This window comes from Carettochelys insculpta, chromosome 1, assembly GCF_033958435.1.
Source record: "Carettochelys insculpta isolate YL-2023 chromosome 1, ASM3395843v1, whole genome shotgun sequence".
In the NCBI taxonomy this organism is placed as follows: domain Eukaryota; kingdom Metazoa; phylum Chordata; order Testudines; family Carettochelyidae; genus Carettochelys; species Carettochelys insculpta.
This window is the reverse complement of record NC_134137.1, coordinates 43,900,444-44,044,622: the sequence shown is the minus strand read 5'-3', so window position 1 is coordinate 44,044,622 and position 144,179 is coordinate 43,900,444. Positions and strand designations below refer to the sequence as shown.

Sequence of the window (144,179 nt, the reverse complement as noted above, 5' to 3'; positions counted from 1 at the left end):
CCATAATGCCTTTCAAATGAGGTGCTCAGCTTCCCTTCAAAGTGTTCTGCACCTTTCTAGAGCAGGCTCGTTACCTGAAGCAACAGACACAGCGAGTCATTTATGAGCAACTCATTAGCAGAAATATGTTTATGGTGCACCAGCTGTCTAGTAGGTTTGAATACACAAAATGTCTGTATGAATTGCAGTCTGTTCATGGGTAATTTGTGGCTAGAAATGGGGTAGATCTGTTGAACAAGTATTGACTGTGAAGAGCTGGACCAGCAGTCTAGGAGCTTCTCCTGCCCTCCTGGCATTGCTCTGTATGCGACAGCAGCCAGAGGCCCAAGAGATAAATGTGGCTGAGCCTTAGGTCATGACTCAAATGCAGTTGCTCAATTCCAAGACCTGTTTCTAAGGTCCTTCAAAACACCAACCTAAGATGTACCTGCTAGGAGGCCATGTTTCTGAGCAAAGTCAATGGAAATAGAAATGTGAATTGCTCATGGGACTGGGATTCCCCATTTGGGCTGATCATGTCCCTTTAATATATATTGCAAGTGACAGCAGAAGTTCTAGTCAAGTACTTAGGCTTGCTGCCGTTGACAAGAAAAATTAACAGGAAAGGGGCAGAGCTGTTGATTTAAGATGCAACTGTGGGCAGCCATATCTTGCATTGGAGGCTGATCCATATGCATCAGTAATGTGTACTTGATTTTACTTTTTTGTTTCCAGGAGGGATTTTGTGCTGTGCTTACATTTGAAAATTACTGGTGAAAATAATATTTTTGCTGGGCCACAGTTCAGGTTGTTGTCCTGCGCTGAAGTATGCTTTTCTTTGTCAATAATACTGGATACATTTTCTGGTGCACTGGCTACTTTGCACAACTGTAGCATGATAGAGCAGCTATAAACCTACCCCCTAATAATATACTGAAGATATGTTTACACTGCAATTAAAAACCTCAGATGGGCCATACCAGCTGAACCAGGGTCACAAGGCTTGAGCTAAAGGGCTGTTCAGTTGTGTAGATTTATTTACAAGCTGAGGCCTGAGTTTTAGGATCCTGGGGGATCCCAGAGCATAGGCTTCAGCCCAAGCCCAAATATCTACATTACAGCTGAAAGGGCTGGTCTGGGCAGTCACGTGTCACATGTCTCACTTCATATGCTGAGGGGCCATTTAAGCCGGATTTACAGTGGCTTCATATTGCCAGAGCAATGTGAAGCTTCCGCAGTGTGTGATAGCAATGAATCTTACCTAATATGTTTTATATATGTGGGGCAGCGGGTAGGGGCAATGTAAGATTTAACATGTGCTAAACTTGCTCAGTTTCCCTACTTTTAAATGCCTGTGTTTTGCAAACAATGTGTGAAGAAACTACCCAATTGTCATTTATGCCCTAACCCTGCTACCGTAAGCACTTGCTCAGCCTTATTCCTGTGGGTTCAGTGGGACTACCTGTATGCATTGTTACATACAATCTTCCTTGAAAAGTGTCACTATGGGTGCTCCACTTAAGGTATTTATGGCACTCCTGTGCTTATAGTTGAAAGTTTTTAGCACAGTTCCCCAGTGTGGTGTACCTGTCTCATTTAGCTGTGAGCTCTAACCTGCTGTGTACCATTAACCAAACCTCGGTTCCTTTTCTACTCTCCTTGAATGAGGTTGGAACTCCAGAAGCTCAGTTTTTCCTCAGAATAGTTTAGTATACCAAAGTTAGTTAGTTATTAGCCCTGGTTCTTTCATCCACATTTATACTTTAAAGTTTTTTTTTAAAGTTTAACATTTTTTTCCTTCGATTTTCTCCAAAGTATCTTTCTGGCTGGTGCCCTTGAGCACATAATTGGTTTCCTTTCTGTTTGCCACCCCTTAGTTGAATGCACCCCACAAGAGTGCAAACAGTGTCTTGTGCTTTCCTCAATAATATCCTGCTGGAGGACATGTGAAAAGTGGCTACATTAGGAGTCAGCAAACAAAATAGGAAGAAAAGCCATTTTTTCCAATTCGGTAAAGAACTCAATAATGCAAGAGCTGCAATGCATGTGAATATGAGATGGTCCTTAATAAATAACATCAAACCATACTTTTTGTAGCCCCTATTTTAAGAACTGCATATACATAGTGATCAGTAATGTGATATGTTTCCTGCAGGAGGTGCACAAACATTTTACATATTCTATTTCCTCACACTTTACATGCGTATTTGTACCACTGTCTCCCTGACTTTCACTCCCAAACCTTCTCTTTCTCCGGAGGACGCTAGGGTGAGTTATCCAATGTTTGGAGATCACATATCATTTCCTATTTAGATATGAGTTGTTCATTTTTGGGCTTTTAGACATTCACTGTTCATCAAAAATAAACAGGAGGGTTTTTTTTTACTTTGTAATTATAGCATTGGGAGCCACAAAGGAGTCCTTAAAGAACTGAATGCGGCTCTGGAGCTGCAGATTGCAGACCCCTGGGCTGCATGAACATCTGTCCATACATTTACAAATCACTACAACAGAAACCAATATGCAATCCATCCTGGGCATTGTAGACAACTCAAAGCTGAAGCCCCACCACCAACAAAATGCTGTTGCTCCAAAGTCACCTTATGTGGAGCACCCCAGGGACACTCCTCAAAGAAGAAGAGAGAGTTACTCACCTTGTGCAGTAACTGAGGGTTTTTTGAGATGAGTTTCCCTGTGGGTGCTCCACAACCCTCCCTCCTCCCCTCTGCTTCAGATCTATACTTGTCTGGGATAGAGAAGGAACTGATGGATGGTTGATGGCGCAGGGTGGGTAACAGCTCTTGGTGTGAAATGCATGCTGCACTTGAATGCTGCACTTGGGAATTGCTGCTAAAAAAAACTTCTGACTATAACTGCTGGGACTCCATAAACACCTTAAGTGGAGCACCCACAGGGACACCCATCTTGAAGAACCTCAGTTATTGCACAAGGTGAGTAACGCTCTCTTCTTGAATATTTGGATGCCCAGGGCTTTCACTACCTTTGTTTGTTTGTTTGTTTTAATTAAGAGATTAAGAGGTAGGTGCTTTTCTTCTTGGAGAAGAAAGATAAACTCCATGGCTGCATCTACACTAGCGAGTTCTTTTGAAAGATTTTTCAAAAGAAGGGGGCTCTTTCGAAAGATCCCATGGAGCCTCTACACACAAAAAGTATTCTTTTGAAAGTAAATCGAAAGAATGTGCTGCTCCTTTCAAAACTGGCCTTCCTTTCCTATTTCAGGAAAAGCGCCCTCTTACGAAAGCTTCTGTTAAAAGAAAACGTGTACATGCTCTGCAGGCCCTTTTTTCAAAAGAGCAGTCCTCATGGGGTTTGATTTTTCAATCCCTGGCCCGTTCTTTCGAAAGAGGTGGGGGCCATGTGGATGCTCACTTTCAAAAGAGCAGATCACTCTTTTGATCTGCTTTTTTGGTGTGTGGATGCACTCTTTTGAAAAAAGTTCTTTTGAAAGAGATCTTCTGGAAAAGCTTCTTTCGAAAAATCTCTGTAGTGTAGATGTAGCCCATATGTTCAATAAACTGTTATTTTTTTGTGACAGAGCAATATAATATTGATAAAAATAATGAAAGTGAATATAGTATTTACATAGCAAGATATATGGAATATAGCAGGAAGATTATTCTGGCACACAAAATTCAAATGTAGTGCCAATAAAAGTAATATAACAAGAAAGAATAGGATTTTCTAAAATGTATTTAAACCACACAATGATCCTTTTCCAAGTGGTGCTGCATTTAGTTTAATTTTTTGGTCATTTTATGCTATAAAACTGCAATTTTAATTAAATAAGCCTTGATGGCTGACAATTTGTTTGTTTGTTTGTTTGCTTTTTTTTTTTTTTAAAAGAGGGATTACTGTTTACATGGATTCATTAGTAAATTATTTTATCAATTTCAAATCTGGATAGGATAATTCAAAGTTACATTTCCACCAGAAAGTATTTATTTAAATAGTAATGCCCCTTTGCTCATTTGATTTAATCAGAAAACTAATGATCAAGGAACTCCAGGCACTGCTTTGTTTGATATCTACAAAGTCCCACTGACTTCAAGAGATAACAGCTTTTGTGTAAAGAAACAAAAATTATCCAAATATCTTCCTGAATCTCACCTGAAATTATGCTGTCAAAGTGTTTTAATGCCTTTACATGTATTTTCTGGCCTCACTGTTTATCTGAAATCTTGCTAAATGATTTTCCTCCATCCTGGAGTATAATGAGTATTATTGTAAAATATAAGTGATGGGCTGCCAGGATTGGGCTTTTGTTTTGGTTTTTGTTTTGGTTTTTCCTCCTTAAGTTAATTAAAAACACACACACGAGCAGCATTTTGGGGGGAAAACATGCACAGATTACATAGTCTTTCCAAACAAATGCAGGGGAAAGGCAGGTTAAATTTTGAATCTAGTCATCTTATTACATTTCTGTATAGAAAGTGCAACCGGTTACTTTTAGTGTAAAATTACTTGCATTAATGTTAAGGGGAAAAAAGCAAAAAAGCAGTCCAGTAGCACTTTAAAGACTAACAACATAATTTATTAGGCGATGAACTTTCATGGTGAAGAGCTTTCACCTAATAAATTATTTTGTTAGTCTTTAAAGTGCTACTGGACTGCTTTTTTGCTTTGATAGTATATAGACAAGCATGGCTACCCCTCTGTTACTTATGTTAAGGGTAAGAACATGAGGAAAGAACAAAAGTAAAGTCTGTACGAGACAGTGCAGTTTGTGCATCTCTCCTGTTAAAGACTGCAGCAAGTCTGAGAAACTCTCTGTGCGGGGAGATTGTTTAGAAATGAAAATGTTCCATGCACTGTAAATAAAAAGCATCACAGTTACAAATGGTGTATATACATAGCTATAATTCCACTGAATGACAGCAGAAAAGTAGAAAACTACTAAGTAGAATTTCAAAGACTAATGCCTATTTACTTTAATTATGTGATAAGCCAAAGTAAACTCTAAAGTGGAAAATTAGGGTTATGTCTCAAAAATATTTGAAACCTTCTAATGTCCAGTTTCAGTTCTGGGTCAACTTATGATTTTGCAAATTGGCAATAAAGCATGTCTTAGCCATACTTTCTATTTAACTGTAGAACCTGCTCTTTCCTAAGTCAGCAACAAGGAGTGAAAGTGTGACCTTCAGAGGGAAAAGCACAGGCCTCACCAAATTGAGCTAAAGGAACAATTCTGGCAGCTGATAGCTATAATAGGCTGTTATCCCTAAGGTGACCAGCCATTAGAGAGGGACACAACCCACAGTTTGCCCTTATATTACAGGTCCACAAAGTGACATCTGAGGATAATAGCACAAGTCCATATGAACTAAACCAAAACAAAAAAATGTTTACACAGCTGTATTGAAAATCAAAACTGACATTGACCGTAATTGTTGTGTTGTCCTTAGTACTGAAGGCAAAGGCAAAACCTCCTACAGCAATACCAGACTGGGGAAATTTCACTCTGTGTCTCCTTCTAATGTCAATAGAATTTACGTGACAAAATGTCAAACTTAGTATATTCAATACGTAATGAAAAATGTTGGCCAAGGCCAATCGCTGCACATACCCAAACAGTTCTCTCTGGCTTTTGAAGTACACCTGGTTGTAACGTTATGCTACTAGCAGAAAGCCAAGGGATAACAATATATGAAAGATACATATTATATATGCTCATACATGCCTATATAATATGTAATGCCTTGGAATATAGGTGCACACTTGATTTTTTAAATATTTTATTTATATGTTATCTTATTTTAGTAATATATTTTAAAGATTTTAATTCACAGTTCATAGACTTTAAGGCTGGAAGGGACCATTAAGATGATACAATCTGACCTCCTGTATGACACAGGCCAAAGGGTTTCACACAATGACTCCTGCATCAAGTCCTATAGGTTGCAGTTGAACTACAGCATCTTTGAGAAAGGAATCCAAGCCTGTTTCAAAGAAACCAGATGATGGCACAGGTGCCATATTTGTACTAGCTTATTATACTAATTGGCCTATGAGGATGCAAAACTAATAAAGAAACACTCACTTAAATACATAGAGAACATGTAGGATACTGACTTCTTTGCTAGCAAAAAAGAAAGATTTCTGTTGACGTTATGAACAAATGTATGTACGGCAGTGGCTGTCAAACTGCAGTCCATGGAATCCCAGTCCCAGGAGCCTGTGAGTCATGTCCATGGCCACCAGCCCCACTGATCAACTCCTCCTCCCACTCCTCCTGCATGCTGCAAACCAGCTGTGCAGAAGGTACTGGGAGGGAGGCAGGGCATTGCCTGACTTGGCTGCCATTCACCCACTTAGCAACCAGGCCCTCCTTACAGCTCCAGCTCTGCTTCTGCTCCAGGGCTTACCCCATTCCTCCTATCCAGGGGCTTGCCCAGCTCTGGTGCTCCAGCTGTGGAAAAGGGTTGGGGACTTGCCTCTCTCCATCCCCCGCTACCTGGCACTGCTGCTGCGCTGGGGGAGCAGGTTGTAAGGGCTTGCACTTCATGGCCCTGCTACTTGACAGGAGTGCCATGAGGGCAGTGTGGGGAAAGCCCCTCACACTGTGGGAACACTAGGTGGGTGAAGCAGGTCAAGCCCCTGTGCCCCATTCACTGGCTGGATGCTGGAGGGCGGGGAGGAGCAGGTAGGGAAGTGGGGGCACACATTTTTATGAGCCCCCCCACTTTTCCATGGACCTCTCATCATGGTGTCTATTGGATGAGGGTTTGGAAAGTGGTAGGGGGAAAGGAGAGGCGGGGATGGAGATGGGAAGAGGTAGGGCAGGACTGGGGCTTTATGTGAAGGGGTGGAGGGCTGTGCGGGGGCTCAGCACCCTTGGGGAAAATTAGAAGTTGGCTTGAGGGTCTGTGAAAAAAAAATTGTAAATTTGAATGGGGGTCCCTGGGTTGCTCGAGTTTAGAACCACAGGTGTAGGGGCTGCTTTGGTGACACACACATCACCGAATAGTTTCCTCTTCTTGTAGAAGGGAGAAAAAAACAACAAATGTGGGGGTGGGGATGAGAAAGGGGGAGAATGCTGGTTTCAGACTCAACCCTTGTCCATTCCGAGGCCTTGTGGGTTACTGCGGGGTGAGCTGAGGCTGGGAACTTCTGTTCTCTATTGCACTGTCACCATTCAGTCAGATAATGGAGGTGGGGAATTATCAAGGTAGTTAATACCAAATCAGTCAACCTGGATTCCCTTACAATGAAGTGATAGCATAAGTGGGCTTTGGGAACCCATAGCTGGTGGGGAGACATTGGGGAAGCTGCCCAGAGAGTTACAAGGGCTGGAAATGAGTTGGAAACAGAGCCTTCAAAGAGATGGACCTGGCCACTGTTGGATCTCCACAGATCCAGGGTGTCAGGAGTCAAACCCTCCTCCTCTCAGTTTAGAGACAAACCCTACAAACTCCCCCACAATCAACTGGTATCTCCACATGTACCCTTAGTAAAAATAAACCATGAAAGGTGCTATTTAGTCCATAAGCCATACACAGTATGATTAAAGAAACCCTTTTTCAGCTCATGTAAATCAGGAAAGTACCATTGACTTCAGTAAACATACTTTGAGAGAGCTTGCACCATAGCTGATTTATGCCAGCTAAGGATTTGTCCTTCAGACTACATGAAAAATGTTAGTTTCCTCATGGAGCCAAAGTCTGAGGGGGATATGTACCTCATTTTTTATTCAAGTCAGTTTCAGAAGTATCTCACTCTTGTGGCAGAGGATTTTGCATTGTGTTTCAATGGGACCTTTGAAAATCTCACCCACAACTTTTTTTCTCTCTCTCTTATTCAGATTGTCACAGCTCTTCAGTATGTTATAATAGGAGAGCCCTCTCTAGTGAATGGAAAAAGGTGAACCTAGGGATTGATAATAAATGAAAACTCAAGCCATCCAAATGTTACAAATATAAGCTGGCAAAAAATATGCCCCTCTGGGCCCTTAAGCACCCTTCCAGTGAAAGACAGCCAGATTATGAACTAGAGACTGAATCCACTGCCTGAAATGAACCTTGAGCAAGGTAAATAGTGTGATAGCTTTTTACAGGGCTACAGTAGGTTCAGATGAAAAAGGTCGCCTCTATTCACAAGGGATTCTTGACTTTTTGTTGACAGCCAGTGTCAACATGCTGAAAAATCAGTGCTTTTTGTTTCTCATAAATTTAAGGCCTATGACCCAGATAGCAAAGATGCTCAGATTTTAACACAACACAAATACCCTCCCATTTTACCTACCATAACATTCCTATTCTTACTGTGTAAGTCTTGATGGGCCCTTATATTATATGGTGGTTTTTCTCATGTTACATAAAACATTACACAACAACACATTGGGAGCTCATACTCATCCGATTATCCACCTTTCTAAAGTCTGTCAGCAATAAAATGCCCAATGCACCATTTCTTTAGCAATTCCAATTAAAAAGAGAGAGACTCAGCAGTTCCTAACTCAGCTTCTTGTGGAAAATCAGTCCAGGATACACAAAAAAGGTCCTGATTAGAGCTAGCTTGCAACTGGAATTCCTGTTCCAGGGGAAATTCCAAAATTAAAAAACAGAGACACACCCCAAAACCACAAACTTTCCCCTTCCCCGCCAACATTCCAAACCAGAATGGAAAACTGAAATTCTGGAATTTCCTGCAAACCAAGAATTCCAAAATGCCCATTTGGAAAAGGAAAAACAACATTCTATTCTAAAAATTTCCAACATTTGCTTGGAGCCCTGCCAAATACAGTAAGCTGGGCAGCTCAGGAAGCCTCACAGCTGGGGAGGGAGAGGATCCCCAGAAGCCCACCAAAAGGCCGGTCAAGGAATAGAGGGGCCACAAAGCTAAGAACAATTTTCCAACATAAAATAAAATTTTTCTGGCAAAACTGAATTGAATTTTCCATAAAAAAAAACAAAAACAAAAAAAACAGTTCAATGGAAGATTCATGACCAGCTTGAGCCTTCTGCTGCTGCCCTGTATTCTTCTCTCATACCTTTTCTCTTGTCACCTCACTGCCAGCAACAGGGCCTGTCTTTGTCCAGATCTTGGACCTTCCTGCTTCAGTATTGCCAACGTTCAAAATTTTATTGTGAGGCTCATGATATTGGTATTTTTTTCTTTTAAGCGCCAGTCATGGGACTTGTGATTATGTGAGAACCTCAACTTTATTAAAAGTAAGTTTTTACACCTCATAAATACAAAGAAGAGTTTGAAGAGATGAACTAAGTACAGCTTACAGGGCTCAAGAAACTGAAGACAAATAAAAAGAACCTAAAGTGGAACCCTAAACATTGGTGGTCAATCTATAACCAACTTACTCTTCACAGATGACATTGTTGGACTGGCAGGGAGTGAAAAAGAATTAGATAACCTTGTTAAATGTCTAGATAAAATTTCAACAAAATATGGCATGGAAATAAATGCAGAAAAGACAAAACTCATGACCAACAATCCTACAGGCATACCCACACAAATATCCATAAAACAATAGAAAATGGAAGAAGTAAAACAATTTAAATGCTTAGGGTCAATCATCTCTGATGCAGGTACAAAACCAGAACTACTTGCCAGAATAGCAATAACAACTGCAGCAATGGCAAAATTAAGACCAATCTGGAAAGACAAAAACATATCTCTAAAGTCAAAAGTAAGGCTCATGCAAGCTCTTGTACACTCCATCTTTTTATATGCTTGTGAGACCTGGACTCTGACAGCAGAATTAGAGCACGAGATCAAGGCCCTTGAAATGAGGCTATACTGCAAGCTTCTTAACATCCCCTACATGGCACATATTAGTAACGAAGAGGTGAGAAACATCATCAACTCAGCAATAGGACCTTGTTACAACCTACTATCCAGAGTGAAAAAGAGCAAACTAAGATGGTGTGGACACGTAATGAGATCATCAGGCCTGTCCAAGTCCATAATGCCAGGTACGGTCAATAGCAAAAGGAGACATGGCAGACAGAAAAAGCAGGGATGAGTTTTGCCATAACTCAAGAATTGGCACACGACCGCCAGAGATGGAGGGGCACTATAAGGAACGTTGTCATGAAGGTGCCCCAACAACCTCAGTCAAGGGACTGATGACGATGATGATAATGATTTTAAGCCAATGTTAGTGTTTAAGTTAGTGTTTAAGTCCTGACAGAGCCATCCTTACTTGCCCATAGGCAGAAGACACAGCTGTGTAGGACACCCAAAAATTTGGGGGCACCATTGGGTCTCAATATCCACTCACCTGCCTTTTCCTATCCCTGTTCTGTGGCTTTGCTTAACAATGACAAAGCCTGCCAGACCTGTTAGCAGAACATTGATCCTGTGAAAGACCCATTCAAGCGGTAATGAAGTCTTTAACAGGTATTTGCCAACCCCAGGTATACACTGGCACTTTCTGAATTTACTGTATTAGTCTACAGGACCTTAATTTAAAATTTGCTTTAAAACTATGTCATCAGTGTGTTGCTGAAGATTATAAAATCACATCCCTAAAAATCACCTTCCCCCTCAGCTGCCATCAGGAATAGGGGCACCAATTTAATGGTACTGCAGAGGGCCCCATAAATCCTAAGGACAGACGAGTCTCAACTCTCAGTATGTCAGCTTAGGCTCCATCTACACTTACTGGGAATGTCAATGGCTGCTGTGCAATTTTAAGTACACCAATTGCGTACCTAAAATTGATTTTGCAGCCATTGACATTTGTCCCTGTCCTCGCTGCAGAATATCGATGGGAGCGCTCCTCCTGCTGATTTTCCTTAATCCTTGCATCTTGAAAGGAGTTCCGGGTTCGACATTGATCCTGGAATGTGCTGTTTCACACATGCGCGAAACGGGGCTCCGGAAGATCGAACCTAAACATTCAATCTTCTATGGCTAGTGTAGACCCAGCTCTAGTCCCAAAACTTCAAAAATCGTGTGTTGGACCTCCCAAAGTCATGGTCTTTTACCCCAAAATAATTAAATTAAAACAGATGATACTTTGGTTTTTATCTGTTTTTTCTCTCTGACTACCCCGTCCATCCCCGGGGAGTGCCTGTGTGACAATGGAGTGTTGCCAAGTCTCCCAAATAAGTATCTTTATTGGGCAAGGTGATTTTGGCCCATTCTGAAGGAGCTCTGAACCCCACATCTACTTGTCCCCTGCCCAGCAATTATTTCAGCCCCCTTTGCTCCCACAGCCTATCTCCTCACCACTGTATCAGTTCTGTTCTCTACCCTAGCCTCAACTATGTGGCTCCTGCAGTTCTTTAATCCCCACTCCCAGCACTGGGGGAGCCACTGCAGGTATGTCCTTTTCTCTTCCTTCCCATGCCAGGTGTTGCAAAGAATGGGGGAGGAGCACAGGAGTCGTCCCATTGCTCACAGGAGGAGAGGAACCAGAGCTGCCCTGAGCTGCTGAGCTCTTTTTGCTGCTCCCTGCTTCCTGTGAGAATGCTATCAGCTTCTCAGGGCAGGGAGCTCATTGCAGGAGCCCTGATTGGCTGTTCTTCCCCAGGAGAAGCACGGAAGTGTGGAATGGGGCCAATCAGAGGGGCTTTGCCCCATGCAAGGCTGTAATTCACAGGAGGGCTGAAGCTTTTCATGCTATGGCCAGATTGTCTCCATCCCTGGACACACTAATGTGATTCATAAAAAAATAGCAAGTTGGTAATAGTGGACTCATGACTTATGAAGCTGTGGGTTGACCATTCAGAGTTCCAGTTCTCAGCTCTTCCAGTCCCAACTCCCATGTGGCCTGCTACCTGACCTGGGTCTTCTGCTTTTATGCTCACTGAACCTACTCCCCTCTGAAATCTGGTTGTATTTTCCCATACTCAAGAGATTATGGAGTCCTCTGCTGTCTGGAGGCTGAACTGGATGAGGGTAACATGTCAGGTAATTAGCCTATAGGTTCATTACAGCATTTATCATGATATCCTCTGCGTTATGGTGCCTTGAAGGAGACTTTTTTCAAATGATTTAAAACTAAGTGTTCTATTTTTAACTGCAGACATGCAACCAGAAGACTAAACCTAATTTATGCCTTGTAACTGAAAGGCTCTATTCTGAAGTGCTTAAGTGCGTCTTATGAGGTATTTGGAGTGTCCTCTCCTCTAGCTGACTTCTGCAGCAATTATTGGGTTCTAGTTCCATCAGAAGTTTTCTGAGAAGGGTTCCTAAAGACCCCTGAGCAATCAGTGACTGACTATTGTTGGATAAGAACTCAGACTAACCAAGTACAAATTTACATATGTGCATATGGTGGTATTTTTCCTAAAACATGTCCACCCATTTTCAAGAGACACCTGCATTTTGTGCCCATAATTGAATTGTAAATACCGTTCTGAGTTCTTGGCTTGCTAACCACTCGAGTCTGAGCACAGGTCTGTTAGGTAAGATACAAGTACTCAGCTGTACTCTAGAAATTATGCCTAGCTTATCTGAAATGTTACTTTTAAAACTCTAATGCTTGACTTGTATGCCAAGTCCCTCAGACATTAATTGCCAGTTATAAACTTTAATTTGTAATTTGTGAACAAAAAATGAAAGTATATTTTAGTCTGTAAAGTAACTGTAAAAAATGCCACCGTGTCACTACATAAGGTGTCATTTTTGTCCCTGAGTTTATGCAATATTGATCTGCTTACTTCAGATAATGTTTTGCTACTTTTGATGCTGCCAGATGAGTAGCACCAGTGCAATTCTGGGAGCAGGAGCTGTATCCTGTACTTCAGCATCAGCAGCAGAATTGGAGCATACTTTAAATTAACAATACATTTATAAGGAGTCAATAAATGTTAACTGCTGCTCTAAATTAGGATGGATAGAAGCACACCACTGGTAAGTCTTAGAGATTAGTTTAATCCTCAGTTATTTGACTTTATAATGACATATTAATCACTTGTTAAGACATACATTAATTATTTATTAGCCTTTTATAAACTACTTAAAGATCTGTCCTTACTAGATGGGTCAGAGAAAAATATTTCACAGCAAATTTTGATTTATGTAAAAAAAAACCCAAAACTCTTTTTTCCTTTCAATTGAAATTTTCCACAGAAAGCAAACATTTTCCAAGGAAAAAAATCATTTTGTCCAAAGCTCAGTTTTCTGTCAGGGGCCGGGAGAAGGTCGCTGGCTGGGAACACCCTGCTACACCCTCATGAGCGCGCACGGCCTTCCTCCCTGCAGGTTGTCTGTGCCCTGAACGCCATGCTCCTGCACCAGGTCGTCTGCATTGAGGACCTGGACACCATTGTCAAGGGTTTCTCCTCGTTGGGGTTCCCAAACTGCTTTTGGTGTCCTGGACGGGATGCACATCCCCATCCGTGCCCCACCACATAGCGCCAGCCGCTATATCAACCGGAAGGGCTACCACTTGGTAGTCTTCCAGGCTCTGGTGGACCACAAAGGCTGGTTCATGGACATCTACGTGGGCTGGCTGGGACAAACCAATGATGCCAGGGTCTTCCACAATTCCAGCCTGTGCTACTGTATGAAGGCCGGCACCTTCATCTCCCAGTGGGAAATGGCAGTCGGGGACACCACCTTGCCACTATGCATAGTTGCGGATGCAGCATACCCCCTGCTGCCATGGCTGATGCGGCCCTACACTGACCACCTCCACCCCAGCAGGGAGGCCTTCAACACCCACCTCAACCAGGCCCAGCACGTGGTCGAGCGGGCCTTCGGGCGCCTCAAGGGGCAGTGGTGGTGCCTTCTTGCCTGCCTCAAGGTGGGGATGCGCAATGTCCCACAAGTGGTGGGTGCCTGATGCATCCTCCACAACATTGTGGAGGGTAAAGGGGATGCCTACATCCAGGGGTGGGCAGCTGAGGCCACCATGGAGTTCGAGCAGCCAGCCACTGTCACCAGCCGCCAGGCAAAACACGACGGTGTCCGGATCTGGGAGGCCCTTCATGTAAGTCTCACCCCAGGGCCACACTGACCACCCCAATGCCCACCCCTCCCCCTCCCCCATACATCTACCCCCCCACCACATGCACCACCACCACCACGCCCATGCTTCCCCCCGCATGGGACCATGGGACATGAGCATTGGTGCACAGTATAAACCTTTACCAACAATAAACTGTAAAAAACCGTGGTATAAAAGTTGAACTATTTATAATGTGTATGGGGCGGACACCCCTGTATGTTGTGGGATGGGGGGGCCTGAACTTGGAGGGGGTGGGGAGTGGGCCAGAATTGGGAGGGTCACTTGGGAAAGGGGGTTGTGGGCCAAGAGCCATGCCAGCCCTAGGATCCCCTTCCCCACCCCTGGGAGCAGGTGCCACGGCGGGGCTAGGACGGGGCAGGAAGCACCAGAAGGTAGATGCGTGGTGGGATGGCAGAGGGGACATCGGTGTGGGGTGGGGTGGAGGACCCTGGGTAGGACCTTTCTGGGGGGGCCCTGTGCGGGGCTCAGGGGACTGGGCAGCTGTGGGGGGTGCGGAGGGCCAGGAGCTGGGCCACATTGCCCACGTGCTCCTGCAAAGTCCCATGGATGGCGTCCAGGAGGGATATGAACCGGTCCCAGACCTCCCTCTGCCACACCAGGGCAGACTCCTGCAGCCGGAGGCAGCACTCCATAAGCTCTGCCTGGTGGAGGTTGGCGGGGTCATCCCCCATGCACCACTGCAACCTCTGGCTGCGCACCTGGCATGATGCTGCTGCTGGAGGTGCCTGGCCCCTGTCTGACACCTCTGAGGGGCTCTTGGGGACCACCGACACTGATGGGCTGTGTGGGCCCTCGCTTGCTGCACCTGCAAGGTGTGATGGATAGCACGTCAGTCTCTGAGCAGGACCTCGTCCCCCATTCCCCCCCGGGACCCTGTCCCCTGAGGCCCCACCTCCCCCGACCCTCCCCGGGGCCTGGCCATGGTGGGCATGGCATCCCTGTGGCATCAAGTGCACATGGGCTTCCCTCCCAGGTGGGACCATCCCCAGGTGTGGGCTGGCCTGTGGGCATCCCACTGGGCAACTGGGTGCCAGGAACTGTCCATGGGTCTGGGTGCTGGGTGGTGCAGGCAGGTGCAGAGGGTGTGTTCAGGGCTAAGGCCAGCTGGGGTGTCTGGCCCTGGGCCACCAGGCCTGTGCCCAGTCCACTGGCAGGGGTGCCACCCCCTCCCTGCCCACCAGGGTGCTAGCCCCACTGTGCACTTACTGTGGGGGGAACCTCAATGATCTCCGGGGACGCCCAGCTCCCCGTGGCCCGGTTGGACGACTGTGAGGGGACATCGATGATGAGGTCGCCCTCCTCGCTGGACTAGTCCCAGGCGCTGTCTGCCCTCTGGCTCAAGCTGGCAGGTCCTGGCTTCTGCAGCTCCTCCAGCTCAGGCTGGTCTGCTGAGCTGTCCAGGACTGCTTTAGGTGGGGAGCAGTCTGGGGGCCCCAGGATACTGTGGAGCTCCTGATAGTAGGGGCAGGTGGAGGGGCCTGCCCCTGAGCATCCAGCCTCGTCCCGGACCCAGGCATAGCCCTGCCAGAGCTCCTTAACTTTGCTCCAAACTTGGTCTGGGGTCTGCTCTGGGTGGCCTCGGCTGGTCAGTTCCCGGGCAGGTGGGCGAAGGTAGCGGCGTTCCTCTGCTTTACCCCATCTCCCAGAGGACCTCCTCTTTCCTCCAGAGGCCCAGGAGGTTTCTGAGTTCACAGCCCATCCAGGAGGTGCCCTTCTTCTTTTTTTTCTGGGACGGACCCCTGGGAGCCCTGTGGGGGCTCGGAGGGGGGTGGTCCTGGGGCTTGGGAGACTGCCGGGCATTGGCCATGTGCCTGTCACTGTTATTGGGGGTGGCTGAGAGGGTGTGCTGCCTGGGGCTCATGCTTTCGTAGCTTGCCTGCTCTCAGCTTCCTGCCACAGGGTTTCTGGCTCCCTGAGGCTTTAAGAGCGGCTGGATGCGTGGGTCATAGAGCTCCACTTGGTGGGGCAGGGTATCTCCACACTCGGGCTGGGCGCTGTCATGGAGGACTCCTCTTTCGAAAGAGCAGATCATGGTGCAGCTACACGTGCCGTATTTCGACCTTGTTTTTTGACGGGTGGTGCTCTTCCTGTAGGGGATCGGGGTCCAGCTTTCGATGTCTGGGCCGCGGTCCTTCGATTTCAAATAGAAAGAGCACATGGCATGTGTAGACGCTCCCTTCGTTCTTTCGAAAGAGGGACGGTCTTTTCGAAATACTGTGCACATGTAGACACGCCCTAAAAAGCTGCAATTGAGAAGGACCCAGTGGATGTGATGCTTTGACTGCTCAGAGTGTTGTGTGTCCCATTTCTGGGGGCTGACTTCTGTCCTTTGGTACATGCATTGACTTCATATGTATAGTGGAGCAGAATTTGCCATTGAGAATGAAATATGGTAAATGTGAATAGGCTGTTGTGTTGTTTCATATACAAATGACTTAGTGAAGCTAACTAAATTGCTTTATTCTTAGGATAATCAATAATTGACAAACTGCTGCCAGCTCCGCTGCTTTGTTCTGTATGTTAATTCACCCATTGTATCATGTAAATTGTTCAAGGCAACACTAAAAAGGAGCTCCACGCTGATTTCTGTGATGCTTTCCACAGCGTATGTAATTCAATCTTAAGAAATCTATACCTACAATGGTAATCTGTGCTTTTTCTGCAATTGTTTGTACTTTGAGTTTAGATGTACTTAGTTATGATCAATGCAGGCTGATTTTAGCATCCAGCACAAACCACAGAAAAACCAAAGGTTGTACGGGACTTCTACATTTGGACTTATTAAAAATAAGAGTAAAAACAGGAAGCTTTTGGGAATGGGTCCCTTCATCAGGTCATGGGAAAGCAAAGCCAGGATAAAAGTGTATATTTACCGTGGACTGATGAGAAAAGCTCCTGCTTCTTGAAAGCACTTCCTTTCTGACATTTATTTTCCAGTGAGCCAAACAGAAGGAATCATCTATGATGCTGTATGGGACAAACCATGGAAACCTATTGAAATAATCAATGGATGGCAGTCCAGCAATAATCATTCTCAAAACCATAACCATTTAGGGTGAGGCTTGCAGGTTAAACAGTTAATCATTAACATCCCGAGTGGGAAGCCTAGACCCGGAGGTCAGAAAGCTGTAATGGCAGTGATAATACAGAGAATCCTGGAGCAGAATGCATTCTTGGGATCTAACTGAGCAGTCTGAAAACCTTCCATGCTCACTAGCAACTGTGTTGGGACAGACATTCTATGAGTTGTGTGGCTGCCAGGGAACCTGTAGGTGTGCCATAGCTACCTGGAGTTAATAAATATGAGGTGCTCAGTGCCCCCACATCAGTTCCAGAGTCACTGCAATGGGACTGAGGCTGTTTCCTGGCTCCAAATGTCTATATTTTGTTGGGAGAACAAGTTGAGCCTTTCTACAAACCTGCTGAAGGCAGAGGACGGTACTGATTCTTTCTGGTGGTCTCTAAAAACCATTAAAAAGGGAGAGGGTCACAGATAGTAGTAAATGAACACACACATATAGTGCCCAGTCTAAATCTTTGTGGCTTTTTATATTTCATCATGTAAAGCAGAGAAAAGCACTGACCCTACAAAACAATAGAACGCCCTATAGGCAATGTTCCTCACTACCTCACCCTTCCTTTGGGAATCCTTGGGATGTTGTCAGTGTTCACATAGGCAGGCAGGGTCCTCTGCCCCCTCTTTTCCTGCACCCCTCACTCCTCTTAATCTGGTGGTAGATCCCAGCTGGTGTTACCTGCTTCTTTTGTTCTCCTTCTGGTAATGTTCCATTACTTCGAACAGTGTTCCCTGTAAGCTGAACAATTGAGCAGCTGCCCCGGAAAGATTCAGGTGCTGCCCCCCTGATTAGAAGAGCACTCACAGTGGGCATGATATGTTTCTATTAGTGGTGCACATCTGTACATACCATGGTGCACATAAAAAAATATTCTGCCCATGGATGGAAAAAAATAAAGGGAAAACTGCCTCTTCAAGCCCTACTCCCTTCAGACAATTGGAGGAAGTGTCTTCCCTTAGCTAGAGCTTACCCATTACCCCAAAGTTTTTTCACCTGTGAATGTTGCTCACTCACCCATGGTCTCTGGTATGGCAGAGACATGACACAAGGCTGCTTATTCACAATGGAGCCACATAGATGTAGGCTTTGCATGACACAGTAATTTTGTGTTACAATAGCAATACCGTCAACCCTAAATGTTCAAAAATCATGAGTTAGTGTAACCCACACACCTATGTGTGGTTACCTGTCCCATATAGCGGCACTGAGACCGCTTCACAGAGAAAGAATGTGTCCTCTACAGCCTAAGCTGAGAGCCAGCTAGCCTTTAGCTCAAGTGGTAGAGGTGCCTGCACTAAGCTCCCAGGTTTGAGTCAGCCTGGGGACAGTTACATTAGGATCACCAAAAATCACAAGACTGGGTTTTAAATCACAGGATGATGGAAAAGAATAGATTTGATATTATTTATATTTTCCTTCTGCTTTTCGAGTGTTTAGGTTGCCCTGGAAGCTCCCTCCACAGCCATGAGGTCTAGAAACATACTTTGTCTTTAGGGACGAAGGCGAAAAGCATTGCATGTCCATTTGACCTCAAGTATCGGAGGGGTAGCTGTGTTAGTCTGGATCTGTAACAGCAACGAAGGCTCCTGTGGCACCTTATAGACTAACAGAAAAGTTTTGAGTATGAGCAGCATCTGATGAAGTGAGTCTGTGCTCATGAAAGCTCATGCTCAAAACTTTTCTGTTAGTCTATAAGGTGCCACAGGACCCTTCGTTGGATTTGACCTCAGGAGCTGGTGCTTTAAGAAAACAATACTAATCACGAGACTCAAGACAAAATCATAATTGGCAATACTGAAATTTCATAAAATCCTCCACAATCCAGCAGCAGTACAGATGGGGAGGAGGGATGCGAGTGATGCCCAGCATCTTGGAAGACACAGGGAGATGATTGCCCTGGGCTACAGAGAGTGTGGTCTGTCACAGATGTTCATGTCTGCTGTGAAGGTGAGCCTCTACAGCTCATGCAACCCCTGCAGACTGAACCAGTAAGGTTCATGGCTCCCCACGATCAATGGCTTACCAAGCAAACCATTTATAAACTAAATAAGAACTGGGCCTTGAAAGTCGGTGGTTCCCACAAATATCACAGTCCAGACTCACCTCTGTGATGGTCACTTGGCCAGGTCTGCTGCCACAAAGCAGCAATGGACATTGTGTAACTGACCAGTGGCTGATTCCCTTTGCACAAGAGGGTCTTCTGGGTACTGAACAACTGACCTTGTAGCTTCCATGTCACTCCTACCCCTCAGATCCCAGCAAAAGGAGACATGGGTAGGAGAACCGGACTTATCTAGGTCAACCCTTGGCCTACTGAGCCCAGCAACCACAAATCATGGAAACAGAGTGTTGGAAGAGACCCCAGGAGCTCATTGAGTCCACCCTCCTGCTGAAAGCAGCACCAATCCCAGCTAAATCCTCCTGGCTGGGGCTTTGTCAAGATGAGATTTAAAGAGCTCTAGGGAAGTAGTTCTAAATGCTTGTTGGGCTGCAAGCCCTGAGGCTTCTCTAAGTTATGTGGGGAACCGGACTAACAGCCACAAAACTCCAGGATTAGGGGAGGTCATAAAGATGTCATAAAGCCACTGATACCCTCTCCCCTCCTCCAACTCTGCATCTTCAGTTGCACCAGGTGGGGTTGAGATCTGCCTGAGATCTACCCCTGAACTTAGCCTCTTGGAAAATATAAATGGTATTAAACTGTTACGAAGTGAAGGCTGTTGCACTAGATCTACTTGCAAATGAAATTGTGTCTAGGATTTCAAGCTCTGTTATTTGACCCACAGCATGATTTCACAGCCATGAGGCTTTGTAATCCTTGTTAAGTTCGTATGAAGGCAAAAGTATATTTTGGTGCAGATTTCACAAAACCAAATCTATTGAGTTTATCCTATTATATTGATACAACTCCCTAACTTCCAAAGTGTAACCTATTTACACTGCATGTACTCCTTTCCTTAGAACGGAACCTTTCTTGTGATAAAAGGGATAGAAAGCGTGTAAAAGTTTGTATAGGTGAACCCTCTAATCTGGAACTCTCTTGTCTGGCAACTTCCATAATACAGCATGATTTTAATTAGCTGGATGTCCACTTACCGTGGATGTGGCCAATTTTCCTGTGGTCCCATAAAGTTTGTTTACAGCCACCGGTCCTGGCTCTCAGTGTTCTGTAATTTACCCCTACATATCTTCTAAGAACCTACTAAGCAATGAAAGTGTCAGTAATGCTGCTAGAGAATACTGAACTCCTGTCAAATTCTCTCGTCCAACACGTCATGTATGGAGGGTGCTGGATTAGAGAGGTTCAGCCTGTATTTATTTCACCATGGGTTTCACTGACGTGGCAGATTTACAGGGATCATATTCCCAGGTGGATGGACTGTTCATAAGCTACTTCTATTTTGGTTCATTCACAAACGTGATTTTTCTTACAGTACCCCTGCTTTTCTGGCCCACAAACAACAAAGTCATTTTGGCCAAAGCCACAAATTCTCCTCTGGTTATACTTATTTTCTCTTATCAGCCTTTTTATAGGGCAAGGCTGGAGTGTGTTCTTAGTTTATATTTGTGATATTTTTGCATAGTTGAATAATTGAAGGAAAGTTCAGAAAAATGATATACACAAAACAGGAATCCCCAAGCTGGTATTTGAAATCTACATACAAAAGCACCAGTTATCAAATACAGCCCAGAGACATTGATTATGTAATTTGATTTTTTTAAGCTGACTTCCTGGTTTCTTTCCATGCTCCTTAAAGAATCCAAATTTTAAACAATCATGTTTTTACAAACTGCCTTGAAAATTGTCTGTAAACCCCTGAACCTCTCCACTGGGAATATCTATTTTGTCGGTTTTCCATTTTTAACCATTCCCAGTTGGTTGGTTTGTTTGTTTATAAGCTTTGAGAGTAAAAGATCTAAATTGCAGATCTTCTAGCTGCCAATTCTAATGGAGATGGTCTTTTTATAGGCACTTCACCTCAGAATGGCTGTACATTGTGGTTATGTACTATGTGTTCACTGTGTGTCCATTCTATCATTTCACTACAGTACTATTTGTACGATAGTTTAAGGAAGGATAGTTTGTAAACTGTTGTTTCCTCTGAGTCACTTATAGCCATGTTTCTTCAGCATATAACATTATGTTTGCTATTTTGGAGGAGCAGGAAAATTATCCAAGGTTAACAAAAGGTGTTTCAAAGTTAGTAGAAGGGAAGTAGCAGAACTGAAACAGAATTTTTTACATTCACTAAAATCCACAGAGGAGCTCAGCTCTGATTTTCAGACGTATGTTGCAGGTTTTTTAATCTTTTTATTTTTGTAAGGCCAACACATATTCAATAAATATTACAGGAAATGTGGCCACAGTACTAGAGAAAGGAACACTACCAAGCATGTGTGGGAATTTAGGAAAGCTTATGTACCCTTTCCTTTGAAAAATATATAAACCTAATTTCCAAAATATCATCAAGAATATCATCATTTGCAAGTATTTCTTGGGACTAAGCAGCAAAAATTATTTAAAATATTCTAGATTTTGAGCTGACTTTTTATACAGCTTCCTAGCATAATATTTTTGTCCCTTCCTTTTAATACAGGCTGAATCTCTCTTATCCAGCACCCTCCAGAGCTGCTTTGCTGCTGAACGAGAGAATTTGATGGACAATGGGAGGTCAGTATTGTACAGTGGTCAGCAACCAAAGAGCAAGAAGAGTCATGTCTTTTTCAAATTTGGTAAAAACTCAATAATTCAAGAGCCACACTGCATGTAAATATGAGATGGCCTGAATAAATGTCAAACCATAGTTTTTGTCTAACTCCTATTTTAAGAACAATGCACACATACATCCCCCAATGCAATGCACATATTAAAAGGGAGTTATCCACTGTCTTGAGATCACATATAATTTGCAATTTGGATGTGAGTTGTTCATTGTTGGGCTTTTTAGATGTTCACTGAAATATCAAAAATAATCAGTTTTTTTTTTCTTTGTTACTTTGCAATTATAGCATCGGGATCCACAAAGAATTCTTTAAGGAGCTGCATATGGCTCTGGAGCTGCAGGTTGCAGACCCCTGTTTAGCACGTTATCAACACTTTCACTGCTTATTGGGCTCTGAGAAGACATTTAGGGGTAAATTACAGCTTAATTACAGCACAGAACACTAAGGGCCAGGAAGGATGGTTGTAAACAAACTTTATGGGAGCACAGGAAACTTGGCCACATCCATGATAAGTGGTCATCTAGCTAACTAAATTTATGATGGATTCCGGATATTGCCAGATGAGGGAGTGCCAGACTAGAGAGGTTCAACTTGTATTTATAATACAATTGTGGCTGCAGACCCCACTCAAGGATTAGAATTCCATGGTACTTGGTACTGTAATTCCAAAGTAGACCGTTCTTGTCCCAAATAGGCTACAGTCTTGGACCCCAATCCCAAAAAGATTTACAAACATGTTTTCTTTTAACCCATGAGTTTAAAGATAAATCATGCCCAGAAGCAGAGGCTCATTAAGCTTTTGTAGGTCCTGGGCTACAGCAAGCGGGAGCCCCTGCCCATCCCCTTCTGCCTGCAGTCCTCCTTGCTCTCCGAACAGGGAAAGGGATCTGGGGCACCAGAGTTTCCCTGCTCCACCCAGTGCTTCTGCACCCTGACCCTGCTCACCAGCAGGAGCACCAGGCAGAGTGGGGCAAAACCCCCATGCTCTGACTCCACTCATTGTCTAGCATGATGGGCAGTTGGGGCATGGCAGTGCCCATTTTTCTGAGGCCCCCCAACTGGCCAGGGCCCATGGGCATGGACCCTGTTGGCCTAGTTAGTAGCTAATCCACCAGTAGAAATCTCCGCAGGAGTTGAGCCTTGATTATGACAAGGTGCAACAGGCAGCTGTGAGCAGAGAGGGAGCCAGGGGTGGGTGAGGAAACAGTGAAATAAGCAACTATTTCATTACAAGCAGCAGTCACAGCTTGTCACCTGTTTTGGTACATAGTTGTGTCAAAGGTTCCTACTCAGGTTGTTTTTTGTTTTTTTTTGTGACAGTGATTTTAATTTTATCAAGTTTTTAAAATTAAGACATTTTTGTGCACTGGTTTGAGTTTTGGAATATGGCCATCTGTTTGCAAATTAGTGCAGATACCACAAACACATCATTTCAGCTCCTCCATAAGAATTCAATGAACAGGAAATATCTTAACTCATGAAATGTTAGTGTACACAAAATTCTGAAGTAAATATATGTATTATTCTCTATCCCAGGGCTGATGGAGGCTGTGATGGGTCTTTCAACATACCTTGAGATGATATGTACTACATAATCCAAAAGTGACCCCACCAGTCACCTAGTGAGTATTGTTAGATGGCATCAAAGTTTGTCCTATCCATAAGCTGAAAGACTTGTTGGTGATTTAGGGCTGGGAGAAAAGGTTAAGAGCAGAAAATGTGCAAATACAGCATCTTTGTGTGAGACTGAGGAAGAACTATTTATACCATATCCTGCTCATTAATAATGATTCCCTTAGACTAGTTTTATACTTGTGATTTCATTGACTTGCAGTAATGTGGAGTCAGGTGGGAGAAGTCCTAGGCCTTCACGGGCATACATAAAATATGTGTAATACAGAGGCACTGAGACCGAAGGAGCATCCACTTGCAGAGCTGTAGGATGCTGGTCATTGGCAGGTGGGATTGAACCTGAGATGTTAGGGACTAAAACTAGGAGCCTCTACCACATGAGTAAAAGCCAACTGGTTCTTAGCTAAGGCTGCAGAAATGTAGCACTTTAAAGACTAACAAAAAAAGTGCTATATTTCTGCTGCTTTGTTTTGTTGGAGTACAGACTAACACGGCTAACTCTCTGTTACTATTTAATTTAGCTAAGGCTGTACAGAATACTTCAATCTCCTGTCTCAGTGCTTCTGGTTACATACACCACTCCAGGAACTAGTGTGCATAGTTGTACAGATTTTCAAAGCACTTCAGGAACCTTAGATTTCCTGAATAGAGTAAACTCTTTCATATCCAAACAAAACGCAGTCAAGTAGCACTTTAAAGACTAGCAAAATAGTTTCTTAGGTGAGCTTTTGTGGGATAGACCCACTTCTTCAGACCATAGCCAGACCAGAACAGACTCAATATTTCAGGCACAGAGAACCAAAAACAGTAAGCAAGGAGGACAAATCAGAAAAAGATAATCAAGGTGAGCAAATCAGAGAGTGGAGGGGTGGGGGGGAGGTCAAGAATTAGATTAAGCCAAGTATGCAGATGAGCCCCTACAGTGACTCAGAAAGTCCCCATCCTGGTTTAAACCATGTGTTAATGTGCCAAATTTGAATATAAAAGCCAGCTTGTCTGCTTCCATTTGAAGAATGGTGCGAAAGTTCTTTTTCAGTAACACACATACCTTTAGGTCATTAATAGAATGCCCCATTCCATTAAAATGTTGACTAAGTGGTTTGTGGATCTGGAGTGTTTTGATGTCTGTTTTGTGCCCATTAACCCTTTGTCTAAGGGAGTTAGAAGTCTGTCCAATATACAAAGCATCTGGGCATTGTTGGCACATGATGACATACATGATGTTAGTAGAGGAGCATGAGAAAGTGCCCGTGATTCTGTGAGTAACCTCGTTAGGTCCAGTGATGGTATTTCCAGAGAAGATATGTGGACAAAGCTGGCAGCGGGCTTTGTTGCAGGGAAAGGTTCCAGGACTGGTATTCCTGAGGTATAGACTGTGGCTGTTACTGAGGATCCTCATAAGGTTGGGAGGTTGTCTGTAGGAGAGAACAGGCATGTCACCCAGGGCCTTCTGGAGTATGGCATCCTGATCAAAGATAGGTTGTAGGTCTTTAATAATTCGTTGCAGTGGTCTGAGTTGGGGGCTGTAGGTGATGACCAGTGGTGTTCTGTTCTTGGCTTTTTTGGGCCGATCTTGGAGTAGCTGGTCTCTGGGTATTCGTCTGGCCCTGTCGATTTGTTTTTTTACTTCTCCTGGTGGGTAATTCAGGTTTATGAATATTTGGTAAAGATCTTGTAGTTTTTGGTCTCTGTCAGTTGGATCCGAGCAAACGCGATCGTACCTAAGAGCTTGACTGTAAACAATGGATCTAGTCGTGTGCAGGATGGAAGCTAGAAGGGTGTAGGTAAATATAGCGATCAGTAGGTTTTCGGTACAGTGTGGTAGTGATCAGGCCATCCTTGATTAGTTATGTAGTGTCCAGGAAATGTATTTCTTGCATGTTGTAATCGAGGCATAAGTTGATGGTGGGGTGTAGATTGTTAAAGTCTCTGTGGAATTCTTCTAGAGTCTCTGTACCATATCTTTCATATCCAGCATTCTATCATTTGGAACTCTCAGATAACCACAGTTTTAACCATAAGTAAATTTTAGTTACATGTTCCATAATTACAGTATAGTGAAAGTAAATTCAAACAAAAATACAGCAAATCCAGTATACATTTACAGTGTTCCATAGTACTATTGTTGGTAATAAAGGACTCTGCATACATTTTTGTTTGTTTCTTAACATCTAATCTCGTTTTTCTTTACTGTTATATATTGCTAGGTATAAATCTCTATTATCCATAATATTTGAATCTCCAGCACCCTCCTGATCTCAGGCTGCTGGATATGAGTTTACTATATTAGTAGTGCACACATTGAATTCTATAACATAATTCTTGTGGGGCTTGTCTAAACTACCACCTTCCTTCCAAGGAAGGATGGTAATCAGGGTGTTGGGAGTTTACTAATGAAGCGCTGCCGTGCATAGGCAGCACTTCATTAAGCAAATTCCCCCCATGGCAACTTCAAAGTTTTGAACTTTGAAGTACTGGCACAAGTCTAGCTGCGGCGCACCCACCAGTACTTCGAAGTGCCGGGGCAACTTTGAAGTCCCCTTACTCCTTTTGTAGTCCCCTACAAAGTTTTGAGGAGTAAGGGACTTTGAAGTTGCCCTGACACTTTGAAGTACCAGCGGGTGAGCCACTGCTAGACATGTGCCAGTACTTTGAAGTTCAAAACTTCGAAGTTGCCACGGGGGGGGAATTTGCTTAATGAAGCGCTGCCTATGCACGGCAGCACTTCATTAGTAAACTCCCAACACCCTAATTACCATCCTTCCTTGGAAGGAAGGGGGTAGTTTAGACAAGCCCATGGTGTTGCAAGAGTTGTAAGCTACCAATGTGTACATAAAGCAAAGACTACTATCTGTGTGCCAGTATTCAGTGAAGGCTCAAGATTAATCTCTCCAGATTACCCTTCCACTTCAGTTCCTCAGTTCCCTTCCTCATGACCTTTTCAGTGTCAGCATTGGACGTCCTAGAAATATGACAGATAGCTAGCCAGGGTCCCACTGGATACTAGGAAACATTATTCCACAGCAAATAATCTCAGAAAATGTATCAATTGTTGTGTGTCAAAACTAGGCCAAATGATTTTTTATTACTATTATTCAAGATTAATGTGGTAGTGCCTAGGAGTGGGCAAGATCTGAAACCAGCCTGCCAAGCCTTTTAATCCAGCTCACCAAGCTGTTCTCTACAGCTGCAGAGGGGGGAGAGCTTGGGTGATAGGAATAAGGGGATTTTGACATTTGTGGGGTCCTTTTGAAAAGTACCCCATGTAGATGTGCCGCAGGCAATCGAAACATGGCACTTTCAAAGTGCAGTGGCTGGCAACATGCTAATGAGGTGCTGAATATGCATGTCAGCGCCTCTTTAGTATTCTCTGATTTGGTCATTAGCATGGCCCTTTCGAAATTTTGGCCAAGTGTAGACACTACCATAGTAAAATAGATGCAGTAACTAATATGGCAGAAGTAGTAAAAAGAAAAACACAAGGTGGAAACAGTTGACTCTAAAGTAGTGTTAAACATTTACACTAGTTTTTACACATTCAAACAAACAAAACACCACTGAACAGGTACGAGACTTTATTTCCTTTCCCATGAAACATTACCAAAAAACATTACCAGGCAACACCATACTGGCTCCTCTCCATTGTGGCCCGTAGCAGGTGAAAAAGTGAAAAAAATTATAATGCCTATAAATAGCACAGAACTATAGTGAAGGGAAAGGTGGCTCAGGTAAAGTCACTTCACCACATTACCTAGCCATCAAAGGCTCTTCTGTGTCACTAACGTTTTAGACAAGCTCCCAAGGACACTGGCTATGTCCTCCCACGGGAAGAAAGGGCTAGGGAACAAAGATGTTCTCACACAGAATCACAGGGCTGGAAAGGACCTCTGAAGGTCATCTAGTCCAGCCCCCTGTTCTGTACAATTGTCTTTCTCTAATCGTAATTTATGCTGTCTGCCTTTTCGGAAATGTGAGCACCCACCCGCCCTGGGGACACAGGAACCTTGCTGGCAGCTGCGTGCACGGCGCTCCGCATGGGAGCGAGCCAGCTGTGCTGCCAGCACTGCAGGCAGGAGGAACCGAGAGGCGTGTGGTTAGCCAGAGCCAGCCTCCTGCACCAGGCTCCCGACCTGGGCATTGCTGCAGCTCTCAGGTCATTGCCACCCTGTGGGTGGCGAGTCGGAGAGGGCGACTGCAGCCTTAACGATGTGCTCACAAGGAGGAGCATTTGCTGTATACGTTTCAGCCCGCACCACCGCTGCAGCCGAGTATGCAGCAGCTCACCGGGGCTAGCTTGTAGCATCAGCATGCACCATCTCGGCACTCAACCCACAGCAGAGAAACACGCTTCCACATCACGTGACACCCCAACCCCCGGGGGGGGGCTTAAATCCCGACCCTTTTGCAGGGAACGTGGGGGGTTTGCTTGACGATGGCGCGTGGGGCCCCGAAGAAGCCGCACGTCACCACTGCTTCGCTCCCAGCGGGATTCCACCGATACCCCCCGGCTCGGAGTCGCGCGTGTTCACACGGTCAGGCGCTCGTCCTGCCCAGCGGCACAGCCGGACCCTGCCCCCGCAGGCCGGCGGGCCCAGGCAACGGCAGGTGTAGTTGCACACAGCGCACGCGTCGCAGCTTGGCAGCGCGAGCCCTGCATCGCCACTGCCCCCCCGCGGCACGCAGCCGAGCCGCCGGCGCGCCGAGCATGCGCAGTAAACGTCACCTGAGCCAAACCGCGGCCTCAGGAGACCGGGGGCAGGGAAAGCGCGCCTGAGTGCTGGGTGGGCGGGGCAGATGTGCTGGGGGCGGGGCTAGCAGAGCGCCTGGTCGCGGCGCTCGTCGGCTGTTAACTCGCAGCCGCGCTGGGCATGGGGCAGCGGCCGTGCAGGGTTTCACCGCCGGGATGCGCCAGTGACCTCGGCTTGAGCTCGGGCCGCCCGGGGTCGGGAGCTTGATGGAAGCGATGTCCCCGCAACAGGACCACGTCGGGCAGGGGCGCTCGTCCTCTTTGAGCGGGGAGTGCAGAGCCTCCGCGGCCCCCGAGGGCAGGAAGGTGAGCGAGAGCCTCGTACCCCCCAGTGTCTCCCCAGGGCAGCGGAGGCCTCCCTCCCCCCCGAGCCCCTGAGAATCAGAGTGTCCTTTGGCCCCGAATGCCCCCCCCCCCAGGCAGCAGAGTCCCTCACCCCCCACCTCGCTCTCCTGGGCAGCGGAGACCCCTAGCACCACCCCCACTTTCTCCTAGGCGTTGGCGAACCCCTCCCTCCCAGACAGCGGAGAGTGAGCCCCTCGCCTCGCCTCCCCTCCCCCCCACCCGTGTCCCTCGGGCAGCAGTCAGAAAGCCCCTCATCTCACCTTGACCCCCTAGTGCCCCCCGAGCAGCAGAGAGCCCCTCACCTCACCCACCTCTCCAGTGGCCCTGGGGCAGCAGAGAGGCACCCCCATATTTTCCCTCTTGAAACTGACTGTATTCTGAGACCCGGGATCTGCACTTAAGTGTTAACACCTCTGTCTCTCTCAAGGTACCCGCCCTGCTCTCAGCCCCTTGTTTGCAATATGTCCCCAGGCTCCCCCTTGTGTTAGCACTGTCTGTGCTGTGTGGCTCACTGCAGAGCTCTGTATAAGACTGTGGTTTGCCTGACCTGCTCTGTCCCCAGCTGAACAAGTCTTTTATTTAAAGTCATTGCCAAGAAGACCCACTATGTCCAACCCATCTCATGCGACAGCCCCCAGACTGTGTTACTTGGGGCAAGGGGAGAATACAGCTTGTTTGAATCCAGGGGCATTTGTTCTCCTCAGCGTGGCTCGGCTCCCCATCCTGTCTCTGCCAGTCTTGAATGTCGTTAGCAGTTTTCTATAGTAATTTGTCATAGCGATCCCCACTGTGTCTTAAGATGTAAAAGCCATGGGGTGTGTTTCAAAGGAGCTATTGACATGAACGTGAGTGCTTGTGGCACAGACCTGAGACATCTGTGCATGTTAGGTAATGACTGAGAGAAGTGCAGTTGAAGGTGAAGTTGTTACTTATTAGATCGATGCCGGATTGACTCAGAATAGTGTCCTGTTCTGTAAATACTTTGCTCCACGTCTGTGTCTTGTCTGGGGCCAGCAGGGGAGACCTCTGGGTGCTGCCACACATGCTTTTAAACTGAAAGAAACAAGAAAGGGGTTGTGAAAAAGAAAAGAAGCACCAATAGTTTTCCCTCAGTTACAGGGAAATTGGACACAGCTGGAGCTCCAAAGATGTGCACAAACTCTCTCTTTACAGCTAGGGTTTGGTTGTTTCCTTGTCAGGTAATGTGGGATGCTAAGTTTCCTTTTTAATACACAGCTAATTAAGTTGTTTCTGCCATAATCTTCCACAATGTAAAATAGAGCTTCCATTTTTCTTTTTAGTGCAGCATAATTTCTGTTTTTCCATTTATATTTTCCACTGAAAGAACTTGGTTTGGCTAGGAATCTCTTCTTGCTTTCAGGGTTAGCATTACAATGTCATTAAATCCATGAAAATAGTTTTTTCCTTAGAGAATTACACACAGTAGTGCCAGCCTGGTTATCAGGATTATAATACCTTACTAGGTGGGATGCCCTTCATAAATCTTTCTAGTCCCGATTATATTGGGTTAGGAGAGGAGTGAAATATCTTTACTCCAGGACACGCTTTTTAGACTTGTGTTTAGCTTTGGAACTTCATTGGCCACAGGAGCAGTATGGAGTTGCGGTGCAGCTACAAATTGTAGTCTCTCCATAATGGTGGTCCACCTGTAGAAACAATCCTTATGGCCAGAAAGCTTGTATGTTACATCTCTATTTGTGTGGCAATAAAAAGTCTTGTATTTGTTTGTCTATCTATCTAAACAATGAATGCAACCAGGCTGAAAGTACATGCTGCAGTATTGAAACCAAGACACTTCTCTGATCCTGTTCAGTGGCAACAAGTGAAAATGTACAGAGAAACCAATCACCTAGAATACCTTTGGTTAAGGTCAAATGCACTACAACTGAAATACCTGATGTATAGCATTATGAGATATCCGATACCCCCTTAATTTGGAACTGTAGCCTGCCCTGGCTGTTTGGGCTGGCCCTAGTTTTGCATGGAATGGAATCTCAAATGAGGCATCATTACTGCTTAGATTCTGCAGTGCTGGGTACCCTGTAAGTACCCCTATATCTCAGTGTTTGTCTTACTGTATGAGTATAAATAGAAGACAGGATGAATTCCTCATTGTTACGTTGGGAGGTTAAATTCCCTTGGGTATTGGCAGTGTATGAAATTATGTGCATGGGTTGGTAATAGATTGTTACCAAGACTGGTCATGATTTCAAAGATCAAAAGTGCTAATGTGAATTGAGAGATTAGTACAAATATGTTGTTTAAGATAAAAGATGTGAAAATGGGTTTAACCTTCTGATGTGAACCCTCTCAAAAGAAAAAAGAGCCTATCAGTATGCACTAAATTGCTTATTCTTATGACTATATTTTACTCAGGCTGAATTAAACTTACTCAGCAGAAATAGTGACACTCTATTTTTGTCAGAACTCTTATTTTATTTAAGTTATAGTTTGCATGTAGTTGTCAAAGCAAATAGGAGTGTGTGATTTCTGTTGAATGATGGTGCTGGAAGATGGCAGCTGCTTGCATTTTACTCCCAGCTTTACCAGCTACTTGTATGTGACTATGAGCAAATATCTGAACTTCATGCCTCATCCTCTCTGGATGCAAAATGGGTATAAATAGTTACCTACTTTTGTGAGACATTCTTAATCTATGTTTGAAACATTTGAAATATTCTGTATTTCTACATTTGCTAAAGACATGCATTACTCTTATGCTTCTGAAAAGTTCTGAGCCAGTTTCTCAGCTGGTGTAAATTGGTATAGTACCACTGATGTCCAAGGAACTATACCACTTTACACCTACCGAAGACATAGCTTTTGAGGACTAAGCTACCCACGGCTTTTGTCTTGATTTCAGGATATTTGTTTAGAAACCAATATAGTTAAATTGGTATAAGTGCTGTGATTGTGAGTAAGGAAGAATTCAGGTTATGCAGAAACATGTACTTGGTTACAGTTAAACAAGGGAGCAATATTAGAGTAGGTAGTGGCAACTATAACCCACCTTCCTCAGTCTCTTCTCCCCTCTGTAAAAATAGCCAAATAGATTTTGTTGTTTTCTTTATATACTTGCCAAAACCTTGATCAGTTTGCTTGTGTACCGTATCCCTTTCCCATGACCTTATTTTTATTTATTTTTTATTTTATTTTGGAATGTAAGATCTTTGGGGCAAGAAGTATATTTTCCCATAAATTTTGTATCATGCCTAGCACAAGGGGGACAGACTGGGGCCTTATTGTGCTACTATAATAATATTATGGCCAATAATAGATGGAATCTTGGTTGCCTAGGGACATGTTTCACATCACACTGTTATCCTTGTAGTGGAAAACTACTGCATGTATTTGCAAGGCGATGGAGCAATTTTAAGTCAAATGAGGACTGAAAATAGCATGAAGTTAAAATTAAGTACATCATTTATGCACTTACTTCTTAGGAATGCGTCAGTTTTATGTGTCGTGTATTGATCTGTGATAACTTAGTACTGTACCTCAGTGCCCAGCAATGCTGCTTTAGTCAAGGGCCCAGGATCAATGATGCTTTTTTTTCCAGGTGGCCCTCGATGGGAAAAGTAGACTGTTGCCTCTGGACAATAAAAGGATGCCCCCGTTCCTGAGTTTCCTGGGGTTTTTTTTGTTTTTCTTCACTCCAAGGTAGTAGCAGCTCTCCATAACAACAACTTAGCACTTTCTGTAGTTTCCAGTACCTAGGACTTGCACACATCACATCTTGTATTGACTCTGAGCTGCTTGCAGTGCCTAGGTACAAGGGGAATTAGTCAAAGAACAAGAGGCAGCCTGAACCAAATCTGGTTTTTTATGTTAGTTTAATGCTATTAGAATCCTTAGTCTGCCCCTCATACACATGTCTAGCAGATTCTTACATACAATCTGTACATGCAGGTAAGCTCTTGCTTATGCTCTGTTAATATTTGTGACTCCTCTATTTTCACTTCTTTAGCTGTAGCCAGAATAGCTGCATATTTACGTTCCGTTGCCTGACCCATGTAACCAGAAGCAGAGAGAGTTTGGAATGTGACTGTGACCTGCTCATCTCTGTCAGTACATCAGGAAAGTGAACATACTCAGCCCAGTGAGGAATATGTCAGAGACCTGAGGGAGGTGCTGGAGATGTATGCTTAATGGTTCTGTGTTTTATCTCCTGAGAGCCTTGCAATTTTTTGGCAAAACCTTCAGAGATTAAAGTTTTGTGTGTGAAAGACCATGAGATCAGCACATATTCCCTCAAATGGTGGAAAGAAACTAGGCTTTAAAATGAATGTAGGAGGATGGGATTCATAGCTTTCACACCTGCCTACATTTTGCTAGTTCCTCAAAAAGATTTTCTGCCACATCAGTACTTCCCCAGTAGTCGCTTGAAATAGAAAATAAATAAGTTTATCATTTTTAAACTGCCACTAGGAAGACTCTGCACTGTAGGAGCACGGGCACTAGTGTACCATTTGTTAATCCTCCTCTTACTGTGTTTGTGTATGCATGAACTAGCCCAGTAGCAGAATATCCTCTCCTTTCTGTATTATTCCAGTTAGAGAGTAAGTGCTGAACTGTAGCTGGCAATAGGACTTGCAGGTTTAGCATTCCATTTCCCCTTTCTCTAACTTTTTGAAATTCCTCCTTCCCCCCCACCCCGCCAACATTTAAGACAACACAATAGGTGACATCTCCTTGACAGACTTAAATTAAATCTTTACGAGATTTTAAACTAGGATAATAGTATGATTGATAGCACATTTCTTGCTCCTAATTTTTCTTACTGATCTTCTATTCTCCTACCCCAACTTTGCTTTTAGTGTGTTTTACTGTGCATTCTGTAGCTCTTTCATCCTCCCGTGTGGATGTGTCTCTTCTCTAATATCACTGTAATTGTTTTTCTCTTTTGTTATCCCTCTTATAACTTTATTTTTGGGAAAATCCTTGTAAGGAAATAAGTAAAAGTATGTTTGCTAGTGCAATCAGACAGTATTTTGCTTTATCTATTAACCTACAAATGGCCTAGTGATACTGGGGAATCTAGCTGTGAAATACACTAGTCCCTCAAGTTACATGAGGACTGTGTTCCCACACACCCTTGCATAACTCACATTTCACAGAAGTTGGGGGGGGCGGGCAGCATGTTTCCCTGGCGGAATGCATGTTTTGCAGTCAGGGAAGCAGCAGGAGCACCTGAAGCTCCCTTTGAAAGGTAAGTCCTGGTGTTGGGTGGGCAGTTGGGGAGGGTTAAGTCTGGTGGGGGTTGGGACTGTGGGAAGGGGCGTTAAGCCTGGGGTGGGTTAGGGCTTTAGTGGGGTGGAGTTAAGCTGGGGCCACGCGGCCATGCGATTGGTTAAGATGGGGTTGTGGGGGGTTTGAACGGGGCTGTGTGAGGCTGGGGGGTTGAGCTGGGGGGGGATTTTGAGTTGCGCTTAACTCCCAATCATGCATGTGGAGGGATTACTGTATACTAAAAGTACTGATGCACAAGTAGCTCTTGAAAGATAAATACTGCTCAACTGTCCATCAAAGCTGTTCCCACAGAACAGAAGGTAAGAGCCTGTGCAGAAGGTGGGGGCTAGTAAGAAACTTTCAGAATACCTTGCCACTAAAGGCTTGTGGTAAAACTCCCCAAGGTCACAGATTCCCTGACCTGGGATTGATAACACTGTACCCAAATGCAAAAACGCCTTTGAGAATCATGGAAGGTGCACTTGGGAATTTCCACAAGCTCTCTTAATCCTTTCATTGGAGAGAATTTAAGAATGGTAATTTCTCTTAATAAGTTGGCTTTGAGGTCTTGGGCATGTGCACACAAAACCACTTGTCTTCTACGACACAAGAATCATACCAGGGTTTTTAGTGTGGTTTTTTTTTTTTAAAAATTAACAACAAAACAAATACACTGGTTGAAATATTACTATGTTGGTAGATATTACAGAACAGTTTTTAAAAAAAAGGATTAAATTGAGAATTACTTACCTAGGTTCAGTAGGGAAAGTTACAGATTAAGGGGGTAGTTATACATTCAGCACAAAGCAGTCCAGCAGACCTCAAAACAAAGAATATAACCTGATTGTATCTGCAGGACAGCCCCTGTTTTACTTGCGTAACTATAGTTTTAAGATTTAGTGCTTCCCAAGGAATGGTTGTCCCTGGATTCTTTGTGGCTGATTCCTTGGCCTGTTTCATGTCCTTCCAGGTTCCTGGAGACACCAGGAGCAAGAAGGGGTCACTGTTACTAACTCAAAAGTCCACGCTCTGTTTCCATTGGCTCTCCTGCCAAGTCGCTTCCTGGTTCTCCAGCGTGCCTGGGGACTCTCTAGGATATGGTTTTAACCCTTACAGGCAAGACAAGTAGGGTTATGTCTCAAGAAAACTTTGAAAAGAGTTTAGTTAACTGAATGGCTGGAATGTCCACAAAATGGCACTACTCTTCCCATTCATCACACAGTCCAACAGTTTGGGTTTTTTTTATATAAAGTAAAGCAATTATTTGTAAACCTTGGTTCAGGCTTCCTTAGAAGTCTGTAAGCATGAAGTACAGTATGATGTAACTAAACCAGAAAGCATGCGTGCCTAGATATTTTTGTTGTGTCAAACATCAAGAGAGCAGAGTTTTATATGAATGAAATCATTAACTATTCTTGTTGACTTAAAGATGACCTTTGTTTAAAGTAAGTTTCCTTTCACTAAACTCAAAGTAATTAAGGGTCCAAATTTACCACCAAAACCACAAAATCCTCTTTTTACAAAACAGGTATAGCAGCGATAGTTTGGGTTTAGGTTGCAGTAACTAGCCACTGTGCTTCAATTCTGACCCACTTTTAGGGGACGGAAAGGTTAATTCAGTTTCCAGACGCATACAATCATTTTCCCTGCTGCCGAGTGTGCCAGAAAGGATGTCTGTCTTACTGAGGTGGTGTTGGTGTTGTGGTCATCTGTCAGCTAGGGATAGCTAAGATCTTCATCCATTTCACGTAGATCACTGAATCAGTATCGGAAGGTATTGACTGTTTTGTTTTTTTTTTCCCCCCCACTCTGGGCTCAAACCACTGGCTTAGAGGCCATATTTCATTGTAAAGCTTGCAAGTCTTTCTGTTCCCATCTCTCCCAAAAAAGCAAGTACCAGTTCGAAAAACATTGGATGTTCTTGCTTTGTATGTTGCTGGGATACATCACCAGCGTTCATTCTGTGAGCACACATACAGATGCAGAGCAATGGGGAACTAACATTACGCTGCTCCTTCTTGGCAGTCACTCAGAGAAATGAGCAGGATGTCTTAATGTCACCATCCTATTTGTGAGTCCATTGATGGCTGATCAGCCTGATTCTGGAGCTGCAGATCTTATCACAGAAGGGGCAGGTATTGGTAGCTGTTGGAAGGGCACAAGACAGTTTTTGGTGCTCTTTTCTTCTCTGCCTCTTTGTCTGCTCTGTGTCAGGACCTCTCAAATTGTAGCACCCCCTCATGGATTACCATTTTCTACTGGGGGCAGTCTTGGGCAAGCTTCTCCCAAGTGTTGACGCCAATGTTGCGCTTCTTCATGTGTGCCTTCGGCATGTCCTTATATTGCTTCCACTGGCTCCCAACACTCCTCTGTCCTTCCTCTAACTTGGAAAATAGAATCTGTTTTGGAAGGTACTGATCAGATGTGACCAGTCCAATGAAGTTGTTGGTGAATTATAATGGCTTCAATGCTGGCCATGTTAGACTCTTCCAGGACACTAGTGTTCGTGCACCTATCCTCCCAAGAGATATTTAGGATTCTCCTAAGGCAGCATTGATGATATTGTTCAGGTGCCTTCAAATGATGCTTGTATGTTGTCCAGGTTTCACATACATATAGTAGTGCTGGAACAACTACTGCATGATGTACAAGGGGCTTTAGTTTTGTCTTGGGATAGATGCTTCGGTTCTCAAAGACCCTTTGTCTCAGGTGGGTGAAAGCAGAGTTTTCACAGCTCAGACAATGCTGGATTTCTGCATCAATGTCAACTTTAGCGGAAAGATGAGTTCCAAGGTATGGGAAGTGCTCCAAATTTCCCAGCAGTTCTCAAGCTCAGTAGATGGTACATGTGATTGTCTTATTGGTGAGGGTTGGGTGGAGCACCTTGGTCTTTTTGATGTTCAGTGTCAAGGTCGAGATTCTTGTATATTTCAGCGAAGGCACAGAAGATGGTCTTGAAGGGCTGTGGGAGAAAGAGCAGCACCCATGCTGTCGTCCATGTACTGGAGCTCCGTGATAGAGGTTGTGGAGGTCTTGTTTTTAGCCTTCAGTCTCCTGAGATCATCTAGAGAATGAATGGGAAGCTTTTTAATCTTCATGCCATTTGGAAGCTTGCCATCAATAAGGGAAGGGTCATGGAGATAAAGATACAGAACACTGTTGAGGCAATGATGCAGCCTTGTCTGACTCACATTTTGACATCAAAGGGTCGTTTTGGCATCCATTGTTGCTCAAAACTGTGGCAGTCATGTCATTAAGCAGCCTCAAGATGCTAATGAATTTTTTGGAGCAGCCAATCTAAGAGGATGGTCCACAGGGCTTTACAATTGACTGAGTTGAATGCTTTGGTCAGTTTGTGGAAACTCATGTATAAAGCTTGGCTTTGTTAACATTTTTCGTGCAGTTGCTGGGCAGTGAAAATCATGTCTGCTGTTCCTTGAAATGGTCGGAAGCCACACTGGAATTCTGGAAGAACTTATTCTGAGAGTGGCAGGAGTCAGTTTGCAAGGATTTAAGCCAAGGAGGGAGATGTTACAATAGCTTCCACAGTCTGACTTGTTGCCCTTCTTGAAGAGACTGGTGATCAGTGTGTCTCTGAAATCTTGCAGCATCTGCTCCCTATTCCAGATTTTGAGAATCAGGAGGTGGAGTTGTTTGTGGAGCTCTGGCCCACCTTCTTTGAAGACATCAGCAGGGATTCTATCTACTCTGGTTGCCTTGTTGCACTTCATTGCTTTGATGGCGCTTGGACCTCACTGAGGGTAGCAAGTGTTGCAGGATTGTCCCTAGGCAGTTGCTGAGGGATTTGATCAAGAGATTCTAGGGCCACGGTGGAGGGGCAGTCCAAGAGCTTATTATAGTGCTTCCTCCAACAAGAAGTAATGATTTTATTGTCTTTCAAGGGTTGAGTACCACCCTTTGATTTCAGGAGATTGATTCCATAGTTTCTCGATTCATAATCAGCTTTGGTAGCATTGCAGAAACCTTATGTATCATTGATGCCTGTGAGATGCTGGAGTTCTCGCACCTTCTCAGTCAACCATTCGTTTTTCAGAGTCCTTGTTTTATATTGGGCTTCTGCCTTGGCCTTGGCATGAGCTTCCATCTTCATTGTGCAGCTGACGTTGCTTTGCCAGGCCCTAAAGACTTTCCTTTTTGCCTCAAACAGGTGTTCAGTTTCCACATTGTTCTCATCAAAGCAGTTCTGATGCTTCCTGGATTGGAAGCCAATATTTTTTCCACAAGCTCCAAAGATAGCATTTTTTCAACTGACACCAGTGTTCTTCCACATTCTTAGGGTGTGCTGTTGGCAGCTTCCTTTGGAGCTATATGTGGAAATCACTTTGTCTGTGGGGTCTGTTGATCTTTCATCAGATCTTTCCTCTGACGTATCTCTTCGGTGATAATCTTGATTGCCGTTGTGGATCGAATAAGGTGGTGATCAGTCCAGTAGTCATTAGCACTGGTCACTGCTTGTGTTAAAAGTACCTCACACTGATCCCAAACACGAACAATGACATAGTCTAGGAGCTGCCAGTGTTTTGATTGAGGATTTGCCATAAGGTCTTAAATTTTGTTTTTCTGGCAGAAGAGGGTGTTCCGCACATTTCGTAAGGAGGAGCACTGCATTGGAGTTGCCATTGCCAACTTCTTCTTTCCTAGTGGTCATCTGAGAGAGGTCTGCATCTCTTCTGGTCCTGGCATTGAAATCCCCCAAGAGAACAATCTTGTCTTCTTGAGTACGTCTTTTCAGGACTGTGTCCAGATGGCTGTAAAACTTCTTTCATGTCACCTTCATTGTCTAGACTTGCTGATTGCCTGTTGGTTTTTGGCAAGCTTCAAATAGAGAGTCAGGAGACGCTCATTGATGCCAGTGGGGACTCCAGATAGGATCTTTGTCTGTTCATTTTTAATGGCAAATCCTACTCCATGAATTTGTTTTTCTTTCTTGGGGTTCCTTTCTAGAAAAACGTGTCCTCTGCCTTCTTCTCTTAGCAGTCCTTCTTTTGGTCTACTTGTTTCTGTCAGGGCAGCTATTGGGAGGTTGAATCATAGCAGCTCGTGGGCAATAATTGCTGTGCATCTTTTGGGTTGCTCACTGTCTAGGTTGTCCATTAGTCCCAATACTCCATATTCCAAAGCTTGCTGTTCAATTTTGACTGCATAGAGGTGAACCCACTGAATGCAGTTATCCAATCAGGGGGTTGAAGTGGACTATGTTTAGGGCACCTTTTCTAGTCCTTCCCCCATGTGGGGTAAGCAGAGCACATCCTAGACAGGGTTGTTCAGTTGTGGATTCAGCAGGCAGACCATTGTTGCATGTCAGTTCCCGAAACAGAGCAACTGGTACATACATCCACCGCCTACAGGCTGCTCTGTGACTGAAAGCATCCGGATTTCACAATCCTGCTTCTGTCCCCATTCGCTGTAGGCCTTAAGTTTAGGAGAGCAGTGCTCAAAGGAAGAAACCTGTGCATGACATCTTTTAATGTGTGGGGATGGTTGCACTGCAGCCACCACATGGCTCTTGATGGATAGAAGGCTTGGGTCCAATAGCATGTGATTCTACAATGACTGGAAGTCTCCTGTCGTCTGCAGCCTTCATGCACCTCCACAGCCATTGTAATATTACCTTTGCTATCCTCTGCCTGTTCTGCCACTGAGGACTTTTAGGATTGTTCTTCATCTGGACCCTCTCCCTTGACCTTGCCGCCCTGGGTGACCCTCCTGAGAGTATGAGACTCCCTACTGCATTGATCTCAGGTTCACTGGAACGCACAAGGCCACTCGCCATGACAAGGTGGCGATCCGGACAGTGAGTAACGTTATGGTAGGATGATCATAAAAGAACTAAATTAAGAGTTGGGGACCAAGGGTTTGTGGTGGGTGAAGCTGCTGCTTGGAGAGGCAAGCTCCCTAGCTCATGGTCTCCATCTGGACTCTAACCCTGCTCTGCCCAAGGCATGCCCCCACTCTATACAGCACCCCACCCCCCATATACACACTTCCACCTCCCTCTCTCTTTACCCTTTCTAACCAAATCCCTGAACCCAAATCTAGGAAATGGTTCTTAAAAACCCACTCTAACATTTCTTTCTAAAGAAAATGGAGCTTGTTTTCCAGTGCATGCCAGATTGTGATGATTGGACATGCAGATGGCACCTAATTAAAATAACTAAATTTGGGAATAAAAAATGTCAGTCACAGGTTTTTTGGTATGGCCTCAAGTTTGTCAGAGATTTATTTGCAAAAGCTTTGTAGTAAGGAGACGTCAGCTGTTCTGCTGAATACAACATTAAATATTATGGAATATATAATGCAGCTCTTTTGTTTTACATTTGCTTAATCAGTACTTCTAAGTCAATTTTATATTTTAAATATAATCTTAAGATTTCATAAAGTAAATTACTAGATTTTTAGTACACTGATACAATTTTATTTTAAAGTAGTCAGAATGGTTTAACGTGTTCATGACCAAGTTCATTGCTTTTAGAAAAAGGGAACACAATTATTGTGTGTAATCTCCATAACAATAGACTAGTTTATGAAATTTCACTATATAGTTATAATAAAATACATTTCCAAAGCTTTTTGGCATAACAAAGGATTTTATTCCTTAATAAGGTACTGCTTTAGATGGTGGAATGACTTAAAATTAGCTCATCAGATAGAGCATGTCTATCCTTACACATGGATGGATGCTCCAGAGGTTGATCTTCTGGGGTTTGATTTAGTGCACCTAGTAAGGATGTGCTAAATGTTCAGGGTGAACCCATCAACCCCAATACTCCTCACAGTCACCAGGAGTAATGGAAGTCAATGGGAGCATTACTGCTATTGATCTCTGGGAGCAGACAGTAACAAAGTTTAAAATCTAGGTAGTCAATTCCACCTACACAGTTAACGTCACTGGAGTTGCATATCTTCATTCGAACTTTTCCTCTAGTGTAGATCTGGCTGTAGTCAGAAGTAAAGAAAAGGATACTCATTTGCCCAGCTATTTGGGGGGGGGGGGGAAGGAATGTTGCCTTTTAAGGACTTTCTATCCATGCCTACTCTACTCTCACCACACTGTTTAAGAAAGAGCAGGAAGACTTTGGAAGCAAGCTTTATATGTGTAGTAATTAAAATGTGTGGTTTAGATAAGAGTTGTCTTTTTAAAGGATGTATTTTAAAAACTGTTTGAAGATCCAAGTATTTAAGACTCTAAAAATCAGTGCAAATATTTTTAAACATCAGCAAAGAACTAATTAAATATTTAAAACAAATTTTAAGCTAAGTTTCTATAGACATAGCAATGCACAACTGTTTCTGTCAGTATGTTCAGGGTTGGCACATGCCCGTTAAATAGCTCTGTTACGACTTAATGGCCCTTTCACAGGTTTGGTTTTATGCTGATAAGTCTGGCGAGCTGGAAGACCTTTCACTTTTAAGTTAACAGCTCCACTTTGGGAGAAGAGTCATATGTTTGCAAGCTGCAATGGACTGTTGTGGGAGCCTTCAGGAACAGTCACCCTGGGTAGGAATAAGGGAGAGGTTGAGCCCTAAGATCCAGGGGAGGCACTGCCTCCCCTTGCCTCTTTGCCTGCTGCCCATACTGTCTGTGTAAAACAAACTGAAGATCAGGGCCTTTAATAGCTAAATAGCATCAGCATTATGTGAGACTGGAGGGTGGAATGTTACATAAATTTAAATGATAGAGCTACCAAGTGGCTGAAAAAGAATGTCGGTTCATTGCACTAACCTGGATAAAAATGGTCAGACACCTATCTTGCTTCTCTCAATGCTTGTCAAACTTACACTGTACCACTTACATCTGGTATCTTTTAATTATTTCCCCCTACAAAAGAAATCATATGAACAATGAATTCCTTTGTGTATTCTCCACTCAGTAAATGCTTGGCTGATCTGTTTCCAGGACTTCTATAAAGAAATATTATGCAGAAATCCTAAGTACAGTATTTTCAGTCAGTGTTGCTTTAAAAAAGAGGTGAAAAAGCTCTACTCAAGAACTGGTGTACATTAGCTTTTTCACATAATGGAGATTAGTGTCGTCTTTGTGTAATACAACATAAAATGACTGTCCACTTAAACTGCTAGCTAAAATTAGTTGAATGCTGACATTGAAGAATAGACTTCCCTGGAGCAGATGACTAGGTTGATACTCAGATTAAATGCTGACAATTTTCAACTTCTCATTCTTCCATCAATAAGATCTGAATTGTTAAATGATTTGGGCCAGAACCTGTAAATTAGCATAATTTAACTGAAATCTATCGACTTATGCTAATTAACACAAGGTGAGGCTCTTGTTTTGTATGAGCTGTTTTTTGCAGCAAAAGCACTTTTCTGGTGGGGTTATTGTATCGTATTAAACTTTAAAATGAAATTTATGATTACAGGTTAATTTCTAAGGTTTGCATTTAAAAAGTAGAAGCCCAGGAAACATAATGATAAGGTTAAATTTGGAAGACACCTACAATTATGACAGTACATAAATAAACAGTGAAGTACAATACTTTAACTCTGCCCCTTACAGGTGTCAGCCTGACATCTTTGTATTTAGAATACTAGAAAATGTTCATCATCTACTGCTGTGTGCCTGAAGTCAGATTCATTGGCTTTCTGTGACCTCTGACTTCCACTGCAGCCAGTGTGACTGAGGCTGCATCTATGCTAAGAGAGCAATTTGATTTTTAATAAATTTGATTATTATGAATTTGAATTGTCCACACAGCTTCTTGAAATTTGCCCTACCTCTTTTCAATGTTGAGTTTCTGCATCCCCATTGCCCTGTGCAAGTTCAACAGTGTGAATGTTGCATTGTGGGTAACTATCCCACCATGCTTTAGCCTTGGTTGATTGTGGGTGTTTGTTTGAATCCCAGATTGCAAAGCATTGTCCCAGAATTCAGAGCACCAGTGACCACATGAAAATGAGTTGGAGATTGTGCCATTTCCTGCTGTGGCATTCCAGCACAAGCATGGATCCCCAAATGCTTCAACTTATAGCACACATTGTTTTGGCAACCGCACTGGCTGTCGCACAATTTTGCCTTCACTTACAAAGCTCAGTGACAGTTCACTATCATGATGATGATGATGACTACAATGGTTTGAAAGAGCAAATCTCCCAACTGCAGTCCAACACTTCAGAGCTGCTGGCTCCCCTGGATGCACTGGTGACAGTGTAGTGGCAGTTTTGGACTCATGAGACCAGCAAACACTTGTGGGACCACATCGTTTTGGAGTCCTGGGACAAACAGCAGTAGGTGCAGAACTTCCGCATGTGCAAGTTCACTTTTATGGAACTTGTGATGTGCTGACTCCTGCCCTGAAGCACAGTAATGCAAGAATAAGGCAGGCTTTAACATTTCAGAAGTGAGTGGCAACCACACCGTGGAAGCTTGCAGTGCCTGACTGTTACTGGTCAGTGGCAAATCAATTTGGGGTGGGCAGATCTACTGTGGAGTCCATGGTGCTGCAGGTGGCCCATGCAATCTGTTGGTGTCTCCTCAGCAAGATTTTGTCCCTGGGAGATGTGCAGGCTACAGTGAATGGCTTTGCTCCCCAGGGATCTCCTAACTGCGGTGGGGCAATAGATGGCACTCACATACCCATCATGGCCCTGGACCACCTGGCCTCTGACTATATAAGCCAAAAGGGTAATTCTCCATGGTGTTGAGGAGGTTGGTATATCACATAGGTAACTTCACCGACATCAACGTTGGCTGGTCGGGGGGGTTCATGAGGTGCGCATCTTCTGAAATTCTGGACTGTACAGAAAGATTCTGGATGTGACTTTTTTTCCTTGATCAGAAAATCACAATTGCTGATGTGGAGATGCTTATTGTTATATTGGGCAACCCAGCTTACCCTCTGCTCCCTTGCCTTATGAAACCCTACACAGGAGCCCTGGACCCCAGCAAGGAAAACTTCAGTCATGGACTCAGCAGGTGTAGAATGGTGATTGAATGCATCTTTGGCCATTTAAAAGTGAGTTTCAGATGCTTACTGACCCGTTTGGACCTTTCTGAAACTAATGCCCCACCATGATTACAGCATGCATTATTTTGCACAACATATATGAATCCAGGTGGGAGACTTTCCTGTCCATCTGGAATTTCTAAGCTGAGGCCGTAGGCAGGGTTTACTTGCAGCTGCCTACACAGCCATACTCCAGTAACCATGTGGAGGCAACAGCAATAATGAATGCTTCAAAACATAGGTTCATGAATGATCTGTAACGCACATGGTACCGATGTATTTCTCTGACATAATGCCAATAAATCATACTGTGTCTTAATGAGTGAATGCTTTTACTTGGTGGGAGGGGGTTAGGTTGCAGTAAGTAAAATGCATGTAGCGGGCAGCTGTGCCTTCAGCCCTCCCCCAACCCACCCAGGTTCCCTCAGCTGCACATCTGCTGCATACCTGGGCATATCAGTGGGCAGCTGTATCTTCAGCCCTCCTCCAACCCTACTGCTCTACACACCACAAAAATCACACTGAGCTCAAGGGAATGATTTTATTTTTTATGGGGGGTGCAGGGGGAAGGAGGAGAAAGTGTTTTCAGTGGCTGGGGAAAGGAGCCTTCTGAAGGGTGATTTAATAGTCTTTGGCAATGGCCCTTGGGGCTGGAGCATCAGGCTACCCTGTCCCTCCCTCCTCACGTTTGGAGACCGCGACGAGGAGGGCAACCTCTCTTCAGGGGACTCTCTGCACCAGGTGTCAGCTACTGCAGTGCGGTGTTGGGGGTCTCTCTGCAGCTGTAGCAGGGAGTGCAGGACCTCTGTTTGCTTGGTCACTGCCGTTACAAACTTTGCCGTAGCCCCCCTCTGCTTTGCAGCTTGCTGCTGCTAGAAGTCAAGCATTCTCTGCTGAAACTCAGCTTGACTCTGATGCCACTGAGCAGTGTCCTTTTTCAGCTTATTGTGTTCTGCATCATTCTGCTCCATGTGCTGCAGGATAATATCCTGCTTGCACCTCTTTCTCCTTCTGTTCGTCTCTCCTACGTGGGGCACTGAATCTCTGGAAAATGAAGGTCAAAATTAAGATACAATTCACACAATGTGCTTTTTAAATGGAATGAATGGGTCTCTGTGTCTAATCTCAGGGAAAGGCCATTGAAGGCTTATTAAGGATGGGATAGTAAGTCTGCATTTCACAGTTCCTCATTTGCCATCACTTCAGCACATTGCTTTGTGGACATGGTAAGTTATAAGCAATTGTCCACTTTTCGGGGGAAGGGGAGCGCTGCAAAGCAGAGGAAGCTGCCAGGTGTCTTGAGGATCTCCTGGGGCAGGGAAAATTAGTTTTCAGCTGTTTCTGTAGCAGTCTTCCCCAGTGATCAAGCTTCATAGAGGGGATGATGGGGAAGGGTTTGATGTATGGCGGTGTGGGGGGTGGGGTGGGGGAGGAGTTCAATGTACAATAAAAGCAATGTAAGAAAAAAATCTAAAGAAGTGTTGGGTGGAAAGGGACATGGGAGGGGAGATGCGTAGCAGAGCTTGTCAGCCATGTGGCACCAGGGGGTCCTGAAAAATGAAAATAAATGCTGGGTGTAAAGGGACATGGGGGCGGGGGGGCAGTCTCCACCCCAGAGAGCCCGGCAGCCACGTTGAGTGCGGGATTCCTGAAAAATAAAAAGAAATGTTGGGTGGAAAAGGACATGGGGGTTGGAGCAGACCCGAGAGCCAGGTATCTGCAGGGCACGGGGGAGTCCTGAAAAATGAAAAGAAATGCTGCATGGAAAGGGACGTGGGTGGGAGAGAAGCCCCGCAGAGTCTGCAAACCGCATCGGGGGGTGGGGAATGGAGGGCTCGCGAGATGCTGCAGGCAAATGTAAAGGCCAGATGATTTAAAAAAAAAAAAAAAAAAAATCCAATGCAAATTCCCGTGCTTCTGTAGGTTGCTAAAGAAGACATTACCCCCGTAAAACTAACAGATGTGGACAAAGAACACCTGCTCATGCTGTGTGATAAAAAACCTGGAAAACTTGTTAAAATGCTGTGTGGCACCATGACACCAGATCACTATCTGCTTGCCGGGCGTGGCAAGGTTTGCTACTGTGGAAGCCTCGGCAACTGAGGACTGCGCAAGAATGTCTTGGGGGAAAAATAACACGAGTGCCTGGATGAGGCCTTTGAGGAGATCTCCAAAAAGGAAGCACCCCGTCCCAAGAAACATCAACATGCTGTTCTGGGGGGCACAGAACCACAGCAAACTTGTACCTATACACAACCCTATACCCGTACCCACCCCAAACCTGCTTCTAGCATGCAGAATAAATACTCACCCAGACAGCTTGGCCTAGAAGGCTCAGGGACCAGAGTGGAGATGACAGTTATGGAGGGGCCTAGCGTGGAGGGGACCGGTTCCAGGTCTGTGATGAAGAGTTTCAGGCTGTCTGGAAGAACTTCCTCGGTCCCCTGCTCGTTGCACTCTTCCTCAGGGACACCAGCTCCTCTGGGCTCACCCCAAACTCCATACCAGGGTCTCCAGAAGTGTAATTAAAACTGGGCTCCCTGGTGGGGTCACGCCTTATAAGGATGTGCAGCTGTTCATAACAGTGGCATGTGCATGGAGCTGCCCCTGACTGCTGGTTAGCTTCCCAGACTTTTTGATAGGCCTGCTGGAGTTCTTTCACCTTCACCCGGCATTGCATTGAGTCCCAGGAGTAACCTCAAGTGGTCATCTCGTGTGACATCTGATCATAGATTGGGTGGCCAAGAGGAATGTGGTAGAGTCTCTTTGCCACCATTTGGTCTCCCCAAATTGCAAGAAGATCCAGAATTTACTGGTGGGTCCATGCTTTAGCTCTCTTGCAAGCCTGAGAAGTACTAGGCAGATCACTATCCTGAGTGCTCATGATTGCAGCAGATGGTTAATGATGGAATTGCTACCGATGTGGCGTGATGGTCTACAAATGTGGCGCAATGAAATGGGCAAAGGAATTTTTTCATAATGGGCACATCTTATATTTGCAGGGCTGGGCACTGCTGAATTCTAATCCAAGTTCTAATTCAATCAAAAATTCACAAGCTTCCTGTGACCTTCTTCTCGCACACCTGGATGGAGAGCAGCTTACAACAAAGTGGCCATATGTGGAGGGTCACCATGTAGCTTTGTGGGATACATATGGGACCCTTCTGGAGGCTAATAAATTCAAATTAAGGACATGATGCTTCCATGCTAGGCTTTATTTGTGATCTAAAATTCAAAATAAATGCTCTAGCCATCCCGTAATATCGATATTTTGTTGCCATTATGGCTCAATAAATCAAGCTAATAGTATTAACTGTCAAGACAGTGACATTTTAATATCGAGCTAACTCTTTCAAATTCGATTTGTATCTCCTAATGTAGACGCAGCCTGACATCTGGACTACTCAAGTAACTGGCTCCAGGCCCGGCTGCTCAGGTGGCTCTAGAGACAGCCACACTGGGGTCAACTGTACTGGCTGCTGCTCCCTCTAATCCCTAGTCCTCTTCTTGCTCTTCATTGCCCTACAGATCCTTCCTTTAAGGTTTCCTAAGTGCTAGCATCATGAGAACTCAGGATATATGTGCATACACAAACAAGGATAGGGAACCTAGAGATAATAGGTACCTTGTGTTCAGTTTACTAGCGCAGGAAGCTGTCTCGCTCCCTTGCAGAATAAATAAGTTAAATTAACTTAACTTGATGGCTGTGGTGAGCACCACTTTCAAAGTATTTACACTTGCAAACAGATGGCCTGACTAGTTTCTTTCTTGGTCAGAAAATTTTTTTTTTTTTTTTTTTTCTTTCCTGTCATGTGTGTCTTAGCAATCTATTTATGTATTGAGGCCTCTAGCTATACGGATAGATCTTGAAAGTTTCTGTCTATAGCAGTGATTGGAGCCCTTTTCTGAACTTTCTGGAGTCATTACAATTTATAATTATTATGTGTTACTTTATCTGTTGGGGGCTCCAAGTCAAGATTAGGGATCCATAATGTTACGCGTTGCACTGTATTGCCAATCCTGAGTATTAAAAATCATGAGATAGTCCCCTCCCAGTCCCCAAAATCATGAGCTTTTTTTAAATGTTTTCTTTTTTGTTCACTTTTTTTTAAGCTTTGTTTCAGTCTTACATTTTTGAACTTTTCTCCTCCCCCATTAGGCCCAAAATCTTTTAAAAAAACTTCCTGAAATTCTTATTCAATCCCTTGATTCCAGGAGTAGGGGCTTAAAGAAAAACACCAAATATCATGGGACTCATGATAAAACTATCTAAGTTGGCAGGACTGAAAATGCTTATAAAGACACGGTACTTAGTTTTAGCAATTATTGGGTGAAATCTCTCACCTATGTTTAGCAGGAGATCCAACTAGATGATCATGATGGTTCATTCTGGCCTTAAAATCGCTGCATCTGAGATTTGCTTGTAATCAGGTAGTATTTGATCAGCTGGAAGAATTCAGCAAAGAGGGTATTTTCTCTCTGCTTTCTGTTGTAAAGTGGTGAAACTCTGGAAGTCCTTTTTTAGGATGTTGGTCTGTTAAACCCTTACCTGCATAACTTTAAATCAGTCTCAAGAATTCTAATTTGTCGCAGATTTAATTAAGTACAGAGAGTAGTTTCAATAGATTTTAGAACTGAACCAGAAATCAAGCTTATCATGGAAATTCAACCACTACTGTATAATAGAACCATAATACAAGCATATGCTGTTACCAGATAAATACAGTATAATCAAAACAAGTGCATGTCGCACAAATAGAAAAACAAGTGTAAAAATCATAGCAGTAACAAACGTACCGCTAGGATTACTGATCAATACCTACCTGCTAAGCTTGAAGAAAGGATACCATGCAGTACTTCATTGTTTTCTCTGTCGGTGAAGAATTTAATATGAACCTGCTCTAACAAGTTTTGTGCTGTATTAAGAGTAAAAATTGGCAAAAGAATCAATCGTCCTCTAAAACGCCTAATAGTATTCACTGGTTATTGTTAGCATAAAGGAAGAAAATCCTGGTTCATGAGTCATGATTGGGTGAACACAATCATAGGATGAATCTTAGGAGTTTTATTTTTTTGTTCTCAATGATCACAAATCCTGACATCTGAAACGCAGTTAAAGGAAAATTCTAGTGCTCCATATTTTTATATCAACACTTGTAAGGACAGAAATGTATTTTAGAAGCTATTGATTAGGGGTCCGCCCAGGTGTGTGGATGGGAGAAGCAAGGAGGGCAATTGCCAGGGCGACCATAAGGGAGTGGGAGACATGGGTGGGAGGGACAGCTCTTCCCAGCTTCACGAAGCCCCGGGGAGCCGGGAAGGAGGCAGCAGCTGCCAGGAGGCAGTGCTCATCAGGAGCCCAGGGAAGCCGTAGCCCTCCCTCAGAGTCCCAAGGAGGTGGCAGGGATGTAGCAGTCACCCATGCTCCCCTGCTTCCCCAAGGTTCAGCTGCTGGCGGAAAAATAAGTAGACACACCTTTTTGTTATCCAAAATATGGGAACATCCCACCTAATATGGGACGGATGGTCACCTTAGCAATTGCTCTGGGGCCCGGAGAGTCAAACGGGCCCAGAGCTCCTGGTTGCTGCTACTACTACTGCAGCAGTCAGAGCCCTGGGCCCCTTTCAATTTCCCCAGGAGCTATGCATGCCTCTAAGGGCTGTCATCTGAGCAGAGCTAAAGGCTGTCTGCCCTCAGCCCTGCCCCTTCCTGGGGCCTGTGGTGGCTGTGGGTCTCACTGTGCATACTTCTCAACCTTCAGTGTGTGACACAGGCAATCCAAATATGTGACAAATGGCCAAAATCTGGAACGACTGGGTTTTGATGCACAATTTGCCACATTTGACGGATTATAGGGATTATGTGTAAAATACAGAATCTGTATTTAAGAATGTTTCCTCCTCAGGTGAGCTAAATACAGCAGTTCCTTTTTAAAAAGAAGACTGCAGAGACAAATTCTACCATGACAGCCAGAGATGGGGAGGATCCTAATTGCACATCGGCAGAGTTGGAACCCCACAGTCCTTTGGATTGCCAGTAGACACCTCTATTAGTTAAGCTAAAAAGTGACTTACTCGTGAGGGCCAGCCATTAGAGGGGTTGTCACAATTGCTTTGCCAGCTAGTATCTAGACAGCAGTGGAATGTATGAGAGGTCAGGAAGTCTGTTTTTCCCCCCAGTCTGTTTGATGGGAGTGGTGGTGGTTAGAACATAGGACTGTTTGAAAGCCAGTGAAACATGTACTTCTAAATCCTTTGCGTGCTTTTGAAAATCTCCTCCTCCTCCTCTGTGGAAAAATAATTTTTTACTCAATAGAAAAATACTAGAATGACTGCTGCTTTAATCTTCTCGCACGCCTCCTTCTTTCCCATCCTTTGTCTTGATATCTTTTGTTTCTCCTTGCATCGTCAGTCCTTCCTTGCAGTTATTCCCAATTTCTTCACTGCTCTCTGTGAATTTTAGTGCCACTAAATTTCACATTCTAGCCAATAATCAGCAGTTAAATAGTGTTATAACTCTTTAGCTATAGGCGTCAAATGTCTGTATACATTGTTAGAGTTTAATATCTCACTATTGTTTCCTTTTGTTTCTCTTTCCAATCAGAAGATGAAAAGTTTGGCTCAAAGACGTCAGTCTGCACCGTCTCTGGTCCTCAGCAAAGCACTTAATAAGTCCAGAACTATCACCAGGTGAGTTGAGGCATCTATGGTACTTTGTACAGTCTAGTGCTTGAACACAGGATTGGAAGCTATGAACTCAAGGGTTCTAGCTCTGGCTCTGACACTTAATTGCTCTGTTTTAGTTTCCACTTTACTTACCTTCTTCACTGAGGGATTAGTTATGACTCAATCTATTGTAACGTATTTACTGTTTCCTCGCCATGTTTGCAGTTATAAAGTGTGATTTCACAAAACACCTTTTTCTGCAGAACTGAATTTTTTAAAGTAGAGATGAGTGTGCATCTTCCAATATACTCTAAGTGGTGAAAGCTTAAGGGCATGATTGGACGCATAGAGACAGGCTCCCACAACACTTAGGCTCCCACATATACACTTACCATGGAACGAGGACTGCTCAGGTTCGATGTTCCAGGATGCCATTTTGTGCATGTGCAAAACGGTGTGTTCTGGGGTTGTTGACCCTGGAATTCCTCACAAGCTGACCTGTTGACCTTCTGCCATGAAGACTGCAACCAAAGCTGATAGCTGAAAAGTCAATTTTAGGTATGCAACTGGCTTACCTAAAACTGCGTATTGGCCATCAACTTTCCGCGTGAGTGTAGACACAGCCATAGTCTTCAGCGTTTTCCTCAGCTTATTGTCATCTAGCTGACCATCCCTGCAGTGGTCCTGTCCCTGGAGCTCGCTATTTGCAATAGCTCAGTCTCATCTCCTTGGAAGGGATAAGCAAGGCATCAGCTCAGATGCTGCCTATATGTCAATTAATATATGTAGAGAGCTATATAAAAGTTAAGTATTATATGCAGCTGTTCTCAGATAATGGACTTTTCCAACAGCATGGATATCATTTATAAGGATTCCCCGCCCCCCCACCCCAAAAGTCAATTTTTGGGAGCCATTTCTACCAACAGAGAGTCCTAACATTTTAGGACAGGAGTGGGCAATAAGATGACCCAGTTTGCCAGGGTTAGCCTCTGATGGGTTCCCAGTGCTGCATTTAACTGTGCCTCCACAGGTACAGCTGCTTGTACTTCTCGTTCCCCACTGATCACTGTTCCCAGCAAATGGCTGCTGTGAAAAGGTGAGGTGGACTGGGACACTGCTTCCTGCAGTTTCCTTTGGCCAGGAACAGTGATCCACAGCCAACAGGAGCTTTAAGAACCCATGCCTTTGCAGGTAAATACAGCACCTCTGGCTGATCTGGGGCTAACCCTGGTGAAGCGCATCTGGTTCACGGATCAGGTATTGTCCACCACTGTTTTAGGACTTAATCTGTTTAATTTACTGGCATAGCATACCTTCACTGTAATAGGTGCGGACGTGTTTCATTAGAAAGAAACACAAGGTAACTTATAGCTTATTCAGTGTTTTCATTTTTCACTGGGATTGTAGTTTCTATTTTAGCCTACACAGTTGTCCTATGTTGCACAAATGGCATTCTTCTTCATCAGTAAATTGGATGAGTTTGAATTTCCTGCTGTTTGTTGTGTGAATGTTTACCTTTTTTGACGTGTTCTGTCTTTTTAAAAAGAAAGCTGAAGAACAAAAAAGACTTTTCTGAGTTTCAGATATTTTTTCTCTATAAACTAGTTTAGCACTTACTTTCTTTTTTTGTAAACACAATGCATTATTCTCCTAGCAGTGATCTCCAGTTCCAGTACTCCAATACACTGTCTTGTTCATAGTTGATTAATGACTTGTAGATAAAAAGATCCCATGCAAAGTTAGCATACATCTGTGTGGTATTTTATATGAATTATCTCACCTCAACAGCTGGTTCCCTTCCATATTTGTTAAATTAATGAGCAAGTGCGAAGGTTTTACAAGTCAGGAAATACTTAGTAACATGAGTCAGTTCATATTTCAATATCAGTTTATATATCTCAGGTGTCCTCTGACTGCATACGGCGCAGCTTAATTAAATGCTTGTCCAGGAAATACTTCAGGCACTGTAAAGATTATTCACAGTATTTTCTCTTTAAGAAATCATCTTGATGTCTGTAGTTTGGCTGTTTTTTAGCATTCAGTGGATTACAGAGCATGGTAATTACCAGAAATGTGGAATATAGAAGAGTCTGACAGTTTTACAAGATGGTTGCTGTAGTACTGTGATCTGCAACTGTGTGGGTGTTCCTCAGGATGAACACTGGTGTAATCCCACTGATACTAATGGAATTAATCTAGATTTACACCAGGATAGCATTAGTATATGGTCCATTGAGAATATTTTCATCCTTTGGAAGCAATGTTCTTTCCCTCCTATTTTTGGTTTTCTTTTTCTTCATACAATCCTACCTGTCTGTCTTCAAAAAGTTACACTGGATGTTCACACTAGCCCTGTTTCACATAATTAGGTGGTGGCCTTTGAAATATTTTGCGCAGGTTCTGTCAAAAAGGCTGCACCAGTCGATCATGATCTTGATGTGGAGTAGTTTATCTGTTTTCAGGATCCTGAGAGTGATGCTGTCAGAAGCCTCACGCTTCTGGCAGGATCATCCAAAGCAGAAAAGAGAGAGATTCCAGATGAATACTGAAAATAACCAAACAGAGCAATAAGCAGCAACCATGACCAGAGAACTCAGTAGACATGACATTTATGTTGCTGTACTGTATGATACCTGACATGTAGGAGAGGGGGCAGCTCAAGTAACAATATGGCAATTAGACTTTTATTCTGGAAAGGAGCAGGTGTTGATAAGCAGTGGATCCATAGAATTGGTTTTGTCAGTCAATTCCTACAATTATCAGTTCACATCAGTGAATGACTCTGCCTAAAATTTGTCAAGAAACAACACACATCAGTCCATACAGTGCAACCCTTGATGATGATGATGATGTTGAGGAAACCAAAGAAGGATTCTACACCAACCTTTACCCAAACTCTTTCTGCCATTTCCAAAGAGGACAAGCTCCTACTCCTTCAATATTTTAGTGCAAGAGTTGAACAAGACTTGGAGCTCTAGAATGTCATGGTCAGAAAGGAAGGAGTAAGACCAATTCCAATGGAATTCTTCTCCTGAATAAATGTACAGAACACAACCTAATTACTACAACCACCATGTTCTGCCAAAAGAATAAATACAAGATGACATGAGAACACCTCTGATTGCCAAGTATTGACATCTGATCAATTACATCATTGCCTCTGTGGATCCAGTCCTAAGAGCTAATCCCCCTTAGATCCAGGAATGCAGCCAACCTCCTTGGGGACAATGGTTTGATCAGTGAAAGATGGAAGATTTCCAGAATCATGATGCCAACATCGATCAAAGCTTCTTTTGATTTAATCATTCAACATCCCATCAAGGATGATCTCAGAATGCCACCCACACTCATTGACATAAAGGAGGCCATCAACCAGATGGAAAAACAACAAGGCACCTGGATCTGGATAGAAACCCTGTCAAAATCTTCAAAGAAGAAAGAGGAGAAACTGGATCACCAGCATCATGCCCTAATGTTCAAGACGTGGAATTCAGGAGAAATCCCAGCTGATCTTAGGGATGGCATGATCATGAACATCTACAAGAAAGATGAATTAGTCTTCAGAAACTATTGTGGAATTGGCCTTTTGTCCACTTAAAGAATGATTCTTGATAGAATTTTCATCAATTGGCTGCTTCCTCTTACCAAGGAAATCCTCCCAGAATCACAGTGCAAATTGAGACTGTCACCAGCAACTACCAGCATGATCTTTACCACCTCCAAACATCAAGAAAAGTCCCACAAACAGTATTAGCTGCTACTCGTGGCCTTCACTGACCTCAAAAACAATCAACTCCGTCTGTTGTGAGACCTTGTAGAGAATTCTCTTTGAATTTGGATATCAGCCAAATTTGTTGCTGTCCTCTGACTCCACCACCACAACATGTCTGATCATGGTCAACAATGGCCCAAAATGGATGCTTCCTCATCAAGACAGGAGTAAAGTAAGGCTGTGTTGTTGTTTCTACCCTTTTTCCCGCCCCCCCCTTGCAGCTGACTTCCTTCTCATTGCTGACAAGCTCTTCTCTGGACTTGACTTCTAAAACTGAAGAGACACTAAGCTCTTCAACCTCAATTGCCTCTGATCCAAGACAGAGATTATCACTAAATCTGGCACTCTACTCCAATATGTAGATGACTGTACACCTTGTGCCCACTTGTAAGAAGATCTTCAAAAATGACGTTGACATTTAAGATTGCATGACAGGTTCTAGAGATCCACCAGAATTTGTAGATTTGAAAGGGGTATTATGCGATGAAATGTGGTGATTTGTGTTATCCATGAGGTAATATACTACATGGCCATTATGATCCCTTTGGCCTTGAAATCTAAGAATTTGAAAACTCTCTTGTATGGAGGGCTAAGGAATTTTCTCAAGCCAAGTCATTCTTTCATACAAGATAATTGTTTGGAGGGATAAGGAACATAAGATGCTAAGATAGATATCGGGTTTCTGAGTCTTTAATGAGCTCTTCTGAACTGACACCTGCTGTCACTTAGAGCACATGTTAGTTCTAGAATTTAAGTCCTTGTTATAGTTATTAAATTATTTGTATTAACATGGTATCTAGGAGCCGCAGTCATGGAGCAGGGGCCTATTGCGCTGGCCACTGCAAAACACAGAACCAAAGACTATCCCCACACCAGAAGAGTTTACAATCTGTGTATAAGATGAAAAACAGCAGATGGTTACTGACAGGCTGAAAGGGAAATACAAGGAAACAATGAGACCATGTTGGTCAGCATGATAGTCATCACTCTCCAGCAGCCTAACCATTGCTGGGATTATTTAAACATCACATCAGAGGAGAGTAGAAAGAGGGATTTGAAGGAGAATAGTGGGATAGCTTTGCAGATGTTTTAGGAAACTCCTCTGAAGAGTGAGGGATGGGATAGTAGAAAGCATGAAGATGCTAATTTGAATATGTAACAATTAAAGCTGCCACCATGGGCCGGTATTGCCGTACTCATTGATTTCCTGTTTCTAAATACCAGTTCAGCAGAATATTGAGGGTTATTTGTAAAATTGATTTCAATGGGTGCAGCTGCAGTTATGCCAATACTGAGTGCTTTTTGAAATCTACCCCCAGCTGCGATACTTCTAAATGAAGCTTCCTCCTTCTCCGATGAGACGCAGGCAGAACAGAGCAATTTCATGAGAATTTAGCAATAGTTACATTTTTGCATCTAGTAGACAAGTTACAATTAGATCCTTCATATTAAAGTGAAATGGGGAGAAATGAAACTACTCTTTACACTTACTAGCCAGTATATTTTAATAGGCTAGGTGCAAAGATTGTGCAAACAGTATTTTTAGAAGGCTTATAGAAAGAACACTCATATAGGCCACAAAGGTAAATAGATCAGCAAATTACCCTCATTTGGACTCTCTCAGGCTTATATTTGCGGACACAAGGGGAAAACATAGATTTAAGGGATTTCCTAGTAGTGTTTTTTCCTTACGTTAAATAGAATCAAAATTTCATGTTTTGTGGAAACACCATTCCTTTTCCTAAATCACAATAAATGATTGATGTTTTATCTTTGAAAGGTCCTGGCCAAATGCTAAGTATTCCTAGATAACAAAGATTGTATTTGTTATCTAGTAATACATGCCACTTGGCACTAGGCAAATACATTGTGTTCTCAAAGTCTTGGACAGTCTGTTCGTGAGGTTTTAATGAGAAGATACTGGGCGAACTAGTTTGTGTGACTAGATGAAGACAAAAATAGAGATTTAATAAATGTGAATTGCCAAAAAGCTTTAACTGTTACCTCTTCACTGGAAAAATCAGTATTTAGTGTGTTATCAAAATCACAGCATGAGGAGGAGAGGAAGAAAGGCAGATGTTTATAACTTTAATTTCAATTGGCAGGCCTGTGCTATATTTTCATTCTTTTTAAGATGAAACACATCCTGTGTTCAGTGATGGTTAGCCCCTCACAGGCCCATTGGTGGGGGATTAAAGGGGACAATGGCAATTCAAAAGGGTCTGTGGCTCCTTGCCACCACTACTTTGGCATTGGTGGTGACCTGAGCTCCAGGGCCCTTTAAATTGCTGTTGGAGTTGTGGCAGCATGTGCTCTGGTTATCACTGAAAGGCTGGCATTTGGAGGCGAGCACCCCAACTCCACCTCTTCCGACTGAACCCATTCCCCTTGCAGGAGTATGGAGGCACCTCTCCTGCTTCCCACAACTCACCCAGGGAGTCTGCAGTTCTGTCAGCCCCTCCCACATCCGTCCCATTAATATTAGAGTTAGATCCTGCTTCCATTTGACTGCAGTGATGCAGGCCTGTAATGCGTTTAATCCCCAGATGTTTTTAGACCATTACATGCGAAGGAATTGCTTCACTTACCACTGAGAGAGAGCCAACCACGGAATGTGGTTGTTATTTACTACAGCAGCATTGCTTAGGATAGGCTCTAAGAAGATCATTATGAGAGGCAGTGATCATTTTTTTTTTTCTTCTTTGTGTGCACAGTGCTTAGCAGAGTGGGATTCTGGTCCAAGACTGCAGCTCCTAGGTGCTATGGGGATGCCAATAAGAAACAATATTTAGTTGAACAGCAATCTTAATTGTAGTGGGAGTTTAGGTGCATATTACAGATGTAATCAAATGTTAATAATTTCATTCCTAAAGCAGCCCAAACTAAGTTCTGGGAAGTAGTAGAGAAGGAAATCTGTGCAAAACTGAAACAATGCACAATATTGTTAGCATGTCACATTTAAGGATACTGTTTCAGGAAAACAGGGTAAAAATGAAGATGAGTATGAAAAGTCTTGAAACTAGGTGAGGTCACGCTGAAAAATACCCTTGTGAGAAATTGGGATGATTTAAGGCCTTTAAATGAGGAAGAATTGGCAGAGGTAGATGTTGAGTAAACAAATTCCACATACCAGAGTCCAACACAAACTATGGTGTGGTCCCTGAAATGCAGAGATAACAATTAGAAATGGGCTCAGGGAGAAGATTTTATATTTCTGTACTTGGTGCCTACACAATAAGGGCTTTAGAAATATTAGTGGAAAGTTGAAATCTCTCTCGTTTATTCACATCAGCCGCTCTTAAATTGGTAGGTGTTAGGTCATTATGTTTGCTCAAAGGCGTGAGCAAATGCATGGTTGTATTTCAAGCTGCAAGAGGTGGAGAACCCTTTAGAGAGCCAGAATGAGGACAGGCCTACAGTAGGGGAAGGTCAAATGAAGGTGCACAATTCCAGCTATGTTAACTACCGAGCTAGGGTCGATGTATTGGGCTCATATACCATCTCCGCTAAGGGAGGTTGACCAGAGCCTGTATTCTTGTCGACTTTCCTTACACTTGACGGGGCAGAGGGGGGTGAGTTTTACTGCCCACCTGAATAGGGAAAGGACATGGTCAAAAGTGACCCCAAAATTCTTCACCCCTTGAATTGTACCGCTTGGTAAGAGACACACAGAAGGGGAACGAACCCTCATGTGGCTGATTCCTCTCCTCTCCAACAGCAGAACTTCTATCTTCTCAAAGTTAAGGGTGAGGAAGTGGCATTATTATCCAAGCATTCTTCCAGGACAGACATAGAATTTGCAGGATACAAGGGTCAAGAAAAATACTACAGCAGACCTGAATAGTCACAGAGAGGTAGCCACGTAAGTCTGTATCTTCACAAAACAAAATAGCAGTCCTGTAGCACTTTAAAGACCAACAAAATAACTTATTAGGTGGGGAGCTTGTTCATGGGACACACTCACTTCGATATTTTAAAAAGGCAGTTCTATAGTGTCTCAACATGCTTCTCATCTTACTACAATGCCACACATTTAAAACAACCTAAAACAATGATAGAGAGCAAATTGTGACATTTAGGGCACTTTCAATTCATGTTTATCTAGATTAATTATGATGCTGGAATGCGTGGATTTCTTAAACACTTGAACCCAGATGTTGTTTTTGTGCAGTACTAGTTATGGCAAAAATATTAGAATAATATTATTATTATTAAGGAACAAAGTGAACTCGTGGGTGTCCAGTGGCCTTTGAATTCAACAGATTCATGCTCGCTGTTTTACTGCCCATGTCTGTGTTGCAGAATGCATCAGCTATTCATTTATTGCATACAAACTGGCTTACAGTTGTATGTGCATCTGGATATTGAAATGTGCTGCTTCTTCTAGACTTAACACTAGGCTGTTCTTCATTAAAAGGAAAGGAAGAGAAACAAAAGGAGAAAGCTCAGAGGCAAATGTTAAGTGGTTTTGTATTTCAGATATATAGAAGTTAACTTTACAATTTACTTTTGCTGTTATTCTGGTTAACACTGACCTATTAGAAGATAAGAACAGCCATACTTGGTCAGTCCAAAGGTCTAGATAGCATAGTACCAACTTCATGGGTGTTCTGGGGCTATAGCACCCAGGGAAAAAATAGTGGGTATTCAGTACTCACTGGCAGACCCATGAATCAACACCTGCACCTTTTCCCACTCCAGCGCCACCTGTTCTTGATCAGCTGTTTAGCAGCGAGCAGGAGGTGCTGGGATGGAGGCAAAGGCGTGAGGGCAAGACATGTTTGGGGAAGGGAATTGAATGGAGTAAAGGTGGGAAGAGGTGGGGTGGGGGCAGGGCGGCATTAGGAAGAGACAGGGCAAGCGTAGGGTCTGGGGGATGGAATGGAATGTGGGTGGGGCTTGGGGCAGAATGGAGAGATTGAACATCTCCCTCAGCAACTCATAAACATGGAGCCTCTGGCATCTAGTCCAATATTCTCTCTCACGACAGTGGCCAGGGTCAAGTGCTTCAGAAGAGGCAATGATCTATCCCCTGTTGCCTGTTCCCAGCTTCTGGTTATCAAAGGCTAGGGACACTGTCCCTGCTCATCTTGGCTAACATAGACATTGGCAGATCTATCCTCCATGAACTTACCTTGTTTTTATTCGAACCCTCTTATAGTCTTGGGCTTCATGACGCCCTCTGACAAAGAGCTCCAGAGGTTTACTATGTGATGTGTGAAGAAATACTTCATTTAGCTTCTTTTAAATCTTACTTTACATTTAATCTGCTGTCCCCTAGCTCTTGTGTTATGAGAGGAAGTAAATAGAACTTCCATATTTACTTCACACCAGTCACTATTTTATAGACCTCTGTCATATCCTGCCTTTGTCATCTCTTTTCCAGGTTGAAAAGTCCTTCAATCCAATTCTCCTTCAGAATTTTGACAGTTTTAAGTCAAAAGCAGTGAGTAGTGGCATCCCATAAAAAGGGAGGTTCTAAATTTTCACTGTACTGTACCTGGGTGCTTTTAGATTGCTCTTTGGAGAGGAGGCCAGTAATTTGACAAAATGAGTAATTGTTTAGCACTTGTATATCTGAGATTGTTGTTAATAATGTCTCAGTGAGTGACTGACTGATTTCCTTGTGACATTTTGTCTGTGGTGAACAATGGCAAAGCAAATAATATGTTATCATCTGTGTCTGCAGTTCTGTAAATTGCCAGGATTTGATATTTGTTGAATTCTGGACTGATGTGGAGATGCATCACCTCTCTGGGACACTTTCTGGTGGAACATGCTGTCCTTTCTGATGCTGTCTCTAATGAGGTCTAACTGTGCAACAAATACAATAATCTACTTATATCTTTTTTAGAGTGTTCTCGCTTCCAAGCGTTTCACAAATTCCTAAGTCTTATGGTTACGTGTGGACTTCAAGGATATTTTCTGTTCTTTTTTTTTCTCCCTAATGGAGGGGATGGTAAGGCACAAGTCATCCCTGACCTAAAGCCTTCATTGACTCATTTCTGTCGTTCAACCAATACACAAGGCAGGAACTGGTCTTGTGACTCTGAGGACAGGTATAAAAGCCTCAGAAGAGAAACAGCAGCTCGCTGTGCTAAGCATCGCATCTTGGCTTGGAACTGCTGCCTAATAATTGTAACAGGCTCCATGAGCCTTCACCTGCTCCAGCCTGGCTTCTGCTCCAACCTTTTTCTGACTTCCTGATTCTGGCTCTAGCCACTAGGCATGATATCCCCACCACATTTTTCAACTGCAAGGCTGCTTAGAATATATATGGTTGGATGTCTTTCCCCACTCTGCCTTCTACTGATGCCCGATATACTACGCTCTGATGGGAAATCTCTGTCAAAAAGTCGAGTTTTGCAGTGCACTCAGAAGGTACTCAGACTCCACAGTTTTGCAGCCTGACGTGGGAACTTGTTTCGTCACTGATTCCATTTGGCTGAGAACAGTTTCTCTGGCTTACACATGCTTTCTCTTTTAGTTTTAGGAACAGTGTTTTCCAAGAAAATAAGAGTGACCTTGGTGGGTTATACATAAGCCTGGCAAACCAAAAGTGGCCATGCAAAAAGTTCCCATTGTGCTTCACCTCGGATCACACAGAGCCTAGTTCTCCATTGCCTTACTTTATCTTTACCACTCTGCTTATGGGTGATTGTGTGGGGTGTTTTATGTATTTTAAGACAAGGCAGTGGAGAATTTGGCCTTGTACACCTTCTCTCCCCCTACCCAAGTTAGCATCAGCTAGACTCTTGGAAGAAGTAGGTCTAGAAGCTCTGTAAAAAGACTAGTTTCCTATAGAAGCTGTTATAAAGAAGTCAACAGGTGGGCACAGTTGAAACTAATTTTGTCTGCTGCAGCTCAGAAGAAATCTGGGACATTGCAATAGCTAGGAAAGGCAGAGGTATCAAGTAAATTTCTGTACTGCAAAAGTCATTCATATCACATGAGACTAGCATCAGAATATGGTTTAAAGCCCTTGAGACAAACCAAAGACGCTATTCATTAACACTGGGATTAGATTCAACACAATGTCATGCAGATCCCTTAAAGGGGTGTTATAGTTTCAAAGTGCCGGCCAGACTGGCATCATGTTGAGATGCACAGTATTTTCTCAAGCTAACTAAAGAGATGAGGCCAGATCCTCAGTTTAAGGTTTCAGTGGAGCTATACCGAATTTACACCATCGTCCCACATGCTGTTGGGTACTTACAAGCTGGTGATCATGGACAGGTAGCAACAGATTTCAGTGATAGCAAAAATAAACCTCTTCTCATCTGATGATGGGTATGAGAACATGTATTACTAGAGGTGGGGCAGGAGATGCTGATCAATAGCTTCCTTTTGAAGTGTGGATCACTTCGACCACTGGATGCTGTCCAGCCACTGGCATGCACGGACCTTCTTCTGTCATTCTCTGTCGGCCAGGACACAGTCTCTTCTGGCCTCTCTGGTTGCTGAGAGAGCACATTTGACTAAATCCACATAGGGGAGGAAAGTACTGGAGCTCAGTGTAATTCTCAAGCACCATCATTCCCAGCTGCTCTTCCCCTTTCTCACCCGTTTTGCCCAGCTGTGGCTCCCAACAGACATTTAACCTCTGGGTCACAACAGTTCATACAACTATCACCATCTCTGGCTTGCTGTGCGAAAAAGATATACGGGTAGCTCAACAGAGACTTATATTTCTCTGCATTAGAACATGTCAGCATCTTCCTACAGAAAATGTCTATGGGCAAGGATAACCAGGATAAAGTACACAGTCAGATTACTTATTTGATCAGTAGGCTGTACTAAGATTTGGTCAGGTATAGGCTGCCTCAGAGGTCGGATGAAATTTGCCATCAGTCTACACAGGAACCTACGGTTGGGAGAGGAGGCAGAAGAACCATGAAAACCAGCATGGATGACTAAAAGAGCAGCTGGCCAGTGCTCAAACCAGTTTGTGCAAAGGCTTCCCAGAAGTGGGGCTGGCACCAGGATGTGGGGAGACTGGACACCCTGTACACTTCCTCACTTCAGTGGGGTTCATAGTAGTTGTCAGTGAGTTGTTCATTGGTGGACACTAAATGGAGGAGGGAAGTAGAAGAGATTTGCCCATATGTTGGTTCCTCCATAACACCTGGCCCTCCTGGGAGGGAGAGAATGAGGATTAAGAACAGCATGACTGGGTTAAAATAATAGTCCATCTAGCCCAACATTCTGTCTCCTCTCCCCTGTGATCCACACACAGTTGGAGACTAGGGCTGCCCAGAGCCTAGATTGCATCAGTGACCATCCTGGCTAATAGCAACTGATGGACCTACCCTCCATGAACTTATCTAATTCTTTTTGATCCCCTCTTACATTTTTGGTCCTTCACAACATCTCCTGGCAATGAATTCTACAGATCAATACTGTGTTGAGTCAAGAAATACTTTTTTTTGTTTGTTTATTTGAAACCCACTACCTACTCATTTCGTGGAGTGAATTAATTTACTTAATTTCATTGAGTTTTTGTGTAACATGAAGGAGTAAACAACTTTTCCTTATGCACTTCCTGTACACCATTCTTGCTTTTAGAGACCTCTTTCATGTTCCCCTCAGTCATATCTTTTCTAAGCTCTCCTTCTACACAAGCTGTTCCTTATCCTTACTTGTTTTTGTTTCTCTTTTTGTGTCTTTTCTGATTCTAATGTATCATTTTTGCCATGGGCTGGTCTGACCTGCATGCAGCATTCAAGGTGTTTTTTGCAGGTGTCTGGGAGATGCAAGAGAGGAAGGGACATCAGAAAACGTGGAGCAAGCTCCCACTGACCCTAGCAAGCTTCAGGACTTCAGCAGGCAGCCATGGGGCACTGCTGTTGCTTCAACCACTCTGAGGTGAGCCCTGCTGCAAGTCACATGCACCAGCTGTAGGAGGCTCTTTCGGTCTAATGAGCCTCCCACAGCATTCAGAAGTGAGCTTGAACCAGCAGCTGCTTTGGAGACTGTTGTTGCTTTGCCTTTTTAAAAAGCGGTGGGACATGCAGTGAGGATGTGGGCTGACATCTGTCTCCAGGACATCCTGCCAAGGGTGTACTTTTGAAAGGGAAGTGGGAAATAGTGGTTCCTATGTTGCCTCTATTAAGCTTGGTGACTCATGATCAGGAGCTGTGACTAGCCAAAGAACCACCATAATGAGAACAGGGTAGCGGGAATTAATCTGTCCTTTCCAAACACTGTGGGCCAGGTTCATCTGCACTGTGATGCCAATGACTTCAGTGGAATTTCAGCAGTGATTTATCAGTCTGATAGGTGCAAAATCAATGAGCACATCAGTGGGCTGACAACTGAAACAATTGAGAATAGTTGCAGTCGGGTTACTTAAAATGAAGTAAGAGAGTGGCTGGGCAAAGAATGGCAGATTTGAATGGCCTATAGCAAGAAAAAAGAGCATGATGGCTCAGTGTTTGTGTTAACTGACGCAATGGTACTATGACTCCTAAAGATGACCGATACAGACTTTATAAGATCATGTATAGTATCCACTTAAAGCAGGAATGGGTTAACTAGTAACACAAGTGAATGTAGTAGAGTCCTATTTTAATGCTAAGAGAAGGAAGTTTAAGGAAACAAGTAAAGGTGAACAGAATCAGAATTAATATTGGAATATGCAATGTAGGGATTGTCTCAACAATCCTGTTTAAAAACAGCGAGAAGTCCTATGGCACCTTTATAGATTAACAGATATTTTGGAGAGTAAGCTTTCATGGGCAGAGACCTAAAGCGATCTTCCTATAACTTCCTTCTCTTAGCATTGTAATGACTCTACTATGTTCACTTGTGTTACTATTTAACCCATTCCTGCTTTAAGTGGATGCTATAGATGCAAGAAGTCCTGTCGCACCTTATAGACATAGATATTTTGGAGCATAAGCTTTTGTGAGCAAGCTTTCTTACTTTCTTACTTCATTTGCCCATGAAGGCTTATGCTCCAAAATATCGATTAATCTATAAGGTGCCACAGGACTTCATGTTGTTTTTGAAGATACAGACTAATTTGGCAACCCCTCTGAATCCTGTTTTAAGGCTTTTTTATATCTTATTACTTTGGTTGCTTACAAATCAGTAAGTTTAGTCATTCAAGACTCCCTGAAAAAGGGAGTCTGACAGAAGGTCTGAAAATTAACAGCTAATAAAGTTGACTTTAATTTTAGCTATCCAGGCTCAAATGTTTATTGCTTTGGACCATGTCATTTATTTATTTATTTATTTATTTATTTATTTAATACAGTGGCACAACTGGGGACAGTCTTCATGTGTTGCTGCTTGGTGAGGAGGTACTTAGGACAAGAGCTGGAGAAGGGAATATTTAGTGGCTGAAGGGGGATGAGCTTATTGATATGGACTCTACCAGGTGCAGAGCAGCTTGCCTAGCAGTAATGTACACCAGTTTATTATCCGGTAACCCAGTGAGGCGATTAGTCTGTGAGAAGCAGTTGAGCAGTAATCTACAGCTTTTACAGATATTTTCTCCCTACTACTTAAATAAACATAACTTATGTAGTTGTCAGATATCTGCCTTATCATGAACTTGTTTCGTCATAGGTGTGAGCAGTGGAATATGCCAGCATTTCCACAAAAAACTGCATTGCACCTAAATAATCTGTGGCTGCTTGGTAGCATGAAAAGAGGGCTTTTGGTGAGCATGTAAATTCTGCTCCTAAGGCCGGCTGTAAATTGTGCTAGCTGATGGCCTTCCATGCAGCTAGGATCCCCAAAATGAGGTGGTCCCTTTATCGTCATGGGATAGCTGGATGGGGCTGGTGTACAATTGGTGTAGGTAGTTCTGTACCACCTAGGATTCTCCAGATTGCACTACTGGATTATGGGCCAAGTCATGATGGGAGGCAGGATACATTATATTTTTTTCCTTTGGTCCCTTCAATTTTTACTTTGTGCAAAAAGATACTTTCTGTCACCAAAGGAGTAGAAGGAACAAAGAAATCTTTACCTGTGTAAACTATTCCCGGAAGGGCATCTCCCTGGCATAATTGTTATGGGAATGCTCAAGGTGGTGCTTGCTATGTCACTGATTAAAATTTTAAATAGTAGCTGTGAACAGAGGATCAATTCTTACAAAGGCTAAAAAGACTTTATTGCCTTCTACATGCAAATATATCCTTACTTAAACTTTCCATCCATCTTAAGCCCTCTGACTTGGTATTTGGTATAGTTGAAGCTCTGTTGCAAACTTTGCAGTATATCCACACAGCAAGTATATGAAGTCTTGAGTGTTCATTAGTGCTTTGTATAACTTGGGTTAAAGTCTTTTGTGGTGTAAATTGGCAGAGCTCCATTGGAATATATAGTACTAATGTGTACCTACAGAGCATTTGGTCCCTTGTGTTAAACTTGCAGAGTAAACACTTTGCAGCTGTTTGTTAAAGCTTTAAAAAAAAAAAACAACTGGAAATAAACCAAGCATCCTGTGTGTTTTCTTGACTCTAACTACCACTCTAGAATACATTCCTGTTGCATACAGAATGTTGTCATTTCAGCTGTGTAAAAACAACTTCAGTGAAGTTTGCATTCATTTAAACTGCCAGACGTCAATGGCAAAAGGTGTGGAGATTTTTTTTTTTTTTTAACAACATATTTCACACTAGCAGCTAGGTGAGTATTCTATTGCATTGCTGGTTCCTTCACTGCCTTCCAAGGAGAATACAGAAGAAACATACTTCACACAGTTTGGTTTTCTTTATACCTCTTGTCAGTGATTCAGTGCAAATAATATTTTGGCCTAACATGAAGATGAGATTTCAAGGAAGACAATGCTTTCAATATGTAGTTGAATTAAAATCAGCACACAAGTACACAAGTTCAGTGAATGAATGAAAATGAGTGTGATATTTAAAATAGACCTAGTCAAGAAGACGTAGACATATCATACTGGTTGAACAAATCTGGGACTCTCTGGTCCAGCAACATCAATGGTCCAGCAGGACCACAGATGCTGTTGGACCAGAGGGCCCGGGCAATTGAGGCTGCATCCACACTTTGCGATAAAATCGATTATATAATAAATTTGAATACTTAATCCCAATATTATGAATTTGAATAAAGTGTTCACAAAGCTTCTTGAAATTCGACCCACCTTTTCTCCGTGTTGCATTGTCGCATCCCTGTTGCCCCATGCAAGTTCAACAGTGTGAGCGCTGCATTGTGGGTATCTATCCCACAGTGCCTCAGTCCTGATTGCTTGTGGGTGCTTCATGTTGGAATCCCAGAATTCCAAGCAATATCCCAGAATTCACTGCATCACTAACCCTGTGAAAAAAGAACTGGAGATTGCACCATTTCCTGCTGCAGCATTTCAGCGAAAGCATGGATCCATGATTGCTCCAACTCATAGCACAGATCATTCCAGCAATCACAGTGGCTGTCACAATTTGTCCTTCAATTCCAAAGCTCAATGATGTTTGTTGCTGCTGCTGCTGCTGTTGCTGCTGCTGATGGTTGATGAATACGAGGATGGTGTTTTGGAACACCAATTGTGCCAACTGCGGTCCAGGAATGCAGAGCTGGTGGCTGCCATGAATACAGTGCTGACAGTGGAGTGGTGTTTTTGAACTCAAGAGACCAGCTGACATTGGTGGGATCGCATTGTTTTGGAGTCCTGGGACATCCAGAGTGGGTGCAGAACTTTTGCTTGAGCAGGTCCACCTTTATGGAGCTTTGTGATGCGCTGGTGCCTGCCCTGAAACAGCAACACCAAAATTGGGCAGGCTCTAACAATACAGAAGCAAGTGGCAATTGACTATGGAAGTTTGCAACCCCTGACAGTTACCAGTCAGTGGCAGATCAGTTCGGGGTGGGCAGACCTACAGTGGGGTCCGTGGTGATGGACATGGCCCATGCTATCTGTTAGCATCTCCTCATGCAGACTGTGATCCTGGAAGATGTACAGGCCATAGTGGATGGCTTCGCTGCCCAGGGGTTTCCTAACTGCAGGGGGGAATAGATGACATGCACATCCCCATCATGGCCCCATCCCATCTGGGCTCAGAGTATATTAATTGAAAGGGGTACTTCTCCATGGTCATGCAGGGATTGGTAGACCACAAAGGTCATTTTACCAACATCAGTGTTGTCTGCTCAGGGAAGGTTCATGGTGTGCACATATTCTGAAATTCAGGACTGTACCAGAAGCTCCTGGATGGGACTTTTTTTTTTTTCCCTGATCAGAAAATCAAGATAGGCAATGTAGAGATGCTCATTCGTATATTGGGTGTCCCTGCTTACCGTCTGCTTCCCTGCTTGATGAAACCCTACACAGGAGCCCTGGACCCCAGCAAGGAAAACCTTAATTGCAGACTAAGTAGGTGCCAAATGATTGTGGAATGCACCTTTGGACATTTAAAGTGAGGCTCAGATGTTTATTAACCCATTTGGACGTTTCTGAAGCTAATGTCCCCACTATTATTACAATGTGCGCTATTTTGCACGATGTATGTGAATCAAGGTGGGAAACTTTCCTATCTATCTCGAATTCTGAAGTGAAGGCAATAGGCACGGCTTACTCGCAACCATCCACACTGCCATCCACCACTAGCCACGCTCAGGCTGCAGCAATGAGGGACGCTTTTAAAAACAGGTTTATGACTGATTTTGTAACACACATGGTACCTATGTATGTCTCCTGCCATAATGCCAATAAATCAACCATGCCGTAATGAATGCATGCTCTTTTTTGTGGGAGGAGGCTAAGTTGCAGTAAATAGAATGTGTTGTGCCTTCAGTGCACCCCTGCCTGGTTCTCGCAGCCATGCATCTGCTGCAGACAGGGGAGTTTCACTGCTCAGCTGTGCCTTCAGTGGCAAACATCTTCCCGCTCCCCTTGCCCAACTAGTTCCCTGAGCTGTGCATCTGCTGCAGACAAGGGAGTATCAGTGGACAGCTGTGCCTTCAGTGGCACTAGCCCACCCCCCGCCCACCTGCCTGTTTTTATTTGCATTTCCCACCCCCACTCCTGCAGGACAAGAAATCGCACTGAACTCAAAGGAATGATTTTATTTTGAGGGGAGGAGAGGTTTTAGTGGCCAGGAAAAGAAGCCTTCTCAAGGGTGTTTGAATAGCCTTTTGCGGTGGCCTTGGGGCTGGAGCAGCAAAGTAGCTGAACCTGATGATGGGGGTGGGTGACCTCCCATCAGAGGACTCGTCATGGGGGCCACAATGATGGAGGATGGGCACCCTCTCCTCGGGACTCTGGCCAGCAGGTATCAGCTGACACCCTGATGGGTTGGGAGTCCCTCTGCAGCTGAAGTAGGGAGGGCAGGAACTCTGTCTGCCATGAAATGGCGGTTATGAACTTTGCTGCAACCTTGGTCTGCTTTGCCATGGCCTCATTCATCTTTGACAATTGCTGTTGCCGTAGGTCAAGCATTCTCTTGTTAAAGTTTACTTGACTCTGACGCCACTCATATGTACTGTGATGCCACTGAGCAGTGTTCTTTGTCAAGTTCTTGTGCTCTGCCTGAGTGTCGTTCTGGTGCTGCAGGATCATATCTTGTTTGCCCTTCCTACATCTCCTGGTTTTCTTTGCAGCAATGGACGCTGGGTCTGGAAGCGAAGGCCAGAAATAAGATACAATAGGCATAATGTGCTTTGAAGTGCAATGAATGGGTCTTTCTGTGCACTATCACTGAAAGTATGCTGTTGAAGGACACATGGGTTATTAAGGATGGCACAGTAAGCATGCATTTCACAATACCTCACTTGCCATAACTTTTCCAGCACATTGCTTTGTGGACATGGTAAGTTATAAGCAATTGTCCTCTTTTGGTGGGAATGGGAAGGTCTGCAAAGCAGGGGCAGCCGCCAGGTGTCCTGGCTGGGTGTCCTGCAGCAGTGACAAGTGGACAGCTGTGTGTGGGGCTTTGATGCACAATAAAAATAATGTAAAGAAAAAATAGGCTGGATGTAAAGGGACATCGGAGAGGAAAAGCACAGCAAAGGATGATCCCATGTGGCACAGAGATTCTTGAGAACTGAAAACAAATGGTGCTTGGTAAACGACATGGGAGGGGAAACACCCAGCAGAGTCTGGCAGCTGTATGGCACCTGGGAGTCCTGCAAAATCGAAAGAAATGCTGGGGGAAAGGAGATTGGGAGGGGAAATGGCCAGCAAAGCCCAGCAGCTGTGTGTGTGTGTGTGTGTGTGTGTGTGTGTGTGAGATTGAAAAATTCTGGTTGGAAAGGGACATGCAGGCGGAACCTCCGCCCCAGAGTCTGCAAACCATGTTATGGGGTGGGAAACGGAGCACCCGCCGGCTGCTGCAGGCCAATGTAAAGGGGCAGGAACCATGTTAAAAGAAAAAAATGTGAATTCCTATGCTTCCGCAGGTTGCCAAAGAACTCTCCTAAAACTACCAGATATAAGCTACGTCTACACGTGAAGCCTACATCGAAGTAGCTTATTTCGATGTAGCGACATCGAAATAGGCTATTTTGATGAATAATGTCTACACGTCCTCCAGGGCTGGCAACGTCGATGTTCAACATCGACGTTGGCCAGCACCACATCGAAATAGGCGCTGCGAGGAAACGTCTACATGCCACAGTAGCACACATCGAAATAAGGGTGCCACGCACAGCTGCAGACAGGGTCACAGGGCGGACTCAACAGCCAGCCGCTCCCTTAAAGGGCCCCTCCCAGACACAGTTGCACTAAACAACACAAGATCCACAGAGCTGACAACTGGTTGCAGACCCTGTGCATGCAGCACGGATCCCCAGTTGCAGCAGCAGCAGCCAGAAGCCCTGGGCTAAGGGCTGCTGCACATGGTGACCATAGAGCCCCGCAGGGGCTGGAGAGAGAGCGTCTCTCAACCCCTCAGCTGATGGCCACCATGGCGGACCCTGCTATTTCGATGTTGCGGGACGCGGATCGTCTCCATGTGCCCTACTTCGACGTTCAACTTCGAAGTAGGGCGCTATTCCCATCCCCTCATGGGGTTAGCAGCTTCAACGTCTCGCCGCCTAACGTCGATGTTAACATCGAAATAGCGCCCAACGTGTAGCCATGACGGGCACTATTTTGAAGTTAGTGCCTCTATTTCGAAGTAGCATGCACGTGTAGACACGGCTATAGAGAGAGAGCGGTTACTCCTGCTGTGTGACCAAAAGCCTGGAAAATTTTGCTAAAATTGTGCGTGGTGCCGTAAGACCAGATCATTACCTGGTTGCCTGGCATGGCAAGGTCTGCTACCGTGGAAGCCCCAATAAGTCAGGCCTGACCAAGACTCTCGTGGAAAAAATACAAGAGTGCCTGGATAAGACTTTTGAGGAGATCTCCAAAAAGGAGAAGTGCTCCAGCCCAAGAAACATTTACACACTGTTCTGAGGGGCGCAGAAGCAAAGCTGGCAAACCTGTACCTTTGCAAAACCCTATAGCTATACCCACCCCCAACCCACTTCTAGCATGCAGAATAAAGACTCACCTGAACCACTTGCTCCAGGGGGCTTGGGGACAGGTGTGGAGGGGCCCGCCATGGAGAGGACTGGTTCCAGGTCTGTGGTGAAGAGCTCTGGGCTGTCCAGAACAACTTCCTCTGTCCCCTGCTTATGGCTCCTTTCTTTCTCTCCATTGCCCTCTTCCTCTGGCCCGTGCTGCTCACCCTGGAATCCATACCAGGGCCTCCACAAGTATTGTAATTCAGTCCAGGCTCTCTGGTGGGGTCGTTCCCCATAAGCACGTGCCGCTGTTGATAATAGCGGCAGGTCAGCTTCCTGGGTTTTTTGATAGGCCTTACGGAGTTCTTTAGGCTTCGCCCAGCATGGCATAGAGTCCAAGGAGTAACCCTGGGCTGCCGTCTTGCAGGTCATCTGATTATAGATGGCCGCGTTTCGCTTGGCCACCTGAAGTCTCTTTGCCACCAGTAGGTCTCCCCAAATATCAATGAGATCCAGAATTTCCTGGTGGGTCCAAGGTGGGGCTCTCTTGGAAGCCTGAGAAGTGCTAATTGGATCACTACCCTGAGTGCTCCTGATTGCAGTACAAGGCTACCAAAAATTGGGACTGATGCAGTGTGATGACTGCCAATGCGGCGTGATGGCTACTGATGCGGTGCAATGTAACGGACAAAGGGATTTTTTCATAATGGACACCCTTTTTATTTGCAGGGCCGGGCTGCTAAATTCCAATTCAAATTCAATCCAGACTTCCTAGGCTTACTTTGACCTTCTTCCTGCACACCTGACAGCAGTGCACGATGAAGTGGCCATAGTTGGAAAGTCACCACGTAGCTTTGTGGGGTACATATGGGACACTTCTGGAGGCTAACATTCGAATTAAGGACATGGTGCTTCCACGCTAGCCTTGATTTGAGATTTTAAATTTGGGTTAGATGCTCTATTTGTCCCGTCATATGGATATACTGTAATCAGCATTATGGCTCAATAAATCGAGTTAACAGTATTATGTGTGAAGACAGTCACGTTTTAATATCGAGCTAAAGCCTTGAAATTCGAATTTGTCTTGTAGTATAGGCCCAGACTAGGAGTGGGGCCCAGCTGGGAGTCCAGCAGTTGAGCTTGTGGACTGTGCATGTTTTATTGGTTAAAGTGATTGATTAATGAGAAAAATGGCATTGTTAGTAGAGCAAGTGGAGGGTCCCACAAGGTTTAAATTGCGCGAGAGTTGACTGGGATGTTGTCACAGTGCTCTTTAAGTGGCTTTTTCAATGTAAGGAAAACGTTTGTTTAGATTCAAATAGAAAATTTGGTTTGGTTTTGTTTATTTTCTTCCCCTTCCTCCCTCCACATATGAAAGGAGGAAGAGCAGATGTTTCTCCCTCTCTCATCCCTCCTTTGTCTTACTCCACCACTTCCCTCTTTCACACTGGGAAATGTTTTATGGTTTCAAAATACTAATGATATTCAGTAAGCAATATCTTTTGCTTTGTTCGTGCTGCTTTGCTTCCCACAGAGGAAGTTTTATTAGGTGTTTCAACGCTGCTGCAGGTCAGGCAGATGATCTTTGCTTCTAGTTTGAAGACATGAAAAAACCCAAGCCATTTATCCAAATGTGACCTGCTTCACGGCAATTTTTTTAACCTATTAAGTGTTTCCACATGCTTATGAGTAGCACCAAATAAAGGTGTGACATTCTTTGTAAACAAAGGAAAATTAAAGACATTCCTTCCAATTATTTTTTCATTTGAAACACCACCAAGCTTCTGAGCAGGGCTGAGCAGAGTTAGGCAACAAATATGATAAAAAACATTACCTGATGTCTCATTACATAGGTGACCTGATACTGGCAATGGGTGGGAAATTCCTGATAGCAGACTTTAATAGATGTCCAGCAGGTCTGGCCTACACTTAAAACTTACACTTGCATAGGTATGTCTGTCAGAGGTATAAAAAATATACCCCTTAGCCCACACAGCTGTGCCACAAAATCCCCCACTGTCAATGCAGCTATGCAAGTGGAAGAAGACTTCTGGCATAGATAGGGCGACCATATCTCCCTTTCTCAAATACGGGACAGGGAGATATGGCGGGGAGGGATGGCTCCTTCAAGCCCCAGGATGCCAGCAAGGAGGTGGCAGCTGCCTGCGCTCCCCGGGAGCCCTGGAAAAGTGCGCCAGCATGCCTCTGGAGCCCCAGGGAAGCCGCAGCTGCCAGCCTCCCTGGGAGCCCTGGGGAAGCGGCAGCTGCTCATGCTCCCCCTGCCTCCCTGAGGGTGGGGGTGAGGGTCAAATACAGGACAACGAGTCCATTTTAAAAAAATAAAAGTTGGGACACCTTTTTGGCATTCCAAATACAGGACCATCCCACCCAAAACAGGACAGAGGATCACCCTATGCATAGGTAATGTTCAAGAAGGTGACGTGCCTACATTTGCAGAACTCCTCCCATTGGTGTACACTGCGGCTATACTAAGGGGGCTATTCCAACATAGAAACAGCTGTGGAAACATAACCGTTAATCTGTAGGTAGTTATTATTTCTGCCTGTCTCTTAAGTCCACACCTCGCGAGATACCGTTAAACTGACCTAAACCCCAGGACAGGCACTTCTGGGTCTTTGGTTGACCTAATTACTGCTTCTCAAGGGAAACATTTTACTAGGGCCGAAAGAAAACTCCCTTCCGTTGATATAGCAAATATCCACACTATAGTGATACAGTGGTGCCCTAAAAGGTCTGAATTGCTTCTTTCCCTTCGTGGGTTTCTAAATATAAAGCCTAATGATGGCAAATAACAATATGACTAACTTTGCCACAGCTGATCACACTAGCAAAAACCTTTTAGGTGTGCTGGGACTGTGCAAGGAGCTTGTGTGGCAGAGAGACCCCCCTGCTAAATGGAAACTTGATTGTTTGGACTGAAAGTTTTTTCTAACTTTGGTTTTCTGAAGGTAGATAAATGGATCCCCACAAACACCCAGAGACGGCCTCTGAACTGTGAAAGATGCAGGTCGCTGTAATTTTGTGGCGGGCGTTGGGTGACTGAAAAGAGAAACTACAGACTAGTTCATGATTCTAGTGGGCATTCATTTCTATGCTAAGGCTGCTACTAGCTCCCTTCTAGCCAGCTGCCCTCACATATCATCACACTCTTCATAACTAAGCATAGAATTGGAAGGAACTCGGAGGTTCTACTCTTGGCTTTAACACTTACTGCCCTCAGTCAAGCCTCTTGATCCTCATGCCTGACATTCTCGTTTATAAAATATACATAATATCTGTGTGGGAGGGACAAATAGTCATTGTGGTGACAGAGCTAGTTAATATTTGTTTAGAAAAGCACTATATGTGTGTAAAAGGTCAGTAGAAAGCGCACACATCCCTGCCAGTGGCTGGTGTTAGCAGATCCCAGACTTCCAAATGTTTGGACACTTGTCTTTAAGAAAGCTACTTTTTAAATATTGGAAACAATGCAGAAATTGAAGCATCAGCAGCTGAGAACCAGTTCTCTTGAGCCAGAGTCCTTTTTTCCATACAGTGCTTTGACCTGGTGAATAGGAATCAGTTACATTGGAGGGACAATCTCTCTTCAAATGGCTAACGCTGGCTCCATCCCCATTTTGCTACATCCTGGCAGTAAGAAGCACATTTTGTAGAGCTGTGAGATGGATTAACTTCAGTAGTCCCTATCCTAGTAGCACTGTAAAGGAGAGTGGAGTGTTCGTGTTTGTTCCTGAAACATGGAATAATGTGGACAGTTTGCCCACGAGTTAGGCTAGAAGACTGGGAATCAGGAAATGTGGCCTCTATTCTTTACTCTTTGTCATTGTGCAAACCACCTAACAGAGCTGTGTCTGAGATTCCTTATCTATGGGTTCAACAGGAATAATTGTTTACCTTTTGTAAAAAGGTTTAGTTATATAATGGAGAAATGATTTCATTAGATAACAGTTATGCAAATTTGTGTGGTCTAAGCTGTTTGGGAAAACTGACACAAATAGCTATGGTGCTCTTATTGTGGAGAGCATGGTAGACAGACTCTCTAGATTGGATCTGTGCTTTAGATTAAACTCCAGTGAAGTCAGGGGAAAGCCTCCCATTGATGTAATTTGGGTTAGTTCCCTGTAAGTGGAGCTCTTGGGCGGCTGCTGATGAGAGTCAGATGCCACCAAGCTGATTGGTAGAGCACCCACACCACTCACTGTGGGCAGCAGGTGTTTCTGTTGACGGTGCACATCTGTATGTGCCTTAGGGCAGATAACATTTATTCCACCCAGGGTTGGAAAAAATTAGTGGGAACACTGGATCAGGGCCTTAGTTATTACTTAATATGTTAAGAGTTTCTGTAGAGTACGATAGCAACGCTTTTCTGTTTCCCCATGAATACATTTTTAAAACTACATCATTGTTGCACTCAGAATGAAAATAAACATTTCAATACTTGCCTTGTTAAGACATGGTTAGCTTGGAAACCTTCATGGCTGCTGTGGGGTACAGAATCATTGGTTGGTTATATTTTTCTGCTTCCAAGTAAAGATGATGCCCTAATAAAGTAGGCACTGAGATGTTTATTTTCATGCTGAGTGTAATGTGATTGTATCTTTCAACAGTTGGTTGATTCTTCATGTTGACTTTGAGTAGCCTCTACACCTTAGATTGTAAAGCTCTTTAAAATTACTCTGAACAAGCACATATTTTAATTCATTTAAAAACAGTGAGTGAAATCCAGGCTGTGTTGAAGCCAATGTCCATCTTCAGCAGGGCCAGGATTTCACCCTGTCATTTGACTTCATCCTGGAATAATTCAAAAACAGCTTTGTGGACTTTCTTCAAACTTTGCATCAAAGTTCACCTCTTAGATAGGAACATGCCTGGGGAATTTCTGCCCCAAAGATAGTCTGTTTAGAAAGTAATAAGAAACTGACAATAGACAGAATGGAAATGCCATCTGCACTGTAACTATAGCATTACAGAAGCGGTGCTCCACAAAGAAAAATAGGTTTAAATGTTCTCCTTTAAGGATATCTTTATAGAAAATTGAACTGGATATTGCAGCATGCATAATTTGTCTGCCAAATAAATTACTAAAGAAATGACTATTATTCCATTTTTTTTTTATAAAAAGTGTACTAATAAAAGCAACCAGTCATAAAAGAATTTGTAAACAAATGAAGGAAGGTCTTTTAAAAATAATAATTCTTAGCCGTTGTTCTGTTGAGGAAATAATAGTGCCTACAGTGAAAAATGACTCTTGATTTTTGAAAGAAGATCTAACTTTCACAGGTGAGTGCTCCAAAGTGTACCAAGTTGATTGCCCAAAAACTGCAGATCTGAAATCACCATGCCTTTTAAAAAAAAATAGACCTACAAGGATAGTTAAACCGTGTGTTTTAATGACATAAAAAAGCCAGTAGAGTGAAACTTTGGTTTCATCTATCTCCCATACCAGCAACAGTTCAACTATATAGATCAAAAATTACTTTCCAAAAGGTATTTGAATCAGTCCTGGTGAGTTTTTTCCACTCCATCACTGTGGCTGATCAATGTGACTTCTAGTAATAAAAGTCCGAATGTCTTTAATTTTTTTTTCTTAGTTTTCAAAGAATGTCACATCTTTATTTGGTGCCACTGGTAAGTAGTGGCACAGCATGTGGGAACACTGATTGGATAAAAGAGCCATGGTTTTTAAGAGGCAGGTTCCATTTACATAAATAGCCTTAGGGTTTTTTTTTTCATGTCTTCAAACTAGATCCAAATATAATCTGCCCATCCTGCAACAGCATTGAAATACCTAGTAGAACTTCCTCTTTTTACCTGCATGATGGAAATTTTGTTACTATGCTATATTGTGATTTTTAGAAGAGCAGGTATTTGATTAACCCAAAGGTGAACAAAATATATCCCTAAAGTAATTGTTGGCTTTGAGGGAATGGGGTTTCCAAACTGTGTCAGGGCTGTTAATGGGACTCTAGTCCCCATAGTTTGCCTTTTGCATGGAACTCAAGTGCATGAACCACAAAGGATACTCCATTGTTTTTTCAGCCCTCCATGAGTCATGGTGGACAATTTCTGAATGTTAGTGTGGGCTGCGCTGGAAAAGTTTATGATGCCAGGATATTTCATTGATCAGGAGTCTGCGTTCATGGATAAGCTGGGGCACTGTTCTCACCAAATGACATCATAAATGGATTCGCTATCCCCACTGTTATTCTGGAGAACCCAGAGTACCTCCTTTTGCCTTGGTTTATGATATCATGCCCTGATATCAAGCACCCTGGCATATGGCTGTTCACTTACACTCTCAGTTGGTATAGAGGGGTTGTTGAACGAATTTGGGCAGATTGAAATCTCATCGGAGATGGACACAAAGCAGCTTGGATACAAGGGTCATCAATGCAGTACACATTACTGTGGCTTTTCTCATGCCCTTTGCGATCTTTGTGCAGTCAGAGGTGGGCCATTTTCCACCAGTATGGACCGAGGGCAGGGATGGATTGCTGAACTACTAACCTCAGCCAGGAAGTGCATGTGTCGTAACTAAATGCAGCCAGGCAACAAAAATCAAGAGTGCTCTGTGCTCGCAGCTGCTGGGATGCACGGACAGTAGAATAGGAAGAACAGCATATTTATGAATGCCCTTTTTGGAGGGGGAGGTGGTTGATTGGGAAGTGATATGGGGTTGATTGCAAGCAGTGTTCTTTATGTACCTGACCAGTTATCAGATGGGGGAGGGAAAGAGGGTTGACTCACCTTGTGGATCGATGTAAGGAAATGATTGTATGAACTGATGTAGCTAACTGTACTGTGACATGAGGTTTGCATTCTAATTCCTAGTTACCTCAGTTAGGTCTTTTTCTCTTTTATTATTTGAAATACACATTGTGTGATGTGATGTGAAGTAGGGATAGCAATGAACATCCTTGAGCAAATAAAAGGTTTTAGTTATCAACATTAACCCATTGCCAGGTAGGCCAGCTGTCATCACCAGACCAGAACAGCATTAACAAAACCCTTTTTTAAAATGAAAGTGCAATGAACATATGCAAACAGTGAAACCATGTACCAGATAGAAACCACCTACTACTTCATTTCCCCTGACCCTGCACTGACATTTCCTTCCTTTCAGTCCAGGATTACCGCACATTTTACACTGTGGGTAGGGGGGAAAGGGTGTAAAAGTGCTTTGCCCTGTAGCTCATAGGGCCCCATTGAATACTCCACTGGGCCATAGAGTTGTAAGAGCTGTATCTGGACTGCAAAAATGGGTGTCTACAGAGAGGACTCAGGCCAGGGTGTGGGTGCAGCAGGAGCTTGCAGTCTTGCAGCCATTTGTGATAGCAGCTCCTCGCTTCTTTTTGCTTGAGCTCTGTCACCCTCCTTTACTTGCTTTCCTGGAACTGCAAAGCAAGGACAAAAATGTTACTTTTCCGAACTGAACTTGGCTGCACTGAGAGAGTGATGGTTTAGGCCACAGAAGCACCATGAACCCAGCCACTTGGCACTTGGTGACGGTTCCTGTCAATCCTCCCTGCCATTTTCTGGGGCCAGCAGGTCGTCATCCCGAATAACCATGTTATCACGCACCATGGTTGGCACAGTGACCAGCACCCATCCAGTGGGCATAATGTGGGCAAGTTGTCGAAGACGCAGCTCTGGTTTTCCAGTACTCTCTCTTGGGCCATTTAATTTATTCGCTGCACTGGTCACTGGAGCAGCAAATTTACAACACTGCCAGCTCTTGATTAATTGCTGGTATGTGTGGTTGCTGCTGGTACTCTTACAAATTCATTCAGCCCAAATGCAAATGGGATTTGAAATTATGTCCAGAAATGTGCCAAGGAGAGGAAAGAGTAAGGAGGATGTATGAGTGTTGGCACAGTTGTACCACAGTAAGCCATGTGGAAGCTAACAGCATCCTGTTATTTTTTTCCTTGAATTCTGACCCATTGCCAGATACTGATAGGCTCTGAAGCAGGAACTCCAAACAAAGGGCATATCTTCCAGGGCCACCTCAATAGGTGATCAGCCAACACTACCCATAAACATGCAGTTCAGTCATTATACATTTTTGGATCTCTGGCTACGGGGCTCTAATGTAGCTATTCAGGTTCAGATGAGAGCTCAAGCTCTGGACCCTATGTCCTCAACAGGTCCTAGATCTCAGGCATTGCATCCACCCTGATGGAGGATCCATACCTCACCAAAGCATTAATCCTTTCTGCCTCATTTTCTGGGCTAAACAACTAGATGAGTGAGTTTATATCCTGGAGTCCCTGATAACACCTCCAGAAGTGTTTAGTATACTGAGTCACCAAGTCAGAGAACTTCAAAGGGAAGGAGTCAGTGAAGTAGTTCTCAATTGTTTCCATAGTTGTTCTTCCCCTAAGTACTGAAACTCCCCTTATGGAGTTCATAGCCCAGTATTCATATCTGATGACTGAAAACCCTGGGCTATCACAGCTCTTAGTGTTTGGTTGTTTAGGTGACAACTTGTGGGTGCTATCTGTGTCTGAGGTAATAACTTCTACTGGTTAAAAATACATTTAATTTCTGAGCCCCAATACTGTGTTAGGACACAGGTTCTCAATACAGGGGTCACAAATGAGTCGTAGCCCACTATTTGTATTGTGGAGGTGCTGAGAGACATTGAATCAAATTGTAAATGGTCTGTATGTTGGAAACCACTTCAAGAAAGGGATGTGGCAGCATCCCCTAGATCCAGCACCTATGCAGCCACCCTGTCCTTCCTGGGGAGAGCCCATTGGTGCTGGTGAGATTGGAGGGAGTACTGGATACAGAAAGACTGTGCCAAGTTTTTGGCATGTAAGGAGATTGGTCCCTTCCCAGGTGCCTGTGACTGCCTCAGATCCTACTGGAGAAGATGCAGAAGTGCTGTGTTGCAGCTATGATCAAGAGAAGGGATTTTGGCTTAGATACAGTTGCATCCTGGGGTTCCTGAGCAGCACATGCTGGAACAGCCCTGGGTGAGGGGTCAGGGTATTTTCCTGCACCCGCTGCCTGCCCAGCTAACTGGCTAGTTCAGGGTGAATAAGGCCATGTCCTTTTTGGGTAGTTAATGCCTATGGGGCACTAGGAAGGAGCAGGGTCAGCAGCATTCCCAAGCCATGTTGTGGCTGGCCCCGTCAAGGGAGGAGAGGGTGAGGCTGAAGGTAGTTCACTGCACCCTCCCTCAGCTTGTCCCATTACATTATACTAATATGACCTCTTTGTTCTCACACCTTAACATCTCTTAACAGCCCTGCAGCTTAAGAAGGATTAGGCCCCCTTTGCACAACAAGTAACCTTCTTTTTGCATTGTTCTTTTTAAAGCTCCTGCTCCTCTTTCCCCCCCCGGCCTCGAGGGAAGTAGAAAGTTGAAGGAAACTAGCAAATGAAACAAGGGAATGATTTTTGAAAAAGTAGGTTTTCAGCCACAACTAGGATAAATATGGACTTTCCCTGGCAGCTCCTCACTGCCTCCTTGCCGTTCAGTGAAAGTGAGTCATGCTCGTGTAGGCTGATCAAAGTGCTTATCCTTTCAGCACCAGCTGTCAGGATTTCCACAGTCAGCATTCCTGTTGGACCCCTCCAAGTAATCCAAGTTCAGGCAAGGGGTTACAAACACAGAGAAGCAGCCAGATTGTGTGAGAGATCTAGGGAGGCCTGTGACCTTAGTTAAGAACACACTCTGCTTGCAATCTTCTTTTTGCATCTCCTCTACATTTGTGGCTATCCTCTTATAAGGGCCAGCCTTCTGCCACTGACGTCAGTAAGAGTTCATCATCATCGCTTTTGAGAGGAGCAGGAACAGGCTCAGGCAGAAAACCATTCTGCCTCACTCTGCCCCATTTATTCTGAGCAAAATAAAAGGCCACACACCCTTGGATGTATTTTTCAAAAGTGCTGAGAACCCTCAATGCCAGTGGAAATCCACTGGGAGCTGCAGGTGCTCAGTATTGCTACAAATCAGGCCCTATGTGCATCACGTGTACTTTGCTTTCTGTGGAATGGTAAAAGGATTGAGTGGCAGATTTTGAATTATATCTTACAAGAGGCTCAGAACCTGCTGAATGGTACTGACTATCCTTAACCAATGCTGACTTCATTGGGATGCTCAGTGTCTCCGAGAGAAGCTCAGCATCTTACAGGAATGGAACTTTGCTTTACTAATGCACAGGGAGCTTTGCTTGTAAAGAACTAACCTTTTCTAACCTTTCTTGAATCAGTTAGAAAATTCTAACATGGTAGGATCTTCAAAATAAGGATCTACCAATCAACTATTGATATTATGGATAAGTGCAAGGGGAAAATAATGTAGACTTAGTTAATAAAACTATTAAAGGCAAGCTGCCAAATTCTGTATTACTTAGGTCCTATATGTACTTTGAAAAGCTGTGAGGTCAGTCACTAGTGCATGCTGACCTGATTGTAACATATGTATGTATGTTTGTTTTTTTCTGTATTGGTCACCATGACTCTGAATACATTTCTAAAATTGCTAACTCATACCAAAGGTCCTATGCACAGGTGTGTGCTCGGCTGTTCCCTACTCTGTAGCACATGTAATTAATGGTAACTTGTAAGTGCTGTATTTTGTTAAGTCTGATACAGAGTTCAGAGGATTGTGTTACTTTATTTGCTAGGAACCACCCATGTGCTTGGCACTGTACAAGATGCACAGAAGCTAGTTCTCAAATGGTTTTGAGTTGGAGTTAGGTTGCTAAGCTATGCAAAGCAAGTGACAATGTACCTGTTATATTTTAGTTCAATATCTGTGAATTAATTAGATGAAAAACCAAACAACATTTGTCGGTGCAGGAATCCCTGCCCAGTGCCTGAGGACAAGCATTCTGTTATCTCTGATTAGCTGACATGCTTTTCTTTATTCCGACTGCAGGGAAAGCTGCTTCTCCCCCATAAGTCCAGAAGCCTGTCCTCTTGTGCAATCCTTGATCTGCCCCAACAGATCTTTTCTACTTGATGGCCATGTGCAGTTGAAGACAGGCCTTCAGACCCAGGAACGGCACCTTTTCCTCTTCACAGACATCCTTGTTGTTGCCAAGTCCAAGTAAGTACCATTCATAAGGGAATACTCTTCCAAAGCAGTGGCCCTCATCAGCACAGCATCAGATTAACTTCCTTAATGCTATGTTCAGTGATGAATCTCATGGATTTCATGAGAGCTTCTTAGTCTGCCAATGGGAGTTGAACTCCCAAATCCCTTATGTGCCTTTAAAAATACTCCCAAGTCACTTAGTCCATTCCAGAGCATGGTAAAAGAATCCTAAAGCTGTATGTTAATTCAATATGGGTGCGTATTTTAAAAATACTGCCTTGTGGTTGTGTAGTAGGTAAAGTGGTCTTTTAGCATATAGGCCATGTCTACACTAGTTGAAAACTTCGAAATGGCCATGCAAATGCCCGTTTTGAAGTTTACTAATGAAGCGCTGAAATACATAGTCAGCACCTCATTAGTAATCCAGCAGCCGCGGCACTTCGAAATGGACGCGGCTCCCCGCTGCACAGCTCGTCCAGATGGGACTCCTTTTCGAAAGGACCTTGGCAACTTCGAAATCCCCTTATTCCTAACAGCAGATTTCCTAACAGCAGATAGGAATAAGGGGATTTCGAAGTTGCCAGGGTCCTTTTGAAAAGGAGACCCGTCTGGATGAGCTGTGCAGTGGCGAGCCGCGTCAATTTCGAAGTGCCGCAGCTGCTGGGATTCTAGTGAGGCGCTGCATATGTATTTCAGTGCTTCATTACTAAACTTCGAAATGGCCGTTTGCATGTTTTGGGCTAGTGTAGACGTAGCCATAGAGTTCCATTCCCAGCTCTCTCTTCAGTAAGCTGTCTGAACACTGACAAGTCATTTAAGCATGTTGAACCCCAACTCCTTCATCTGAGAAACAAGTATAATACCAGTACCTACATCACATGGTGTTTTAAGATTTAATGTGTGTCTGGGAAGTCATTTGATACCTTCAGATGAAGAAAATTTCTGTAGAATATTTAAACATTAAATATTACATTTCTGTCCTCTTTGAATTATCTTCTAAATGTTATTTCTAGTTCTGCAAAGCAGAAATTGGTGGTAGTATTGAGGAGCCTTTGAAGCTGTTGATGTGTTATCAGACTTGTTGAGCTCAGATTGTTCTCTCTTCCATCCACAATTAAATCAAATGTACAAGAGGGGTCTATCATTCTTGTCTCCTGAGGCAGTTGAGGTTTAAGGCAAATCTTGTGAGTGATTTCATTTGTTTATGCATTAATGGAAAATGTGAAAAAGCCCTGATGTAGCTTCATTCTCTGTAAAACAGCATGTACTTACCCTGGGCAGGATGGGTGGTTTGAATGTGAATCTTGTGCTTGTTGCAGCACAACTTTCACCTAAGTAGCTATTTCAGATCCCATATAAATCCATGTTTTCCATAGAAATCTGAGCCATGCATGTCTGAATCACATATAGTAAACATAAACCCCCTAGCCAAGTTCCTTCACTTTGTAGGGATATTTTATTTCACAACGAGGGATAATTTATTTCACGTATATCTCAGTATCCATCGAGTGGTGAACATGCACAGGGCTGGATCCTGCCACACATTATTTGCATTGAAGGAGCCCTAATCATAGAGCAGGTTCCCACTGTGCTAGATGCTGTATAAGCAATGTATTCATAGAATCATAGAATGCTAGAACTGGAAGGAACCTTGAGAGGTGATCGAGTCAAGCCCCGTGTCCTCATGGCAGGACCAAGTACTGTCAAGACCATCCCTGATAGACATTTATCTAATCTGTTCTTAAATATCTCCAGAGATGGAGATTCCACAACCTCGCTAGGCAATTTATTCTAGTGTTTGACCACCCTGACAGTTATGAACTTTTTCCTAATGTCCAACCTAAACCTCCCTTGCTGCAGTTTAAGCCCATTGCTTCTTGCTCTATCCTCAGAGACCAAGAAGAACAAGTTTTCTCCCTTCTCCTTATGACACCCTTTTAGATATCTGAAAACCGCTATCATGTGCCCCCCCCCCCCCCCTTAATCTTCTTTTTTCCAAACTAAACAAGCCCAATTCTTTCAGCCTTTCTTCATAGGTCATGTTCTCTAGACCTTTGATCATTCTTGTTGCTCTTTCCTGAATGCTTTCCAATTTCTCCACATCTTTCTTGAAATGCAGCGCCCAGAACTGGAAACAATACTCCAACAGAGGCCTAACCAGCACAGAGTAGAGCAGAAGAATGACTTCTTGTGTCTTGTTCACAACACAACTGTTAATGCATCCCAGAATCACGTTTGCTGTTTTTGCAACAGCACTGCTCTGTTGACTCGTATTTAACTTGTGGTCTGCTATAGCCCCTAGATCTCTTTCTGCCATACTCCTTCTGAGACAGTCGCTTCCCGTTCTGTATGTGTATAAACTCCTATTGAGCGGTATCGTACTACTACATGATATTTATAAAACTGGAAGGGACCTTGGGAGGTCATTGAGTCCAGTCCCCTGCCCTCTTGGCAGGACCAAGCACCATCATTTTATTTTATTTTATTCTTTTTTTTTTTTTAAAAAAAAAAAAAAAAAAAAAGCAACCTCTTTGCCCCCAGATTCCTAAATGGCCCCCTCAAGGATTCAGCTCACAATCCCAGGTTAAAGCAGGCCCATGCTCAAGCCACTGAGCTATCCTGCCCCTAAACTATCCTACTATTTAGCAGTAGAAAAATTGTGTTGCTGTGACACCTACATGATCTTTACAGACTGATGACTCAGTACACAGCACTTAATTTTAATGTGGAGGAAAGTCTAACATTTCTGAGGAAGCTGAAAAAAGTGTGTTGCCCTATGTGACTCTTGACACAAGTTAGAGTATCTCAAAATAATTCCTTAAAAAGAAGAAATAAACAGAGCGTTTCTCTGGTAATAAAAAAGCTACCTTCCATTGTTACTCAGTGCTACAGATTGCAATAAGGATAGTGTTTTGAATATTTCTCAGTGTGTCCTGAGGTACCAATTGTGGTATAATCTGTAAAGTTGTTCTATCAGCCTATATTGCTAATGGGCGCTACTGGAAAAAGTTGTCAGATGCTAAAAGGTACGCATGCGGTGTCATCTGAGATACTGTAGTTATTTCTTAATTCTAAGTATCATATGAAAGAAACTGTGATGTGTCATGTACCACTATATGGTGATAAATATTGACTTAATGGCTGATATGAACTAAAGACAGTGGTGCACCAGAGTAAAAACTGAACTGAAATGAGGAGCCTCTTAAATCTGACTCAGCTGCAAAATTATGTCCCATAAAATCGCTAATCCATATTCTTCTTTAAATGCTCACCTAGTTTTTGTGGCTGTATGTGTCTGAGATGTCTTAGTCTTTTTTTATACAAGTGTTACTCTATATTTAGAGGTACTCCCAATCTGCAAAGTATGTTCAGGCTCAGCCCAAATCTGTCACTCTGAAAAAGAATCTAATGTATAATTAAATGTTTATCATCAATAAATGGGTCCAAGCTTTTTTTGTAAGAAAAAGGTCCCCAGCAGGCTCTCAGCTTTCCTGTAAAGTGATAAGCACCTCCCTGGAGGGGTGATGAGTACTCATTGCCCCCACTGAAGCCTACAAGAGCGGAAGGTGCTCAGTACTTTGCAGGAGATGTTTAGTCCCTCATAAGGTTGGGAAAGGAGATGTGCTGTATGGCCCATTGGATAGGATGTGGATTCTGTTCAATGGTCAGCAAATGGGTCTCTGCATTTGACTTTGGACAAGTCATTTATGGATTTTTATTGAAGCATCTTGGAAAATTAGACCTTGAACCTTTGCGTTCATCAGTTGACCAAACTGTACAAAATAGAGATTCTGTCGTGCTGAGGGCCATGCCAACTACGAAATAACAAAGTGTTTGCTGAACTTGGTCAAGTGGTTTGTGATCTTTTAGATGACAAACACAGTAAAAATGGTAAGTATTATCAACAGATATTGTTTATCACCTTTTATTATTCTGTGCAAGCTTTTAGCCTGTGCAGCTCACAGACTCTAGTTTCCTCTTATATTTTCTCATATCCCTCCTCATGAGGTGTTTACTTAGGTGTATCATGTGTAAGCATTTGACTTGATACACAAGCATGTGACTGCAGGATGTAGCAGGGGGCTCTTGCCTTGTGATCATTAGAGGGCCTGTTATGCCTAGCAGTGATAGTTCAGTTTGGAGGCAGCTCCCCATGCTCCCTACCTCCCTGGGGTTCCAGCCCCCTTGGGGTATGGGGCTCATGCAGCCACCATGGGTCACGACCCACAACCCCTGCCCCTGAGTGATTCTCCCTCCCCCAGTTCAGGTGCTCCCCTCCCTGTTTGTAATCAGAAGGGCATCTGTATGGAACAGTTGTATTTTTATTGCACAACTCTATTTTTGGTATAAAGGTTTCTGTTGTCAAGCCCTGTGTCCCTCCATGGGGATGGTGGAAGGGGGTGCACTGGGAGAGGGGTATGGTGAGACAGTGACCCCTTCCCCCTCCCCCCAGGATGGCCTGGGAACCATCACAGGAGGCCATGGGCAAACACCTCCCACAAGGCCTTCTGTGCATGCTGTCAGCGTGCACCTGCCGGTTGTGGTCCATCCTGAGCTGTTCGTATCAGCCCCCTTCCTCCAGTGCGCACCCCTGGAGGAACTCTGGGTTGTCCTCCCAGAAGTAGTGGAAGACCCCAGGAGGATCGGGGCAGTGGGAGCATCAGCTGCCCCTTGTCCCAGGCACCAGTTGGAGGCTGCTCTGCCAGTTGTCACCAGCGAGCTCTGCAAGATCCAGCTGTGGTCCCTGTAGGCACTTAGCTGTGTCCAGCAGGGCTCTGCCAGTCTTGCCTCACGCAGGGACTGTGGCCGGGTGGGGCGACCTTTAAGGGTGCAAGCAGCCACCGCACCTGGAGGGCTTTCCCTCCGTGCACGCCATGCTTCTGGGGTTAACAGGCTCCCTCTGTCGACAGATCTGGGTGCTGTGTAGACGCTGTCTGTCGACAGAGCGGGAGCCTCTTTAACGTGGGGCCGTTCTCTGTCAGCAGATGTTTTGCTGAGGTAATACTGCCAACAATGCCATGTGTTGGCAGAGGGTGCTTGCGTAGACATAGCCATAGTGACTAAGAATGGCAAAACTGAGAACTTCAGGATTACTTGTAGGTTTGTATCCGCTTTTGGTTTAAGCGGCTTGCTCCCCACTTTTTACTCTCTTTCCACCCACCTCTCTTCCCCAGATTGATTCTAAAGAAGCTGAGCACAGGGTTTGGTACATAAAGGAGGGAGAGGTTAGAGAAACAGAAAATGCTGCTTTGCTTCATTATGGGATGTGTGCTTTTCTTTGCATCTGGGCATGTATGTTCTCTGTGGCTAGCCTGGAAGTAGAAGGGTCCCCGTGTCACAAATAGAAATCACTACCTTGTTTTGTTTCCTATCACTCATGCAGAACTGTCTCACTCCTATGACACCAGCTTAGTTTTCTGGAGCGCTCTGTAACAGCTGTGTGTGAGGACAGGGACTGTAGGAAAGAAAGCATTAAGTGAAAGACCTGGGAAAGGGGAAGGAGACAGTTAAGGATGCTTTGTATTTTTTGTGACTCTAACAAAGGCTTAAGAATGAGGAATACCCTAATGCTTGATCAGGCTGCTGATTTATTTTTATCATCTTGGTTGATGCAGTTTGAGCTCTTTGTCTCATTTAACCCAAATATAAGATTGTGTGCAATGCACAATCTGATCCGAAAACAGAATTTTGCAAATAATAAGCTGTTCTCTGTCTTATGGGAGGAAAAAAAAATCCAACCTTTATGACACATTTTTTTAAACCCAGATGATCAAGTAATATTTAGTATATCTCAAGAAATTCTAGATAACTTTTTTGGCTTTTTTTCTTACATCTATACTGAATGTACAGAGACAAATTGATGCTCAGAATGTGACTGATGCCCCACTCAACAGGGAAGAGCTGTAGAAAGGCTTGTTGGAGTTGTGGATAAATTCAGTTTTTCAGAATGTGTATATATCAGCTTGGAAAGTATTTGTTGTGTTTATGTGATGCAGAATGTCACCAAACCCACATGCAGCCCCTGAACACAGAAGGCATCCTGTTTCGCAGCCCTCAGTCAACATCCCGTAGTTCAACTGAGGCCCGGAATTTCGCTGTGATTCCACCAGCAGTCACTCTTCCTGCTGAAAGCTTTTGATGCCACAGAGAAGAATCAGATCTCCCTTTAGGTTGACCCAGTTTTCTGCAAGAGCTGCAGTCGCAAATAGTAGTCCACTTACCAAGTGAGGCAAACTCCTCAGCAACAATTTTCAGGCAGACTATACTTCACAGAGCTACAAAATCAGCTTTCCAGAAGAAAACTATCTCTGAGGAGGCCACACAACGGTTCCTTTCCTCTACTTTCACTATTGCCAGACTGAAATATCAACGTCTTAAGCTTAGTCAGAAGCTGTGATATAACTTTTAGCACACATGAATAAATCCTCCTGTTCTGCTGCTGCCACATGAGGATTTAACCCATGTTTACTCCTGTTCATCAAGTGTAGCTCTGCAGGTGATAGTCACAGGTCTTTCTCTTACGGCAGCCTTGTAAAAGGAGAGTGTTTGAGAATCTAGATATATGGAGAATAGGATGAAGTGAATGCACTAGTTAGCAATTTGAAAGAGTCTTGATCACCAAACTGACATTTTTGGGTGCATGCGTTCATTGTGTTGATAGCGAATTCCTTACCTTAAACGTATGTTGCCTGGTGCCAACACTTACTGATAGACACATTAATGCAGTTTGTGTCTTTCTCTTTTTAACAAAGATTTCTAATGCTTGTTCGCAGATGTGTTGGGTGGGATGTTTTGAGAGAAGATTTCCCCCTCAACACACACATTTAGTTACTGTTCTGAAATCTGGCTACTTAGGGGGAAATTAGTAGGATGGTAACTAAAGGGAGTTACGATAGCAATTTCCCAATGGCTCCATTAACATTTTTTGTCAGAAGTGTATTAAGGAGATTAACTACCTAGTGAGAAGTTAATCTGCCATCTGTTAACGGCAACATTCCAAACTGCCATTTACGGAAAGCAAAAGGGACTAGACTTGCTATGCTTGTATGAAAGAGCTCCGCATGTATGGGTATACCTGCTCTCATGTAGGGCACGGTTGTGCACCATCTGAGGTCAGCAGTTTTGCTGCTGGCTTTGCTGGCAGCAGAATGGTGTTTTATATCTGCAATGCAAAAATAAGCATATTTTGGAAAGGCATCTGTTTTCTTGCAAACAAAACCCATCTCTGCTGAGGCCAGTCAATCTCTTTCTTCCCCATTGGTTAATATTAAATTTTGACGATAGCTGATTTTGAACGTACCTGAAAACATTTGGGCAAGATTCTTAAAACTGGATGCCTAAAGGTAGACTCTAAAGACAGTATTTAAGCACTTAAATAATTGACCTAATGTTCAGAAGTGCTCACTGACTGCAGAAAGGACCTGGCAGATAGGAATGAAAATGGAGAGGGGCTGCTTATGAATGGGGAAATAGAGGGATGTGGGGAGAGAGGAGAGTTACTGACTCAGGTGATCAGGAAGCCAGCTCTATTTGGGGAGGAGGGTCCTGGTGATTCCTACCTCCTCTCCAGCCAAATCCTGGGCTGCAGTGGTGGGCCCAGCCCTTGCAGGCCCCCCTCTAGTGTCCAAGTTAACAACACATTGTTCCACTGGCCCACAGATGAAGTAGCACTTCTCTGGCTCTGTTGACTTTAAAGGAACATCGGAGGGCCAAACCACTTACTCAGGTACCTAAATATGATTGATAAAGGCTGAACCCCTCTCTTGTCCAGCACCCTCAGGAACTGACCAGTGCTGAACAAGAGAATCTGGCAGACCACAGGAGCTCAGTATTGTCTAGCAGTATTACCAACACTTCCACTATTTACTGAGCTCTTAAGACATTTAGGGGTAAAATACGGCTAAATTACAGCACCAAACAATGAGAGCCAGGACTGGTGGCTGGAAGCAAATTATATGGGACTATGGGAAACTTGGGCACACCCGGATAAATTGTCATCTGGCTAAATAAAATCATGCTGGATTACGGATGTTGCCAGACTAGAGAGGTTCAACCTGTAGTTGACAACTGTGGCTGCCCCCAGCAAATAGAGTGGAATTTACACTGTGGACCCCACTGATTCTGCTCAGTAAAGCATCTTGGCACTTGCCAACACTCACCCCTGGCATTTGTTATAAATGTTGAGATAGTTAAGTACCAGGCATCTCACCAGAAAATAGAAAATGAGACTGGATCCAAAAAAAAAAAAAAAACCCTGCTGCAACTCCACAGGTGTCAAGAGTAACACAAGAGAGAACATTATTTTATTAGCTCTTATGCTTAGTTCATTAGACTTCAGTTCTATATTTCTATTTGTAAATTTTTAAACTGTTTCATGGTCAGTCTATGCACAATTACAGCACTGCAGCATTTTTGATGGTAGTTCTTGCCAGGTCAAAGAACACCCAGTCATTTTATGAGCAAACTGAATTAAGTATTACCAATTTTAAGGAAGGTGAGATGCACACTATGTTAGGCTTTTTGTAGACTGCAAATATGTGACTTTAATATGTAACTTTAAAGTATTCTACAGATGTGCTTCCTTATGCCAGTGGCTGTAGAGGGCTGCATGCAGGATCCCTTTTAAACATAGCTGCAGCATTTGCAAGATTTAAACTGAAAGTCAGAAATCGGAGCAATGTGAATTTAGCTCTATCCTTTTAAACCCATGAAGTTCCAGTTCTGTCCCAGTTCAGACTTAAATAGTTCAGTGTGACCTAAATTAAATATATTGCAAATGAAACCAATCCTGAAGAAAGTATTCCAGGTCCTCCACAGTTCTAACTCTGTTTGTTTATTGTATTTATTTGAAGAGCATGAATCACCATGGTATCTAGCATCATCCCATCCACCTTCAGGATGGTGAGAGTATGCACTCTTGCTTTCGGTGCTGGGCTTAAAACATCCTGGTGCCAAGCAGGGCACACTCTGTGAGAGGCACTCATCTCTCAAAATCTCTTCCCCCTCCCTGCCCATAAGAGCTGGAATTTGAATCTTTTAACTCAACCTTCTGCCTTCGAGGTGACAATGATGATTACAATGTTTGCTTGTAGTGACTGTGGGTTGAATCTGTAGAATTGAGTTGGCTAAAAGCAGATGATTTTGTATGACACACTCCTTTTCATGATTTTACATATAACACAGGCATCCACCAGCACTGTGAAGGGAAATTTTTAATTTTGGAAATTCAGTGGAAGGAAAACACTCAGACTGTGAAAAGCACACAGTTGCCCGTCTTAGACTGATCTGGACGGTTTGCCTGCTTTGGATTGTGGTTCGCTTACCTGAGGGCCTCTATTTTCACACAGCACTGCTGGATATCCCTGGTATAGTCTTTCTCTACCATGTCCTTTGCAATTTTGGCACAGATATCAACGTTTCTTCTGCTGCCTCAGAGTTTGGCCAGCACAGGCTCTTGTCCCCACACAACAATCAGGTCCAGTATGTTCAGCAGGCTCCATGCTGGAGCTCGCTTGTGACCTAGGGCATTCAGGGCTAGCTGTACTGCTGGGCTTGCCAGGCTGGCCAAAGAGAAATAAAATTCAGAAGCTCCTGGAGCTTCCCCTGTGTGCCAGAGAGTGCAGCAGAGTTGAAAGTGATGGCCACAGTGGTTACACTGGTGCACTGTGGGACACCTCCTGGAGTGCAATAACGTCAAATTGATCATTGCTGTCTGCAGTACCTCAAATTCAGGCTTGGAAGGTCAATTTGAGTGCTATGCCCTATAGCCCTGCATATCGGCAGGTATCTGTTTCAGATCCACAGGTATCCATGGACAGTGGAGAGGGTGCCCACACAGGGCTACCTCCTCCTCTTCTGCCCAGCTGCCAGGTGTGGGAGGGGTGTGCCAGGGCAGGCCCCTGCACTGCCAGCAGAAAAGGGATGCAACAAGCTTCTCGATCTCCCTGCAGGAGGGGCTGAGTACTAGCCTTGCGCAGTCCACCACCTTCCCCTGTCTGGTGAGCATTGACCTGTGGGAGCCCCAGCCCGTGATCCTGCTCAGGGACACATGCTGTCCTCCCTGCCCCCCCCCCGCAAACTTCTGGCTACTGCAGCTGGGAGCATGTATGGGGGAAATGACTCATTTCCAGGAGAGAGGGGAGGGCTTCCAGCAAAGCAGTAAGCTGCTCTGCTCCAAGGGGGGATGCCCAAGCTCTGGGGGACTGGAGCTGATGCTGCTCCTTATCCCTGTTGTCCCCACTCCATGCTGCCTCTACCCACCCTCCCTGCTTTTGTGCTGCACGATCCTGCTCCCTGCGCTTATCTGCGCTACTTCCCCACTCCACTCCACTTGGTTTGCTGTGCAGATGCAAGTAGAATCTGGATCACGGATTGTGAATTTGATGATGAGTTGAACCAAGTGGATGTGGATCCACATTTTTGTATCTGCACAGGGCTTTACTATTCCTCTCATCGAGGTGGACTGCAGACTTCAACTTCACAAGCCCTTATGGTCAGTGGAAAGGGCTTGGTGGTGTAGACTCATTCATTACAAAATTGACATAACCCAGCCAACGCTGACCTAACCTCATAGTTAGACAAAGCCTTAGTGTTGGCCTGGACAAAGCAATCAAATTATCCTGTAGACCCTGAGAGGAGTTAATATACTTGGAACAGAGATAATGCAACATTATCACAGCCTTTTCTCCATCAGGTGGTATAGAGCTGGATGGTGCTGTGTCTGAATTAGGTGGAGCTACCTTAAGAAGGAGCCAAGAGACATCTGCATGGGAAATGGAAAGTAGATTGTATTTATTTGTGGGCAGAAAGGTCCAATAAAAGTTTTCACTTTTCTAACTGAAGAAGTATTGTCTCTCTGTTAGTGCTGATGGAAATTACATCTCAGCACCATAGAGTTTAATAACGTGGGTGCCTCTCTTTTCATGTGTTTAATAGTCAGCTATTCTGCCAACAGGTCGCAAACACATTTCAAATTGAAGAGCCAAGTGCGTCTCTGTGAGATGTGGACAGCGTCCTGCATGGAAGAGGTCTACGAGGGCAGCACTAACCCAGAAAAGTCCTTTGTTATAGGCTGGCCTACCACCAACTGTGTTGTTCATTTTAGGTAGGAAATGAAATGTGTATTTGCTGCTTTATTAAATTTAGGTAGATTACTGTCATAAAAATATTACAAATGACATGTTGCCTGCACATTGTCCTGGAAGCCAGGATCTCTGTGTCTCGGACGCAGATTCCGTCTGGTGTCTTGAGACAAGTCAGCTAATGTCTTGCCTCAGTTTCTAGCTCTCATACAGAAGGTCAGTGGTACTTACCTAGTGCCTTTGGGTGCTGAGAAAGTTGAAGATTTAGCAAAGTGCCATTGATTTGTGCTGTGTGCATGCTTGTGTTACTTATCTCTCTTGGTTTTTAAAATACATTTCTGCAAATACCTTGGTGACTTAGTAATGCTAACTACAGAACAGACACAGCCAAGCTGTGTCAGCCTTTTCCAGAAGCCAAAGAGAATATCATACTGAGTTTGTGGAGGGGTGGAGTTTGCACTGAGTGCAAGCAAATTTCAGTAAAAAGTTGACCCAGGTCAGTGTTTCTTTTTAAAGCGTGCCAGAGAAAAGAACTTCAGAAATCCTCCTAAAGCAGAATATTAATGGACTTGAGCATTTAAATCAGCTTTTCTAAGGTCTTTGCTATGAGGGTGCACTAGGGCTATTAAGGCAATTCTGGACAATCAGCTGATTTTAGGCTCTGCAGAAAGCTCTGCTGTCACTTTGGAAAAGAGAGCGGACTTTTCCCCCAATGTATCAGTAGTGTCAAGCTAAGCTAATTAGGACGAGTACCAGAAACTGGATTTTGCCTTTTAATTGAGAACAGGAGATGAGACCTCTAGTCCTATTTTTATATCACATTGTCTGTCTGTATGCAGAGACTGTATTGCATAAATTGTCCAATGAAGTACTAAATGGGTTATTTTAACAGAATAGCTCTGAAAAAAGTCTGAATTTCCTATTTTTAATTAAACTCTTGTCAATAAAAATGAGCTGTGATTTAGAGACAGTAGCCTGTTCTTAAAAGCTAGAAGGAATAGTTTGGTGTGTAAGTGACAGCCTAGAATGTATGTAAGTGGAGTTGTTACCTGCACAGATTTCTCATCCCTTCCACATTCAGGGATATACACACCTTTACCCGATCCGTAGGGCTCAAGGTGTGACCCTGTTAATTTAAACTCTGAGCCTTGCCCAATTCCTAGGGCTCAGGGCGTAATTCCGTGCAGGTCTACATGATCTGTGCCACTGAAAAAGCCTTACACGGTAATATTCTTTTTCTCTATTTATTACAATTGCCAAGAAAGCAGAATACATGCTAAGCACACAGTATCATGGCCACCAGTCCTGATCAGGCAGGCAGGCAGGCGGGCGGGCAGACTTCCACTGTTGGGACAGACAAAATCACTCTCTGGATGCTGATTGCTGTGCTTCAGGGTCTTGGGGGTGAGTCCTCCTTAAGATGTTTCTTCTTTCTTCCTGCTTGATGTCCTGTTCTTCTTTTCTCCACCCACCCCTAGATGTTCTGTTCTTCTTTCTCTCCTTTTTTCCTTGTTGGACCCCAGTTTTTAAGCAGTGAAACTTGAGTCCTGCTCAGCTATACCTTGACCAATTATTTTAGTACAATTTTACTAACCAGTAATAGCATACGGTAACAGAATTACCTAACCAATCATAACCCACCACCTTAAGTGATTTACACCTAACAAAATTAATTATACAGCAGACAGGAGCAATTACAAACCAGACAGAGAATATACAGAAAACAGTATACAGAAAACAGTAGAAAAGTGAAGACAATCATCAGAGAATGGTGGTTCCACCTCAGCTATTGATAAGTCATTGCCTGCCTGATGAAATGTTGTTAGCTAAGTTTTCTTTACCCATCTTGTGATCTGTTTAACAGTGGGTGGCATTCGGATGCGGTCGTCTTCTTCTTACCTGCCTGATATGCTACTGTTGTGGTGAAATGTAGATGGAATGTGAGTTTGTGACTTGTAGCTTCACAGTTAATGGCTGCTGCTCTTTAGTCTGGCTGCAGACAAGCTATGAGCCTCTCAAAATGGCTAGAGAAACCATGTTGGTTATACTGTTACAGAGTGATCTCATGTTCAGAGATAAAAAGGAGATCTGAAGAGTTTTATATACATTGCAAAGTAGAGAAGTTGAGACTCTAAGTAAAGAAATCAGAAATAAAGTTCAAATGTTCATTAAGTGTATGTTCTTGAAAGAGAGAGGCTGACCAAGATTTATAGTTCCCTAAATATCTACCACGAAAATTTGGAGAACTGATTTACAGAAGCACCAGTTGGGAAAAATCTTTTTTTCATCTAGTGCAGGATTAGGATCAAGAAAGTCTGAAGTAAAATTAAATTAAGCTCCTTATTACTGTAGTTATCCTAATAAGAAAAATCAGACATCTCACCGGATAGTTTACTACCCTTCAAAGCCTATGCGTAAGATTACAATTAACAATCTTAAGTAAAATGGGTCCTCAGTCCTCACCAGGGTCTTTTTAAGTATTAGTCTACTGTAAAAGATTAATAAGACAAAGCAACCGAATAAAAGGAGTTTCATCATTCTTTATAGCAGCAATATGCTTAAACTCAGGAATTTGTGTTTTGTTTGGATTTTAACAGCCTATGTATTAGGAGTCTAATTCTCTTCCCGGTGACTTCATTGACAGAACTTTAACTTCTGTGGTGAAAAATTGAACTCGTGAACTTCACCCCAACATAGATATTTTTTTTTTCCAATTTGCAGGGAAGCAGTTTTTCACGGAAAGTTGCAAGTCTTGTTGGTGATTATCATGGGCTCCTCTGAGCTGGTTTTCTCATGGAGTACACTCACTTGAGGTTTACAGAAAACAAATTAACACTGAACCCAAAATAACAACCTGGGCATTAAAGCCTATTTCTTGTGGACTTTCACAGAAATCCAGGGCAAATGTGCTGTCAAGGTTACTCCCTGACTGCTTACTGGGATTCGGACAGACAGAAAGTGAGCCTTTCATGTCTTGGCTTCACCCAGAACTAGTTCCTAGTAGAATTAACCGGTCCTTTTAATCTGGTCTGCTTGGCCCTGATTAGTCTCTGCCTTCTCCTGGCCCTTCTGAGCACCATAGGGCTAACTTCGTCTAGTTCTCTCTAGGCAGCCCCTGGACTCTGAACTCCACTGCTCTCTCTTCCAGCAGTCCAGTTCCTTAGGACAGGGAGTGCCAAGGCAGTAGGATTAGCTCTAGGGGTCAGCAAGTTCTTGGTACCCTCTCTCATGAGAGTTCTTTAACACTTGCATGTGTTCGTAACTATACTAGTCAATATATATGCTCTTCTGATAGGTTTTACTTTGGCACTTGCATTCTGGTTGACTTCTGTGTTTGTCACTCTCTTGTAATCCTTGCAGTTCCCCAGAGCAGAAGGAGAAGTGGTTCTCTTCCCTGCAAAGGTACTGTATTTTTCCTACTGTTAATGACAGTCATAGAAGAGGTAGAAAAGACTTATTCAGTCATCTAAACTATTTATTGCTAATGCAAGATTGTTCCCTGTAGTGGACGTTCTAGTAAGAACAGGCAAAATCAGTGCTAGTTTTAATTAGTCAAAATTTAATCGGGCAAGGGGATCTCGGGGAGGCTTGATACATGGATCTGGTTCTGTCCCATTTCAAAGAGAAATGGGCAGCTTTTCATTGGCTGGGATTTTATTTTCCTGACTGAGAGTTCAGACCTGTATCTGTTTGTCTGGCTCCCCAGAATTCATGGGTTGAAGGTGGACCAATCATTCTTACTTGGAATTACTTAAACTTCCCACTTCTTTTGCCTCATTGTTGTAAATGTTCTAAGCAATGGGGTTTCAAGCAGCTCCCTTCGGAGACTGTTCTACAGCCAAATTAATATAGGTAAGGGGAAGGGCTTTTTTTCTAGCATTTGGTGTACATTTGCATGTTCTTAATTTCATCCCATTCGCATTAGTGATTTCCTTGTAGTGTCCTCAAATACAGGTCCTCCCTTTCCTGGATATTTACACACTATATACGCTTGTAGGCAGTTGTCAGTGGTCATTGGATTATCATATAATGTCGTCACCAGGTTTATCCCCACTTGTTAGGTTAGTTTCCTGCTTTGAGCTACATTTCTCCCTCTAGCAGCAAAGCTCATGAGAGAAAGAGCTGCACAAAGGAATGTCCTGTGAGAACTGTCGGAACCAGTTAGAAATAGAGCATGGGTCCCACCAGTGCCATTGGAATGGAGGACATGTACTACTATGTGGCTTGTTTTGTGCCACCAGCTGCTCTGGCCCTGACCCCTGACAGTTAGGGTCCAATGCGGGGGCTGTTACCAGACCTCTCCTCTTTACAGATGATCCGTGGGATCCTGCTAGTGGGGAACCCTACTGTGGAGGGTGCTTTGCAGAAAAGATAGTGCGGCCCTGGGATGTGTATTTTCCTGTTAGGGAATCTCCATAAGGTGGCGGGAAGGAAATTACCAGGTCCAAATGGCACCGTCCATGTGATCTCATGGCAGCGATGTGGAGAAACGACCAGCCCCCACTTCTGCCCAAAAGAGAGGGAGACCCATGTGAGGAGGGACTTCCTTCATACATAGATCTGGGGGAAATGATTCGCCCCTTAGCTAGCAGAAGGATGCTTTTTATTTTGGTAAGCTGCCCAAAAAGCAAACCATTATGTAAACAGCATTTTGGTATCAGAGCAGTTTAAACCTTGCTTGTCTATTGCTTATACTGGTCTCCACCACCTATCAACTTTATTCATGCACAAGTGTAATATTGTAATGGAAACCCTGCTCAGTATACAGATGGAACATTATTCTAGCAACTTAGGTGCGTCATTTTCCCCCATGATCTTTGAGCCTATGATAACCTTGCAATCAACTCTGTTCTTTACATGGGTATTACTTGGGCTACTAAAAAAAAATATATTACAGGTTTTGTTAAAACAATGAAAATGGGATGACCTTTGCTTATTTTGTTAGTCGAATCAAAGAAGAGAGAGAAAAAGACTATCCCAAGAGCATTCCGCTGAAGATCATTGTGAAGGATATTGGAAAGTGCGCATATGTAAGTGTTTCTGTGATGAAAAAGGGAACTAAGGCCTTATTGCAAAAAGCCTGAGTGGTGCTGTGCACCCATAACTCCCAGGGACTTCATTAGGAGTTTAGGGCCCCAGCACCTCTTAGGGTCCAGCCCGGCTCTAAAGGATTGGGCTGTGGTTTATAAGGAGCTGAACATGAGTTCCCAGGGTAACACTGTGGCCAAAAGGAGTAATGTGATCGTGGAATGAATATACTAGGGGAATGTCGAGTAGGGAGGTTATCTTACCTTTGTGTTTAGCATGGGTTTACCTGTGTCTGGAACTGTGTCCAGTTCTCCTGTAATGTGAAGGCATAAACAACAGTTGTTTACTCATTTTCTCCACACTAGTCAAGATTTAATAGAATTCTGTCACATCTGCTATTAGTCATGTCTTTTCCAACTGAAAAGTTCAAGTCTTTGAAATTGCTCCTCTTAAGGAAGCTGTTCCTTATCCCTTTTTGTTGCTCTTTTCTGTATCTTTTCAAATTCTAATGTATCTTTGTAAAATGGGGTGAGCAGATTTATATGCAGTATTGAAAATGTGGACCTACTATGAATTTATACAGAAGCATTATAATATTTTTCTTAGCCTAATGGCTCCTAGCATTCTGTCAGCTCTTTCGACTGGAATTGCATATTGAATAGATGTTTTCAGAGAACTGTCTACAATAACTCTGAGATCTCCCTCGTGAACAGTAACAACTAATTTAGATCCCCTTATTGTGTGTATATGTAATTGGGATTATGTTTTCCAATTCAGTGCACTTTACTTTGCATTTATTATTGTTTTTAAGGAGAACATGCCTTATAACGATAGACTCAAGGAGCTCAGTCTGTGTAGCTTTTAAAAAAAAAAAAAAAAAAACTTTAGGGATGACTTGATACATAGCAAACAAATATTTACCAGTGTCTTCAGTCTAGCAGAGAAAGGTTTAACATTATCCAATGGCTGGAAGTTGACACTAGAGAAATTCAGACTAGAAATACGGTATACATTTTTATTAAAGAGGACAATTAACCATTGAAACACTTTACCAAGAGTTGTGGTGAATTTTCTCCATCACTTTCAAATTTTAAATGAAGGTTGGATATTTTTCTGAAACTTACACTTTAGAAATTATTTTGTGAAAGTTTTATGGCGTGTGTTATACATACGGTCAGACTAGATGATCACTTTGCTCAGTTCTGGGACTGGAATCTCTGAACCTGTGAAATGTTTCCTGTCTGATCCGTACATGGATCATGTTTTAAAAATACTGTTCTGGAACAGAAACATTTTTATGGTTCAGATACAGACTGGCCTATAGGTAAAAAGCAAAGCTTGGGGATCCATAATTCAGAGAAATCCCTTCGAAGTAGCTTACACTTAGGTCCCTTGAGAGATGCTTGTATGACATGCCCTGGCTTTAGTCTTTGGCTTGATATACATACAAACCAGTACTGCCTCTGTTAAAGAGTGATTCTTTTTGTACTGATTTAGTTAAACTGGTGTGATTTGGTGTGTGTACACTGTTTAAATCTGGCTTCTGTCAGCTTACCCATGGATCAGTGTTCACATCACACTCGCTGCTAGTACCCACCTGAGCTAATGATACAACCGGTTGACCAAATTTGGTGATGAATTCTGGTCATGTGCTGCCTAAGGCACATGGTAAGAAGATTTGCATCATGCATTTGCAGGAAAAGAAACTAAACTGATTGGAAAATGTAAACCAGTAGAAGAATGTTCACGTGGGCGGATGCACCATTTTAACCCAATTTTGACTAGTTTAAGTTGAACTAGTTCAGTTTCTGTATATAGACAAGCCCTCCAAGAAACACTAGCATCCATAAATGCATGTCCATTCTGTCTGTTTTTATCCTCTTCCCTCGACATGCTGCTTCAAAAGCCTGTGTTTTAGGCTCAAGTGCCTAAAAAGCAGTTGCTGAGGCAGTTTGTTTTTGTAGAGGTAGGTCCCTTAAGGAGACTTTTCTACTAGAAGAGGCAATCTGCAATTGTGAAAGAACTATATCTGAGTAATTCGAAACATAAAATATTGCTTCTTTCATGGGAAATCATTGAGAGGATAACAGTTGGAATTACTGGATCCCTAAAAGTAATGTTAACGAACAATGATGCAAACAGTGGCAATTTGAGTGGAAGGAAGTGAATCAGGCTGTGCTCAGATGTTTCTGGAAAGAGATCTATAAGTCTTTTATGTGCATTAAGAGTGGGGCAGTAGCTTAAAACCTTTCTGTGTAAAATTAGTTCATGAGCCAAAGTTGGCAAGCTGAGACTGATAGTCCTGGAAGTGAAATACAGCATTCTAGATCAAGGGTTCTCAAAGGTCATTCCACCACGACCTCTTTCTAACAAGAAACATTACTACACAGTGTCAGGAGTGGGGACCGAAGCCTGAGCTGCTGTGATCTGGGTGGAGTATGGGCCATGGGCAAAGCTAAAGCCCAAGGAATTCAGCCCCAGGCAGAGAGCCTATAACCTGATCCCTACCCCAGCCAGGGCAAAGCCCTTTGGATTTTGCTTTCAGCTGCAGGCTATGGGACTTAGTCTCAGCCCCAGCAAGTCAGAGCCAGCTTTGGCAATCCCATTAAAATGGGGTCATGACCTACTTTGTCATCCCAACCCACAGTTTAAATATTATCAGTGATGAAGCGAAGGAGTGGCAGATGGAGACTTCATGATCTAAATATTTCTTGTGATGCTACAGTCTCTGTAGCAGCTGGGGAGCCCAGGGAATTGTTTTATTTCAGGGGACGAGGAACAGCAGCACAAACCATTTTATTATATTCTAGCCCAGGGCAAAACATATGCAAATGTGTTGACCTACTCCTAAGTGCCAGATGCCTTTGCTTTGGGGAAATGTTAATTTTTTTATGGTATGAGCATTCAGATATGTCCTGAAGCAAACATACCGCATTTTTACTACTTTAGTTTGATTGCCATGGCAGTTTGTTACTATCTGAGGCTGATACAGAAAGATGCCCCACATCTTTTGTTAAATGCAAAGAAAGTGTCACGTGTGCTTTACCTAGAAATGCTGTGGCCAGTTTGAAGTTGATGTGTACAAGGTCTGGCAAACTTATTCTGGACTAGGAGCCAGGAGTTCAAATCCCAGATTATATACCTACTCCCACTGTCACACTGGACCATTGTGTCTCTTTCCCCCCCTTCTGTGCAATGGGGTCAGCAATATTTATCTGCTTCCCAGTGGCACTGAAAATTAATTAGTGTTTGCTTGTGTAGTTGTTGGAAATATGGTGCTCTCAGTAAGGCTACATCTAAGTTAGATGTGCTACAGAGACACAGTGGCACTGGCGCAGCTGTGCTGCTGTAGTGCTTCTTACGAAGACCTTTCTAAGCCGATAGAAGAGAGCTCTCCTGTTGGCTTAATTACTCTACCTCCCACGAGAAGTAGTAGCTATGTTGGTGGGAAAAGCTCTCTTGCCAACATACAGCTGTCTAAACTGGGCTTTATGTTGATATATGTTACATTATATCAGGGGCGGGGATTATTCACACAACTGGGTGACAAATTATGTTGAAGTAAGATCTAGTAGACAAAGTCTAAGTAGTTTTGGTTGGAGCTGGGTAAGACGCAGGAGCATAAAAGATTGATTGGAATGGGCTGGTGGGAGGGTTGAAGGCAAGATTAGAGACCATTCGTCGTGGCAACCTAAAAACCAAGACATGTCATTGAGGATGTTCCCCCTTAAGAAGGCAGGAATAATATTGATGCCTTGCAGTGAGTGATGCTGGTGTTACAGTGTCATGCTAGAAAAAAGCTTCCAGAAATCATGACTGCCATGCAGTGCATACAGAAGAGGAACCTGAAGATGCTCAGAGTGCTCAGCTCATCTTAGCTGTGTCTACACATGCACGCTACTTCGAAGTAGCGGCACTAACTTCAAAATAGCGCCCGTCGCGGCTACACGCATCGGGCGCTATTTCGAAGTTAACTTCAACGTTAGGCGGTGAGACATCGAAGTCGCTAACCTCATGAGGGGATCGGAATAGCGCCCTACTTCGACGTTCAATGTCGAAGTAGGGACCGTGTAGACGATCCGCGTCCCGCAACGTCGAAATTGCCGGGTCCTCCATGGCGGCCATCAGCTGGGGGGTTGAGAGATGCTCTCTCTCCAGCCCCTGTGGGTCTCTATGGTCACCGTGGGCAGCAGCCCTTAGCCCAGGGCTTCTGGCTGCTGCTGCGGCAGCTGGGGATCCATGCTGCAGGCACAGGGTCTGCAACCAGTTGTCAGCTCTGTGTATCGTGTGTTGTTTAGTGCAAGTGTGTCTGGGAGGGGCCCTTTAAGGGAGCGGCTTGCTGTTGAGTCCGCCCTGTGACCGTGTCTGCAGCTGTGCCTGGCACCCTTATTTCGATGTGTGCTACTTTGGCGTGTAGACGTACCCTCGCAGCGCCTATTTCGATGTGGTGCCGCGCAACGTCGAAGTTGAACATCGACGTTGCCAGCCCTGGAGGACGTGTAGACGTTATTCATCGAAATAGCCTATTTCGATGTTGGCTTCACGTGTAGACGTAGCCCTTGTGTGTCAAACCAATGTCCTGTTATAGAAAGCATAATCCCAACTATACCTATAAAATGATGGTGTCTCAATGAGTTCTTACCGTCTCAAAAAAGAGATCTTGGAGTCACTGTGGATAGTTCTCTGAAAACATCTGCTCAATGGGAGATGGACGTGTTGAGAGTCTCTGGGTTAGACTAAGAGGGGTAAAAAACAAGGGTGATGTCCTGATAGGCATCTACTACAGGCCGCCTAGCCAGGTGGAAGAGGTGGAAGAGACTTTTTTTAAACAACTAACAAAGTCAAGCAGGGCCCCAGATTTGGTGGTGATGGGGGACTTCAGCTATCCAGATATATGTTGGGAAACTAATACAGCGGGGCACAGACTATCCAGTAAGTTCTTGGATTGTATTGGAGACAATTTTTTATTCCAAAAGGTTGAAAAAGCTACCAGGGGGAAGATGTTTTAGATTTGATTTTAACAAATAGGGAGGAATTGGTAGAGAACTTGAAGGTGGAAGGCAGCTTGGGTGAAAGTGATCACAAAATCATACAGTTCACAATCCTAAGGAAGGGTAGAACAGAAAACAGCAAAATAGAGATAGTGGATTTCAGGAGGGCAGATTTTGGTAAACTCAGAGAGCTGGTGGGTAAGGTCCCATGGGAAGCAAAGCTGAGGGGAGAAACAGCTGAGGAGAGTTGGCAGTTTTTCAAAGGGATGTTATTAAGGGCCCAAAAGCAAGCTATCCCGCTGTGTAGGAAAGATAGAAAATATGGAAAAAGACCACCTTGGCTTAACCAGGAGATCTTGCACGATCTCAAAATAAAAAAGGAATTGTATAAAAAATGGAAACAAGGAAAAATTACAAAGGATGAATATAGGCAAACACCACAAGAGTGCAGGAGAAAGATTAGAAAGGCTAAGGCACAAAATGAGCTCAAACTAGCTACAGGCATAAAGGGAAACAAGAAGGCTTTTTATAAATATATTAGAAACAAGAGGAAGACCAGGGACAGGGTAGGGCCATTGCTCAGTGAGGAGGGAGAAACACTAACAGGGAACTTGGAAATGGCAGAGATGCTAAATGACTTCTTTGTTTCGGTCTTCACTGAGAAGTCTGATGAAGGAATGCCCAACATAGTGAATGCTAGTGGGAAAGGGGTAGGGTCAGAAGTTGAAATAAAAACAGAAGTTAAAAATCACTTAGGAAAATTAGATGTCTGCAAGTCACCAGGGCCTGATGAAATGCATCCTAGAATACTCAAGGAGCTGATAGAGGAGGTACTTGAGCCTTTAACTCTCATCTTTGGAAAATCATGGGAGACAGGAGAGATTCCAGAAGACTGGAAAAGAGCAAATATAGTGCCCATCTATAAAAAGGGAAATAAGAATAACCCAAGAAACTACAGGCCAGTCAGCTTAACTTCAGTGCCAGGAAAGATAATGGAGCAGGTAATTAAAGAAATCATCTGCAAGCACTTGGAAGGTGGTAAGGTGATAGGAAACAGCCAGCATGGATTTGTAAAGAATAAATCTTGTCAAACTAATGTGATAGCTTTCTTTGATAGGATAACGAGCCTTGTGGATAGGGGAGAAGCAGTAGATGTGGTCTACCTAGACTTTAGTAAAGCATTTGATACAGTCTCATGATATTCTTATCAAAAAACTAGGCAAATACAATTTAGATGAGGCTACTATAAGGTGGGTGCGTAACTGGCTGGATAACCGTACCCAGAGAATAGTTCTTAAAGGTTCTCAGTCCTGCTGGAAAAGTATAAAAAGTGGGGTTCCGCATGGGTCTGTGTTAGGACCGGTTCTGTTCAATGTCTTCATCAATGATTTAGATATTGACATAGAAAGTACGCTTGTTAAGTTTGCAGATGATACCAAGTTGGGAGGGGTTGCGACTACTTTGGAGGATAGGGTCATAATTCAAAATGATCTGGATAAATTGGAGAAATGGTCTGAGGTAAACAGGATGAAGTTTAATAAGGACAAATGCAAAGTGCTCCACTTAGGAAGAAACAATCCATTTCACACATACAGAATGGGGAGAGACTGTCTAGGAACGACTACAGTAGAAAGGGATCTAGGGATTATAGTGGACCAGAAGCTAAATATGAGCCAACAGTGTGATGCTGTTGCAAAAAAAATCAAACATTATTCTGGGATGCATTAACAGGTGTGTTGTGAACAAGACACAAGAAGTCATTCTTCCGCTCTACTCTGCGCTGGTTAGGCCTCAGCTGGAGTATTGTGTCCAGTTCTGGGCATCGCAGTTCAAAAAAGATGTGGAGAAACTAGAGAGGGTCCAGAGAAGAGCGACAAGAATGATTAAAGGTCTAGAGAATGTGACCTATGAAAAAAGGTTGAAAGAATCGGGCTTGTTTAGTTTGGAAAAGAGAAGATTGAGGGGAGACATGATAGTGGTTTTCAGGTATCTAAAAGGGAGTCATAAGAAGGAAGAAGACAACTTGTTCTTCTTGGACTCTGAGGATAGAACAAGAGGCAACGGGCTTAAACTGCAGCAAGGGAGGTTTAGGTTGGACATTAGGAAAAAGTTCCTGACTGTCAGGGCGGTGAAACAGTGGAATAAATTGCCAAGGGAGGTTGTGGAATCTCCATCGCTGGAGGTATTTAAGAACAGGTTAGATAGACATCTATCAGGGATGGTTTAGATAGTACTTGGTCCTGCCGTTGGGGCATGGGGCTGGACTCGATGGCCTCTCGAGGTCCCTTCCAGTCCTAGTGTTCTGTGGTTCTATGATATGATTCTATGGGCAGTGGCAGTCAAAAAAGCAAACAGAATGCTGGGAATCATTAAGATAAATAATAAAACAAAATACGTCATATTACCGCTCTATAAATCCATGGTATGCCCACATCTTGAATACTTAGTGCTGATGTGGTTGTCCCATCTGAAGAAAGTTATATTGGGATTGGGAAGGGTTCAGGAAAGGGCAACAAAAATGATTAGTGAGTATAGAATGACTTCTGTATGAGGAGAGATTAATAAGACTAGGAATTTTCAGCTTGGAAAAGAGATGACTAAGGGAGGATATGACTGAGGTTTATAAAATTGTGACTGGTATAGAGAAAATAGATAAAGTATTATTTACTCCTTCCCCTAACACAGAAAAAGGGGTCACAAAATGAAATTGATAGGAAGCATGTTAAAACAAATGAAAGGCAGAGTCACAGAAAGGTAGCCATGTTAGTCTGTATCTTCACAAAACCAAAAAACTTGTAGCATTTTAAAGACTAAGTGAGTGATTTATTAGGTGATGAGCTTCCATGGAACAGACCCACTTTTTCAGATCTGGAAATTCTATAGATCTGAAGAAGTGGGTCTGTCCCACAAAAGCTCATCACGTAATAAATCATTTTGGTAGTCTTTGAAGTGCTACACGACTGCTTTTTGTTTTGTAAGCGAAAGGGCGTATTTCTTCACACAGCCTACAGTCAGCCATGTGGAGTTGTTTGCCAGAGGATGTTGTGAAGGCCAAGACTATAAGAGGGTTCGAAAAAGAACTAGTTAAATTCATTGAGGATAAGGTCATCAATGGCTGTTACTCAGGATGGGCAGGGTGGTGTCCCTAGCCTCTGTTTCCTGGAAGTTGGGAATAAGTGACAGGGAATGGATCACTTAATGATTGCCTGTTATGTTCATTTCCTCTGGACATTGTCCACTGTCAGAAAACAGGATACTGGGGTAGATGGACCTTTGGTCAGACCCAGTATGGCTGTCCTTACGTTTCTATCCATTATATGCATCATTTTCTGAATAGGTATAGTATGTTTCCCATTGTTTGAGTAAGTTGGGAGGCTGTTATGGATGGGAAAATGCGATAGGATTAGAGATTCCCGAGATGAGGCAGTCCTGATACCAAATATAGTTTGGCTTTGATGCATATCTGCAGGAGGCAGGAAAAGGCTAGCGATGTAAATGTCACTGTTAGTATCTATATAGCGAAATCTGCAGTAGAAGAGTGAAATATTAAATGTTAATACACTGGCCATTTGTTCCATTGAACATACTTACTGTGTCCATTCTGAAGTGTTCCATTCTTGCTAGGGACCCATCTTATAGCTATGTGTCCCTGCATTAATTCACCCTTTTTGTGTTTTGTGTCAAGGGAATATGCATTTCTTAGTGGCTGATTGAACAGTGTGTGTTAGAGCAGGGGGGTCTCGCCATGAAATCATAACCACCCCAATTCCCATATTGTGATTGGAAGGTGGGGCTGGGTCCAGTTAAGGGCTGGTCTAAGAGCTTCTGAAGATGGACAACAAGCACATATTATTGTTCACTAGTGAAGAGTCTATTGGGGTATGTTGCATGGTGTTTTTTTCAGCACTGTGCGATGCACCTTCTGTTCTCATGCAAAGTCATGGGAAATCTGTTCTTTGCAAACAGTGTGCCAACTTTCCCTTCCCCTTTTTTCCCTCCACAGTCGAAAATGTTCACTGTAACCAATGCTGATACAGCGAATGATCTTATTCTCACAGCCCTGCAGCAGCTGGGGATTAATGTAAGTCCTTGAAATGAGAGTTGCTGACTATTTATTTATTTATTTATTTATTTATTTAAAAATCATATCAAATCTTTACTTCTTTATCCAAATTGAAGACAGTGACATGAAGTGTATCAGTTACTGTAAGAGCTCAGGGATTCTTGACTGCTATGGAGGCGCATATTAGCTTGCCACCCTCCCCACCTTCAGCCAGTCTAATGGTTGGTGCTGCCAAGGTGCCAGTACTCAGTACTGGCAAGTACCAGCACAAAAAAAGGTACTGCATTAGTATAGCGCCTTTCATCTGCAGATCACCAAATGAATTACAGGTATTGACAGAGCCTCATAACACCCCTCCGAGATACACACAGCATTCGAGGCAGTTATTGAATATATTTTGCAGATGAGTGAACTAAGAGGAACACAAGCTACGTGCTCCATACAACTCTTGTTGAAGACTGAAACTCGCCTTGGGAGCCAGCTCTGGCTGTATTGGCCTGATTTGTTTTCTGAGTTAGATGTGCACAATTATATTTGCAACTATGCATGAATAGCTGCAAGCCTATTTCTCACATCCCAGTACTGCTGTTTGATACCTAAACTGGGTGGTTGTCTGCATGTACTCTTTGGCATGGAGTTGCATGTATCTACATCAGAAGTTTATCCTTAATACCTTGTCCGAGGCCACGCATCAAGGGATTATCAGGATCAGGAATAGGTATCAGGAGTTCAGACTTCCCTACCCCTATTCTCTCACCACTTTGCAAAGTGGCTCTGACCCCTGTACTGGTAGCAATGGAAGTCTGTAGATGAGTGTTCACTGAGTGGGTGGTAAACTTCCCATTTCAAGAGGAACAAAAAGAGAAGCAATGTTAAGTGAAATATTATAACTCTTTAGTTGTCAGCCTTTTTAAACTGTCTTGGTTGTGTGTATATGTTGGTCCTTTTACTCCAGTCTAGACAACCTGCTTTCAACATAGGCTCAATTATGGAGAGCTAAATATGACTGAGTGCCACCTACGTGCTCCCTTGGGCCCTCAAGGGGCCCCACCACAATTTAGAGCAACTTACCAGCTGCTGTAATTTTATATCAGCTGTCGGGGCTTTCAGGGGGCTATTCTGACAGCCAGGGCTTTTCTGAGCACAGTACTCAACTGTACTTCCCAGCATGTCTCAAACCCACTTCTCACGCTAGATCAGATTCTACCATCTGAAGATTTTCCCAACTGCCTAATTAAGTTAGCTCTGGGATCCTTTTACACCACTGTAGTGCAAAGTGGTTGTAGCGTGAGTCCCGCTTTCCAACCCACAGTGCAATGTGAGAAGGTTGATGCACCATGACAATTACAAGTCCAACAATACTTTTTCCTGTCTTTTATTTTTAGCCTTGATTATGCTTGCACATCTCTGCAGAGAAATCATTGGGCCATGAAGATATTGACACTGCAAAGGAGTATTTTGATTCATATGAGGGGAGGAGTTGGTAACTGCTCCATTGTTAATTTCACATTAGTATTCCAGTGTACATGCTGGACCTGAGTGTTTGCTGTGGTTTAACATACCACTTTGAGCAGAAAAAGAATAAAAATCTATCTGGAAGATTTAGGCTCTTGGTTGCTGTGTTACTCTTCTAAGTAAAACTGCACAAATTTTCTCCATGTCTTGGTGGTTTAATGGCTCTCTTATTTCGGGTATATCACACAGCAGCAATCATCTGAGACCAGCTTAAAACAAAAACACACAAATCTCATCCAGTAATTGTTTCTGCTAGATAGGCAGCTTTTCCTTACATAACGTGACTCATAGGCACAAGCATTTGAAAGGTAGGGGGAGGATTTTCAGTGGCAATTGAGGAAATACATTTCCCATCTTGTGTGAGTTTGATGTTATTACTGCACCTGCTCTTGCTCCATTTTGTGCAGAGTACTTTCTTCTTGGGAAACCATAACTAATTCCTGTCAAGTGTCATTGGTCAGTTGGCCTAAACTGTTGAGCTGGTCAGGAAAGGGGGGCTTGGGTTTGGAAGGTTGCTTTAAATGCAGAGATCCTAGTGTTTACACTGGGACAGCCACACCTGTGTAAGCAAATGGCCTATGGGACAGCCTTTGCTATTGGGAAGGGCAGTTAGTCCCATAAAACTGAGTTCATGATCCCCTCCCCCTCATCTCCTTCCTATATATTCTACAAAGAAAAAGTAAATATTTTTTGTGCTGTTCAGTTGTATTTATTTAGTCCTGGCTTCTGGCCCTGAGGCATCAGGGATCCCTCCAGAACCTGTTTGTTTTCTTTCTTCCACCTGCTAACTCACTTTGCAGCTGTACTTCTCTGGTCCAGACAGCTGTACTTCTGCCAGTTCTAGTGAAAGTGACCATGTCTTTTTGGGGTTGATCAGGATTATTATGTATGGGCACAAGAGAAGAATACAAAGTGGCTCAAGAGCTTTGGGAACACAGGAAAGAGATTCAGATGAAATGAGACCAGAGGTAGAAGGTAAATCTATTTGGAGGAGGTTGGACTCTTCAGTGACCAAGGAATCCAAGGAGGTTACCCATTGTGTGTACTATTTAATGGTCTCTAATGTGATACATGGTCTTGCATGTTGCAACACAGCTTCTCAAAGTCTGGCGGCACGATAGAAGTTGCACATCTAATCTCCTATGTGACATCAAGTGTAGATCAATATTGATTCTTGGTGCACACAAATGCCCTAAATCCAGTTTCACACAATTATATGCTTACAAAGGGTACTATCAATTAGAAGGTGTATGTTGAGAGTGCCAGATGTTCATTCTCAGCAGTGATCCAGAATCCTGGAACTGAAAATTGGCCATATGTTCCTCACAAGAATCAATTGCTGGCAATTTCGATGAGCTGTTTGATTTAAGCTGCTGGTAATTCTATAGCACAGGCTTGCACTAAACAGAACTTCATGCCCTCCAAGTTGGGGAGGAAAGGTTGCAAAATGATTCTGCAGATGGCTGAGATGCTTGGCCGTCACTTGTATGAAAGACTGAATAGCTTCACTGTCCACCAGGAACCTACAAAGTCGCATAGTGTTTCTTCAATAATTCATTCTTGCAGGCAACAATTTTTGCTATGAACCATGTGATTTGATCACTCTGCTGAAGAATGTGCATCTTCTTTCTTGTTTCCTTACTATATATGTGATGTAGGCATGAACACATGTCTTCCTTTGGTCATTTAGCAAATCAGCTAATTCACTCTATTTGCAGTCCATTGTACAGGCTTGCAGCTCATCACTTGAAAGCCAAAGAGCTTCAGTGTGGAACAACAAGATGTGATTGGGCCCAGTTCTTCACAGTTTTGCAAACAGATGTGCGTGAATAGGTCAAGTCTTGCTGTTATTCATAATAGATGAGGCCTGCTTACAATACTTCACCTAGCTCTGATTTAGAACGTTAGATGCCAGTTTTTCTCTATGAATCATGCAGTGAGTACCTCTAGCAGATGAACTTCTTTTAGAAAGGCGAACACACCTCTTTGTGGCCTGCAATAGACCAAACTCCATCAGTGCAAAAACCTTCCATGTGATAACCCAGTATATTTCATGTTTCTTATGCTGTCTCACATCTGGGAAGAGAATGAAGCCACTATCAAAGAGAGCCTCATGATATTTGCAAATGCATTTCTTAGATTCTCATTTTGCATTCATAACTGCACCGCTACACTCACCAAGGAGGTTGAAGCAAATACTCCATGGAAAAATAAGTCCATTTTGCTTTTTATCACCAATCAGAAGGAGGAATTCATTGTTAAGGAAATGAGGCCAGGACTCAAGTCTCTGTTTCATGATGCATGGAGGCAGTGACTTACAATGATTCTTTATCCTTGATTGCCAACAGGGTACTCTAGGTGGCATAAAAGAAGATACAGGCCTGGCCATTAGGAACTTATAAGTTACTGCAGGTTCCTATCCTAAAAAAGGCTTTGCACAAGTTCCTACCAGGTCAAGCAGAGAGGCCGCTCTGTTGATGAGTCTCTTACTGCAGATAGGGATCTTTTTCATTCAAGTCCTTAGCTGGATGCTTGCACAGCCATCTCCACACAGACAGTGTGTCCAGACCTGCTGTACTAGCATTGCATTTACTCTTATGTGTGAGATCCTGATGTACAGAGGCCGCCATTTTATGTATCAAAATGGCAACTTCCTGGTACAACACTCGTGGAGCAGGTCTATATATCAATAGATAGATAGAAAATATTCAAGTGTACATAGCATTGTATCTGAGCCAAATCTGGTCCAGTGGATGTGCAACAAAGTTTGGGGTTGCAACTTATACTTTGGAGAACCTGTGCTATAGACCTATATCTTTTCCATAGGCACACCCTAAAAAGACTTCATAAGTCACTGGAATTGCATAGGTGTAAGCTAGGGTAGAATCCTGCCTTGCATGTCAACTCTTCTTCGTTCTAACCTTATTCTTTGCAGTGCAGGGCAAGGTCTCTTACATTGCCACCATTTGTTCTGCAGCCCTACCAGTTCATACAGTAGATACAAAGGGCTGAGAGTGAGCCATGTGGAGCTTAAATCTGTAGGAGGATGAGATGAAGCTGTCTATGCTTGCAAAGGGGAGGCCTAATAGATAACTGAGAGGAAACAGTCCAGTGGTTAAGGCAGTGACCTTCAGACTTCAGGTCCAGATTCAAGTCCATGCTCTGTCACAGACTTCCTGTGTGACCTTGAGTGAGCCACTTGGTCTTTGCCTCTAGTCTCGGTCTGTATGGTAAACTGTCTTCCACGTAGTATGACTAACGTGAAGAGAAAATGGCCCGTCTGTGAGCTTTGAATCTGAAAAAGGCCTCTAAGAATTAAGGACTTCAAGCAGCCATTTGTGCTGCTTGGAACTGGTCCTTAATAGCCCATATTGAACAATATAATAATGCAAATAATTTAAAAGTTTGGATGCTCTTATTTGAAATTACAAGAGTGGTCGCCCTTTGGAGAGTCCCCTTGCTCATGATCTCAAGGCACAGGCTAACACATCACCGTAAGAAACGTAACATATCCCTCTCCTAATGTTGGGTCATTTTGATTTTAAAGGGCTCTGAAAAAGACTATCAGCTATGGGTGAATTCAGGAAAAGAAGATGCTCCTTACCCACTTATTGGTGAGTTTTTGGAACGGATTTATTTTGAATCACTGTTGTTTTTAAAGCAAATTAACATGTAGAAAACAAGCAATGTGATTCCTTATTTTTAACACTTCCCTCTCAAGCACGTTTGCCTGCCTCAAGAGCAACCCTAAACTTGTTGAGTTCTTTGATTCTTTTTTTTTTTTCCCAAGGGCACTCTCTTAGCAGTTGTAAAGTACCATTTTTCCCCTGAGACTTGCTATTTTTCACTGTGGAAACCTTGATCTAGCCCCTTTAATCACACACCTTCTCTCTTTCTTGCAACCAACCTGGTTTGTCATGTGTTTGCCTGTATTGCCATAACACATTTATAGTGTTTTCTGTCTCAGCACATTTCTAAGGACCGTGTTTTGATAATGTACTTATGTCCTGTCTACTTGCTGGCTTTTCCGCTTTGCAGAAAGAACAAAATATCGGTGTTTTTTGTTTTTGTTTGTTTGTTTTTAAATAGAACTCCATGGTGATTAGCTTGAGGAGTTTAGTTCTGGTCCATCTCTCATTTAATTCAAGAACTGCTCCATTTTCCATTTTTGAGAGCCTTTCCTCCTTTGAACGTTCCATTGCTTACACCACATAATATTCTGTAGATGAACAAAGACTGGGAAAAAGAATAATTTGCAGATTTTTCCCATCCTTTTCTCACAAACCTAACTGCCGCTAAATCATAGGATTCCTTCTCAGAACAGCTTTAACTACAAATAATTTACTGATGACATGCAACAGTCATATTCATAAAATGTCTTAACATGTGCACCTTATAGACAGTGCAAACTGTTTTGCCTTTAAAACATACCAGACTGTCATTAACTGTATTGTATGTGTGTAGCAGTTCAGATGTAACTGCTGATGTGGCTTTGCCTATACTATAGGATCACAGACTATAGAGATGAAAAAAACTTTCAATTAATTAAACCTCCCCTTCTGCACATGCAGAATATAATCACTTCAGGAGATGATGTGCTGGATGATAAATTGATACTACACTTGATATTAATGCAGAGGTTTACTTGGAGGAGGGCCCAGGTTTTATCTCACATTCTGCCTGATGATGTACATCTAGCCACAAGTATTTCAACCCCTACCATCCTTAATGAAGATTGCATCCATAGATTTTAGGTTATACCTGGTCTACATACAGTTACACCAATTCAACTAATTCACTTTTACATCACACCTTCAGTTCAACTTATATGGGTCTGTAGACAAGCCCTGAGGTAGTTCTTCCAATAGAGTTTTCATATGACTAGAATATAGACACTGTATAGTCCCAATTGACCCTGGACAAAACTAGGTTCAGTTAGCTGTGTAATCAACATTTCCTTCCTATTCTAACATCCTGCTGGAACTGTAGTTGAATCCCCTTTGCCTGTACTGATTGCTTTCCCATTTAATAAGGCCAGGAATGGGAGATTACTTTCATGTTGAATCTAATGCTTTGTGTGTGTTTGGCAAATAATGGCTCCCAAAGCAGATAATGGCTACAAGAACTTGCCTTTCTTGCCAGCTCCCTGTGGAAAACCAATTGTTAGATTCTCAGCACAAGAAGTAAAGCAATTAAAAAAAAAAAAAACACTGGATTCCAAAGTTGTCCATTGTAATTTTCCGCTGGGCATTTATACAATTTAACTAACAAAATTGGCCCAATTTTCTTACAACCACTGTAACTTTGACTACAGTGGGCTCAAAGATGACTTATGCTGCAGGAAATGAGAGGAGAATGAGAATAGCTTTTTTCTGAGGTTAGCAAGGGATAAAGTTGCAAGCCAGTGTACAAAAATCTGCTTTTGTCTAGAGTAGGTTAAATTTTATCGGTCCCCAGCCAATCCAAATGAGATTATTTTGATTTCTCTTTGAACAGGACACGAATATCCCTTTGGAATTAAAATGAGCCACATTCGAGACGCTGTGTCTCAGACGCAGGGATCAAAAGACTGTGCCTATCCTCTGGACCTTCATGGGTCCTTCTTTATGGAACAGCTGCCCCGAGAGCTGCAGTGCCAATTTATACTGAAGCCAAGTCGTCTGGCTTGGTGCCAGCAACTGAATGGTAAGTTTTTCCCTTTACAGAGGTGTTATTCAGTGAAAGGGTCTTCGTGCTCTCTGTTGGCTATAGGAAGCAGTCATGTGATGGGGGTACAAGATGTGGGTCCAGATGTGCATTTCAGATGGACGAGAGATTGATTATACACTAGTGTTCTCTCTTATTTGAGATTTTTGAGCAAGGTTACATTTTTATGAAACTGCCTATCGAATGGTGTTCCAAAACCAGCAAGCTAATGGCCAAATCTTTTACAGGCCTGTTTGCTTATTTGAACTGTTTATTTGCTGATCAGAAAAATTATTTCTTCACAGGCCTTGCTTTCGTGTAGTGAAGCTGGATGGTTTTGTGTTTAAGGCACTGGAGAGGGACTCGGAAAATTTGGATTAAATTTTTGTCTGTGTCCCAGACTTCCTGCATCACCTCAGACAAGTCCCTTAGTCCTTAATGCAGCAAGGTGTTAACTTTAACAACCTACTTCAATGGAATGACTCACATTCTTTTTAAATTCACTTATGGTTATTTTATATATACACACAGAAGAAATTAGCACACACTACATATCATCATCAATAGCTGTGGGCTCAGCCCCCAGTGGTGTCTGATGCCTCTCTCACTATTTCCTTCCATCTTTCCCTATCCAGTGCAGAGTGGCTTAGTTTCTGTAGACTAGCTCCACACCAATCTACTATATCATCTATCCATTCTCTGTGAGGTCTGCCTCTCCTATTCGAACCGTCCATTATGTCGAATACCAGGGTCTTGATTTTTCGTTCGTCGTTCATTCTGCAAATATGTCCAAATAGTTGTAGCTTCCATTTTATAACCTTCTGCAGCAGGTTCTCTTTCGGCTGTATCTTCCTGTATAATTCCTCATTGGTGACCTTCTGCATCCATCCTGTTCTCAGAATCTTCCTATAACAACTCCTTTCGAACGCCAACATTCTTCTTTTCGAATCTTTTGTTATCCCCCATGTCACGCATCCGTACAACATGCTGCTGAATACACACGTTTTCAAAACGTCCAGCTTCGTTCTTAAGCTAATGGCTTTGCTTTTCCAGATCTTATCCATCACCTTCAAACTCACTCTTGCTTTCGCTATTCTAGTTGCCGTTTCCTTCTTACAGTCTAGATCATATGTTATGTTGCTCCCCAAATATATGAACTTCTCTACATTTCCTTCTCATAGTACAGAAACATCTCAATGTAACCGTATGATGCTTAACCTTTGCTGTAGTTGAAACGTAATTATTTCTGTAATATGAACAGTTAAACTGTAAAGCAGCTATTTGCTTTACACAATTTACAAACAATATGTTTATAAAAATCCAACTAATCAAAGAAAATTGGGAAATCAGGATAAAGGAGAGACCAAGTTTGGAGGAGGAAGATAGAGATGGCGGGGGGAGGAAGTAGGCTGAGTACGTGGAGAGAGCAAGGGGGCACCCATGCATTCCTAGAATGCAATTGTGTATACTGTGATCAGCCTGACTTGTCTCAAAAAGAGTCCAACTCATTAAAATTTTCTGTTAAATCAAAAAAGCAGTCAAGTAGCACTTCAAAGACTAACAAAATAATTTATTAGGTGAGCTTTTGTGGGACAGACCCATTTCTTCAGACCACAGCCATACCAGAACAGACTCGATATTTATTAATATTACTTGCTCACCTTGATAATTTTTTTCTGATTTGTCTACCTTGATTACTGTTTTTGGTTCTCTGTACCTTAAATATTGAGTCTGTTCTGGTATGGCTGTGGTCTGAAGAAATGGGTCTGTCCCACAAAAGCTCACCTAATAAATTATTTTGTTAGTCTTTGAAGTGCTACTTGACTGCTTTTTTGTTTTGATAGTATATAGACTAGCACGGCTTTCTCTCTGTTTCTAAAATTTCCTGGGATGTCAATTGATTCTAGTGGGGTATTAGTTTGGAGATTAAAAAATGAAAAACTTGTATTAGATCCATATATGGTAAGTAGGGTGTAACTAGAGAGTCCTAGATCTTAGCCTTCTCCTGCAAAAATGTACCTTCTTCAGCTTTTATTTATATCTAGAATTTGTAAATTGGTTCACAAGACTCATTGTTGCTATAGCTTTCCTTGTAAAGGAGAAATTGTTAAACATCCCTTCTCCTATCCAACCCCTCTGAAATTTCTTTGCCTCAGTCATTAAGGTAGGTTTCCTCTTGAAAGAGACACTGCTTTCAGGGTTTTAAGATGGGTGAGAATTCTTTCCTTTTTATTGTGTGATTAACCCCATTTATACTCCTGGAAATGCAATTTATAGTATTAGCCATAAGCATTGTTTAGATGAAATATCTCAGGCTCCTGAATAGTGTCATTGCTTGGGTGACTGTTACATCCAGATCTAGGAATGGTATTTCTGAGTTTCCTTTTGCTGCCTGGGAACATGAGGGGCTGGGGGAAAGGCCGCATGCATGCATGCACACCCCTACCTCTTGGAGGTGTTTAGGCAACCAGGAAAGGTAAAAGAAAGGTATAATTTGGGAAACAAATAAGAAAAATTAAGGAAAAAAAAAAGAAATGAAGTTGTCCAAAACTGACCAGCCATCACTTAAAAAGAAGCAGTCTTATCCAGATAGAAATAGGACCTAAATCCAGAAGGTTTACAAGGGGGTGACCTTATCACTCACTTCCTCCACCTCTCCAAAACACCAATTTTGGGTATAGCTGTTTTTCCTCTAACTTTACAAAGCAGAAATACTCTCATATCAAAGAAGAGAATGGTTTCTGCTCTATTCACAACAACAACAACAACAACAACAAAAGGGGAATATTAGTATCTAAGTGTGAAGAACAAGTCTACAGTAGATATATAAGAAAGGTATACAAATTGTTTAACTTTATTCTAACTTAATTAACTCATTAGCAGATAAATGTTCATTGGCAGTACAGGTGTGTCTAAAATTTATACTCTAGAGTCTTGTCAACACTCACCTGTCATGAGAACGTCATTGCCCTACAACTATGTCAGTAATATAAATCAGCTTAACATTTATTTCAACTCCTTTAACAAAAATAAAAACTAAAGAAAAGCACTTGAACTAATATTATTGGAAAAGACAACTGACACACTCATGCTAACACAGTCTCCATGATTTGGTGAATCATAACCAGCAATAATAATTATTCTTGGATAGAATTTTAAGAGATCAGACTTTTTTCCACCTTGGGAAACTGAAAAGATTGATCATTAAACTGAAATCTTCAGTCCATTGTTTAGATCTGGTGTCTCTTATAAGTGTACATTCAGGGCAAATGGACTGATTGTTTCCAGATTTATTACAAAACCAAATGTAGGCATGAATGACGTATGGAACCAAGTAAAATCATCAGGCAGCAAGAAGATTATTTTTCTAAAAGGGAGGAGAGTTTCGTAAGGAGTTAGAAACAGTACCAGGAGGGAGAATGCCTCAGATGGAAAACATCATCATGCTGCTTTTTTGAGCCTTTGACAATCCATAGGTCCGTGACGTGCTTTGCCTGGAGTCAGGATCTCAAGGTGGATGTGCTCCATGTGCACTAGAATGATGAACATTTTATCCTCCTCTATAACTTTGAAAAGCCGCGTCTACACGTGCACGCTACTTCGAAGTAGCGGCGCCAACTTCAAAATAGCGCCCGTCATGGCTACACGTGTTGGGCGCTATTTCGAAGTTAACTTTGACATTAGGTGGCGAGACATCGAAGTCGCTAACCCCATGAGGGGATGGGAATAGCGCCCTACTTCGACGTTCAACGTCGAAGTAGGGAACGTGAAGACGATCCGCGTTCCGCAACATCGAAATAGCGGGGTCCTCTATGGCAGCCATCAGCTGAGGGGTTGAGAGACGCTCTCTCTCCAGCCCCTGTGGGGCTCTATGTTCGCTGTGTGCAGCAGCCCTTAGCCCAGGGCTTCTGGCTGCTGCTGCTGCAGCTGGGGATCCATGCTGCATGCACAGGGTCTGCAACTAGTTGTTGGCTCTGTGGATCTTGTGCTGTTTAGTGCAAGTGTGTCTGGGAGGGGCCCTTTAAGGGAGCGTCTTGCTGTTGAGTCCGCCCTGTGACCCTGTCTGCAGCTGTGCCTGGCACCCTTATTTCGATGTGTGCTACTTTGGCATGTAGACGTTCCCTCGCAGCGCCTATTTCGATGTGGTGCTGCCCAACGTCGACGTTGAACATCGAAGGCACCAGCCCTGGAGGACGTGTAGACGCTATTCATCGAAATAGCTTATTTCGATGTAGCGTGCACGTGTAGACATAGCCAAAGTAGCAGGGAAGGAAATAAGGGATTGGGTTTGGACTGCTTCAGCTAGGGCTCTTGATCTATTGAATTAGCCCTTTTTCCACCACTTTGGTGTAATTTGGGAAAAGCATCAGCCTGTGTCCTTTCCATGTTAGATTTTTTTCAGTTCATGGGCTGTTTTAGAAATGAGTTTAGCATTGCATTTTTAAAGTCTTACAATTATGGGCCAGAGCTTTGTATTTGGAGGATGTGTGGTGAGAGGGAGGGGTGAGCTCTCTTAATGTCTAAAGTTTGATTCAGGACAGAGACAAAAATGGTGGCAGCGTGGTGGATAAAAATTCCACTGGCCTTCCTTTTTCCAGCTCCTCTGAGAAACCTTTGAGTCTCAGATTCTTCCCTCAAGACCCACTGGCCTTTTGTGATGCTTTAATGTTCTTTCTGATGCTCTGCACTTACGTTCCCACTGCTCACTCTGTGTCTTCTTGTGAGAAGATTGTGTCCTCGGCATTCCCTAGTCCCAATGCCAAACTTGAAGCACACTGGTAATATTTTTGATATCTTATAATATATTTTTCTCAAGATAGTATGTGCACTTGAAAATTGTTGTAGACTGTCCATAATTTCATATGTTTTCAAAGAGGGAGGCTCTCCCTTGACTGCACAGCAGCTTCTGCTTTTAAGAAGCTTGTAAAAAGTCTGGGGGTAGAGCAGCGTCCAGAATGGCATTAAACTGAAAGAAAGGAGTTGTAAAATAATATCTGATGAAAATTAGATGAGGAAAAAAGTGGTGGCTGTGGATTTAGGGAGGTGAGGATGGAAGCTATGCATCCACTATCTTTCTAGTGGCTCCCAGACGTGGACTACTCACATTTTTAATAGTCACAGAGAGGTAGCTCTGTAAGTCAGTATCTTTAGAAGACAAGAAGCAGTCTTAATGTTAGGCATTTACTTAACTACACCTCTTCTTCCATTAATGGGGATCATAATATTGTTTCTGCCTTTTGTCTATCTTGTCTTTGGAGGTTCCAGTCCTGCTTAGTCTTGCACACACGCTTAATTTTGTACGTAGACACCTCAGTGAGACAGGCTACTCACTGTGCATAAAGTTAAGCACATGAGTAAATTTTTAAAGGGTTAGGGTCTTTGACTGTAGGTTTGTTGAGGCAGGGACTCTCTTACTAAGTTTTTTTTTTTGTTTTATTTTGGTTTTGGTTTTTTATTTTATTTTGTTTTTTGTTTTTTAAACTGCAGTTAGCATACTGGGACCATGATCTCAGTTGTCACCTCTTTGTGCTATTGTAGTATTGTGAATACTACAAAGTCTTTATATAGGTAGGATTTTTTTACATGCCTCACCAAGTAGTTTTTTCTGGTTAGCATTGCTCACAATGTATGCCTAGACACCATTTTAATATAACAAGAAATTAAATATATAGAGGTTTGGTATTTCTAGGCATTACACATTACACAGGAAATTAATTGCATTTTATATATAGCAAAATAATTTCCTCCCTACCCACCAGAGTTGTGCAGTATACATTACTTCATGGCATATTTTAGGAATGAGGCAATTAGTAAACAGGTGTGATTAGGTTTATAGTCCCAGCTTGGCGACTGGCAAGAGAAAATAGAAATGCAAATCAACTCTTTCAAGTTCTGATGCAAAACCATTATCAATAGTTCTTTGCAAACTACTAGAGAGAAAGCAAGGCTGACTGTGGATCTGAGCCCTGGGGCAGCATGTGGACGGTGCTCTAACTTTGTGCAAAGTGACAGTAAGAGAGGCTATTTATTTTTCCACTCTCCGCCTCAGCTGATAAAAGCAATTTAAAATGATGTGTAGTAAAGTCTGCAAACCTGATTAGCTTATATACCTCACAGTCAACACTCCTTTCCTTTCTTGGCTACCACTCATAGATCAGTTTGGGAAAATTGGATAAGGGCAGCAGCAGGGAGCTCAGTAGCTGACCTGAGGCTGATCTTCAAATCAGCAGGCCAAAGGCCAGGGGTTGTTACATAACCACTGGGAAGAACTCTGTCTACATACCAGAAGAATTCCCAAGAAATGGAAAAACGTGTCTGTGCTATGTGGAAGATGACAGGTCTCATTGCTCACCATGCTGAACCTCACAATTGTAGGATTAATCTGAATTGATTGTTTTCCCTGAAATAGGATACAACAGTTGACTTGGAGGCTTAGTTTGTACAATGTCCACTAAAATGTCCATCTGACTTTGTATCCCGTTAGGGGTACAGTTGGCTCTAAATATGGTTGTTGTCCACACACAACATGGTTTACATACAGTTCGCAAGCAACAGGAGGAAAAGTGTTTTAATTGGGCATCAAAGTAGGCCCCTGGCAACCATGAAACACTTTCACATTTAATGTATGATATCCCCTACTAGCACCTTTCTGCACAAGTTGACCAGTCCTCCTCCTCCTCCTCCCCCATCACTATGCCATAGGACAGATTTGAGTTCTTTGAGCTGTGTGATTGTGGTGCCACATTGGACATTCCACTACTGAGACAGCATGGGAGGATTGCCTGGATTTTCTCATAACACATAGGTACATGGACAGCCTGGTAGGTGGTGAAATGTGAACACAGTGAACAAACTAACGTTGAAAAGGTGGCTGTATGGTCAGAATTCAGCTTGGCTCATTGTAACTGAATCAAATAGCTGTGCCACAGCCTGGTTACGAAAACACAGCTGGAAGTTCAGCATGCGAAGGACCCACATGTGCATGTTGCCCTTTTAGGGGCCTCACAGCACATAACATTGCTAGCTAAATTGATTGCAATGTATATATGATTAAGAAATGCTGACAAGCTCTTGCCTGTCAAATAAATGTCATAAAAATATTTGCTTAACCTTTAACTTGAAACGTGTGAACAGTATGAATTGTCTGGCATCCAAACTTTTATGTAATCACCTGTTAGAGAGGAGACCAGAGTACAGTAGATTGGTCTCATCACAAAAGTAGTCTCTCAAACTGGAAGGATTCAGTAGTTAAAATTTTGGTCTGAAAAGGTCCTAGATGATTCCGTAAGTGACATATTTGTATTTAATATTTAAACTGTTTCTTAGCAGTTCACGAACTGGGGAAAATCCTCAGTCACTCTGAGAGGCACCATGTTGATTCGAATAGTGTACATGACTAGCACTCTCTCTGCTTCTAATCTAAAACGTGAGCAATACCGATCTTCAGACATGTCGGAACCACGAATGCTTACTTAGTCCAGTTCACTAATGTCAAACTTACTTGCACCCAGAGGGCTGTAATGTGTTCCCCAGATTGGCCCAGAATAACTCAGTGGTATCAGATTGAGCTCAGAGCACCGATCACCACAGTAGTGTAGAAGTAGCCTCTGTTTGTGGAGGATGCCGTTTTGAGAACAATCTACCAGCCATCAGTTTAGTAAGTGTAGTGAAGACCTGCCAAATCGACTGCAGATTGCTCTCCAGTGGACCCTCTCACTCCACTCTGGATAAGAATGGTGAGGGAATTTGGTGGGAAAATTTCTCCTATCGACTCCTGCAGTAACTCAACTTAAGGTATGTTGACCCCAGCTACATTATTCATGTAACTGGAGTTGCATAACTTAAGTCAACTTTATGCTGTAGTATAGATGTAGCCGGTGTGACCTCACATGCATTGAACATGCAGCTGCACGGAGGATGCCATTTTATAGAGTAAAAGAGCGTTCTCTTTGCAGTATGACCTCTCATGCTCTTTACTTATGCGGCCACATGGGTGGGAGATGAATACCTGAACTTAAAATATCCATATTGATCCGCTGCCCAGAGGAGGAGACACTATGGCTACATCTACACTAGAAGCATCTGTCGACAGTAACACAACTCTGTTGACAGAGTACATCGACACACAAAAGCAGATCGACAGCATTCCGTTCTGCAAACGGGATTGCCCAGTGAACCAGAAGCCCTCTCTGTCACCTGAAGTGTCTACACTGCACTTCGGTCAACAGAAGCGTTATTCCTCAAATTCTGGGGGGATAACACTGTCAAGACAAACGCAGAGAATCTGTCGACAGAATGCTTTATTTGTGTGGGCTCCTTCTGTCTCTAGTGTAGACACCGCCTATGAGTACAATACAGCTCTCAAAATATCCTTTGTTGTTAAGCCAGAATTTCTATAGCATGACATAAATAAACAGCAGGAAATCCCTGCTCTGTTGAAGAATGCCTCAGTGTCCTTCATTTTATGATGTAAAGAAGAGTTTCCATCAGTAGTGCAGTGTGGAGTTGTCAGTTACCTTTATGAATAACCTAGATAGTGGTGCATTGCCAGGGTGTGGTGGTGGCATGATGACGTGCCATCTGGAAGCCATGGATTAAAGATCAGGCACTGGCTCTTGAGCATTGACCAGCAAATGTTTGGGCAAGTACAAAAGAGTTAGGCCATGTCTACACATGCCCCTCCCTTTTGGAAGGGGCATGTAAATGGCACAGTTTGGAACTGGTTAATGAGGCACTGATATGAATATTCAGTGCCTCATTAGCATAGCAGCAGCCAGTCACACTTCAAAAGTGCTGCTTTTGAAACACAAACTGGCCATGTAGATGTGGGTGCTTCAAAATAAACCCCAGACTTGGAAATTCCCTTATTCCCCAAACGAATTGGGAATAAGGGAATTTCAAAGTCTGGGGTTTATTTTGAAGTACCCATATGTACATGGCCGGCTTGTATTTCAAAAGCAGCACTTTTGAAGTGTGACTGGCTGCCATTATGCTAATGAGACACTGAATATTCATATCAGTGCCTCATTAACCAGTTGCCATCTGTGTCATTTCCAGGCCCCTTCCAAAAGGGAGGGGCATGTGTAGACATGGCCTTAGAGAGGGAAGTGGTTTTTTCTGTTGGCTTTTCATACCCCCCTTGCCCCTTCTGCTTACTCATTGATGTTAGTGGTACAAAGGCTGCTCCAGCCCATTGCCAGTGGGAACTGGAATGCCAATGTACGGCAACCAGCAGGAGAAGAATTTCTTCTTTTAAAAAAAAGAGGCTCTGCGGGTTTTGTGCATGCGTACAGGAACACTCTAGATGCATGTGAACTCAGTGGACTGATTTTTCTTAATCCCACATTTTAAAGCGTTCTGGTAGCAGTCTAGCAATGTAGAGCAGACCTATGTGATCCTTTTTGAGTGCTTGGATGATAAGGCATGTCTTCAACATGTACATGTACCAGAATGCACACTAATGGAATAGGCTGAGCCAGACTGAAGAGTTGGTTGTGTTTGTGAAACTCTTCTGTCTGAAACCATAGCAACCACTACAAAACAAATATTGGAAGCAGAACAGAAGCACATTTCGTCTAACAAACACCTCACTTCTCCCTCAGAACCAAGCCAAAAGCCATTTAAAAGGAAAAGATCAATCATAAACTGGGCCTTTTGGCGTGGTCCAGGCACTCAGCTGGACAATATACCACTGTCTCCAACATCTCCTGTTCCAGGGAAGCTCTTTGGTCTGTCACTGCCAGCCATCTGTGAGAATGACAATCTGCCCAAGCCTGTCTTGGTAAGTCACAAATTCTGGGCTGTCTATTACACTGATGGGATCTCTTTGCATAATAAATGAGACGGTTGGGGGTTGGAGAGCCAGGACATTGTAATGATCCTCAGCAGAGAAACTGGTGGGGAAATATTCTCTCTGATTTGGAGCCAGAAATTTGGCAGCCAATGCAAATTGCAGAAAAAGTTTGCAAAACGTGGTCAGACCCAGTTAATACAAATTAGTTTGCAAATTGTATGTAATCAGGCTGAAATTTTTTAAAAAGAATCTATTGTTTGTGTACAGGCCTGATTCTGCAACCTTTCCTTACTCATGTCATTGGCCCTGTTGAATACACTTCAGTAGGCATAGGCACTACTCAACAGAAGTGTTGCAGAATCAGGTGCCTACCTCTAAGGGCCAGGTCTTCAACTGGTGTAAATCAGAAGAAATCCTGTGACATCAGTGGAAATGCATCAGTTTATACCAGTGAAGGATTTGGCTCTTCTGCGTACCCTTGGTATGTGCTCCCTACGTCATCCATGGATGTTCATACTAGGACTCTTCAGGAGATTCTGGAGCACATTTTTTGTTTTCTATCTGCAGTCCCTATGAATTTTGATAATTTCAGGGATCCAGTTTAATCCTCTAGAGATGAACTCCACTTTACCTTAGGAATCTCTTGTAGAACTATTGTGTCCTTCAAGCCCAGTGCAGCCAGTTTAAATAGTTTATGTCCCAGACCACAAAGTGACTTTCTTAAAATTCATGCAGTATCCTTGGAGACTGAAACACAGTATTTATGATGCTATGTGGAGAAGACAAATCTGAAGGTTTATAGCTTTATAACATCCATTCTAAACTGAAAATGTGGTAAATTTTTTATTGTATGAAAAGCATGTCAAACCATTCATTTCATTTGTTTAACTCATCATCCTAAAACGGTGGCCAGTTTTGTTGGTCAAACCTTCATTCTCAAATTGAGATCTTGCATTGCAGGATTTAGCTCATTTTTAACAGATGAGCTTTAAATCTTTGCAAAGAAAAAAGGAAGTACTGATATGAATGTTGTTGATGTGAACAGTGCCTCTTTTTTTTTTTTAAAAGGTACTTGCAAGTAGACAGACAATTGGCTCCCAACTTCTGAAAGAAAAAGAAATGTTAAAGAAGCTGACTTTTGAAATCATTTCCATTTGTCATATTGGTAAAGCTGAGCGCAGGAAGACCAACCCAGCAGCCCAGACTGCGAAATTTGCCCTGAGCTACTTTTCATCCATTACAGTTACAATAACTCAATTTAATGATAATACATTCTCCAGCAGCCACTATTCCCCTGCCATTGGCTCAGAGATCCTGCTGAAAACAAATACTTAGTTGTTTTGTGGCCAGCTTATTTTCCTTGTTTTAAATAATTTGGTCTTCAGACAAACATCTCTGTGTGTATATCTACTATACATTTAGAGAGTTTGTCTGTCTGATCAAGAACTCCTTCTAAATGATAAGAGTTAGGATCACCAAATATGGTATACAGCTCCTTCTTATCATAAATCAGCATAAGGGTTTGGTTGTGCCGGGAGAACAGGATGTGCCTGGAATAGGATTTCTTTTCATAAAACCAAACAGAAGAGAGACAGAATCACCAGTCAAGTACAGTCTTCAAAACTGATATAACCGGGCAAATGTTGAAAGTAACTAAACCAAAATTAGCTGGAGAAATAGGATGAACCAGAAATATGATTGCTTCTCTAAACCTTATAGAAAAAAATAAAACAGAGCAATTTGGAGTAGTGGTCTGTTTTGACTCAGTTAAATCAATGTGTAAGGTTTGAAAACAAGTAGAAAATGTTACTGGAAAGCAAACTGACAATAGCCCTTTTTTGTTAAAAACATAACAAATGATAAGAGGTTATAGGGAGGAAGAAAATAAAACACTTGAGAGAATTCTCACTTTAAATTTACTAAAAAATTAAACTGACAAATTTTAATAATCCCTCTTTTAATAAATCTGAAATAAAAACTAACTTCATGAAAATACCACAATCAGTTAAATAAAGCTTGTACATTTTCCTTTTATTTAAAAAAAAAAAAAAATCCCTGAGTTAAGGACCCAAGCAATGTCATGTAAATTTGCTAATATATAATTTATAGATAAGTTACTATTTTTGAAAATTTCTAAATCCTATGGAGTAAAGTACTGATGACAAAGTGTGAGGATAGCAGACTCTGACCCTTACTTAGAATTGAGAAGCGCAGATTGATATGAAATGAGAAGTACTTACTAGTAATTAATCATGTTACACTGTTCAGGCTGCAGACTGATCATCAGCTGGGCCAGAAACCTTAGCATGTAACTCTAGCACTGTGGAACAGGTGAACAGAGAAGGTTTGACACCTCCCTTTGAAGTATCTAACCTCCATATGAAGCCGCTAACAGGATACAGTAAAAATGCTATTATCCATCATTGTCAAACAAGGATGCGTCCTTGCTCCATCATTGTTTGGGATGTTGTTCTCACTCCTCCTGAAGCATGCCTTTGGATCTTCAACAGAGGGCATCTTGTTGCACACAAGATCTGATGGGAAACTGTTTAATCTTGCAAGGCTGAAAGCTAAATCTAAGGTGTGGGAAGTCCTCATCAGAGATATGCTGTTTGCAGATGACGCTGCTGTAGTGTCACTCACAGAAGACCAGCTTCAGAAACTGCTGGATCAGTTCTCCAAAGCACGCAAGGACTTCGGGCTTTCCATCAGCCTAAAGAAGACAAACGTAGCTGCTCAGGACGTTGCTGAACCTCCATCGATCAGCACTGACAACTATACGTTAGAGGTCGTCCATGAGTTCGTTTACCTCGGGTCCACTATCACTGACACCCTGTCAATGGAGACTAAGCTAAATAGGAGGATCAAAAAAGCAGCCACAACTCCGTCCAGACTCAGTGAGAGAGTGTGGAATAACATCAAGTTGTACACGCACACCAAAATGCAAGTCTACAGAGCCTGCATCCTCAGCACTCTCCTTTACGGCAGCGAGTCTTGGACCCTGTATGCCCTCCAGGAAAAGAGGCTGAGCATCTTCCACTTGCGCTGCCTCAGGCGCATCCTTGGAATATCATGGAAGAACAGTGTGTCCAACACCGCCATCCTTGAGCAAGCTGGAATTCCAACCATGCACACCCTCCTCAGGCGGTGGCGGCTCCACTGGCTTGGCCATGTCCACAGGATGAATGATGGAAGGATCCCAAAAGACATCCTGTATGGCGAGCTAGGCTCTGGCAAAAGACCTCCCGGACGCCCCCTGTTGCTCTACAAAGATGTTTGCAAGAGGGACCTCAGGGAGGTAGACATCGAGCCGGGCAGCTGGGAGGAGCTGGCAGACGATCGCAGCAAATGGAGGCAGAAACTACACAAGGGCCTTCAGAAGGGTGAGATGAGGATCAGACAGCTAGCAGAGGAGAAGCGAGCCCAGAGGAAGCACAGTAATGACCTGCCAGACACCCATTACACATGCAACAGATGCAGCAAAGACTGTCACTCTCGTGTGGGCCTTCACACAGTCAACACTGCAAATGTTGATCCCAAATGGAACTATGAAGGGCGCGATCCATAGTCTACGTAGACTGAAGGATGCTACTAAGCTAAACTAAGCTAACTAAAATCTGGCATACTGGGGTTGCTGGATAATCAAATATGCAGCATATTGGAGCAGGGGCGCTCCACCAGCCCCACTGCCACCACCACCAGCCAGGCTGCTGCTGTCACTGCTAGTCAAACAGATGGCTTCATTCCACCAGCTCCAGCCAGGTGGCAACCTGCAGAGCAGGTGCTGGTTAACTGAGCATGCCTCTTTATCCAAACTCTGGATAACCCAGCTTTTACTGTACTACACTAGATGGACAGTTAGTCTCTTCCTGTCTTCCAGTGTAAACTGGATAATATTTTCACAGTGCTTTGAAGATGTAAGGTGCTAGATCAGTGTTGAGTAATATTATATTGGGTGAGGGTATTCATGCAACTTGTTTGAAGAAATGTGTTCTTAACTGAGTGCCCCAGATCATAGCTTGAATGACAGTTGGGTGGTAAAGCCCATGGAGTCAAGAATATATTCCAATATGGTTTTGACTTGTGAATCTTAGTGGGACATTTGCACATGTGGAAAAAGATGAAATTACACCTTAATAGTAATAGGTGAAGAATCTGCACTGAAGGAAGGCTGTCTGATTTTTTTAAATTTTGCACAGGACATGCTTACCTTCCTTTACAAAGAGGGACCTTTCACCAGAGGTATTTTCAGACGCTCAGCAAATGCGAAATCCTGCCGAGAGCTCAAGGAGAAGCTTAATTTAGGAGCTGATGTGCACTTAGCATGTGAATCCATATTTGTGACAGCCTCAGTGTTCAAGGTATGCAAAGCTCCTTATTCATGTCCCCTTGAGGGCAGGCGTGGGAGGACGGATATGACAACCAGCTTGTTTTCTGCAGTAGGAGTTAATTTTTAAAAAATTAACTCTGATCTCATTTAGAACATGATCCACCGAGTATTCTAGCTCTCAGGATTGGGCCCTTATTCTGCAAAAATGCTAGAAATTACAACATTCTGAGGGTATTGTGACCCAAAATATTCAGGTTCATGTCTCCATGGATTGTCTTGTATAAGCACTAGTATGGTAAAAAAATATTGTTTCATGCAAAATCCACAACCCTGTATCAGCCTATTTTTGTATACATCTCAAATATGGGCAGGCATGGTTTCCCTGTTACTTTATTACCCTTCAAGTATTTATATACCGAAGAGGCTTGAAATTGCCATTGAGATATGTCCAAGTAGTTTGTCCAGTAGGATTTTCTTTACAGAGAATGCTATTCCTCTTGCTGCTGTTTCTAATACCTGTGAGCTGTTGCCTCCTATCATGTTGCAGTGGTCTGCCCTCTAGTGGTTGGAGGCCTTAAAATGTGGTGTAGTTGTCACTGACCATAAATGGAAATTCTCCATTAGCTCAGGAGATCTTGAACAATCCAAGGAATGAAGTGAGGTTCCTGCCTTGGACTAGAGTTTGCACAGAATCAGGTTCCTCCTTGTACTGTTCTGTTGATGTTAATATTCACTGGAAAAGAGAGACATTCTCTGGATAGCATATAGACGTGAAGAATAACACACCTATTCTTTATAGAGAAATCAGATATGATTGTGGGAAACAGCATGTACTGGCTTTGGAGCATAGAGAAGGGAAGAAAATAAGACCTGGATGTGGAATAACGTCTGTGTTAGTAGAGCTGGTTAAAGAATATCAAATTCAGTCTGTTCTTTGGCAGTACTGTTGCAGTCGCAAACTGAAAGCAAAAATAATTAGTACATAAACACCAGTGTTCACCCTAGCTTTTTCCCATTCGTGGGCATAATAAATTTTATTGTGTGCACTGAAGCATATGTGGATGAGCACCACCAGTAGGAATACATGGTGCCAGCTGCAAGTGCTGTGGGAGCTCTGCTAATCAGCTGAGTGGTGCCTGAATCTCTCTTGGTGGCTGCCTAAGTGCTCAGCTTACAGGGAAGTGATAAACTCAGGGTAATAGGGGCCTAATTTGGAACCACTGACACCAGTGGAATTTTTACTAAGCATTTCAATGGCTCAGAGTCGAGCCCCATAAGAAAGTTATTATAAAACTTATGGCTTATCTACACTAGAAATGTGTACTGCTTTAAATATACTGATACAGTCAAGGTAGCACAGCAGGTTGTGACTGTAGTTATGTCTGTATAAAGGTACTTTATACAAGGGTGGCTATCCTCTTACGAGAAGGGGAATCGCTGTATCAGTATAAGTTGGCTTTATGATGGTATAGTAACACTAAGACATTTCATGTTATAGCTATTTTGGTTAAAAGTTACCATCCCCTAGCCAGCAGAGATTCACCAGTAAATCTTTTAAGCACAGACCAGGTAGAAAAACAGCTGTGCTTTTGCAGTCGTCGCTTCATTTGGAGTGCAGCAAGGGTGTGCTCTTTGCTTAGCCAGATCCGTGACAAGCACTGTAAACTTCTCTGGGATAAAAGGGGATTGAAGCTTAATCAGATGATTAGCAAACCACAGGCGCCTTATAGTATCCAAATAACTGGACCCTGAGCTAATTCTCTGTTGCTGTGAAAAAAGGTAAAGCATCAAAAATACATCCTGCTTGTCAGAAAAGGTTCAGGAGAAAGTATCAAAATATTCACCCTAGACATAATTCAATTTTTTTTCTTAATGTTGAGGCTCAGCAGCTCCATGGAATAAAATGCACACTAGCTAGCCAGTGCTATCCCACTGGTGCATTCTCTCAGATCTGTATAGCTTAGCTTTCCCCCTCACCCACACTGCTCATTTCCATATTTTTGTTGCTTCTCTCTTGGCATAAGGATTTTCTTCGGAACATTCCAGGAAGCATTTTTTCATCCCAGCTCTGTGATAAATGGGTCTCTGTAATGGATCAAGGGAACCATGAAGAGAAGATAAAAGGCATCCAAAGGTAGAGTTCCTTCTACTGTCTGTGTGGATTCCAGAAAGTTAAATCCTGCAAATTAGACGCTTTACAGGCCCCAGTTAAGGAAAGCATTTATGTCTATCCTTAAGTTGCCTGCCTGCCTCCCCCAGTTCAGGAAAGAACATGAGCATATGCTCAAGTCCCGTTGACGTAAATTGGACTTAAGAACATACTGTGTGTTAGCACTTCAGCACGTGCTTTTCCTTTATAGGGGTGCTTTCCTAAATCATGTTCTCAGAACCTACGTGCCTGCTGTGGGAACACATGCTAGAAAGCAGATTTCCATCATTTCCTCTTCTCACCAAAACCACAGGAGACTGTTTGTTTGTTTGTAAATATTCTGTCAAAGACCAAGGCTTCTGCCTGCCACCACTAAATAGATTGAGTTTGTTTTGGGCGATGTAGGGGGTTGGCAATAAGGGGTGCAGCACCGTTCAACTCCTCTTTTTTGATTTTTAGCATTCATTTCAAACTTCAGAGTCTGTTCTGAAGCTGGGATTGTGCCATGATGAAATATTGCAGTATGGCAATGGTGGAACACCCAATGCTGAAGACATTAAAATTAAGCAGGGCAAAGCACTAGGGTATGTGTCTTAGGGAGAACATGTGGCGTGCAGGCAGGAGGCACTGTGATCTGTTAAAGGGAACCCTGCCAATTTACATCAACAACTGGGTATCCAAAGCAAATGACTGAATTTTGCAACTGAGTGAACCAGTGAGTTGACAGCCCAATTGAACAAAAATACAAATAAAGGCTAAAAATTGTACTTGATGCACTTGTGGCAGTGCAGTTTTAATTGGTTCTTAGACTAGTGCACAGTCTATCAGCAACTATTCTAAACTTCACCACATTAGAGGAACACCCTGAGGTTTGAGTAATGAGAGTTCACTGCGATACCTGCTGGGTCTTTTCTGAGGAGGTACTTTCCTGTTCTAACTGTAGTATCCAGAGGCACTCAGACCTCACATGAGGGTGAGTGAAGTGTCTGCTCTACAGCCTTGGCTGAGAGTCAGCTGGCCTGTAGCCCCTATGGTTGCAGGTTCAATCCTTGGTGCCAGCAACCTGGGTTTGTCAGTATTACATAACCACTAATCCATATTCCTGCCCTCTGATTTGTTTGTAATGGCATCAGATGCTAACACTCGTGCATGTCTAGGGGAGTGCTTTCTTAAAGGTTCATAAATGGCTTTTTATGGCTTTTCTTTTCAGGCTAATAGAGCAGCTCCCCAGAGCCAATGTTGTTCTTTTACGTTATCTCTTTGGAGTACTTCACAGTATAGAAAAGCAATCTGAAAACAACCAGATGACTGCCTTTAATCTTGCTGTGTGCATTGCACCCAGTATGCTGTGGCCTCCTGCTCCCTCGAGCCCTGAAACAGAAAGCGAATTCACAAAAAAGGTGAGTGAAGCCGCAGTTTGCTAAGGAATTTCTGTGTTCAGAAAAGTGATAATGAGGAGCTCCTCCACACAGCAGTGTGTCTCCTCCTGTCCACAGCTCTCTACAAATATTTAAATGAGTCATCCTCACTCTGACCCTGAGACAAAGGGAGTGAGATCATAAACTTCCAGTACACTTTAATCACTTCCTCCTAGAGGTGCTGTTTAATTAAGCTGGTCTTTGAACAGTTTTCACTATATAATCATTGAAAGGAAGGGTTGGAAGGGACTGAGGAAAAGTGATCATGCCCAGCCCCCTGGACTAAAGGAGAACCAAGTAAAACTGTACAAACATCAGTGTGGATGGAAGCCAGTAGTCAGTCAGTTGGCTTAGGGCCTCAGAGACCAACGGCTCCAAGGAGAAGATTGTAAGTGGCAGTTAGGAATTGTAAGTGGCAGTTAGGAAGAAGCAGAAGGGGGATCCATGCATCATCAATCTCGCCAACTTCCTCCTTTGCAAGAAAGCGCCGCTGAAGGAGCGGCGGATCTACAACCATTTGGATAGTGTTGATAAAGGCAACAGTATGGATGAACCTAACCAGAAGGATGCAAACACCGAGGCCATTTCTACACAGGCCACTTCCTTCAGAAGTGGCATGCTAATACACAGAGCAAAAGATGCTAACGAGGTGTGGATGAAAATTCCCTGTTCCTCATTAGCATAATGCCACGTGATTTGGAGTCCGGAAGACCGTTCTTCTGGACTCCAAAATGCGGTGTAGAAGCGTAGCCCCAGGGAGGAGGGGGGCTTCCAGAGGCCCCTTCTTTCCAAATTTTTTTAAGAAGAAGGGGTCTCCGGAAGAAGGACTTCCTTCCAGAAGCTACACGGCATTTTGGAGTCTGGAAGAACGGTCTTCCAGACTGCAAATCATATGACGTTATGCTAAGGAGGCATGGGGAATTTGCATCCATGCCTCACTAGCATCTTTCACTCCGTGTATTAGCATGCCACTTCCTTCGGAAGTGGCCTATGTAGAAAAGGCCAGAGAGTTTTAAATACTAGTTTGTAAATCCGTCCACTGTAGGTTCGTTTCCAGCAGAGGGGGAAGAGGGGTGCAGATGCAGCGACTCTTATGGTAACATTGGAAGATTTTGCTTAAAGGTAAAAGAAATTTCATCTGCTGGAAGCTGATTCATCCTTATGACACTACCCTAGTCCTTGAAGCGTGTGTCCCTGAAGGGCTGGCTGTGTTTTTAGGGCTCGAATGTGGTGATCTGCTAGGGGTTGACATGTCATAAAGGCAGGGGAGTTCCTAGCCCCTGGGAGGAGCAAGTGCCACCCCATTTCCCTCCATTTATGCCTTGTCTTCTCAATGTGATTACCCACCATCACCTGCCAGTTTCCTACCCTTCCTTTTATCTGTGCTCCAACTTGGGAGATGCTGATGCCATTGGAAAGCCAGGCAATGCATCGGAAGAACTGGTGTGGAAATGATTGCATGTCAGACCCCAGGAGCTCAGCTGGGAGCATGAGGACTGCAGGGATGGTGTGAGTAGTGATTTAGTTTTTAGTGAAGGGGACTATGGTTAGAAGTTCAGTCTTAACAGATGGGAAAACAGGAACTACAGTGAGAGAGGCTTCAATGGTAGTGAGGGGGAAAATTCCAAAGGAGTTGAGGGTGTACTAGAGTGTTTGCCCTCTGTCTCTTTTGAAAGATTATCTTCTGGAAGATCTTCTTTTGAAAGAGCACGTCCACACACAAAAAAGTGGATCAAAAGAGTGATCTGCTCTTTCAAAAGAACAGGCCAGGGATCGAAAAATCTGGCACCATGAGGACATCTTTCACACAAATGGCCCCTGGAGCATCTACACACACTTTGTTCCAAAAGAATCTTTTCCAAAAAGGTGCTGCTCCTCATTTGGGAGGGGAAGAGGGCCCCTGGAAGGAGTGTCGCGTTCTTTATAAAGGAATTTGAAAGAGCGCATTTTGTGTGTGGACATTCCACTTGCTCTTTCGGAAAAGGGCCTGATTTTTCCAAAAGGACTTGCTAGTGTAGATGTGGCCTTACAGTACAGAGCCCCTTAGTGCTCTAATGTTTAAAATGAGCACAGGAAGAGCAAGGGTTTGTTTCACAATGAGAGGTATCTACATGGGGCCATGATCTCTTATAGACTTGGCTGTTCCTTTATTGTTCTCTTAGCAGTTGTATTGGGACCAATGGCTGAAGGTTGAAATGAGACAAATTCAGACTGGAAATGAAACTCAACCATTTTAGCAGTGAAAGCAATCAGCCATTGGAACAACTTACCACAGGCTGGTGGAGCCTACGTCACTGTCACTTTCTAAATCAAGGTTGGCTGTTTTTCCAAAGGGTGTACCTTAGCTCAGACAGGAAGTATTTGGGGCAAGTCCTATAACCAGTGTTTGCATAGAAGGATAGATCTGGATACTCCTAGTGATTCCTCTGGCCTTAAAATCTCTAAACCGTGTCACTAGGAGCTACCCATCTAGACCTGCTTTGGACAAATCAAAACCTGCAAAATTAATGTGTGCTAGGTAAATCCAAAGCTGGAGCACCATATGCATCATCACCAGAGAGCCTATAAGATATTTAGGAGCATCCTTTCCACATAGGATTGGCTGTATTGTGTTGTTGATCTATATTTCTCTCAGTCAATAGTTCAGTCTGTATAGAGATTACATTATCATTGATTTGTTGCAGGTTTCTATTCTGGTCCAGTTTCTAATTGAAAATTGCTGCAGGATTTTTGGAGAGGAAATTTCCTCCCTCTTTGGGGACATACTGATGCCATGTGACAACAGAGAGGATGGCTCAGGTAACATATGTTTAATTCATATTAGCTAAACCCAGCCAGTCAGAAGATTCCATACAGGAAGGTGGTTGTTTTCCATTCATGTAATCTGTGCATCCAAAATATTCAAATGTACCCAAATATTCAAATATGGAGATCAACATGCCCTCTCCCTTCGTGATGGTGATAGCCATATGATTTTATCATGCACCATATACTGTCTCATTCACTCTTTTCTGTCTGTTTGTCTTGGTCTACAAAACTCACTTTGGGACAACTATATTACTTATGAGTGGCAAATTCCTTGTGATTCTCTTTAGTTTAGTGTAGCTAAATTCTCCTTCCATTACATCACCTTAAATCAAAGGGCTTGAGTCTGCTTGCTATGCTGTAATTGAAACTAGAACGTCTCAGAAATATTGGATGTAAACCTTCTAATTTATTGAGCACAATGAAAAGTACACCCAGGTTTCTTCGCTTATCAGAACAATTGAACGGAGTGTTCAGAACATTATTAATTTAATAGTCCATGTTCTATTATCTATAGGCTGATTGCTAGGAAGAATCCATAAATCCATCCCTATTCAGCACAGCACTTCAGTATGCATTGGGGCCTAACAACATTAATTTCTACTCCATTTTAAAACAATAATTTTAGAAGAATTCTAAACTTTTCCCTTTTGGCCAATTGTCAGTTATAGGGCATTATAACTTTCCAAGGACAAATGATTACTGAAGAGAGCGAATACTTTTAAAACAGAATGTTTAACTGTGTCTTCAATGTTGTTTGATCATGAACATGCTAATGCTGCTTTCTCATCTTGCAGATCTCTCCTCCTTTCATCTTAATGATTCTTCCTATGACAGTTTGGAAAACGAGCTGAATGATGATGTTAACTCTTCATTTAGTGACTTGGTCAAAAAACGAGGTCAAGATAACCGAAGCCAGGACTCAGTTTTGACTCTGAGTGATTGTGATTTGGACCATCCTGAAGTAGAAGAAGTTAAAATTCAGCTGCCACCCAAATCAAAACCGGTACGAATTTCTGCTGGATCACATCACAAATCTGCATTGCAAGGTCACTCTGAGAATGAGTCTGTTTGCTCCGGTACATCTGGCCATTTATCAGTAATGAGAACAGATACTCTCAAGAGCTTGAGAAGACAGAGACGCTGCTCAGAGCCCACGATTGGTGGTCTTGCCTCTAAGTCCAGCCACCTCAGTGGGGATCATGAGATGGCAGTACGTAAAGCCAGCTGCGATGCAGTGCTGTCACATGTAGACGAAGACTGTCTCAAGCAGCTTCATTCGTTACAGGTGGAAGGGCAAAAACTTATTAACCAGAGTTTGATGATGGGGATTGATGTGGGTAAGAGTGCCTCTGTAGGTCAAAATAGTGAAAAGAAGGACTTGTCCACTTGCCTCCTACCACCACCCCCACTGAGATTAAATATTTGCTCAAGAACTAGCTGTTCTAGTTTATCTTCTCCTGGAACATCACCCTCTGGGTCTTCGCTGAGTTCCTTGGACAGTGCTTTTTCTCAGTTTTCAGACTATGCAGTATTTACTCCAACTGAGACCTCGTCTCCCTTGGATTATGCTTTTCAAACTCAAAAGAAACATGGAGAGCTCTCTCCTGAATTTAACCCTTTCTCTGGAGTACACCCGGTCCCTGGTCTGAGTTCTTTTCCTAATCAAACCAGCAACAGCTCCATTTGTGTTAGAAAAGAGAGTCAAAAAACTCTTCATCCCAGTACATGGCTAAAGAATGGAGCCTCCACAATGAAAAATTGGACTCTCCGAAAAAAAGAGAGAACGTCCAAGCAAGAGGATAAAAGGAAGAGTGCTGTTAAAATAACTTTGGAACCACAAATGGATTCTTCAGATGCATTAGAAGACAACTTATGTGAAGAACAGTCGCAAGTTTTAAAATCGCTTATGTCAGCAGGAGGAATTAATGCTGCAGAAATGGTTCAGGAGGGCAATTTTTCGTCGTCTTGGGGTGGTGGGCAGCTCTGCAGCTCTCCACTTTGTCCAGGGGAAGTCAAAGACAAGAGACTAAAGGCCTTGGGGCTGTTGGTTGAGCAAAGTAAGGAGGAGGAAGAGGAGGAGGAGGCAAACTCTCCATTTGTTCAGTCGTGTAATAGACAACTGTCCAACGCTTTCACTCAGTGCACAAATCCAAGTGCCGAGCATGCTCCTGAGCCAGATGATGTCGTCGGTTCTGGACATGAACTTTTCATCAAGGACCACTTAAGTAAGACTGTGGTTTCCACAGACTTAGGAGGCCAGCAAGTAAAAGACTCCAAGAACAATAAATCCTTCCCAAGCACTGAATCAAAAAATATTGATAATGAGTCCAAAAGGGGCTTCTCTCCCTCTCCAGAATCCACAAAGGTGGTTGATGACTGTTTGTTTAAACCTGATGTTAATAAATGCCTTCAGAAATCAGAGGAAGCGACCAGGGCTAGGGCCCAAAATAGAAAGGAATGGCCAAATGAGCCTTGCGGTGATCCCAAGTTTGAAGAGCTTGACCAAAGGTTTTTTGCCGAGGAATCATACGTTTAAAGTCACCTCCTTTGGGACTAATGTCAGATCTACTTAGGGTTTAATATCCCAAGAGATGAACTTCTTACTGGCGGAGGGGCTGCAGAACTCATCCTCTCATTATGAGAATTATCCAAGTAACTTCCCCATATACAGAGATTGAGATTAATTAGCTGCCTAGAATCTGGGACGGTCCCAGGAAATAATTGAGAAGCACTCATTTCCAACACACTAGTGAGTGTAGTAGTGTATTTGACATAGAGTGACCACTCGTGTTAAGCCATGTAGATGTAAGTCCGTGTCCCCTATGGTTTTGATGTAGCTCAGCATAGATTCCATAACTGTGGTATTCTACTACTGTTTTGAAACTATGATGGTTATTACTTTCATCGTCCTCCAAGAAAGAAGTGTGGTGCTTTGTATGTTAACAAGGTAATTGTCCAATAGTTCCAGTCCTCTCGGTCTTGCAGCAAAAGATGAACATTATGTTAAATGCTGATGCTTGTAACTAACAACTCCCAACTCTGTGTGTTTCGTTTATTGTGCTCCATTGGGTGTTATTTTTAAGTTGTGTATAGCTTATTAATATTGCTATAAAATGGCATATATTATTGCAAGCAGAACACATGTAATTTTATTATGCGCCATCTAAATCGTCTTATAATATATTAAAAGTAATGCATTATCTAAAATGCTTTGAGTTTGTATAATATATCTTGATAAATTTTGCTATTATCTATGGTCTGAAATAAATGTGTATTTTTGTACTTGCAGAAACTGCTGCTAACTTTACAAATTTCATTGTTTTTGTTGTTACGGCACTGGATATTGGTGTATGCATTCAATGCTGTATATTAAATAAAATCCATTCTGTCAAAGTCAACCGCAACAATTTTCTAAATAACCCTTCCATCCTCTGGCTTAAAAGTCACACATTTCTTTACCAATGTCAACAGTGCTACTTACAAACTTACTTTGTTTTCCCTTGTTTTCTCCTCCAAATTTTGACCTTTGATTCTGTCTCAAATGCTTTGTTTTTTGTTCCCTTGAAAGAGATGGTACATTTCAGTTTTGGTAATAAAGAACTAGCTACAGTGTGAATACAATTCAGTAGAGCTTTCAGGGTCCATTCTGTGGATTCTTGCCTAATTATATCAATGAGAATTTTGCATGGGAAAGGATTGCAAGATTTAGGGCAGGTCCACACTAGGGGCACTGACCAATCTAAACTGCAATTTGAGTTACATTAGTAGCTTAGCTTAAAGCGATACAGTTTATATGTGCTTACCACAGGGTCCACATCACATGGGATTGAAAGAAAAAATACCCCTCCTGTTAATACCCCTTACTCTTCTCATTTTAGTGGAGTACTACTGTCAAAGGCTGCGTCTACGCTACAAGCTAAAATCGGGAGAGTGGTTGGCTGTCGATGTATCATGTCTAGTATAGATGGGTTACTGCCCCATCAATCCAGCCCATAGTGAAAACGTGCCCTTAGCCTTTACTTTCTATGCAGTGCTAAGCATGTAAAGTGCATCTCATATATATTAGGAAACCTTACCACTGGATAATAATAGTTAAAGAATAATTCCTCTTTTCCTTCCATTGTTCCTTAAGAGTCATCTCAAGGATAAATTGGGTGCTTTTCCAGCTGAGCTCTAAAATGAGATGAAAAATTGAGGATAGGGACAAGCAAAAAGATGTTTTCAGATAACGTTGCCTGCAGTCTTGTAACCATGTTGGTCCTAAGATATTTCAGATAATAGAAGTTTAACCTAATAATAGATCCTCTGACTAGTGGCAAAGTTCCCAGAAGCGGGGCAGAGAGGTCCATGCTATTGGAGCAACATTCCCTTTTTAAAAATGGCTTTCACCCACTTCAGATAATATTGATCAGGATAATAATTCAAACTGTGTTGTATTCAGTCACACTGGGGCAAATTTCCAAAAGCACCAATGGGACTTAGGTGCTTATGTCTCTGAGTTGTTTCTGAAAACATTGCCCATTATCTAATGCCACAAACTGCTGCAAAAAGCAGCCCTTGGAAGCTCAGCACTAGGCAGAACCAGCAGTCTGTCTGCATGTCTATCAGCCAGAATGACTAAATATGTTTAGGAATGTCTCTTCCTTTGCAAATATCTGCTCTGAGGCTTACCATTTTGAGACCTCATCTTGCAACTAGTTTATTCCTCTCATTGTCCTGAATCTCCAGAGACCCACTGAAACCACCAAGATTGTATTTGCAGGTGGGATCCAGCTCTTAATTACCATCTGTTCTTGCCTCTTCTTCTTTATAGCTAGTTATTTAATTAGAGATATAATGCACAAAAATCTAACCTTTAACAACCATCTCCTTCACAAAGTAAATTTCTCTGTGTATTTATGGTGGGTCTTCATATTTAACAGCACTGTTGTCCCGCTCCCTTTCTAAAAGAAAATAAAGGCTTGAGGCTGTTTTTTAAATGACAGAAGGAGTCATCTGCTTTCCTTTTCAAAGCTGGTGAAATTGTATTTCCTGCACTTTTAAATTCAAATAGAAAACACTGATTCATTGCACCTATAATAATGGTTAATAAAAATGGTCTCTGCAACATGAGCATTTTGTCTTACCAGTCACACATGGCAGTAACCTCCCCCTGCTGGTCTAAAGTCAAGTACATTCAGTGCTGCCTGGATGTGAAAGAGATTGCAGCTTTACTCTTGAGTTACATGGCACAGCATAGTGTTTTCAGGGTTAGAAACACAGTCCCCAAGCTGGATGTTGGATCAGTTCAGGATGAAATGTACTGTGAACTGTCAAAGGTATATACTTGGACAGCTCCACCCCCAACATGACCAGGAAACTTGATTGCAGTGGGGCTGAGAGCCACCATGGGCCCTGGGGCAAGATAGGAAGGGGCCTGGCCCTATGCTCTAGAAGAGGCAGGGCCAAGGGTGAGGGGGCAGTGCATTGGGCAGTCAGCCCCATATGCCAGCCAGACCACAACACTCCCCCAGCCCACTAGCTCACAGCTGCAATTCAAAGAGGCCCAGAGCTCCACCTATCACTGCTAAAATAGCCGTGGCAGCAGCCCAGAACTCTGGACCCCTTTGAAATGTCAGGCCTGGGGGCAAGTGCCCCCTTTGCCATCTCCTGACGATGGAGCTGCTTGATTTGAAGCCACAAGATTCTGGACAGCTTTAAGTTACAGAGGGAGTGGGTACCTTGAGAAGTTCTTTCTCCCACTGGGTGTGCTGCCATCCGATGGCCTGTGACACAGATGTCAGCTGATTGTCTTTTGCATCCCACAACCACTTCTATAAATCCTAGCCTGGGTTTTATCAGCCTCTTGCCCCATTATAAGTTGAACCGAGCATCCATCCATCCCGTGGTTATACGGTATGTCCGTAGGCTAGGTTTCTGTGGGTCTGACTGATCGCCTGTGTAAGAGGGGCAGAAAGATTTTTTTTCTTATGTAGGGGCCAAGTGTGTTGGGGCTTAGTGATTTTTTTCATCTTCCTCATACCATCTGGGAGAGACAGCTAGGTTACATGGGGATGGGACTTTACTGTGAGGAATTGTGTGAATGTTAGTTCATCACAACTTGTGTCCAGTGTGGGTTTAAAAGCTGAAGGTCTGATGACCAGAAAGTAAGAAATGTGGAATTTTGTTAGACCCCACGTCTGTGGAAAAAGGAAGACCTGGGCTGTGTCTACACTACCTCCCTATTTCGAAGGGAGGATGTTAAGTAGGGTGTTGGAAGTTTATTAAAGAAGTACTGCACTGCATATGCAGCATTTTATAAAGCAAATTCCCAGCCCCCCCCACTTCCACGGCAACTTCAAAGTGCCGGCTCATGTCTAACCACGGCTCACCCGCTGGTACTTCGAAGTTACTCTTCAAAATTTTGAGGAGTAAAGGGACTGCGAAGTACCCCAGGCACTTCCAGGTACCAGCAAGTGGGCCGGGGCTAGACACGAGCCAGCACTTCGAAGTTTAACACTTCAAAGTTGCCGCGGTGGGGGGATTTGCTTACTGAAGTGCTGCATATGCACCACAGCACTTCATTAGTAAACTTCCAACACCCTAATTACCATCCTCCCTTCCAAGTAGGAGGTAGTGTAGACAATCCCCTGAAGTCCTTTTTGGTACCTTCTATCCCTTTTGAAGGGGGCAGTAGAGAGGACTCAGCAGAACAAGGCAGTGAAGAGTCTGAGTCATGGGCTTGAGTGCAGGTTCCCTGTAATCCTCTATTAGATTCACAGCTAATGTCCTTTTCCAGTGTTACCAGTAAGCTGAGCACTTGGGAGGCCCCTGAGGAGAGAGCCAGGAGCTGTCCAGCTGATTAGCAGAGCACCCACAGCCACCCCCCAATGGGCAGGATGTGTTTCTATTGATGGTACTCAGTTGCATGTATTTGGTGCACATAACAAAATTTATGCTGCCCCAAAGACAAAATTAGCAGAAACACTGTTCCTCTCCCTTGCTAAAGTCTAATAAAGCTACCGTTTGCCATTTAAATCCATCCCTGTGTTGTCCTCACACACGGTCATTGTCCTGATCAATCCCAAAGGCCCTGGCTTTGGCTTTCAGGTACACTTTGCTCAGTAGGGACTGTGAAAAACACTCCCCCCACCCCAAAAACAACATAAGTTTTACAGACAAAAACAGTGGTGTGGACAGCACTGCCAGTAGGAGAGACTCTCCTGCTAACATTACCGCTGCTGCTCTTCAGCAGTTATCTGCTGGCAGGAGAGCTCCCTCCTGTTGACCCGGTGGATACACAGGAGACATTTACAGTAGCTGCAGCAGTAAAGCCGGGCTGCTGTAAGGTGCATCTTGGGTAGAGAGAGCTGTAGAAAAGCACTTACTGAAATGCGTAAATCTATTCCTCTTCTGGAATGCTTTTAAGCATGTGCCCAAGTGCTTTCCTGTGTTGCTGCTAAAACCAGGATTTATACAGTGCTTTACATCTTCAAATTGCTGTTCAAACATAACCCCTGAGAGGTGAGCACCTGATTAGCCCCATAGGCCATGTCTACACTAGCCCCCAAACTTCGAAATGGCCATGTAAATGGCCATTTCGAAGTTTACTAATGAAGCGCTGAAATACATATTCAGCGCCTCATTAGCATGCGGGCGGCCGCGGCACTTCGAAATTGATGCGGCTCGTCCTGACGGGGCTCCTTTTCGACAGGACCCCGCCTACTTCGAAGTTTCCTTATTCCCATCTGCTCAATGATCTGCAACTGCAGTTTCTGAGAGCTGGGGGATACAGTAATAACTGCAGGAGATGATGTAAATGCTGTGCAACACAAATTGGCAGTAAGGAATGCTTTAACATTTGGCAGATGTCAGGTTTCAAATGAATTACACTGTCTCTGTGTGTGTGTGTGCGTGTGTGTGTGTGTGCGCGCGCATGCGCCCCTTTTGCTATTTTTTTAAAACTTCCATGTCATGTTTGTTCAGTTTACTAATGAAAACAAATGTGTCCACGCTCAGCCCTTTGGGGTCAACGTGCAAGAGCTAATAAGGAATCAACTTGTCAGCCGTCTGCCTGACACAGACATATGCTCATCCCCCAGTGCTCGCATTGCTAATGACGGATGCATGAAACTGAAGCAAAATTGTCAGAAGCCTTAGCCCTGAGAGCCACAAACTGCTTCAGTTAATAAGCAGCGCCAATATGACATGAATGGGGTCATCATGGAAATGTGTAACTGATCTGGGTAGATCAGAAAAGTGGCAGCTCTGAAATATCCACTCCTTAACAGGAACAAAAAAATACAGATCTATGGGTAATACCAAGAATCACCTGGGAAACACTCAAGAATAAGTCTTGCACCAGGTTTTGGGCCTATCCAGATCTTTCCTCAACACTCATAAAATCCTATGATCTTCAGCCACATGGTGAAGAAAGACCATGTCTTCATTTTCAGATTTTTCCAGGAAAAACATTGCCCTTTTCCACCGCTATTAGGCCATGACAGGGACATTACATCCTGTGTCATTACCCTGCAGAATGCTCTCCATGTCACACGAAGTTGTACAGCACTTCATGCATGCAAAAGATTTCTTAGCATACATGGGATTGGCTAATCTCTTTGTGGTAACATTTGAGTCACATGGAGCAGAGGGAGGTAAATCTTTGATTTGTGGGGCCCCCTAACTGTGTTGTTTCAGCTGGGAAGGCCCCTTCACTGTACTGCAGCACAGCCAAGGGTGGGGTGGAAGTATTTGAAGCTCCTGGACCCAGCTAGTTCTTGTGTGATGAAACAGCAAATACTCTCTCACAGCCATTGTGATATGTTTACAGTTCCACCAGCATACCCATGGTGAAGCATCACAGCTCATCTGTCACACAGGGAACCTTAGCTAAGCCAAGGTCACTTTGAGAAAACACTTAGGCCCACATCACATCTGGTCTCCAGCTGTGCAAGGTACTAAACCTGAAGAAAAGGCGGTGGGGGGAGGGAATGAGATATGAGGCGTGAAGGGCAAGCCACAAGTTGAGAGGCATTTCTTTGTGAGGCTGGTGAGGGATTAGAGTCGGGGTGTAGAGAAGAATTCATCAGATTCCACACAGCTGGTTATTATATTGGTTTTTGCAAAGCTGCCATCCAAGCCTGTAACTGTGTCCCCCCCCCCACGCCTCCACCGCCCACAGTTTCGCTGTGAGCCTCTGCTCACTCCACTGAATTATGTTACCTGCAGAGTTGGGTTGACTGTCTGTGGAGGGTTCCAGCTGTTTTAGTACCTGCCTGTTGCTTCTCTGAGGTTTTCCATTTTGCTGCGGGGCTGCAGCTGGGTCCTTCTGCTTGCTTGCTTTGCTGGGTTAAGATGGGAGCTCGGTCCTGTACCGATTGCTTCTCTTCGTCTACGAGGGCCAGGTCCCTTTGCTCATCATCTTCAGTTGCCATAGCTAATGTGCACCTGCAGCTTTATGTGTGTGGCGTTTGAGGCAAGACGACAACCCCAGCATTCATTCCTGGCTAGCAACATAGGAGAAGTCAGGCATCATGTGTCATGAAAGGGCCATTGGGGACCAAAATCTAGCAAAGGCAACATCCCTGAAGTCTGTAATAATCCAAACAGTGCTAAAGAAGCCAACGTGGATCCATAGAATCATAGACCAACAGAGTTGGAAGAAACCTAAACAAGCCATTGAGTCCAGCCCCCTGCTCTAAGCAGGA

General features: G+C 43.3%; 1 protein-coding gene across 1 annotated transcript; it reads left to right on the top strand.

The window, feature by feature from the left end:
• The first annotated feature begins 28,230 nt into the window (after nucleotides 1-28,230).
• ARHGAP20 (Rho GTPase activating protein 20) lies at nucleotides 28,231-138,093 on the top strand. Its single transcript, XM_074982017.1, has 15 exons — nucleotides 28,231-28,423; nucleotides 50,303-50,388; nucleotides 81,471-81,641; nucleotides 92,584-92,733; nucleotides 96,071-96,112; nucleotides 97,656-97,740; nucleotides 106,733-106,810; nucleotides 111,855-111,921; nucleotides 113,804-113,992; nucleotides 123,595-123,773; nucleotides 127,985-128,146; nucleotides 130,140-130,249; nucleotides 131,475-131,664; nucleotides 134,367-134,481; nucleotides 135,285-138,093. Exons 1-15 carry the CDS (start codon nucleotides 28,325-28,327, stop codon nucleotides 137,024-137,026), a joined length of 3,465 nt encoding a protein of 1,154 aa, XP_074838118.1. The 5' UTR covers nucleotides 28,231-28,324; the 3' UTR covers nucleotides 137,027-138,093.
• The last annotated feature ends 6,086 nt before the right edge of the window (nucleotides 138,094-144,179 follow it).

Excerpts from the sequence above, each read along its gene's own strand:
- ARHGAP20 (XM_074982017.1), top strand. The coding sequence starts at position 28,325 with ATGGAAGCGATGTCCCCGCAACAGGACCACGTCGGGCAGGGGCGCTCG. Across the intron at positions 28,424-50,302 it reads CGGCCCCCGAGGGCAGGAAG|AAGATGAAAAGTTTGGCTCA; the intron begins GTGAGCGAGAGC and ends CTTTCCAATCAG. Across the intron at positions 128,147-130,139 it reads TGACAGCCTCAGTGTTCAAG|GATTTTCTTCGGAACATTCC; the intron begins GTATGCAAAGCT and ends TCTTGGCATAAG.